Here is a 144179-nt window from a genome sequence, read left to right as displayed (position 1 = left end):
TCCTCCTCACTATCAATTTTTGTATCATCTGCAAACTTCGTGATCAACCCCACCCCCCCACATTCAAGCCCAAATCATTAATATATACCACAAAAAGCAAGAGACCTAGTACTGAACGTTGCGGAACCCCACTAGAAACAGCCTTCCAGTCGCAAAAACACCCCTCAACCATTACCCTTTTCTTTCTGCCACTGAACCAATTTTGGATCCAATTTTTATTCCAAGTTTTAATTAATTAAATTGTGAAATATTTTCTTCTGGATAAATGAACACCAGAGACTTAACCAAACATAACAACGCAACCCTTCTCCGAAGGTCACTGCTTCAGCTTTGCTTTTTTTTCAGAGAAATTTTTATCTTTTGCACTCCAGTCACACTGTTTCTTTTTCTAGGAAAACATATTGGGAATTTGGACATGCACCCCATTTTCATTCCTATGATTTTCCATCCATTAATGTTTGGAGAGCACGAATATGAGTGCCTACTTTCTTACAAACAGACGCAAATGATGGGCAGGAAAAGACCAATTGGCCCATCAAGCTTGCCCCACATTCATGATGTCTGGTGTATCATGAATAGACATTTTTTACCCTCTCTTGCCCCACAGCCATGTAATCTCCTGGGAGAGGCAAAACAACAGAAAAAATCCAATAAGGGAAATAAACTCCTCCCAACCCCCTCAAGCGATAGAAAGCAGTCCAAGAGATCACAATGACCATGCATACATTAACTATTAATCCACTCACCTTTTATATGATGTGATCTCTCCCCCAGCCAAAACCCATCAAACTCCTTCTGGAAGGTGTGCAGAGTCAGTACACACTGCACCAGCCGACAACACATTCCAGCGTCTCACTACTCCATGGGAAAAGAAGAACCTAACATCTAGTCTATTCCTATTTTTACATAGTTTAGATGCATGTCCTCTGGTCCTCCCCATTCCGTCAAACTGAAGTAATTTATCAATAGACATGCAATCCAGCCCTTTCATTATTTTATGGTTGCACCTAGTGACACCACTATTCCCGGCCAGAATGGAGAGGATTGAATAACTCCCCTGCCAATCATGCCTGGAGACCACACCGTTGTAAGTCACTGGGATTTATTTTACACAGATAATTTGCATTATGTAACTGTCCTCCACTCTAATCAATTTGTATTATGTAACTATCCTCCACTCTCTGTATTTTGCTGGAGAAATCACCCTATTTTTATCGGGAGACTTTCAGTCATGAGTTCTATTTGCTATCGATCGTAGAGACTCTTTTTAAATAGACTCTAGATTGGTGTCGTGCGCTAGTTAAATAGACTCTGTTTGCTGAGTAAATAGACTTTGTTTGCTGTAAGATAGACATTTGCTGTTAGTCCTGCCGTAAGTCCCGCCCTACACAGTGGTGCCAATAGACGCTCTGTTATTTTATATACCTCTATCAGGTCACCTCTAAATCTACACTGCTCTAGAGTAAATAGACCCAGCTCTTTACTCTTGCCTGAGTGATTAAGGTTCTTTAAGGTAGGAATCATTTTTGTAGCTCTCCTCTGAACCTTTTCCAAGGCCACTACATCACCTGCCATGTGAGGGGACCAAAACTGGGTGCAGTATTCCAGATGTGGTCGAACAAACAACCTGTATATTGACAGAATGGTTTCCTTCGATTTGTACTGAATGATTCTACTAATAAAACCCAATACCCTGTTTGCTTTGGCTACGGCCTCTCTGCATTGGTCGTTAACCTTCAGTGATCTGTGCACAATAACACCTAGATTCTTTTCTCTCTCAGCCGCCTTCAGTATCGTTCCCTGTAAATGATAACAATGTTCTGTGTTGGTCCTTCCTACATACATGACACTGCATTTATCGAGGTTACATGCCATTTGCCATTGTTTGGCCCATTCCCCCAGCGCATCCAAATTTTTTTGTCGAAGATTGTATTCCTCTACCGTCTTAGCACTTGTACAAATTTCCTTATAACGTTAAAAAAAATCTCAGCACAGAATGACAGTCTGAGGGTGCTGCACATCAAGCTGTCTATAGACCTCCACTCATTGTATAGGCTCGTTTCCCATCCCATCAGGCAGATATGTTTTCCAATCACTAAATCACTTGATCCCCAGGCTCTGGTCCCAGGTCACCACATGGGCTCCAAATCTTGACCTCATCACAAGTCCTGGACTTCCAATCATCAAGCAGGCTCCAGTCTCTGACCCCCCCACTGACCCCCAGTCTCACTTATGGACTCCCTTAACTATGTATCGCTCTTCCTAAGTTTTGCACATGTAAATCAAAACCGCTATTTGTGCTTTCACTTTGTATCGTAATCACACAGTACCATACCCAATGTGTTCTTCTAGCTGGAAGATCCCATAGCTGGCGGGCTGGTCTGTTCCTATTTGTGCTTCTGCTTCCTGGTGTAAGGCCCTGCCTGGGAGGCAGGCCTGTGTTGAGGGTTTGGCCTGATCATGTTAATGGTCTGGCCCACCAAATTCAACCACAGCTTGGCCTGGACGGGTACAGTGCACTTTAAGCGCACTGTGCTGTCCAGCCCCTGGACACAGAGGGTCAAGAAAATTGTAGCCATTTTGATTTGCTTTCCAAAGTCATGATGCCACTTCACCAGGCCTGGGGCTACATTCATACCTGAAGAATCGGCACTCAGACAGTATACTGGAGGGTGATCAGTGCCTATGGGACCGTATCCAAAAAAGAGTCCACAACTTTGGGAGAAATGGGAAGAAAATTGGTTAAAAACAAAGTTTATTAATAAATAAATTTGTGTTTTACTAGCGGATATCCTGTGGCATTGCTGATGGTGAGTCAGAGGCTGGCCTGTTCCAAGGTTGGAGGAGAATACCAGAGTGTGGAACTAGGAGAGCAAATCCACATCTCCAGTGAAAAGATTGGGATAGAAATTTGTAAGAGATCTCCTCAGAGACAGTGAAATGTTTTTGATTGATTACTCGAGAATCAATAGTGCTTTCCTTCCCCACTGCAGTAGATAAATCAATCTCTGTGTCTAATATGGGAGTCGTCATTTAGTTTTGCTGTTCATCTGTCCGTGGGTGGGTTTTTATAACAGAACACAAAGAAATATACAAAACCTGAGAAAATATTAAACTAATTTGCATTTTTCCTTCTTTGCCAAACAGCCATGCAACTGTACTTAGTATCACCATAGTGTTCCACTTTTTTTTTATTCGTTCACGGGATGTGGGTGTCGCTGGCAAGGCTGGCATTTATTGCCCATCCCTAGCGAGATTTTTACAACTGAGTGGCTTGCTAGGCCATTTCAGAGGGCAATTAAGAATCAACCACATTGCTGTGGGTCTGGAGTCACATATAGGCCAGACCGGGTAAGGATAGCAGGTTTCCTTCCCTAAAGGACATTAGTGAACCAGATGGGTTTTTACGACAATCCGGTAGTTTCATGGCTATCATTACTGATACTAGTATTTTAATTCCAGATTTTTAAAATTTAATTAATTGAATTTAAATTCGCCAGCCGCCGTGGCGGGATTTGGACTCGTGACTCTGGATTTTAGTCCAGGCCTCTGGATTACTAGCCCAGTAACATAACCACTACGCTACCGTACTTATATATACATGTTTAGGTCAATGCTTTTAATTATGACTACTTTCCAAACTTGAATAATGATACGGTGCTTCTTAAACTATTAGATTCAAATTATATACCGAAATAGAAATAAAGAGAAGGAAAGATTGGATTAAGAGAGATAGAAAAAAGAGACAGAAAGGAAAAGTAAGAAAAACGTGTAAAAATGTAAACTTTTAAATTTTAAAATCCTCTAGGAGCAATTTACTATCTGCAGGAGCGAGACGCCACAGTTTCATTTGTTCCCTTTCTGGGCCGTAGAGGTTGAGTGGCATTGCAGGAACATAAATCTCATCATTGAAAGGGTCCTTATGTCGTTAAATACCAGCCCTAATTCGTTACAACAACACAAATGCAACAATTTCTTGAAACTCACAGGGAGGGTGACGGTGAGATCCAGATTTCGCAAGGTTAATGGTGGGGCAGTGCAAATCGCCCAGCAACGTGTGGCAATTTGCAACTCATGGCGTGTTTCTTCTTCACCATAAATTGCATTTAACTCACCATTATTTTCCCAGCAAATTCTGGGCCATTATTTTTGATCTCTGTAACCTCCTTCAGCCCCATAACCAGCCCCCTCCCCCACCCACCCCCCCACTCCGAACTCTGTTCATCTGACTCCGCCCTTTCGTGCATCCCCCCGCACCCCTCCGCACCCCCCCCCACCCATCACCACCATTATTGACAGCCGTGCCTTCAGCCGTCCAGGCACCATGGTCTGGAAATCCCTCCCTCAAGCCCTCCACCTCTCCTTTTAAGATCCTCTTAAAAACCATCTCTTCAACCAAGCTTTTCATCACCCTCCTGATATTTCCTTTTTTGGCTTAGTATTCCATGAGCTCCGTTTTTTTCCCTTACGCCTCTGTAAAGTGCTTATAGGACATTTTTTCTGTATTAAAGGCACTATATAGAATCATAGAATCATAGAAGTTACAACATGGAAACAGGCCCTTCGGCCCAACATGTCCATGTCGCCCAGTTTATACCACTAAGCTAGTCCCAATTGCCTGCACTTGGCCCATATCCCTCTATACCCATCTTACCCATGTAACTGTCCAAATGCTTTTTAAAAGACAAAATTGTACCCGCCTCTACTACTGCCTATGGCAGCTCGTTCCAGACACTCACCACCCTTTGAGTGAAAAAATTGCCCCTCTGGACCCTTTTGTATCTCTCCCCTCTCACCTTAAATCTATGTCTCCTCGTTATAGACTCCCCTACCTTTGGGAAAAGATTTTGACTATCTACCTTATCTATGCCCCTCATTATTTTATAGACTTCTATAAGATCACCCCTTAACCTCCTACTCTCCAGGGAAAAAAGTCCCAGTCTATCTAACCTCTCCCTATAAGTCAAACCATCAAGTCCCGGTAGCATCCTAGTAAATCTTTTCTGCACTCTTTCTAGTTTAATAATATCCTTTCTATAATAGGGTGACCAGAACTGTGCACAGTATTCCAAGTGTGGCCTTACTAATGTCTTGTACAACTTCAACAAGACATCCCAACTCCTGTATTCAATGTTCTGACCAATGAAACCAAGCATGCCGAATGCCTTCTTCACCACCCTATCCACCTGTGACTCCACTTTCAAGGAGCTATGAACCTGTTCTCCTAGATCTCTCTGTTCTATAACTCTCCCCAATGCCCTACCATTAACGGAGTAGGTCCTGGCCCGATTCGATCTCCCAAAATGCATCACATCACATTTATCTAAATTAAACTCCATCTGCCATTCATCGGCCCACTGGCCCAATTTATCAAGATCCCGTTGCAATCCTAGATAACCTTCTTCACTGTCCACAATGCCACCAATCTTGGTGTCATCTGCAAACTTACTAACCATGCCTCCTAAATTCTCATTAATATAAATAACAAATAACAGCGGACCCAGCACCGATCCCTGAGGCACACCACTGGTCACAGGCCTCCAGTTTGAAAAACAACCCTCTACAACCACCCTCTGTCTTCTGTCGTCAAGCCAATTTTGTATCCAATTGGCTACCTCACCTTGGATCCCGTGAGATTTACATAATTTACTAATATGTTGAATATCTATCTATTACCTTATTAAAAGCCCAGTATATGAAGGGAGATGGATATATCATGTGAGCATTGGAGTGTGGGCTGAGAAGAATTTGTCAGAAAGAGGTACGACATGGGCGATTGAGATAGAACCTTATTTGCAACATTTTTGTGTAAAGAAAAAATGCAGCTATAAAAAGTTTGAAAAAGCATTTAAAGTGAATTGATTAGTTGAGTTTCTGTTTATTTTATCGGTAGATTTTTCTGACCATTGTTACAAAGTTGTGATTTGTTGCTGTTTTCAAATACAAAATTGTGATGCCCGAACTGTGACATTAGAGAATGACACAGGAAGTGTGAGGGGCAGGAAGTGTGGGGGGCAGGAAGTGTGAGGGGCAGGAAGTGTGAGGGGCATGAAGTGTGGGGGGCAGGAAGTGTGAGGGGCATGAAGTGTGGGGGGCAGGAAGTGTGGGGGGCAGGAAGTGTGAGGGGCAGGAAGTGTGAGGGGCATGAAGTGTGGGGGGCAGGAAGTGTGAGGGGCATGAAGTGTGGGGGGCAGGAAGTGTGAGGGGCAGGAAGTGTGGGGGGCAGGAAGTGTGAGGGGCATGAAGTGTGGGGGGCAGGAAGTGTGACGGGCAGGAAGTGAGGGGGGGCATGAAGTGTGAGGGGCAGGAAGTGTGTGGGGCATGAAGTGTGACAGGGCATGAAGTGTGAGGGGCAGGAAGTGTGAGGGGCATGAAGTGTGAGGGGCAGGAAGTGTGATGGGGCATGTAGTGTGAGGGGCAGGAAGTGTGAGGGGCATGAAGTGTGACGGGCATGAAGTGTGACGGGCAGGAAGTGAGGGGGGGGCAGGAAGTGTGATGGGGCAGGAAGTGTGACGGGGCAGGAAGTGTGGGGGGCAGGAAGTGTGAGGGGCATGAAGTGTGACGGGCAGGAAGTGAGGGGGGCAGGAAGTGTGATGGGGCAGTAAGTGTGACGGGGCAGGAAGTGTGGGGGGCAGGAAGTGTGATGGGCAGGAAGTGAGGGGGGCAGGAAGTGTGAGGGGCAGGAAGTTTAACGGGAAGGAAGTGCATGCAGATTCATCATTTTTGTTACCTTACTGGAAGATCTCCTGTGACTCTGGGTTGGGATAGGATCAAGCTGAATGTTGATGCTTCTGACAAAGCAGCTAGTGAACAATCACTGTCAAAGGTCACAAATGAAGAATGGCCACTGTGCTGAGGTAGCGGAGGGTTATCAGCTCCTGTGGAACTGTAGTCCATCAATAGTCAATGCCTCCAGGAGAAGACTGAACATTGGGAAATTGAAATAACAACAGCCCTGAAGGGAGCACAGTCATAAGCTTTCTTAACCTGAAAAACATGATCAGAAAACAACAATGAAAGCCAGCGCTCATAAACTTATTTATGGTGTACAAATACTGCAATCCTCGCCCCCATTCTGCTTTGCTTAATTTAGGACATTTCTGTCTCCATTGTCATCAGCTCTGCAATTTTTCAGTGACAGGCTTCCAGTTGTAACAATCATTCTGGGGCTAAAAGAGCTTTGTTCCTTAGAGAGAGGGAGAGAAGCCTGTTCCAGAAGCCAGTCACGAAAAGCGCATGAGTAAGTCCAGAGAGGGAATGAGGGCGGGTAGGGAGAGGTGGGCGATTGTTTGAAGATGTTTTATGACACCCTACACCTACATAGAGTTACATAGTTACATAGAGCATAAAGCACAGAAACAGGCCATTCAGCCCAACCGGTCTGTGCCGGTGTTTATGCTCCACAAGAGCCTCCTCCCACCCCACTTCATCTAACCCTATCAGCATATCCTTCTATTCCTTTCTTCCTCATTTGCTTATCTAGATTCCCCTTAAATGTATCTATGCTATTTGCCTCAACTACTCCTTGTGGTCGCAAGTTCCACATTCTTACCACTGTTTGGATAAAGAAGTTTCTTCTGAATTCCCGATTGGATTTATTAGTGACTATCTTATATTTATGGTCTTTAGTTTTGGACTCCCCCACAAGTGGAACCATTTTCCCTATGTCTACCCTATCAAACCCTTTCATAATCTTAAAGACCTCTATCAGGTCACCTCTCAGCTTTCTCTTTTCTAAAGAAAAGAGCCCCAGCCTGTTCAGTCTTTCCTGATAAGTATATCCTCTCAGATTCCCATTTAGACTCTTATTATCTAAACAGTATGTGGCCTCCTTATTTTTCCTACCAAAATGCACCACCTCACACTTATCTATAATGAAATTCATTTGCCAATTACACGCCCATTCTGCAAGTTTATTAATGTCTTCTTGTATTCTGTCGCATTCTTCCTTAGTATTAACTATACCACCCAATTTGCTTTCGTCCGCAAATTATGAAGTTGTACTTCCGATTCCTGAGTCCAAATCGTTAATGTAAATTGTGAACAACAGTGGTCACTGCATCAATCCCTGTGGAACACCACTTCCCACTTTTATGGTTGCTGAATCCATAATTACATCCTTTTTTAAAAATAAAATATTTTTAAAAGCCATTTGGAACGAACGGTCACATAAAGATAGTGGGTGAATTTGTACAGAAATTTTCCTGCTTTTTTAAAATTCATTCATGGGATGTGGGCATCACTGGCGAGGCCGGCATTTATTGCCCATCCCTAATTGCCCTTGAGAAGGTGGTGGTGAGCCGCATTCTTGAACCGCTGCAGTCCGTGTGGTGAAGGTTCTCCCACAGTGCTGTTAGGAAGGGAGTTCCAGGATTTTGACCCAGTGACGATGAAGGAACGGCAATATATTTCCAAGTCGGGATGGTGTGTGACTTGGAGGGGAACGTGCAGGTGGTGTTGTTCCCATGTGCCTGCTGCCCTTGTCTTTCTAGGTGATAGAGGTCGCGGGTTTGGGAGGTGCTGTCGAAGAAGCCTTGGCGAGGTGCTGCAGTGCATCCTGTGGATGGTGCACACTGCAGCCACGGTGCACCGATGGTGGAGTGAGTGAATGATTAAGGTGGTGGATGGGGTGCCAATCAATCGGGCTGCTTTGTTCTGGATGGTGTCGAGTGTTGTTGGAGCTGCACTCATCCAGGCAAGTGGAGAGTATTCCATTACACTCCTGACTTGTGCCTTGTAGATGGTGGGAAGGCTTTGGGGAGTCAGGAGGTGAGTCACTAGCCACAGAATACCCAGCCTCTGACCTGTTCTTGTAGCCACAGTATTTATGTAGCTGGTCCAGTTAAGTTTCTGGTCAATGGTGAACCGCAGGTGGTGGATTTGGCAATGGTAATGCCGTTGACTGTCAAGGGGAGGTGGTTAGACTCTCTCTTGTTGGAGATGGTCATTACCTGGCACTTGTCTGGTGCGAATGTTACTTGCCACTTATCAGCCCAACCTGGATGTTGCCCAGGTCTTGCTGCATGCGGGCACAGACTGCTTCATAATCTGAGGGGTTGCAAATGGAACTGAACACTGTGCAATCATCAGTGAACATCCCCACTTCTGACCTTATGATGGAGGGAAGGTCATTGATGAAACAGCTGAAGATGGTTGGGCCTACGACACTGCCCTGAGGAATTCCTGCAACGCTGTCCTGGGGCTGAGATGATTGGCCTCCAACAACCATTACCATCTTCCTTTGTGCTAGGTATGACTCCAGCCACTGGAGAGTTTTCCCCCTGATTCCTATTGACTTCAATTCTACTAGGGCTCCTTGGTGCCACACTCGGTCAAATGCTGCCTTGATGTCAAGGGCAGTCACTCTCACCTCACCTCTGGAATTCAGCTCTTTGTTCATGTTTGAACCCAAGGCTGTAATGAGGTCTGGAGCCGAGTGGTCCTGGCGGAACCCAAACTGAGCATCGGTGAGCAGCTTATTGGTGAGTAAGTGCCACTTGATAGCACTGTCGACAACACCTTCCATCACTTTGCTGATGATTGAGAGTGGACTGATGGGGCGGTAATTGGCCAGATTGGATTTGTCCTGCTTTTTGTGGATAGGACATACCCGGGCAATTTTCCGCTTTGTTGGGTAGTTGTACTGGAACAGCTTGGCTGGAGACGTGGCTCGTTCTGGAGCACCTGTCTTCAGCACTACAGCCGGGATGTTGTCGGGGCCCATAGCCTTTGCTGAATCCAGTGCACTCAGCCGTTTCTTCATATCACATGCAGTGAATCGAATTGGCTGAAGACTGGCTTCTGTGATGGTGGGGATATCGGGAGGAGGCCGAGATGGATCATCCACTCGGCACTTCTGGCTGAAGATGGTTGCAAACGCTTCAGCCTTGTCTTTTGCACTCACGTGCTGGACTCCACCATCATTGAGAATGGGGATGTTTGCAGAGCCTCCTCCTCCCGTTAGTTGTTTAACTGTCCACCACCATTCACGACTGGATGTGGCAGGACTGCTGAGCTTTGATCTGATCCGTTTGGTTGTGGACTCACTTAGCTCTGTCTATAGCATGTTGCTTCCACTGTTTAGCATGTGTATAGTCCTGAGTTGTAGCTTCACCAGGTTGTCCATTGTAATCTTGGCGGAGGAGCCGCCGAAACCTCAGAACAATTGTAAAAACACAGTTTTCACGGGATTTCCCGACCCTTCCATCATAGTTACGCTGAACGATCGGGATAGCCCCTGTGGAAATTCACCTCCTTAGTTTCCCTGTGATTTTGACTGAAATTACGAACCTTTGTCTCGAACAAGCACAGTCCATAGGACCTCTGTCCTTCCAATGATACATTAAACGGAGGCCCATCTGTCTAGTCAAAATCCCATGGCATTATTTGAAAAAGTGTCGGGAGGTATCCCAGTGTCCCGGCCAACATTCCCTTCCTCAACCAACGCCATCACAAAACAGATTATCTCGTGATTCATCTGATTGATGTTTATGGGACATTGATGCTGCAGAATGACTGCCACATTTGTCTACACAACAGTCGCTACGTTCCAAAAGTCATTCATTGTGGGAAACGTTTTCTGACCTTTCGATGACATGATGGGTGCGGTATAAATGCAAATATTTTATTTTTTCTGACTACTGTGTAAAAACACATGATTGTAGCTCTGCCATTTGTCCACATGTGGGTGCTGTGAGACTGCATTGATCCAACCTGTGCACTCATTCAACACTCTTCAACACAAAGCTCACAGATTCCACCTCTCCCTGACAGACAAGTTGTCGCAAATGCTACGGTTACAACTGCATGCATTCTGATCCTGCCCCTAGTATTTGCCCTTATGAATGAAGACCACAATGGCTATGACCAGTCTCACTCTTCCTCCCAGATCCTCTTTAATCATAGATTAGTCTCAACACCTCACTAAAATCATTTATATTAATATTAAGATATTAAGATATCTGACATATTGACCTGGAATTTCATGTAAATTAGCACCAAAAAAAATTTGCCGTAATCACTGTGTAATGCTGATTTCCGATGCAAATGTGGGTGTAGATTACTTACGCCTGTTTTTATGCTACGTCCAAATTTCTGCAAAACTGCTGCTGAAACCTTCTGCTGCTAAATAGCACAACACTAATTTCCTGAATTTCCGCCATTTCTGAACAGGTTGTAAATTTACTCCTAAAAATTTGGGTACAACAGGAGGCGACTTTTTAAGTTAAGAGATTGTTTTGTTTCTCCTCACTTGAGATCTGAAATGTATTTTTTGCATCTTTGAATGCATCTTCATGGCATCAGAATGGTTTGCATTAAAAATTCAAAAACTTCCACGATTGCATTTTCTTAAACATGCGGCACCTACTGTGAATAAATAACGGTTTGATGGCTTCAAACTTTAATTTTAATTCATAAGGAGGGACTTAAAGAAGGAATATTACGCAAGTTCGATGCATTCCTCGGGCCTCGATTACTTACACTGATTTCCACTTGTTTGACGCCAGTTTTATACGTTCCAGTGTATGCTAACATTACAGGCATCAGAATCGATGATGCTTAATTTTACAATAAATCTGCATATTTTTCAAATGATTAAGTCAGGATTATCTGCATGAAAAAGCAATCGAAAACTTTTGGGGGAAGGAGAAAATCCGCATGTCACAATAACATCATTCACAGGTGAAGCAATGACGAATTTTATTAAGATTGACAATCATTATGATGTCTGATTGTAGACAAATGATTAAAGGCAATAGGTCTTCCGTGCTCTCCGGAGGGGTGGTAAAAATTACTGCTGCTTTAAATTAATTATCTAATGTTTAGGTTATTATCATCAAAATCATTATCGTTCCATCAGCCTTAATCTCATGTAATATTAAAAATTGATTTCATCAAGAAGAATGGTTCTAATTAATATGAATTAAAATTAAACAAGGTACCAAGAAGAAAATTAATCAGGTCTGCCTCTTGAATTCATCATAATTGAGAAAATGTCAGTGCATTCTGTTTACCTGAAGGCACTGACTCTTGCTGGGCTTGTTTCCATGGGTTCTGATCAACACTTGGGACCCTGCCATGTGTGGGTTCCAAGTATGCTGGCCATCATCTGATACCTTGCAATGTGTGACCCTGAAAAGCTTGAGCCTTACTGTGTTCTCAACTTACATTCTACAAAGTTGGACTTTTTCAGCAGATGGAGATATGAAGAGCTGTACTCACCCTTACTGCTCTTGTGAGGTCATTGAACCTCTTCCTACACTGAACCCAGATCCTGGGGGTGCTATTGCTGGCACTGACCCTGTCAGCCACGTCTTTCCGGGCTAGTGGCCTTGGGGATACTCTTGAGGCTGCTAGGGAACAGTACCTTCCTCTTTGCCCTGACCACCTACACCAGGACCTCCAGGAAGGCATCTGAAAACTGGAGGTTAGCTCTCCAACTCGTCTCTGCGGCCACAATATTTTCCACAGTTATTGAGGTGAAAATCAAAGCATGGAATGCAACCTTGCTTTAAGAGGTTCATTGCCGCTTTAAATAGGCCTCGGGCAGCCCGCTGGAAATGGCGCTCATCAAGTGCGTGGGCTGCCCGAATCCTGACGCAATTGGGAAGGCAGCCCCTGAATCAAATGGAAATGAGGCCTGGGCATTAAAATCACCTGGGCCGCACAATCGCAATGTCATGGGGGCTTCCCGCTTGGCTCATCCCTCGCCTGCTCGATTTATGCCTCAAGTTAAAATCTGGACTTAGGCCTTTTTTTATCATGTTGATAAGCTATTTATTAATCCCATGAAATTATTAATTTTTTGGCAGTAATTAAGAATAAAATAGAATCATAGAATCTTAGAGCACAGAAGGAGGCCATTCGGCCCATCGTGCCGGTGCCGGCTGTTTGAAAGAGCTGCCCAATTTAGTCCCATACCCCAGCTTCTTCCCCATAACCATGCAAATTAGTCCTCTTCGAGTACATGTCCAATTGCCTTTTAAAAGTCCCTATGGAATCTGATTCCACCACCCTTTCAGGTAGTGCATTCCAGATCTTAACAACCGTCTGTGTGAAAAAAATTCTCCTCATTTCCCCTCTAGTTCTTTTGCCAATTATTTTAATCTATGACCTATGGTTACCGACCCACTTGCTAGAGGAAACAGTTTCTCCCTACTTACTCTATCAAAACCCCTCATAATTTTGAATACCTCTATTAGGTCTCCCTTTAACCTTCTCTGCTCTAAGGAGAACAATCCCAGCTTCTCCAATCTCTCCACATAACTGAAGTCCCTCATCCCTGGTATCATCCTGGTAAACCTCCTTTGCACCCTCTCCAAGGCCTTGACATCCTTCCTGAAGTGTGGTGCCCAGAACTGTACACAATTCTTCAGGTGAGGCCTAAACAGTGATTTGTAAAGGTTTAGCAGGACTTCCTTGTGTTTGTATTCAGTGGCCCTATTTACAATGCCAAGTATCCCATACGCTTTCTTAACTGCCGTATTAACTTGCCCTGCCACCTTCAAAGATTTGTGAATATGCACCCCCAGGTCCCTCTGCTCTTGCACTCCCTCAAAATAGTACCATTTAGATTATACTGCCTCTCCATGTTGTTCCTCCCAAAGTGTATCACTTCACATTTATCCGCGTTAAATTGCATTTGCCATGTGTCTGCCCATTTCACCAGTCTGTCTATGTCCTCCTGATGTCTGCTACCATACTTCTCACTATTTACAATGTTGCCAAGTTTTGCATAATCCGCGAACTTCAAAATTGTACTCCCTATACCCAAGTCCAGGTCATTTATATATAACAAGAAAAGCAATGGTCCAATACTGAGCCCTGGGGGACCCCACTGTATACTTCTCTCCAGTCAGAACAACATCCATTCACCACTAGTCTCTGCCTTCTATCCCATATCTAATTAGGTACCCAAGTTACCACAGTCTCTTTAATGTCATGTGCTTCTATTCTCCGAATACGTCTGGTTATGTGGTACTTTATCAAATGCTTTTTGAAAGTCCATACATACAACATCTACTGCATTACCTTTATCAACCCTTTCTGTTGCTTCATCAAAGAACTCAATCAGGTTAGTCAGACATGATTTGCCTTTAAAAAAATCCATGCTGGATGTCCCTTAGTGCTTCTCCAAATGAGAATTAATTTTGTCCTTGACAATGGCCTCTAGTAGCTTTCCCACCACTCACGTTAAACTGATTGGCCTGTAGTTATTAGGTTTATCCCTTTCCCCTTTTTTAAATTTGCAATCCTCCAGTCCTCTGGCATCATTCCCATGTCTGAGGAGGATTGAAAGATTGTGGTCAGAGCTTCTGCTATCTCCACCCTTGCTTCCCTCAGCAACCTAGGATGCATCCCATCTGGGCCGGGTGACTCGTTAACATTGAATGTTGCCAACCTATTTAGCACCTCCTTTCTATCTATTCCTATCCAATATCTCTACTCCTCCCTCCTCTACTGTGACATTAACTTCAACCTCTACTTTTGTGAAGACACATGCAAAGTTTTCTTTCAGTACCTCAGTCATGCCCTCTGCCTTCATAAGAAAATTTCCTTTTTTGTCCCTCATCGGCCCCACCCTTCCTTTGACTATCTTTTTACTTTTTATATGTTTCCAAAAGATTTTTTGTTAGCCGCTAATCTATTCTCATACTCTCTCTTTGCCCCTTTTATATCCTTTTTCAATTTCTCCCTGCAGTCTCTGTATTCTGCCTGTTTCTCGACTATTCTGTACCTGACATTTGTCATAAAACTCCTTCTTCGATTTTATTTTAATTTCTATTTCCTTTGATATCCAGGGAGATCCAGCTTTGGATCATTCCTCCTTATGGGAGTATGCTTGGTTTATACCCGAACTATGTCTGCCTTGAAGGTCTGCCATTGCTCATTTAAGAACATAAGAATATAAGAAATAGGAGCAGGAGTAGGCCATACGGCCCCTCGAGCCTGCTCCGCCATTCAGTAAGATCATGGCTGATCTTCAAACTCAACTCCACTTACCCACTCGATCCCCTTATCCCTTGATTCCCCTAGAATCCAGAAATCTATTGATCTCAGCCTTGAATATATTCAATGACCCCGCATCCGCAGCCATCTGGGGTAGAGAATTCCAAAGATTCAGAACCCTCTGAGTGAAGAAATTCTTCCTCATCTCAGTCCTAAATGTCCGACCCCTTATCCTGAGACTATGCCCCCTAGTTCTAGACTCTCCAGCCAGGGGAAACAACCTCTCAGCATCTACCCTGTCAAGCCCCCTCAGAATCTTATATGTTTCAATGAGATCACCTATCAGTCTTTTAAACACCAGAGAGTATAGGCTCGTTCTACTCAATTTCTTCTCATAGGACAACCCTCTCATCCCAGGAATTAATCTAGTGAACCTTCATTGCACCGCCTCTAAGGCAAGTATATCCTTCCTTAGATAAGGAGACCAAAACAGTACGCAGTACTCTAGGTGTGGTCTCACCAAAGCCCCGTGCAATTGTAGAAAGACTTCCTTACTCTTGTACTCCAACCCCCTTGCAATAAATGCCAACATGTTCCCAATTGCTTGCTGTACCTGCATGCTAACTTTCTGTGTTTCTTGTGCCCATGTGTCTCTGAACATCAACATTTAATAGTTTCTCATCATTTAAAAATATTCTGGTTTTCTATTCTTCCTACCAAAGTGAATAACCTCACATTTCCCCACATTATACTCCATCTGACACCTTCTTGCCCACTCACTTAACCTGTCTATATCCCTTTGCAGACTCTTTGACCAGGATTTTGACCCAGAGCCCGGGAAGGGGGCAGGGGGATTGAATCACGGACGGGAAACTCAGAAGAACGGGTTTCCCGGACATCCTTTCGATTTTGACGTAAGGATGCCTTAATTTTTTTTTGTCGGTTTACCATCCGACAGGTCGGCCTGATTGACAGACTGGCCTCAGTCAGACGGGAGCAGAGGAAGGAAGAGGGTTTGAAAAGGTAAGTGTTCAGGTAGGTCTTAGATTGTATGGATGGAGGGGGGTGTGGCATGGGGGCATGGGTGGGCATGGGTTCATGGGTGGGCATAGGGCATGGGTGGACACAAGGACATCAGTGGGCATGGGGTTCACGGAGAGTCAGTCATTGAAGGTCAGTCACCGGGGGAGTCAGTCATGGGGTTGGGGGGTGGAAATCCGGTGTCCTGGGGGGGGTCAGTCATCAAGGAGGGGGTCGGGATCGGGGGTCATCGGGGGATCTGTGATCATTGCGGGGGGGGTTGTCACGATCATTGCGGGGATCTGCAATGGTTGTTGGGGGGGTCACTGCAGGTAGGCTTGCTGGTCCTGGGGGAAGTACTCCAGCTCCTCTGGGCCCACAAGCTGTGCCAGAAAGGCACTTATCTGCAGTTTCGGGCCTTCTCGCTTTCTCTCACGTGATGTGAAGGAGAAAGCCCGTGATTTCCGGCCCACAGGGGTTGCAATCGCAAAAGCTTTCAAAATGGAGGCCCGAAGCCTCCTTGAAAGGTTTTAGTGATCAACCCACCCACTGAGAGTGGACTGGTCGCCCTTCTTCCCGCCCCAGTGAAAACCGGAAATGGGCGGGTTGGGGGCGGGTCTGGAATTGTTTGGATTTTCAAAGCCCCAACCCACCTGTTTTCACAGTTAAAATCCTGCCCTTTGTGTCCCCCTCACAGCTTACTTTCCCACCTAGGTTTGTATCGTCAGCAAACTTGGATACATTACATTCAGTCCCTTCATCTAAGTTATTAGTATAGATTGTAAATAGCTGAGGCCTTGCGGCACCCCACTAGATACAGCCTGCCAACCTGAAAATGACCCGTTTATCCCTACTCTCTGTTTTCTGTCTGCTAACCAATCCTCTATCCATGCTAATATGTTACCCCCAATCCCATGAGCTCCTATCTTGCGTAACAACCTTTTATGTGGCACCTTATCGAATGTCTTTTGAAAATCCAAATATACAACATCCACTGGTCCCCCTTTATTTACCCTGCTAGTTACATCCTCAAAGATCTCCAATAGATGTGTCAAACACGATTTCCCTTTCATAAAACCATGTTGACTCTGCCTAATCATATTATGATTTTCTAAGTGCCCTGTTACCACTTCCTCAATAATGGATTCCAGTCTTTTTCTGACGTCCGATGTAATTCCCTGTTTTCTCTCTCCCTCCTTTCTTGAATAGCGGTGTTACATTTGCTACCTTCCAATCCACTGGGACCATTCTAGAATCTAGGGAATTTTGGAAGATCACAACCAATGAATCCACTATCTCTGCAGCCACCTCTTTTAGAACCCTAGGATGCAGGCCATCAGGTCCAGGAGATTTGTTGGCTTTTAGTCCCATTATTTTCTCAAGTGCTTTTTCTCTACTGATATTAATTACTTTAAGTTCCTCACTCTCATTAACCCCTTGGCTCCCCACTATTTCTGGTATGCTTTTTGTATCCGCAACAGTGAAGACAGATACAAAATATCTGTTTAACCTCTCTGCCATTTCCTTATTCCCCATTATAATTTCTCCTGTCTTAGTCTCTAAGGGACCAATGTTTACTTTTGCTACTCTTTTCCTTTTTACATACTTGTAGGAGTTCTTACTGTTTTCCTGGCCAATCTTTGTTTCCAGTCCACCTGTGCTGGATCCCTTCTCAAATCACTCAACTTGGCTTTCTTCCACTTGGGTATTTTCACAGTTGATTTTTCTTTGTCTCTTTCCAGAACTACTTTAAACCGAATTATATTATGATCTCTATTACCCTGATGTTCTCCCACTGAAACACACTCCACTTGCCTTATTTCATTCCCCAGAACTAGATCCAGCACTGCTTCCTTCCTCGTTGGGCTAGGAACATACTGATTAAGAAAGTTCTCCTGTACACATTTTAGAAATTCTTCGCCCTCCTTGCCTTATACTCTTTTTTTCCCTAGTCCATATTGGGGTAATTGAAGTCTCCTGCTCTATTATTTTTACATTTCTCTGAAATTTGCCGATAGCTTTGTACCTCTATCTCCTTCTCACTATTTGGGGGTCTATAGTAAACACTCAGCAACGTAACAGCTCCTTTTCTGTTCCTTAACTGTAACCAAATAGATTCAGTCTTTGAACCCTCTAGTATATCGTCCCTTTGTAGAACTGTAATATTATCCTTGATCAATACTGCCAACCCAACTCCTGTCTTTTTTCCTTCCCTATCCCTCCTGAATACATTGTAACCAGGAATGTCTAGTTCCCATTCCTGCCCATGTTTAAGCCAGGTCTCTGTTATAGCCACTATATCATAACCCCAAGTGGCAACTTGTACTTGTAGCTCATCAACCTTATTTGTAACACTCCTCTCACCACTTTATACTCTCAGGGTCTCCGCTCTCACCACTTATTACTCTCAGGGTCTCCGCTCTCACCACTCTATAATCTCAGTGTCTCCGCTCTCACCACTTTATACTCTCAGGGTCTCCGCTCTCACCACTTTATACTCTCAGGTCTCCGCTCTCACCATTTTATACTCTCAGGTCTCCGCTCTCACCATTTTATACTCTCAGGGTCTCCACTCTCACCACTTTATACTCTCAGGGTCTCCGCTCTCACCATTTTATACTCTCAGGGTCTCTGCTCTCACCACTTTATACTCTCAGGGTCTCCGCTCTCACTGCTTTATACTCTCAGGGTCTCCGCTCTCACCACTTTATACTCTCAGGTCTCCGCTCTCACCACTTTATACTCTCAGGTCTCCGCTCTCACCATTTTATACTCTCAGGGTCTCCGCTCTCACCACTTTATACTCTCAGGGTCTCCGCTCTCACCATTTTATACTCTCAGGGTCTCTGCTCTCACCACTTTATACTCTCAGGGTCTCCGCTCTCACTGCTTTATACTCTCAGGGTCTCCGCTCTCACCACTTTATACTCTCAGGGTCTCCGCTCTCACCACTTTATACTCTCAGGGTCTCCGCTCTCACCATTTTATACTCTCAGGGTCTCCGCTCTCACCACTTTATACTCTCAGGGTCTCCGCTCTCACCACTTTATACTCTCAGGTCTCCGCTCTCACCACTTTATACACTCAGGGTCTCCGCTCTCACCATTTTATACTCTCAGGGTCTCCGCTCTCACCACTTTATACTCTCAGGTCTCCGCTCTCACCACTTTATACTCTCAGGTCTCCGCTCTCACCACTTTATACTCTCAGGTCTCTGCTCTCACCACTTTATACTCTCAGGGTCTCCGCTCTCACCACTTTATACTCTCAGGGTCTCCGCTCTCACCATTTTATACTCTCAGGTCTCCGCTCTCACCATTTTATACTCTCAGGGTCTCCGCTCTCACCACTTTATACTCTCAGGTCTCCGCTCTCACCATTTTATACTCTCAGGGTCTCCGCTCTCACCACTTTATACTCTCAGGGTCTCCGCTCTCACTGCTTTATACTCTCAGGGTCTCCGCTCTCACCATTTTATACTCTCAGGGTCTCCGCTCTCACCATTTTATACTCTCAGGGTCTCCGCTCTCACCACTTTATACTCTCAGGGTCTCCGCTCTCACCATTTTATACTCTCAGGTCTCCACTCTCACCACTTTATACTCTCAGGTCTCCACTCTCACCACTTTATACTCTCAGGGTCTCCGCTCTCACCATTTTATACTCTCAGGTCTCCGCTCTCACCACTTTATACTCTCAGGGTCTCCGCTCTCACCATTTTATACTCTCAGGGTCTCCGCTCTCACCACTTTATACTCTCAGGGTCTCCGCTCTCACCACTTTATACTCTCAGGGTCTCCGCTCTCAGCACTTTATACTCTCAGGTCTCCGCTCTCACCACTTTATACTCTCAGGTCTCCGCTCTCACCACTTTATACACTCAGGGTCTCCGCTCTCACCACTTTATACTCTCAGTGTCTCCGCTCTCACCACTTTATACTCTCAGGGTCTCCGCTCTCACCATTTTATACTCTCAGGGTCTCCGCTCTCACCACTTTATACTCTCAGGGTCTCCGCTCTCACCACTTTATACTCTCAGGGTCTCCGCTCTCACCATTTTATACTCTCAGGGTCTCCGCTCTCACCACTTTATACTCTCAGGGTCTCCGCTCTCACCATTTTATACTCTCAGGGTCTCCGCTCTCACCACTTTATACTCTCAGGGTCTCCGCTCTCACCATTTTATACTCTCAGGGTCTCCGCTCTCACCATTTTATACTCTCAGGGTCTCCGCTCTCACCACTTTATACTCTCAGGGTCTCCGCTCTCACCACTTTATACTCTCAGGGTCTCCGCTCTCACCACTTTATACTCTCAGGGTCTCCGCTCTCACCACTTTATACTCTCAGGGTATCTGCTCTCACCATTTTATACTCTCAGGGTCTCCGCTCTCACCACTTTATACTCTCAGGGTATCTGCTCTCACCATTTTATACTCTCAGGGTCTCTGCTCTCACCATTTTATACTCTCAAGTCTCCGTTCTCACCACTTTATACTCTCAGGGTCTCCGCTCTCACCACTTTATACTCTCAGGGTCTCCGCTCTCACCACTTTATACTCTCAGGGTCTCCGCTCTCACCACTTTATACTCTCAGGGTATCTGCTCTCACCATTTTATACTCTCAGGGTCTCCGCTCTCACCACTTTATACTCTCAGGGTATCTGCTCTCACCATTTTATACTCTCAGGGTATCTGCTCTCACCATTTTATACTCTCAGGTCTCCGCTCTCACCACTTTATACTCTCAGGGTCTCCGCTCTCACCACTTTATACTCTCAGGGTCTCCGCTCTCACCACTTTATACTCTCAGGGTCTCCGCTCTCACCATTTTATACTCTCAGGTCTCCGCTCTCACCATTTTATACTCTCAGGGTCTCCGCTCTCACCATTTTATACTCTCAGGGTCTCCACTCTCACCACTTTATACTCTCAGGGTCTTCGCTCTCACCACTTTATACTCTCAGGGTCTCCGCTCTCACCACTTTATACTCTCAGGGTCTCCGCTCTCACCATTTTATACTCTCAGGGTCTCCGCTCTCACCATTTTATACTCTCAGGGTCTCCGCTCTCACCACTTTATACTCTCAGGGTCTCCGCTCTCACCACTTTATACTCTCAGGGTCTCCGCTCTCACCACTTTATACTCTCAGGGTCTCCGCTCTCACCACTTTATACTCTCAGGGTCTCTGCTCTCACCATTTTATACTCTCAGGGTCTCTGCTCTCACCATTTTATACTCTCAGGGTCTCCGCTCTCACCACTTTATACTCTCAGGGTCTCCGCTCTCACCACTTTATACTCTCAGGTCTCCGCTCTCACCATTTTATACTCTCAGGGTCTCTGCTCTCACCATTTTATACTCTCAGGGTCTCCGCTCTCACCACTTATTACTCTCAGGTTCACCGCTCTCACCACTTTATACTCTCAGGGTCTCCGCTCTCACCACTTTATACTCTCAGGGTCTCCGCTCTCACCACTTTATACTCTCAGGTCTCCGCTCTCACCATTTTATACTCTCAGGTCTCCGCTCTCACCACTTTATACTCTCAGGGTCTCCGCTCTCACCACTTTATACTCTCAGGGTCTCCGCTCTCACCACTTTATAATCTCAGGTCTCCGCTCTCACCACTTTATACTCTCAGGGTCTCCGCTCTCACCACTTTATACTCTCAGGGTCTCCGCTCTCACCACTTTATACTCTCAGGGTCTCCGCTCTCACCACTTTATACTCTCAGGGTCTCCGCTCTCACCATTTTATACTCTCAGGGTCTCCGCTCTCACCATTTTATACTCTCAGGGTCTCCGCTCTCACCACTTTATACTCTCAGGGTCTCCGCTCTCACCACTTTATACTCTCAGGGTCTCCGCTCTCACCACTTTATACTCTCAGGGTCTCCGCTCTCACCACTTTATACTCTCAGGGTCTCTGCTCTCACCATTTTATACTCTCAGGGTCTCTGCTCTCACCATTTTATACTCTCAGGGTCTCCGCTCTCACCACTTTATACTCTCAGGGTCTCCGCTCTCACCATTTTATACTCTCAGGGTCTCTGCTCTCACCATTTTATACTCTCAGGGTCTCCGCTCTCACCACTTATTACTCTCAGGGTCTCCGCTCTCACCACTTTATACTCTCAGGGTCTCCGCTCTCACCATTTTATACTCTCAGGGTCTCCGCTCTCACCATTTTATACTCTCAGGGTCTCCGCTCTCACCACTTTATACTCTCAGGGTCTCCGCTCTCACCACTTTATACTCTCAGGGTCTCCGCTCTCACCACTTTATACTCTCAGGTCTCCGCTCTCACCACTTTATACTCTCAGGGTCTCCGCTCTCACCATTTTATACTCTCAGGGTCTCCGCTCTCACCACTTTATACTCTCAGGGTCTCCACTCTCACCACTTTATACTCTCAGGGTCTCCGCTCTCACCATTTTATACTCTCAGGGTCTCCACTCTCACCACTTTATACTCTCAGGGTCTCCACTCTCACCACTTTATACTCTCAGGGTCTCCGCTCTCACCACTTTATACTCTCAGGTCTCCGCTCTCACCATTTTATACTCTCAGGTCTCCACTCTCACCACTTTATACTCTCAGGGTCTCCACTCTCACCACTTTATACTCTCAGGGTCTCCGCTCTCACCATTTTATACTCTCAGGTCTCCACTCTCACCACTTTATACTCTCAGGTCTCCACTCTCACCACTTTATACTCTCAGGGTCTCCGCTCTCACCATTTTATACTCTCAGGTCTCCGCTCTCCCCACTCTATACTCTCAGGTCTCCGCTCTCACTGCTTTATATTCTCAGGTCTTTGCTTTCGCTGCTTTATATAGTCTGTACTTTGTTACTGAATGAGTGAGGCATTCAAATTTTAATCCAATTTGGCCATAATTTTGGTCACTTTGGCTTTAATATCACCTAATGTAAAACATTAGCAATGCTATCTGTAGTGATGGCTAGAAACATGCAGCTGTAGGAAACGCATCTATTCTCATCGGTACGTTGTGTAGCTGTCGGCCCTACCAAAAATAATGTTCCCTGGACTATGCCAAGATAAGAAGAGTCTGCAGGACTCTGCCAAGATAGATCAACAGTAATATGATTGTGTCAAAGTCCTGCAGTGTACAGTGTTGACCGGGCTCTACCAAGGTGCAGTAACGTAGCAAGTTATGGTAGGGTTGAAGTAAGCTTCTGCAAGGTAGGTCGTGATCAGTGGGGCTCGAGTCCCACACCAAAGAGGGAGCTTACAATCCATGCTGATAATCCGGTGAGGGAGTGCTACTTCATCAGAGGTGCCATTCTTAAGATGAAAGGTTAAACTGAGGACCAGCTTGTTGGTTCACAATAGAATGCTGGGAATTTTCCGTTTCCTGGCCAACACCAATAAAACAGATTAACTGGTCATTCATCTTATTGTTGTTTTTGGAACATTCCTGGCCCAGAATGGCTGTTGTGGTTGCCTAAGTAACAAGTCATTGCATTTCAAATCATGTGATTTGGCATTATGCAAAAGCAAGCATTACAGCAGAGAAACATAAACACAGGCAGACGCAAGAAACAAAATCAAACATGTAGCTTGTTACATTCTTGGGGGTTTTATGCTAGATGTACCACTGAGTTCAACATCAATGACCACTCGCATTGGCACTCTCATACAGACCAAAGTGTGTCTTGATTTTCCCACTCTCTGGGTATTTGTAGCAAGACCCCGGGATCAAACAGAGAACCTTTGCCACTCGACTCTGGCTTACTGGGATAAGATCATGAGCCGCCACATGGTCTCTTCATTTTTTGTAGGCAGATTGGATATCATTTCAAGCCTCAGGCTATAAACCAAAAACACAAATGTATTTAACATTGATCAGCATTCAGTACAAGAAGTATATTTACACTACTTACGACCTTTACTATTCTCCTCAATGTCAAAAAAAAACAAAAACACTTCTCAGCATAAAACTGCTGCTTGAAACATAGATGATTCACATTGATTCCTGATCTGAACATCAGTACCCACCTAGAACCCCATAATTGGAGGCTCTGGGCCCCAGAGCTGTCCGTCATAGGAACTATAAAGAAACATTGGATCTGTCATCTCATAGACCCAACCCATAACATCACCTAAAAACCCTGCTCTCTGTCCCAGGATGTCAATGAGCTAGGATCACAGGGCAATTGCTGAAGAGGAAGGCCATTCAGCCCATTTTAGTTCATCCATCCAGACAGGTCATACAGTCTCTCCATTTCAGCATTCAACTGTTTCTTTAAAAATTCCAGGGTCTTTGCATTCACTGCTATTCTTGGAAGTCTTTTCCAAATGTTGGTCAATCTTTATTTAATGAAGAATTTCTTGACATCAGTCCTAAACTTACCTTTTACTAGTTTGAATCCATATCCCTTTATCCTACTGTTGCAATTTAACTTAAAGTAATATTCCGGATTTACCTTATCCATATCTTTTAACTAACTTATATACCTCTATAAGGTCACCTATCAGATGCCTTCTTTCTAGGCTGAAAAGCCCAAGTTTCTCCAGTTTTTCCTCATAACTCCTCCCATTGACACTAAGGGTCACTGTTAACTGGTTTATTATTGTACTCCTGATATCCAATTCCATTATTTTACATGGAATGGAACTAAGACTAATGGGTCTGTAGCTGCCTGTAGCTGTTTCGTCCCTCTTTTTGAATATGGGAACCACAATAGCCAGTTTTCAGACTAGCAGTATCATACCAGTGTCCACCGACTCTGACACAATGATTGTCAGTACCTCGCAAATCTGCTCCCTAGTCTCTGTCAGCAGTCTGGGGTAATACCATCTATCCTTGAAATGTATTATTTTTGAGCCAGTTTAGTCTTGTTGAAATTGAATGGGATGGCTTAATCATTGATTTGTGCCAAATACTTGAATTACCCACGAGATGGTTCTCCATCCGTGTATAATTGAACAGTCAAACCGTGCACACCAAAAGGACTTCCATACTACGCACGTCTTTGCCTCACTCTGAGGTGTGATTATTAGCCAGACTGTAATGTAAGATCTGTTCAACTTGAAAAATCCCCTTATAGTACCTAACTACAAACCTGTGTGTATTGTGGACAGCAAGAAATAATTTAACAAAGACAAAAAATCTTTTATTTGTCACAAAGTAGTTGTTAGCCCTACCCAGGGTATTATTAGCTGAACTCTACGAAGGTAAAGCCAGACTCTGCCAAGGACAGAATCAGTAAAATATCTCAAGGCCCCTTCGTGTGCAATGTTGCCAGAGCAGTGTTTTGGTAGGTCTCAGCTAAGGAAGGTTAAAATGGCACACCTTCACACAAGTTTATTAGAAAACCTCTCAAGTATTCCCTCATTAACAGTACCTCCCAACAGCAACTACAACCCCCTTTTACCAACTGTATACATAGTCAGCATGTATTGTTTAGCTAAATGGTGCAGTTCATAGCCACCCCTTTCTCTTAATGCGAATTATTTAAAGGGCGTACAAACAATCAGCACCCATCTTCATTATTTTACAATTAGATTGTAGCACAGGGTCTAACTTGCTCCGGGGAGAAACAAGTTGTAACATACTAAGGTAATTTGCTTGTAACTTATAGATGGATGAGGTCAAGCTCTGATGCACCCAACAAGTAAACACGTTCTTGCACGTTTAATCTACAAAATGTTTTCAGTTTTGCTCCGGGTATTTCAGTTAATCTTTTACAGCTTTCGGAATCTGTGTTTCTTTCCCTACAATAACATTTCCAAATCAGGGGTGTGACATTTCTTGCTGTCTATGCTGCTGGAACAGAATAATAATGTATCTGAGAATGACAACCTTCAATTTGCTGCTTAAACAAATATAGACTTAAACTATAATGACTAGGGTGAAGTGGAAGACGGGATGAAAAAAACAAAGTGGTCTGAATTAGAAAAAGACTTGTATTTATATAGCACCTTAACGCACCTTCTGATAAAATGTCCGAAGTGCTTCACATACGATCATTTTGTACGATCCCACAAACATCAATAAAGTGATTGATCAGCTAATCCGTTTTTGGTGGTGGAAAAGAAAGTCACGTGCTCTGGTCCCAGTTACTGCGGTTCCTCTACAGATTTAGTTTCAGAATTGCCCCAAATTGGGCATACAATGCCACTGTCTCAGTTACAGAGTGTGGAGCCACCTTAGAATTGCCCAGTTGGTGACTTCCCAGACTCAGGCCATGCCCTCAAAGGACAGATGCTTTACCAAAAAGAGGGAAGGAACATCACAGGTGAGCCGTCCTGAGTTAATCTCATTAGACTTCTAACAGCCTGGACAAGAATGGGCATTGAGTGTCACAGTGAGTTGGAACACAGCACTTTCCTTCCTCCATTCACTAATGATAACAGAATCGGTGGTGTGATTTTAAAGCAAGGAAACACTTTTTTGCTCATGCTGATGTTCTGCTAACATTGCCAAATGGAGGAAAACATACCTTGCTGTCTTTTTGCTTCTGGGCTTTAATTCAGAATCCAAACCAAAATTAAAATAAGTTAGATAGAGATTGGGGAGGAGAAGAAAAAAATAGGGGCAATAGGGCAAGCACAATTAAGATGTATTTTTATTTTTAGTTAAAACAATGTTGAATTTACTACTTTGAGGTCTATATCTTATACTAATAAAGCTAATCCCAATGTTTGAGCAACCTTATTACTGTAACCAAAAGCAAAATACTGCGGGTGCTGGAAATCTGAAATAAAAACAGAAAACGCTGGAGAAGCTCAGCCAGTCAGGCAGCATCTGTGGAGAAAGAAACAGAGTTAACGTTTCAGGTCGAAGACCTTTCATCACAACTGTAATTATTACTGTAATATTAGAGTTTGTTTCAGTGTGTGAACTGAAAACAAACAAAATCAGTCTACCCAGAGACAGGAATATCTCTGGACCGGCCAACAGTTTAGAGGTTAATAGATCAGATTTCCATGGGCACCAGTTGTGGAAGTGCTAAACTGATGGCATTTTACATGAAACGGAGCAAACTTATCTTGAGAGCTGTTTTGTTTCAAATATTCCTTTTCTGTGCTCCAGACCCCTTGGGTAATCTCTAAGCATTTTTCTTTTAGAAGATGCAGAAAGTGAAAGCAAATAGACTCTCCCCTACAAAATAATGAAAGACATTTACTAAAGGTTAGCTCAGAGGATTAGATCCTGTGATGTGGGATTTAATGAGAACTAATAGCAGCACTTTGAAAGGGTGAAAAGAAATGTTACTGTTACAATGCAGCATATACAATTCTCAACTGAACGCTGCTCTTTTTCTGAGGGAAGAAAAAAATACAGGGCTAAAAATTTACCTGGCAATGCCCAAGATGTATAGGATGCCACCTTCTGTTTAATATGGAACCACATGGGGCAAAGGTGCAGAGCTCTAGACAGGGGCAGGCATTTAAAACAAATTGCTGTGCACATAAGCAGAAGCAAAACTAGTTCATTCACACGCTGCACAGTGTTTTTTCTAAAAGGAAGCAATTAAAAAACAAGCATTTGCCGTCTGGTTGCAGTTATGACCAGTCAGCCACCCTCGAAACCAGACTGTCCCAAGTGTTTGTGAGAGATACATGTTTTTCAGGCTTTCGGTTAAAGGTTGTTAAAAGCATCAACAAAACTGTGTCTGCATAATTGTTAACCTTCAGCTAAAGATTGTTTATGAGACATCATGGGCATGATTTTTAGCTCGGAGCTGGGAACCGAGCGTGCCCGTAGGTATTCACGTAGGGAATCTGGAAGCCAAATGAGCGCGTCACAATCTGCGATCGCAACTCCATTGAAGGTAAGTATTTGGGCTTCCAGGTTTCCCATGCACCAGGCATCCAGATTGACAGGCTGGTTGCATGTCGGGAGGGAAAGGAGCTGCAAATTGGAGGGGGGAGGGGAGGGAGAGATTGTGGGCCCCGGAACAAATCGGAAGAGTGATGGGAGGTGGGAGGACGTGAACGACGTCGGGTGGGCCTTGGAGAAGATCAGGGGGTCCAGCATCGGGTTTGGGGGGAGGGTGTCCAGCATCGGTGGGGGGGAGGGTGCCCAGCATTGGGGGGTGGGGGTGGTGGGAGGGGGTCCAGCATCGGTGGGGGGTGGTGGGAGGGGGTTCAGCATCAGGGGGTGGAGGGGGGAATCAGCCGATCGCTAGGGTCCGATCATGCCAAGTGAACTTGTTGGGCCTAGGTGAAGCATTGCTGCTCCTGGCCCACAAGCAGTACAATAAAGTCACTCACCTCATGGATTGTGGGATTGAAAGGGTTAAAGTGCCCCAACTTGTGGTTTCACCCTGGATGAGCACTCCTTTAATTGTACTGTTAGTGTTCAAAGATGGAAATCGGGATGAGCAAGACACGGATACACGGAACGTCTCAGCATGGGCGCAACCACTGGAAGTGATAAAGAGGATGCATGTTCCTAGATTTCTTTGAGATCGGTAATAGGAATTGGCCTTGATATCCCTTCAACTCTTTATAAATGGTTGCACCTATTATATTAACCTTTACAGTGTTGCCATTTCCACAGATTTCTATACTTCCTCAGTGTGCCTTTTAAGATTACACCTCAACACTACAGTAATAATAGTGTGACATCAGTATATTTAATACTGTAATAATAGTATAAACACATGGATTCTAAAAATTTCTAAACAGAAAATAAAATTGTTGCTTCTCTTTGGTTTGCTTCCACTTCCTTCCCCATTCTATATTCTACACTTTTTCTATTATTTCTTAGCTATGTTGCCTATTGTGTTATTTATTTTGTTATCTACTTATTTTCTTTATCAAATTCCAGTTTTCTTCTGCCTCCAATCTTCCACTGCCATTCTGGAGCTGGGGTCCACATTGGGTTGGACATATTTCTGGAGCTTTGATCACGTGATCCCCCATCATCTGCTTCCCCTCATCCTGCACCAGAATTCAGTCCATAACCTTAATGAAAGTGTTTTTTTTTTCCTCAGTTCATCCCTCCCCTGGGCAGTCTGGCCCTTTGTGAATGGAAATGGCTGCCATGCATCTGACTGGATGTTGACCTTTTGAATTCTAGAGGCTGCTGGCAGCAAGTTTGTTTCTCTAGCTCATGCCAGTCGTGAACTTTCTATGTGAATGAAAGTGTATTGGAGGGAGGAAGTGAGGACAGTCCCTGTCAATCAGAACAATTGGAAGAATTTATACTCCTGAGCAGCTTCAAACACACTGTTGCTATTTTAGGGTCAGTTGATGTGTTTCTAGTTGTTGGCTGCTAAAGCTTAGCTCTTTTGTCTTGCACCAACCAGTTGAAAGATAGAGGTTGGGTACAATATAGCTACTACCACATGGAAAAACAAAAACAAAATATTGTGGATGCTGGAAATCTGAAATATAAACAGAAAATGCAGGAAAGACTCAGCAGGTCAGGCAGCATCTGTAGAGAGATAAACAGAGTTCTTCCACACAGACCTGGTCTTGCCAGACACAATGAAGTTGCCAATTGCAATTTTCTGCTGTGCCATGTAATTAATTTAGATATTAAGTATTTTTGTATGGAGGCCTTCCATTGTTAATGTAGACTTCAATAAATCTGCAGCATTCTAATAAAATAAACCCCGCTCTTACTGATTCAAATTTTGATCCTGATCCTGAATCTTGCAGGCTGGTTAGTTGGGGAACAGAGTTGAAATTCTCAGAATTGAACGCAACAGGGAATTCCCTCGTGGCTGGTCCCATTCCACGTCGTAACTTTGCCGAAGAAATACGGTCATGGGGTGGCAGAAGCAGCTGGAGGTGCGCAGGCGCAAAGTTCGGGGAACGCAAAGTACTTTTCTCCCGGGTTGCGAGCAGCTGTGCCCAGGAGAGCAATCCTCAATTCTGGGAGTCTCCCCGACAATCCTGGAAGTTTGGCAACCCGAGATCTACATTACCCAAACGCCACCTTTTAATTGGTTGAAAATCAACTCAAAGGGCCACTTCTTTAGCCAGCTGGGAGATGGATCCTTAAAATTTGGCATAGTTATATCATTGAAGTGACAGGCCATCTTTCCACGCATCTTTCTACTGATTCCAGGATGCAGGAAGAGCCCAACAAGATTACACATCCACGTGAGCAGTCGCACTAAGACAAGTTATCTCATGAATGCCATTCCATGGTGATAAAGGTGCTTAAAACAATAGGCAATCAACCATGGTGGGTGTGAGGTGTTACAATTGGCTTCAGTGTCCCTGAGCCCCTGCTAGGAAGTGTGTGTGGATGTTGGATGAAGACAGGACTGAGCTTTGCTACGATGTTCTCAACAGTTCATCAGTTTTCCACTCTTCTACCTCTTGCGCATATACCCTTGGTTCACACATGAAGAATGGCTGCCAGCATGGGATACTTCAGGAGTGGTGGCGCACATTCTGCTATACGCCAACATGAGTCATCATGTTCAAAAGATCGAAGAAAACTACCAGAAAAAAACTCACAGTAAACTGAAAACAAGAAGTTAAATGACAGGAATTTAATCTATAGCCTCCTCATATTTCACTTTCTAAATTGGATTTTCTTAATTTATTTTGCTTCTATCATTCTGAAGTTATACTTTGCCCTTAGGCATAATGTAACATTGTCTCCTTATTTATCATACATTACCCAGTCCATTCAGAAAGAAAACAGGGCATCTCTGTACATTTTTTTATTTCTTATATTACTTATTCGACCCATCTGAGAATTAGGCAACCACCAAGAACTGGATAGTAAAGGCTAGACTCGCTACATCAGTAGTATGAATCAAATTTTCAACAAAGGACTTACATACAGCACAGGGTTAATGCTTCTTACTGCACTGTCAGAAGGTGTTTAAAACTCACCCAATGACTCAGTGATTAAATGCAGCATCTCGTGGGGAACCGAGGCTTACAGACCATAAAGGTCCCTGGTTTGATCCCCAGTTTGTGTTAAGTTAACTGATCTCAACCAGGGCAGCAGTTGGGGTGTTTCATCAGTGCCCCTTGGCTGGGAAAGGGAGGAAAAATTAGCCAGTGTTGATGCTTCTGATTGCTTTTCAGTAACCCCTACTGGAAGGTACACGTGCATGGACAGAAGGTGCAGATAAAATTGCACTTGGCCGTGATGACTTCCAAATTGACACTCAACATCAGGCTCAAGACAAATGACCGCTTGGATGAGAAAATTATGGAACCGTGCTTTGGTATCAAGAGGAGGGAGGAAAACTGGGGAAAAATCAACAAGAGTAAAGACACATAATACTAAATCCTACTTTATGGAGCTCATATTATATGGGAACCCATCAATCTGGAAGTCGTCAGTAGAAGCTTTACCTCCCACATACCATCAGAGAGAAATCCTCCCACGGACTCGGACCATAAGGCTGTAAACCCCATACTCCTCTTGAACTTTTACTGTAATTCTTATTATACTGCCGACACTAGACCAGTACTGCTGGATAATTGGATAGCATGTCAAAACAATCAATTACAGTGGAATCTCAATTATCCACACTCCCATTATCTGCACCTTTGCTTATTTACAAAGACTTTTGATGCAGTTAAAGAACTTATATCTATACAGTGGCTCAGGACATCCTGAAGCAATTCATAGCCAATAAATAACTTTGTCACTGTTGTTACATGAATCACAGCTAAATGCTGTCATCAGTTGAACAGTTCCCTCCCTTCCCCCTCCTGCCAATATACCCTTGCTTCACATGTAGCTGATAAAAAAATACAGCTTATAAATTCCTATTTATGAACTTAGTGCTAGAAAACTTAAATGTTTGTATAATATTCTTCTGTGCACAATTTAGTGGAAGCATTAACCTATTTACTTTAATACCACACACAGTAGTTTGGAGCAATGGTGTGCTAGTCTAGATAGGAAAGTAAAAGCACTTGACATGTAAGGTTTTGATCCATCAGCACAGATGAATGACTTTGCTGAGGATTATAACTACGTTGTACCAAAACATTCTGAACTGCTGTTACAGTGCTGCTGTCTGTGCAATATTAATGTAAAATTATTTCTGCAATCTCAATCAGCTAAAACAGCAGAGCCAGGCACATTTTCAATAGGTCAATATTTCTGTTTTATTTCAAAACTTAAATGAAGAGCAAGACCCATAGTGTCGAGTACAGCCAAAGTCAAAAAGATCAGGAAGGACGAAGAAATCAGGAAGTAATGATTAGCTGAAATCAATCTTACATGTTAAAGCCTGAAGATTGTACAAGGAAGGGAAGACAGATGGAGATAAGGAGGTCCCGGGAAAGAATGAGTTAAGAGTAGGAAGCTTTCTTAATTTCAGCACAGTGAAGATACAATGGTGTATTTGGAGCTTGGAATGTATCAGGGGTTTCACAAAGAATTTTATGTTTAAACGCCCTCCCTCCTACTGATGACACATACCTGGGACTCGAGTGCAGATTGTTGGAAAATCATGGGCAACGTGTGGCCCACTTTTCAATACATGCCGTGGGTGGGTAAGGCTCCTCACCAGCAGCACTGACTTGTAAAAATTTAGATTAGACACAAGATTTAGCTTCATTTTTTGAGGCACATTTCACCATTGAACTTGGGATATATTTTAACTTTTTGCATACAAGAAGTATCTGTATTTGGTTTAAAGAGTAGAAGAAACACTTGTATTTGTATAGTACCTTATTACATCTCTCAGAAATAGCTCAAAGCCCTTCATGTACAAGGAATTGCTATGTAGGTGAAGACATTAGTAATTTTGCTCATCAATCCAAAAAAACAGCAATGGAATAAATGTCAGTTAATCTGTTTTTGGTGGTTTTGGTTAAAGAAGGGATGTTGGAAGAACAGCAGGAGAACTCCTTGGCCCTTTTTAATATCCACCTTAACCACTGAAACAAGAGATGAGGGTCTCTATTTAACGGCTTATCTGAAGGACGGTATCTCCGACAACACAGCAGTTTCTCAGTACTGCACTGGAGTGTCAGCCTACATAATGTGCTCACATGCTGGAGTGGAGCTTGAACTCTCATGCTGTGAACTGAGCCAAGCTGACAGGTATAACTTGTGTAAAAGCTGATCACACTGAATTAATGGGTTTAACAATTCTTCTAACAATGTTAGCACTGATGAAATTATCCTATTTATGATCAAATTATGTTGTTGATTTGTGGTCAAAGGATCGCATACAAAGCAGTTTCTGCTTTGACCAAGCTTTTGGTCATCTGTCCTAATATCTCCTTATGTAGCTTGGTGTCAAATTTTGTTTGATGACACCATTGTGAAGCGCCTTGGGATGTTTTACTATGTTAAAGGCGCTATATAAATGCAAATTGTTAATGGTGTTGTTGGGGAAAAATAGAATGGAAACATTTACAGACACCATACAGATGCTGTATCAATCAAAATGCAAGTGATTTCAGTGCGGTCAATGGTAAAAAAAGAACTTGCATTTCATGTCTTCAGAATGTTTCTAAGCGCTTCATAGCCAATAAAGTACTTTTGAATTGCAGTCATTGTTATAATGTAGGGAAACGCAATGGCGAATTTCCACACCTTAATCTGTTTAGTGATGTGGTTGAGGGATAAATGTTAGCCAGGACAACTCCCCTGTTCTTCTTCATATAGTGCTATGGGATATTTTACTTTTGCCTGAGAGGAGAGATGGGACCTTTATTTAACATCTCATCTGAAAGACGGCACCCCCAACAGTGCAGCACTCCCTCAGTACTGTACTGAAGTCCCAGCCTAGATTATGTGCTTAAGTCACTGGAATGGGGCTGAAACACACAACCTTCTGACTCAGAGGCAAGAATGCTGGCACTGAGCCAAGGCTGACGACTATGAGGACAGATCTGGTTGGACTCTGATGCTTTCCACATTTGAAAAGTCTGTCTGCACTCGATATCTAGGCTCAAACATAAAGAACAGCCAATTGGGCTGCTGGTGCATGTGGAAAATTGTACTTCAATGAGTCATTGTCTTCAGGAGCGGAAGGAAGGAAACCTTTTAAAAAGCAGCAAAAATAATTCTTTTAGCCAACAGACCCAACTGTGAATATTAGATTTGATTTGGAGATTACTGTGTTCAGTATGATGTACACCTCTTCCACTTTAGGTGGCACCAGAGTCTGCTGTAAAGTCCCTCCTTGTATCCACGGGGCAGTAGCAATCCCAAATGTCTTGGCTGCTTGAGCTCCAAATGTGTTGGGTTTAAACGGGCAGATGTTAATTTGGAATGAGAGGTGGACAGAATGAGAGAGATTCCCTCCTTCAGCTTTACCTCTGGGAAATGAATAGAACTCATACTTTGTAACATATGCTGTGCAACTTTGAGACAATTAAACATTAATCACAGGTACAGGTGACAGATTGAAGTGTTGCACAGCACAGGAGTCCTATTAACTTGCAGTATGAAAGCAGCTGCCCCCTTAACTGCCACATGTTGTTTTTACCAGCAGTAATCTATCAATTTTTTAAAAATTAAAAATGATTGTGAGCAGTTTTGATGGATTAGTATGTAACGTCTGGTAGGGTGCTCAGCCACATAAACTAAAAAGAGAATAAAAGCTCCACCCTTGCCTATGCTTATTTGGCTGGTCTCTATCTAGGCAGCAACTGTAGTGTTACAGTTGGCTTCAGTGTTCCTGGACTATGGAACAATATCAATCAGGGATGCCACTGCTGTTCGCTAGCCACGGGTGTCAGCCATTCTGTGGTTTTTCACCCAAGTGCCCATTCTTCACGTGCGACAGGGGTATTGTCAGGCTCTCACAGGATATTGTGCATGTGCGGATATCAGCTAAGGATGGGATTGTGCTTGGCTGTAATACCTTACCACTGTCAAATAGCCTGTTGAGGACATGAAGGACCAGAGGACTTTAGGTGCCTATGGAAGATGAGTCGGTGCTTTTAAGAGAGCAGGGGAGAAAATTGGAAAAAGAATATTATGATTAAAAGTAGAGCATCATTCTGCTACTTGACCGATGGCATAATTTTCAACAAGAGACATTGAGACTACACAATTGCACCCACAGCCTGATTCCATTTCCATTGGTAAAGTAGAAAATGCAATCACTATATCTGTCACTCTACCTGATTCAGACACAGGGTAGAGGGAGGTGGGAAAGAATAAGTTATAAATGTATTAGCTTGCAGTGTGTTCCAGAATCGCTTCTGCAACTATTGTTTAACATGGTCAAACAAACACTTCCCTATTTACCAAAAGGTTCAACTTCTGTTCGTGCTTTACATAAGCCTTAAACAGATGAAACCATTTACAATTCAGATTTAACAGAATGCATAAAACCATGACCCAAAAAAACTGAAGTACATCACGATTCAATTCATTGATGGCAGCACTAATGTGACCATGTTTCTGAGCTTTAAATTAAATAATGTCGAGTGTGCATAACCCCCTTGTTGGTTGTGTGTGTTAAATCACTAGAGTGGGTAAACTTCACAAACAGATGGTTCCCTCTCTGTGTTTCTCTTTCAAATTAAAACCTTGTTTCTGCCATTCCCTGTGATTGACTCATCAACACAATCTGTTAATACTCAGCGAGTCCCTTTCTGACGTTCCCTGAGAAATTGTTGAATTCCTGGCCTCCAATGTCGCTCCATCCCTCTTCTCCCCTTTCTGCATCCAAATTTTCAGAACAGTTTATATTTCTTTCCAAATGCAACAGTGAAACACACTGGGGTGAAGGTTACTCTTTATTAATTCATTGGTGCAGAAGCAGATGTGTGGCAGTGCTATGATGCATTGTGTTATCTCAGTGGCAGCAAGCAGCATTTCTTCCCCAATTTGCTCACGCTCTCACCTACAAGTGCCTCCTGTTCCTGGGGAATGGTTCCACCAGTACAAGTAGCCCTTCAGTACCTCCCCCATTTAAACCATAGCAGGCGATTTGACTATGGAGTCACTTCACAACTGATCCTGATCCTGATTCTGTCCCTGCCCTCATCCAACATCTAAACATGGTTAGGCCACAGCTGGAGTACTGTGTGCAGTTCTGGTCGCCACACTACAGGAAGGATGTGATCGCTTTGGAGAGGGTGCAGAGGAGATTCACCAGGATGTTACCAGGGCTGGAGCGCTTCAGCTATGAAGAGAGACTGGGAAGATTGGGTTTGTTTTCCTTGGAGCAGAGGAGGCTGAGGGGGGACATGATTGAGGTGTACAAAATTATGAGGGGCACAGATAGGATGGATACTAAGGAGCTTTTTCCCTTCGTTGAGGGTTCTATAACAAGGGGACATAGATTCAAGGTAAAAGGCGGGAGGTTTAGAGGGGATTTGAGAAAGAACTTTTTCACCCAGAGGGTGGTTGGAGTCTGGAACTCACTGCCTGAAAGGGTTGTGGAGGCAGGAACCCTCACAACATTCAAGAAGCATTTGGATGAGCACTTGAAATGCCATAGCATACAAGGCTACGGACCAAATGCTGGAATATGGGATTAGAGTAGACAGGGCTGATGGCCGGCGCGGACACGATGGGCCGAAGGGCCTCTATCCGTGCTGTATGACTCTATGACTCTATGACTCTATGACATGTCTGTTTTCCAGCAGGGGCCACTGAATACCATCTGGAGTGGGTCCCATGCATGATTTCCTCCTACCTCCCCAGTCCAGGAAAATTGAGGCCAACTGTAGTGCTCCAATTCCTACCCTGACTGAGATCGGCCCAGACCATGACTCAAACCTACAACCATTTGGTACCATACCATGAGGTGCATTAATCTACTAAGACATCAGGAAAGAAACACACACACTATTTCACCTTCCTGAGTATTTGTTAATACACTTGCAAAAGCTTCTGATGTTTGCATTTAAGAGACAGAATTGCAAGGGGCATTAGGAGAGAGCACGGGCACAAATGGCTCATTAATGATTACAGGAAAGGTGTAGGGTGCATTTCAATGACATGGAAAGAAGTGCATTGCAAAAAAAAAGCTTGTGTTGACCTTGAGGAGAGGCAGAGACCTGTTGCAGCAGCACAATATAAAACCTGTTGCTCAAAGGGGCTAAAGCTGCCAACTACCAGGGGAACTAATGCTCATGTGGATAATGGTGAAGGCACTCCATGCGGGCCAGTGGGGGTGTCACACCAATAAAGTTTAGGGAGTGGGATGGGGAGGGAGGGAGGGTGTGTACAGCTTCACAATAGTGGGAAAAGGGCTGTGCAATTACACCTATCACAATGTTCCCCATGGCTCTCTAAATACCAGCCACAAGATAACTGCAACAAAATCAGCTATCAGATCATCAAGGGGTAGTTTAATTTTGAACCAGCAGTTAGGAAAGGACCCAGGTTTGGTAGCAGCAAATTCAAAGATCGGGGATTTGCAGTGCGCACAATCATTTTGTGTAAGTTAATGGGCAGGAATATCATTTATTATCTTAAACGGAATATTTCATCTCAGTTCTGAGACTGTAGTTGGAATGGATGAAGACAATGCTGCAAGTCAGCCACTATGTGAAACTTCATGAATCCTCACAACAACCAGTTTACAATGTCAGCTTCTGCTTTTCAACCTAATGTTATGTGACACATTTAACATTGAAACCACCTGTCATAGCGCCACCTACAGTTATAACTGGTACTTGCAGCTACTGTGGACACTTTATAAAATGCATTTTCCCATAGAGAGAGCCTTACATCAGAGTTTTCAATACATTTTGAAATGGAATGTTGCAACCCATGCAACAATTTTAATATATATCTAGTAGATCTCCTGTGGCATTGCTCAAGGTGAGACAAGTAACCTCTTCCCATACCTGGTGCACCGCGCACTTTTGAGAGAAGGGGTGGATATTTAAGTACGTGCTTTCTCTCACTGAGCACCTGGTCAATCGAACTGGCTTTCTCAGTTAGCAATATGCAACCGATTGGAGAAAAATGAGCTAATTTTGACTTTCCAGTGCAATTTCAGATGCTTCACTGTCTTCACAACTGATTTAAAGGATATAGTGCTGCTCCCCACTCATTGGCTGGTGTTCCGTTTTGCCCAAATCTGAAAATAGCAATATGGAGGATAAACCAGTAGGAAATCCCAGAAACCTTGAGTGATCTACAGTTCACCTATGAATTATGCGCCACCAATAAATTCTGAGCTTATGGCCCTGAATTTCCTCACACCAGAGATGCCCTCCCAGCATGGGGTTGGTTGAGAGAAGAATGTTGTCCAGAACACCCCAATGCTCCTTGTTCTTTTATGAGTACTGTCACCTTACCTTTAACACCCACTGTAAACAGGCAGATGGGGCTTTATTTTAAACTCTTGTTAGGATGTATGATTGTGCCACGGGCATGGATTACATTTTTTGTGTGAGCAAATACGTATCATATTTTAAATAATTCTGATTCAACTACCTGTGCCAGAAATGTAATGGCCAATCACTGGCCAATCAGTTTTATAGAGGTAATTTAATGAATTTGCCCTTCTTACAAGGAACTCTGGCTGCCTGGGAGCACACACCAGTTATTTGGCTGCACGCCCTCCTATGATTTACTGACCATTAATATTAATAGATGGAAAATTATGGAAAAGATTTGTGCCAACAGGCAAAGTTCTGTGCTGGGAGCGTGAATTTGTAAAACTACACCTGATATGTAATGCTTAAGCAGGTAATGCTGTGATTACAATAAACGTGAACATGCTTATGCTGGGATAGGATGCATGGAGCTGATTGAAGTACACTGTGATGCATTAAATCAGAAAAGGTACCTTGATACAACGTTTTTAATGTAACTCTTAGTGTAATGTTACCCTGACCATGTCACCACCACCCCCCCACCCCAACCACCCTGGTTGGAATGCACAGGAGGTCAATCAGAGAAAGACAACACGATGTTATGGATGGGACCGTTCACTTGAACTGGAAGTCAAAGGTGGGAATTTCGGTTATTAAGGCAGCCAGCTTATTCTTTCACTAGAGATTCAGTACTATGCTCCTCTCACTGTCCTGTTTAATGCTTATCTAACCATCATCACAAGTACAGCCAAATCTCATTATAAAGCCATTAATATAAGCAAGGCAGTTCTGATCAGAGGCTCATTGTATCAAGAATGAAGCTCTTTTACTGATTGTAAAGGAACAAGAAAAAGTTTAATCTAACAAGAGGCTTCAAAGAACAGGATTTGTTGTATTGAGGTTTGATTTCAGATGGCTCATGCCTTTTATAGTTTATCCTAGTGTTTATCATTGTTCCTTTACCACCTGGCAGGTTCTAAGATAGCCCAAGGCCTTCAGATAGCAGCGCAATGTCTCCGATGACTTTAGCTATCAGGTAAGTTGAAGTTAGTGTTGCTTCTGGTTCTTAGCTTTTGTTCTGGTAAATACCTGTATTTTTTACTAATTGAATTCTTAAGAGTTTATATTCACTTATATACTTTATGAATACCTAATGCTTATGGGAAATACACTAATACATTAAGGTTTCTTGGCAAGATTGTGTGAGTCTTGGGGTTGAGGCAGTTTGTTTGTTCTGTGAATCAGTTGTGTCTGGTTTTGCCCAGTAGTCATATTTATTGTGGCCAGTGGGTGGGTAACTCTGCTGGGGAGGGGGTGTGGCAAGTGAAGCTCCCCAAACAAGCCCCAGACGATTTGATGCTTTTTCAGTTCAAGTCAGAGCTCAAATAAACAATGGGAAGGTCAAAGCCATTGTTTTCAGCCCCCACCAAAATCTTTATTCCTCTATGAAGTGCCTCGAGACATTTTTCTACCTTAAAGGCATTATAATGCATATTGTTGAGTTTGCCTCTGAATCCAACTGAAGCAAGTCCTCCTGGAAGCTGCCTATAACAAAGGGGAAGCATTTTTTCAGACATTTACCATGGTATTGGCTTCTTTCATTCTGTCACGATACAGAAGGTGTTTGATAAGATGTCTCACAAGAGGCTTGTTAAAAAAAATCAAGTGCATGGCATAAGAGAAAATGTTGCAGCTTTTGATAAAATGTTGGTTGACAGAGCAGGTGCAAAGTTACAGTAATTGGATGTTGCTCAGATTGGAGAAGAGTTGGAAATGGTGTACCCCAGGGGCCAATGCTGACTCCACGTTTATTCTTGGTATATTTTGGACTTTAGCGTAGGGAACAGAATCTCAAAATTTGCTAATGGCACAAAACTAAGAGATTTGGCAAATAGAGATGAGGATTTTAAAAGACTTCAGGAAGACATGGACAGGTTAGCAGGACAGGCAGACAAGTGGGAGATGCAAGTTAATGTGGATAAGTGTGTGGTTATACATTCTGGAAGGAAAGGGAGGAATGGGGTAATACAGTCAACAAAAAGATGCTGAAATAAGTGGATGAACAGAGAGATCTGCAGGGTTCATGTACATAATTTTCCAAAAGTGCTAGTGCAGGTAGATAGAGCCCTAAAGAAGGCTAACAGCGTTTTGGGTTCTATAAATAAGAGAATAGAATACAAGAGTAAAGAAGTAATGATAAATGTATACAAAACATTGGTTTGATCATGATCAGAGTGTTATGTACAGTTTTGGGTGCTCCCATTATAAAAAAGATATTGACGTTATAGAGAGCGTACCAAATTGAGTCATTAGGATGATGGCAAGGATGGAAAACCATAGTTATGAGGAGAGACTTGAGATACTAGGACTATTCCACTGGAGCTGAGAAGACCAAGAGGAGATTTAACTATCGCCCCATTTCGAACCGCCATTTTCTCTCCAAAGTCCTTGAATATGTTGTCATCTCCCAAATCTGTGCCCATCTTTCCTGCAACTTAATATTTGAACGTCTTTAATCAGATTTCTGCCCCGGCCACAGCACTGAAAGTCACAAATGATATCCTCTGCAACGATGATCGCAGTACGCCCTCCATCCTCATCCTTATCCAAGTCTGAGCAACCTTTGACATGATTAACAATGCCAGCCATCTCCCTCCAACATCTCTCCTCCGATGTCCAGCTGATTGGGATTGCCTTCGTCTGGTTTCATTCTTACCTATCCAGTTGTAGCCAGAGAATCTCCTGCAATGGCCTTTTTTTTTATTCGTTCATGGGATGTGGGCATCGCTGGCAAGGCCAGCATTTATTGCCCATCCCTAATTGCCCTTGAGCCGCCTTCTTGAACTGCTGCAGTCTGTGTGGTGAAAGTTCTCCCACAGTGCTGTTAGGTAGGGAGTTCCAGGATTTTGGCCCAGCGACAATGAAGCAACGATGATATATTTCCAAGTCGGGTTGGTGTGTGACTTGGAGGGGAACGTGCAGGTGGTGTTGTTCCCATGTGCCTGCCACCCTTGTCCTTCTAGGTGATAGAGGTCGCGGGTTTGGGAGGTGCTGTCGAAGAAGCCTTGGCGAGTTGCTGCAGTGCATCCTGTGGATGGTACACACTGAAGCCACGGTGCACCGGTGGCGAAGGGAGTGAATGTTTAGGGTGGTGGATGGGGTACCAATCAAGCGGGCTGCTTTGTCCTGGATGGTGTCGAGCTTCTTGAGTGTTGTTGGAGCTGCCCTCATCCAGGCAAGTGGAAAGTGTTCCATCACACTCCTGACTTGTGCCTTGTAGATGGTGGAAAGACTTTGGGGCGTCAGGAGGTGAGTCACTCGCCACAGAATACCCAGCCTCTGACCTGCTCTTGTAGCCACAGTATTTATATGGCTGTTCGAGTTAAGTTTCTGGTCGATGGTGATCCCCAGGATGTTGAATGTCAAAGGGAGGTGGTTAGACTCTCTTTTGTTGGAGATGGTCATTGCCTGGCGTGAATGTTACTTGCCGCTTATCAGCCCAAGCCTGGATGTTGTCCAGGTCTTGTTGCATGCGAGCACGGTTGCTTCATTATTTGAGGGTTTGCAAATGGAACTGAACACTGTGCAATCATCAGGAAACATCCCCATTTCTGACCTAATGATGGAGGGAAGGTCATTGATGAAGCAGCTGAAGATGGTTGGGCCAACGAGACTGCCCTGAGGAACTCCTGCAGCAATGTCCTTGGGCTGAGATGATTGGCCTCCAACAACCACTACCATCTTCCTTTGTGCTAGGTATGATTCCAGCCACTGGAGAGTGGTTGATTCCCATTGACTTCAATTTTACTAGGGCTCCTTGATGCCACAGTCGGTCAAATGCTGCCTTGATGTCAAGGGCAGTCACTCTCACCTCACTCTGGAATTCAGCTCTTTTGTCCAAGTTTGGACCAAGGCTATAATGGGGTCTGGAGCCGAGTGGTCCTGGCGGAACCCAAACTGAGCATCGGTGATCAGGTTATTGGTGAGTAAGTGCCGCTTGATAGCACTGTTGACGACACCTTCCATCACTTTGATGATGATTGAGAGTAGACTGATGAGGCGGTAATTGGCCGGATTGGATTTGTCCTGCTTTTTGTGGACAGGACATACCTGGGTAATTTTCCACATTGTCGGGTAGATGCCAGTGTTGTAGCTGTACTGGAACAGTTTGGCTGGAGGCGCGGCTAGTTCTGGAGCACAAGTCTTCAGCACTACAGCTGGGATGTTGTCGGGGCCCATAGCCTTCGCTGTATCCAGTGCACTCAGTCATTTCTTGATATCGCGTGGAGTGAATCGAATTGGCCGAAGACTGGCTTCCGTGATGGTGGGGATATTGGGAGGAGGCCGAGATGGATCATCCACTCGGCACTTCTGGCTGAAGATGGTTGAAACACTTCAGTCTTGTCTTTTTCACTCATGTGCTGGATTCTGCCATCATTGAGTATGGGGATGTTCACAGAGCCTCCTCCTCCCGTTAGTTGTTTAATTGTCCACTGCCATTCACGACTGGATGTGGCAGGACTGCAGAGCTTTGATCTGATCCGTTGGTTGTGAAATTGCTTAGCTCTGTCTATAGCATGTTGCTTCCGCTGTTAGCACTCATGTAGTCCTGTGTTGCAGCTTCACCAGGTTGGCACCTGGTGCGGCTTCTCTACCCGCCCCCAAAACATTGCCTCTGGAGTCCACCAATGTTCTATCCTTGGCTCCTTCCTATTTCTAATCTACAAGCATCAGAAGACATGACATCAGGTTCCACTTGTACACTGATGACCAGCACCACCTGTCTTGATCCTACACTGTGTCTGTGTTGTCATCCTATGTGTCTGACATTGATGAGCTGCAATTTTCTCTAATTAAACATTGGAAAGACTGAAACCATTGCCTTCGGCCCGCACCACAAACTCCGTTCCCTCGCCACCGATAGGCTGAACCATACTGTTTGCAACTTCGGCATCCTGAACTGAGCTTCTGACCCCATATCTCTCCATCACAAAGATCTACATAATTCCACCTCCGTAACATTTCCCGTCTCCGCCCTTGCTTTGGCCCTTTTGTTAGCTGCTTTTGTTACTGCATATTTGATTATTCCAATGGTCTCTAGGCTGGCCTTCCGTATCCTAACCTGCATCAAGTCCCACTCACCCCTCACCCCTGTGCTCACTGATTTTCATTGGTTCCAGGTCCACCAATGCCTCAAATTTAAAATTCTCATCTTCATGTTCAAATCCCTCCATGGCCTTGCCCCGCCCACCCTCCAGCCCTACAACCCTCTGAAAACTCTGTGTTTTCTCTGGCCTCTTCAACATCTCGCACTCCCTTCACCCTTACATTAGTGGCCATGCCTTCAGCTTCTTGGCCCTCGGCTCTGGATTCCTTCCTTAAACCTTTCCACCTCTCAACCCTTGCTCCTCCTTTAAGATGCTCCTTAAAAACTACCTCCTTGATCATCCTTTTAGTTACCTCTCCTAATATCTCCTTCTTTTGCTTGGTGTAAATTCTTGTCTGATTATGCTGCCATAAAGCATCTTGGGATGTTTTCCTACATTAAAGACGCTATGTAAATGCAAGTTTTTGTTGTTAATAGAGGTTTTAAAAATATGAATGGTTTTAATAGAATGAATAAGGGAATCATTTTTTTTTCTGATTGGGTTGTCAATGACAAAGGGTCGTCAATTTAAAATTATCACTGACAGAGAGGAGAGAAGTTAAGACAAATTTCTTTACATGGAGGGTTATTGGAAAATGAAAGTCTTTGCCACAGGGAGTGGCTGAGGCAGAGATTATTATATCTTTTAAAGGAATATTGGATAAATATTTAAATAATTTCCAATGCAATTAAATCATTTCCAATGCATTTAAATCATTTCCCATGCAAGGTTATGGGGCAGTAGCATAGTTTTTCGATTGCTCTAGCAAACAGCTGGCACAGACACGATGGGCTGGATGGACTCCTTCTGTCCTGTAAACTCCTTTGGTTCTGTGGTTCTAAAAAACAGGTTTACTCACTGAAATCTTGTTCTATCTTAATTCGAAACTTGTTGTATTTGGTTGGTTTGCGAGCAGCTTGGTTGAGGGAGGAGCTAAGCCATTCAAATAATTGTTCTGATACGTGTCTGAGTACAGTCATTCACACAGTTCCAATTACTGTTTCAGGGGCATTTATCATTCTGCAATTTTCAACTTATTGATGTTGGTCTAAAGTCTTCGAAGAGAGTTTGCCTGACTGGAACCTCTGAAGAGAATAAGACACAGCAGACCACTTCACTAGTTGATGAGGAAAGGATCAGGAAAACAACATAAAAAAGTCAATATAGTCAGAGTTGCAAATCATTTAATATTTTCTGCGATATAAAGAGAGAGCGTAATATGTCAACTACTGTAAATATTGCTGCAACAGCAACAACTTGCATTTATATAGTGCCTTTAATGTAGTAAAACCTCCGAAGGTTCACAGAACTGTTATCAAACAACATTTTGACATAAGAAGATATTAGGACAGGCGACCAAAAACTTGGTCAAAGAAGTAGGTTTTAAGGAGTGTCTTCAAGCATGAGAGAGAGGTGGAGAGGTTTAGGGAGGGAATTCCAGAGCTTAGGGCCTAGGCAGCTGAAGACATGGCCGCCAATGGTGGAGAGATTAAAATCGGGGATGCGCAAGAGGCAAGAATTGGAGATATCTCAGAGGGTTGTAGGGCTGGAGGAGGTTACAGAGATAGGGAGGGGCGAAGCCATGGAGGGATTTGAAAACAAGGATGAAATTTTTAAAATTGAGGCGTTCCCAGACCTGGAGCCAATGTATGTCAGTGAACACAGGGGTGATGGGTGAACGGCACTTGGTGCGAGCTAGGACTCGAGCAGCAGAGTTTTGGATGAGCTCGAGTTTATGGAGGGTGGAAGATGGGAGGCCAGCCAGGTGAGCATTTGAATAGTCAAGTCTCGAGGTAACATAGAAGACAGACGCAAAGTATTCATTAAGAACCATACCCACATCTTCTGCCTCCACACATAGGTTACCTTTTTGGTCTCAAATAAGCCCTACTCTTTCCTTAGTTATCCTCTTGCTCTTTATGTATTTATAAAACATTTTTAGGTTTTCCTTGATTTTACTTTCCAATATTTTTTCATGCCCTCTCTTTGCTTTCCTAATTTTCTTTTTAATTTTACCCCTTCACTTTCTATACTCCTCTAGGCTTTCTGCAGTATTGAGTTCTCGGTGTCTGACATAAGCTTTCCTTTTCTGCCTTATCTTACCCTGTATGCTCCTTGACATCCAGGGGGGTCTAGAATTGGCAGCCCCATCCTTTTTCTTTGTGGGAACATGTTTACTCTGCACCCCTTGAATCATCCCCCCTGAATGTCTCCCACTGCTCTGACACTGATTTACCTTCAAGTAGCTGTTTCCAGTCCACTTTTGCTAAATCACTTTTTAGCTTAGCAAAATTGGCCTTTTCCCAATTTAGAACTTTAACTCCTGTTCTATCTTTGTCCTTTTCCTTAACTTTGCTAAAACTAACTGAAAACTAACTAAAACTAACTAAAACTCTCTGTCTGCACACTGTGATTGCCTTGGCAACGGGCAGTTGGAAAGACTACTATCTGTAATCACCAGGTATTGTTCTGTGATTTATAAATGCGAAGGGTTCGAGGATTTCATTTCCACAACATTCACCTGAGGAAGGAGGAAGCCTCCGAAAGCTTGTGAATTTCAAATAAAATTGTTGGACTATAACTTGGTGTTGTAAAATTGTTTATAACTGAATTATGATCACTACCACCAAAATGCTCTCCCACTGATACTCCTTCTACCTGCCCAGCCTCATTTCCTAAAACTAAATCCAGAACTGCCCCCTCTCTTGTTGGGCTTGCAACTTGGCATGGTGGAGGGTTTCAGCAGCAGATCGACTGAGGCAGGGGCGGCGATGGGCGATGTTATGGAGATGGAAGTAGGCAGTCTTGGTGATGGAGTGGATTTGTGGAAGCTCATCTCAGGGTCAAATAGGACGCCAAGGTTTCGAACAGTGCGTTTCAGCCTCAAATAATGGCCAGGGAGAGGAATGCACTGTCAGAGGCGCCGTCTTTCAGTTAGGATATTTCAAGGTCCCATCTGCCCTCTCAGGTGGACTTAATAGATCCCATGGCACTATTCAAAGAAGAGTAAGGGAGTTCTCCCAGTATTCTGGCCAATATTTATCCCTCAACCAACACCTAAAACAACATCTGGTCATTATCTCATTACTGTTTGTGGGACCTTGACTATGGATTTCCTTTCATTACAACAGTGACTACACTTCAAAAGTATTTAATTGGCTGTGAAGCACTTTGGCTCGCCCTGATGCCATGAAAGACACTATATAAATGTATTATTTCCATCTACCTATCTGCCTTATCTATCTATCTATCTTTCTTTCTATTTCTATCTTTCTTTCCTTCTATTTCTTTCTTTAACTATTATCTAATAAACTCTATGAAATATATTTGTGTATTGTCGCTTGCTTGTAGGTTGGTTATATAAAGACAGAACGGTTGAATAATGAAACAAGATTTAAACTTTACTTAGAAATGCAAGTGTTAAAAAATCTCATCAACCATTCTCAGCTTGGCTCAGTTTGTAACACATTGATTTTTGGATTAGAAGGTTGTGGGTTTGGGCCCCACTCCAGGAGTATAATTTAGGCTGACACACCAGTGCAGTACGGTGGAAGTGCTGCATTGTTGGAGGTGCAATCCTGCAGATGAGATGTTAAACCAAGGTAACGGAAGTCTGTTGCACTGGTTCAGGTGGATGTGAAAAACGCAGTGGCTCCCTCTGAAGAAAAACACAGAATTCTTTCATGTCATGGACAACAATTCTCCCTTGACCGATAGCACAAAAAACAAATTAACTGGTCATTCATCTCAGTGCTGCTGCAAAATGGTTGGTATGTTTTCCTAGACAACAACTGTTACTGCATTCCAAAAGCAATTCATTGTAAGCGCTGAGATAATTTGATGTGCTAAGATACTATATTAATGCATTTTTTTTGCAGTAAAGGTACATTGAAAGTAATTGATACACTGCTCTGGTACTGAATTTAATAAAAACTTTCAATTTCTCCACAACATCCTTTGACCTGCAAGAGTAGAGTATAGAATTCTGCATAGCTAATAACATTGTTGGCTGGCAGGAAGGGTGGTTCTGGTGACAAGATGTTAGATTTTCCTTTGCCAAGAAGGAATATCTCACATTCATGTAGCACCCGCCACCCCCACAAGTGATCTAGCAGCATACACTCAGGGCTGCTGCAGGCAAATTTTCCTTTGTTGCTCCCGCTCTAAGGCAAGTATATCCTTCTACCTCAGGTAATTCCTTCCTCAGGTAAGGAGACCAAAACCACATACAGTACTCCAGGTGCGATCTCACCAGGGCCCTATATTTTTTTTTATTCGTTCATGGGATGTGGGCATCGCTGGCAAGGCCAGAATTTATTGCCCATCCCTAATTGCCCTCGAGAAGGTGGTGGTGAGCCGCCTTCTTGAACTGCTGCAGTCCTTGTGGTGAAGATTCTCCCACAGTGCTGTTAGGAAGGGAGTTCCAGGATTTTGACCCAGCGACGATGCAGGAACGGCGATATATTTCCAAGTCGGGATGGTGTGTGACTTGGACGGGAACGTGAAGTTGGTGTTGTTCCCATGTGCCTGCTGCTCTTGTCCTTCTAGGTGGTAGAGGTCGCGGGTTTGGGAGGTGCTGTCGAAGAAGCCTTGGTGAGTTGCTGCAGTGCATCCTGTGGATGGTACACACTGCAGCCACGGTGCGCCGGTGGTGAAGGGAGTAAATGTTTAGGATGGTGGATGGGTTGCCACTCAAGCCGGCTGTTTTGTCCTGGATGGTGTCGAGCTTCTTGAGTGTTGTTGGAGCTGCACTCATCCAGGCAAGTGGAGAGTATTCCAACACACTCCTGACTTGTGCCTTGTAGATGGTGGAAAGGTTTTGGGGAGTCAGGAGGTGAGTCACTCGCTGCAGAATACCCAGCCTCTGACCTGCTCTTGTAGCCACAGTATTTATGTGGCTGGACCAGTTAAGTTTCTGGTCAATGGTGACCCCTAGGATGTTGATGGTGGGGGATTCAGCGATGGTAATACCGTTGAATGTCAAGGGGAGGTGGTTGGACTCTCTCTTGTTGGAGATGGTCATTGCCTGGTACTTGTCTGGCATGAAAGTTACTTGTCACTTATCAGCCCAAGCCTGGATGTTGTCCAGGTCTTGTTGCACGCGGGCACAGACTGCTTCATTATCTGAGGAGTTGCGAATGGAACTGAACACTGTGCAATCGTCAGTGAACATCCCCATTTCTGAGCTTATGATGGAGGGATGGTCATTGATGAAGCAGCTGAAGATGTTTGGGCCTAGGACACTGCCCTGAGGAACTCCTCCAGCAATGTCCTGGGGCTGAGATGATTGGCCTCCAACAACCACTACCATCTTCCTTTGTGCTAAGTATGACTCCAGCCGCTGGAGAGTTTTTCCCCTGATTCCCATTGACTTCAATTTTACTAGGGCTCCTTGGTGCCACACTTGGTCAAATGCTGCCTTGATGTCAAGGGCAGTCATTCTCACCTCACCCCTGGAACTCAGCTCTTTTGTCCATGTTTGGACCATGGCTGTAATGAGGTCTGGAGCCGAGTGGTCCTGGCGCAACCCAAACTGAGCATTGGTGAGCAGGTTATTGGTGAGTAAATGCCGCTTGATAGCACTGTCGACGACACCTTCCATCACTTTGCTGATGATTGAGAGTAGACTGATGGGGCGGTAATTGGCCGGATTGGATTTGTCCTGCTTTTTGTTGACAGGACATACCTGGGCAATTTTCCACATTGTCGGGTAGATGCCAGTGTTGTAGCTGTACTAGAACAGTTTGGCTAGAGGCGCAGCTAGTTCTGGAGCACAAGTCTTCAGTACTACAGCTGGGATGTTGGCGGGGCCCATTGCCTTCGCTGTATCCAATGTTCTCAGTCATTTCTTGATATCACATGGAGCAAATCAAAATGTCTGAAGACTGGCTTCTGTGATGATGGGGCTATTTGGAGGAGACCGAGATTAATCATCCACTCGGCACTTCTGGCTGAAGATGGTTGCAAATGCTTCAGCCTTGTCTTTTGCACTCACGTGCTGGACTCCGCCATCATTGAGGATGGGGATGTTTACAGATCCTCCTCCTCCCATTAGTTGTTTAACTGTCTACCACCATTCACGACTGGATTTGGCAGGACTGCAGAGCTTTGATCTGATCCGTTGGTTGTGGAATCGCTTAGCTCTGTCTATAGCATGTTGCTTCCGCTGTTTAGCATGCATGTAGCCTGTGTTGTTGCTTCACCAGGTTGGGACCTAATTTTTAGGTATGCCTGGTACTGCTCCTGGCATGCTCTTCTAAACTCCTCATTGAACTAGGGTTGATCTTCTGGCTTGTTGGTAATGGCAGAGTGAGGAATATGCCGGGCCATGAGGTTACAGATTGTGCTGGAATGCAATTCTGCCACTGTTGATGGCTCACAGCGCCTCATGGGGCCCAGTTTTGAGCTGTTTGATCTTTTCTGAATCTATCCCATTTAGCACGTTGATAGTGCCACACAACATGTTGGATGGTGTCCTCAGTGTGAAGACGGGACTTCGTCTCCACAAGGACTGTGCGGTGGTCACTCCTACCAATATTGTCATGGACAGATGAATCTGCGACAGGTAGATTGGTGAGGATGAGGTCAAGTAGGTTGTTTCCTCGTGTTGGTTTGCTCACCACCTGCTGCAGGCCCAGTCTGGCAGCTATGTCCTTCAGGACTCGGCCAGCTCGGTCAGTAGTGGTGCTACTGAGCCACTCTTGATATGGACATTGAAGTCCCCCACCCAGAGTACATTCTGTGCCCTTGTTGCCCTCAGTGCTTCCTCCAAGTGGTGCTCAACATGGAGGAGGACAGATTCATCACCTGAGGGAGGGTGGTAGGTGGTAATCAGCAGGAGGTTTCCTTGCCCATGTTTGACCTGATGCCATAAGAATTCATGAGGTCCAGAGTCAATGTTGAGGACTCCCAGGGCCACTCCCTCCTGACTGTATATCACTGTACCGCCACCTCTGGTGGGTTTGTCTTGCCAATATAATTGCAGCAAACCTCATTACTCTTATACCAACATACCATTTGCTTTCTTAATTTCTTGCCGTACCTGTATGTTAACTTTCTGTGATTCATGCACAAGGACACCCAAATCCCTTTGTATACCAACATTTACTAGTTTCTCACCTTTTAAAAAACATTCTGCTTTTTTATTATTCCTACCAAAGTGGATAATTTCACATTTCTCCACATTATACTCCATCTGCCACCTTCTCGCCCACTCACTTAACCTATCTCCTTTTGCAGCCTCTTTGTGTCCTCCTCACAACTTACTTTCCCACCTAGCTTTGTATCATCAGAAGATTTGGATACATTACACTCGGTCCCCTCATCCAAGTCATTGATATAGATTGTAAATAGCTGAGGCCCAAGCACTGATCCTTGCGGCACCCCACTAGTTACAACCTGCCAAACGAAAATGCAAACAAAAATACTCTCTGTTTTCTGTCCGTCAACCAATCCTCAATCCATGCTAATATATTACCCCCAATCCCATGAGCCCTAATCTTGTGTAACAACCTCTTGTGTGGCACCTTATCGAATGCCTTTTGAAAATCCAAATATACTACATCCACTGGTTCCCCTTTATCTACCTTGCTAGTTACACCTTCAAAAACAGTTTCCCTTTTATAAAAACGTGTTGACTCTGCCTAATCATATTATGATTTTTTAAGTACCCTGTTACCACTTCCTTAATAACAGATTCTAGCATTTTCCCTCATACTGATGTCAGACTAACTGGCCTACAGTTCTCTGTTTTCTCTCTCTCTTCTTTCTTGAATAACAAGATTACATTTGCTACCTTCCAATCCATGGGGACCATTCTAGAATCTAGGGAATTCTGGAAGATCAAAACCAATGCATCCACTATTTCTGCAGCCACCTCTTTTAAAACCCTTGGATGTAGGCCAGATTTGTTGGCGTTTATTCTCATTATTTTCTCCAGTACTTTTTCTTTACTAATATTAATTATTTTATGTTCCTCACTCTTATTAGATCCTTGGTTCCCCGCTATTTCTGATATTTTTTTGTGTCATCTACTGTGAAGACAGATACAAAATATTTGCTTAACGACTCTGCCAATTCCTTATTCCCCATCATAATTTCTCCTGTCTCTGTCTCTAAGGGACCAATGTTTACTTTCACTAATCTCTTTCCTTTTACATACTTGTAGAAGCTCTTCCAATCTGTTTTCCTATTTCTCGCTAGTTTACTCTCATATTCTATTTTCTCCCTCTTTATCAATTACTTGGTCATCTTTTGCTGGATTTTAATGTCTCTGGTATAATTAAGTTTAAGTGTTTCACTAAATCGAGCAGCTGGAACATCAGCACACGATCCTTTGACTTAGTCAAGATTGGGAGTAATCAATATAATGGACATATTGATTAACAATTGAGTACATTCCCAGCCTTTTTTTTTATTCATTCATGGGATGTGGGCATCGCTGGCGAGGCCAGCATTTATGGCCCATCCCTAATTGCCCTAGAGAAGGTGGTGGTGAGCCGCCTTCTCGAACCGCTGCAGTCCGTGTGGTGAAGGTTCTCCCACAGTGCTGTTAGGTGGGGAGTTCCAAGATTTTGACCCAGCGATGATGAAGGAAAGGCGATATATTTCCAAGTCGGGATGGTGTGTGACTTGGAGGGGAACGTGCAGGTGGTGTTGTTCCCATGTGCCTGCTGCCCTTGTCCTTCTAGGTGGTAGAGGTCACGGGTTTGGGAGGTGCTGTCAAAGAAGCCTTGGCAAGTTGCTGCAGTGCATCCTGTAGATGGTACACACTGCAGCCATGGTGCACTGGTAGTGAAGGGAGTGAATGTTTAGGGTGGTGGTTGGGGTACCAATCAAGTGGGCTGCTTTGTCTTGTATGGTGTCGAGCTTCTTAAGTGTTGTTGGAGTTGCACTCATCCAGGCAAGTGGAGAGTATTCCATCACACTCCTGATTTGTGCCTTGTAGATGGTGGAAAGGCTTTGGTGAGGTGAGACACATGTCGCAGAATACCCAGCCTCTGACCTGCTCTTGTAGCCATGGTACTTATGTGGCTGGTCCAGTTAAGTTTCTGGTCAATGGTGACCCCCAGGATGTTAATGGTGGGGTATTCAACGATGGTAATGGCGTTGAATGTCAAGGGGAGGTGGTTAGACTCTCTTTTATTGGAGATGGTCATTGCCTGGCACGTGTCTGGCGCGAATGTCCTTGCATCAGAAAGCTGACCTCATGTTTCCGTGTTAGATCTTGACAAAGAGTAAAACACCAAGGCCAAGTTGTGACAAGTGAAAGGTCTGTTTATATTACAATTCCTAAATACAGTGAAGAGGAAAGAAATTTTTAAAAAATGCCAGAGGACGTCTCTTGCTCCCAGCAGAGCATCTTCACATCTCACAAGATGACTTCGGATGGCAATGGCATTTTGGCCGATTTGATGTCATCCTTCCATAACACCAACCCCACTATCTTCCCACTAGAGCTTTAACGTTCACATGAACAGATGGGCAGGACTGTCATTTAACATTTCACCTGAAGGATGGATCTTAACCCTGTACACCAAGGGGACAAATTTCTGAGTTTACACTAGTGGCCGTGGGTCTTGCCCACTGGCTATGCATATCTTTCATCGCAGAGTCCTGAAACTCCCTACTAAACAGCATTTTGGGAGCACCTTCAAAGCACAGACAGCAGCGGTTCAAGAAGAAGGCCCACCACCGCTATCTCAAGTGCAACTAGAGATGGGCAATAAATGCCGGCCTTACCAGCGACACCTACATTCCAAGAATGAATAAAAGAATTCAAAAACTCACCAGCGTGCCACCTGTGATCTTCCACCCATTCGTTTTAATGGATGGAAAATTGTGGGCATTGTGCCAAAGATTCTCTAAAATGTACGTCAACCAGATGAGACCCTCAGGCATTAGCATAAACTTAGAAAATCAGCCCTCAAAAATCTTCATCTTCCTTTTCAAAATGTAATGGGACAGCTCCCCATTTTCTTCTTTTTTCTGGTAAATTTGGAGTTAATTCCAGATTCACTTCAAGGAATGATCCTATCTGACTCATATATATTTGTGCAGGAACAGTGGCAAGAACATAAATATTGCACTCCATTTTTAACAGGAAATTAGCATTTTCTGGGTCGGTTTCTGCCCTTCCTGGACTCATCCAGAAATTTCAGCACAGTGGTGGGGGCGGAGGGGGGTGGCGGCAGGCACACTTCTGGTGGCAGGGTGGGACTTTTGGAATTTCTACCCTGAGGCGTCTATAGTTGCTACTACCACACAAAAGGCGTTTTGTTATATTAATATCTGTGGAGTGCAGATCTGAAAAATTTGGACAATGTCACTGGGTGGGGAAGGAAACCCATCACGACATGACATATCTGATAATGAAGATTTGGAACCAAGCCAACACTCTATGGCCAACTCAGTAATCTGAAAGCTCAGCCAGGCAGGTTACACCTGTTAATGGTTGACCAGCAAGTCTAGCTCACAAATGGAACCTGGGAAGGTAGAGCTTTCCAGGGTGCTGGAATTCTTCCTCATCAGCTCCAGATAACCCTGCAAGCTGACGCCCCAACATGTAGGGTGGTCTTGACTGGACAAGCAGATGAAAACATAATCATAATCTGTAGTGAGAGGCTGTGCAGTTTTGGCTGGTTAAACTCCAGCAGTACCACGGCGCATACTTAGGTCTCCTTAAGTCTAAGGTCTGCCAACTTGCACCAAAGCTTTCTGGATTTTGATAAGCGGGGAGAGAGTGTGCTCTCTACATCAGGCAAACAGAAGCCCTATCTGTAAATTTCTCAATAACTTGCTTTGGAAACTCTTAAATATGTTACTGGGCTTCTACATATGTCAGACATCCACTGGATCCAAAAAAGATCACTGATACCTGGCTCTAAGTAGGCACGTCTTTCAGCAGTTGTTGGGTAATGAACCTTAGGTGCCAGAGATATGGCAACGTATAATTATTTTCTGACCTTTCTTCCAAATAAAGGATTGAATTCTATTGATATAGTGTTTCTCTCATACTTCAATTTATTAAAGGTAAGATAGTCAGAGCAACAGCAGACAATGAGAAAATGGTTTCGGTAAACAGGCTGTTGCCTTGTAAAGTCATCCTCAAGAGGTCAACAAGTTCAACCAACCTCCTAGAAAGATGTTATTCCCTGCTGTTCTGCTTTCAGGATCAAACAGTACAGTTTATATTTGTACCCAGCATGGTTTTCAGGTAATTACAGTGGTTTTCCAAAGGAAGGTGATCTCAAGCACTGAGAGAGCATGACCACTGAGAACAGGCTGACTGTTACAAAACAGAGCCTCTTTTGCTTGTGGTGTTTGGCTAATTTTGTTTTCGTATTTGTCACAGCCCATAGTAATTTAAGTAGGGCACCAAGTGAAAAGCTTAAGAGTGTGCGTTGGCTGACTGTGCATCCTACACTAAAAGGGCCAGTATGCATTCATGCTGCATATTCCAAACTAACTTTGCTGGAAGATATAGCTGTGAATAATAAAAAAAAACCTCATCCAACTTATTTTTTTAGTAAACCTTGTGAATTGTTGATAAATTCTTTATAGGAAAGTATAAAAAAGGCCTATTCGCCATGTGTTTTCGCTAGCTGAGGAATGGCGTAGAGTCTAATACCTCCTTTCTTCCTACATTATAACAGTGACTACAATTCAAAAAGTACTCCATTGGCTGAAAAGCGCTTTGGGATGTCGTGAGGTTGTAAAAGGCGCTATACAAATGCAAGTCTTAATTTTTTTTGGTTGCCCCTTTGCCGCACTTTATCTGAAGCCAAGATGACAGCCATGGCACCTTGTGCCAGACCTTCACCTAATACCACCCTGCCACCAGGTGGTAAGGAGTCTGCTAGAGTGCCCTGGAGTGACTCGCATTCTGATCTTCCCTTTCTACTTGCGGGGATTGTGAGTATGAAATATCATCCATCCAGTTTTGAGCCAGACAGTCCAGTTTTGTGCTGGCCACCTGAAAACCTGACAGCAAAGTCTAGTTTTCAAATGCATTTTAAAAAATTGTTCCGCACGCAGTGGTGGGTATGACTGCATGTGCAAGTCAACGTGTTATTTGGTCTGCTCATCACTGGCAGAATTGCATCATTCACAGTGAAAGAGTTGTTGCACTCCTCCCCGACCATTCAATGAAGCCAATTTTTTGCTCAATTTCTACTTTTTTTTAAAGAATCCTGATTGTTTTGAATGTGCAGTTTGTTGCTGTGTGTCAAAAATATTTTGCATATTAAAAGGCTGATAAGCTCTGTCCTCTCTCCAGACTCCTGTCTGATTTTGAATTCGACAAACAATAGGAGCTGGAAACATGTGCCAGCACTCCATGGCACAGTGAGTGGTCCCTTCCAGTCTCCCCTCATACCTGTGCTAAATATTCACTGCTTTCCTTTTTTCTCTGTTTCAACACCATCACAGTCACAGTTTGCAGTCAATGCTCAATGTACATTTAGCTGACAAATTGGGTACAATAACCCTGCAGTCTAATTGTTTCTAAAGTAGCTGCCATGATGTGATACGGCTTTTTGTTTCATTCTTCATTTTTGAGGTCCTTTGTTTCATTTTGTGGAGGTTAATTCAGGTCTGTACCAACACATCATTACTGTGGTCTGGTGGCAGATGAATTTTTAGCAACTCATAGATTATAACGTCTTTGGCTCTCTTTCTCTCCATCACATGAGGTTGAAGCTTAAATTCAATTATCTTTTTGGCAATGGATCATTTAGAAAAGAGCAGCCTCTGTGTTCTTATCCCCCCATTACACCCCCCCCCCCATGATTAGGAGAGACTTTGCAGGATGCTGGTGACTGCAGGACATCATGTTGTGTTCAGTCCAGTGAAGTTCATGGTCCATCAAATATGAATTCCTAGATATTTGTTGTTCTGTCCTGACTGGTCCTCAGTTTACCTTCACTGGAACCTATGTACATGGCTGTATTTGCAAGCCATTAAAGAACACAATAATGAAGGACAGAGCATGTGGTTTAGCAAAGTTGGGCGTGGTAACAGGCTAAAACTCTATCAGTCCCTTACTGGAGTCTCTGCGTCAATGCAGCCTAGACTCATGGGATGAAAACCTCCTCTCTCACTTGGCTGTAAAGTCCTAAGATAAATTAATTTGGGGGCATTTTCAATCCAGTTAATAATAGGCACAAGTCCACAACTCAAAAATGCCCTAATTTGGCACTGATTGGCATTTCATTCGAGGGGGTTGCTGCAAAATGTGATGTGTTCCATTGCAAAGCACTTTTATATTTATAATGGCCATACTTAGAAAATTGTGTTCAGTATTGTTATCAAAATGCTGGAGAAGGTACGGAGGAGCTTGACCAAAATTATACTTAGCCCTAGGACTTTTAGTTATCAGGACAGACTCCAAGAAGAACTAGAGGGCATCCCATACATTCTTGTCAGAGAGACATCACCCTCTGGTAAAGATAAAATGAGTACAGATTCCCTTCAGCCCTTCAAAAAGGAGCTGGTCAAGTTCCTGAGACAGTAGGACATTACCAGTTATGGAGGGTAAGTTGTGGGTTAACTGGGATTAGAAGGATTGATGGGTTAAGTAAAAAAGAAACAACTTGCATTTATAAGTAAACTTTCTCGTCCTCAGGATGTCTCAAAGGATTTCACAACCAATGAAGTACATTTGATATGTAGTATGTAGTCACTGTTTTAACATAGAGAAACGTTGCAGCCAAATTTTACTCAGCACGGTCCCACAAATAGCAATGAGATAAATGACCAGATAATCTGGTCATTTATCTCATATCTTGGACTATAACTTGGTGTTGTAAAATTGTTTACAATTGTCAACCCCAGTCCATCACCGGCATCTCCACATCAGATAATCTGTGTAAGTGATGTTGGTTGAGACATAAATATTGTCCTGGACACCGGTTCTCCTGCCATGGACTCTTTTAAGTACACCTGAGAGGGCAGACAGAGCTTCAGTTCAATGTCTCATCTGAAAGGCAGGACCACTGACAGTGCAACACTCCCTCATTCCTGCACTGGAGTGTCACCTAAATTACATGCTCAAATCACTGCAGTGGAGTCTGCACCCACAACCTCCTGACTGGGAGGCTACCACTGATCCAAGGTTGACATCAAAGGGTTATTGCAGCCACCTGGAACTTTGTCTAATTGCTTTAGGGAGTCGGAGAGCGATTTCCCAGAGTTTTTCCTAAGTTAGCCTCAGCTTTTTTCCTCCCTGTATTATTTTGCCTCCCACAGGAGATTGCTTGATGGGGAAGTCGTAGAATCATAGAATTTTACAGCACAGTAGGAGGCCATTCGGCCTACCATGCCTGTGCCGGCTCTTTGAAAGAGCTATCCAATTAGTCCCTGCTCTTTCCCCATAGCCCTGCAAATTTTTCCTTTTCAAGTATATATCCAATTTCCTTTTGAAGGTTACTATTGGATCTGCTTCCACCACTCTTTCAGGTAGTGAATTCCAGATCATAACAAGTCAATGGTCTACGTGGCTGCACCATGTCCAGAAGGGTTGGCCTTAATGGAACAGATGTTTCTTCCGGTCATCCTTTTCATATGCTGATGATTTTGCCGGTCATGTCTTATTCATATAAACAGGATGCTGAAATTGCAAAGAGTTTGGTTCACCCTGAGATAATGGCCAAGGAAGAGGATAGAATTGGTGGCGTGGATACAGAGTTTGTGGCTGGGGCTGAAGATGATGGCTTCAGTCTCCCCAATGTTTAACTGGAGGAAATTCCGGCTCATCTACAACTATATATCAGACAAGCAGTCTGACAACACCGAGGCAGTGGCTGTTCATGCCGTTTCTGCTGGGTTTCCTCCATCTTCTACCAAAGTTATGGGGGAAGTTAGGGAGGACCCACATGGAAATTCCCCTCACTGCCATCCAATAGCTCAATAATTGAGAGAAGATTAGCGAGGCAAAACCCATCATAAATGTGAACATAGGAATATATAACGGGATAAGGCTGACACAAAAATTGTGACAAAAAAGTGAAAATATGAAGTGCAAGCGGGAACTGTGCACAGACATAGCGGGGGTCACATTGGATAACCCCTGAAACTGGGCGTGGGGGTCGTGGCGCGCTGTAAACCCGCACCCGATCGTTGAGATGCAGGCAGCAGGTAACATTCGTGCTGTCTGGTGATTTACCTGATAGCTGCGAGCAGCCAACTCTAGCTGCGCTGTTGAGTGGCTGCTCACCAGCAGGGGTCCTGATAGCGCAAGTGGCTAGCACCACTTAAAGGAAGCCTGCACCTCTTACTTGCAAAATATAATATATGGGTCCGCACGGAGATCAGACATCGCACACATAAAACACAGATGCAGTTCCCATCCCTTTGTTTACAAACTGTTGAGTTATTTTAAAACATTGAATAAAGGTTGTGCACTACTAAATCCCACATCCTCCAATCTGCACGCCAGACCTCACCAATCTACCGATCTGAGTTTGTATAAGGCCTGCGAGAGAGCATGTACCAAGGTTCTCTGATGATGTACTAGAGGCCTTGGTGCAAGAGGTGGACAGAAGGAGGGGCGCCCAATATCCGCAGGGGGACAAGAGGCCCTCTGGACACATGCTCCCGAGGCAGTGGGAGGCAGTAGGGGACAAAGTCAATGCCAGGTGCACAGCACCACGAACATGGCTGCAGTGCAGGAAGAAGTTCAATGCTTTGACATGAGTGGTCAAAGTGAGGTCAACTGTCAAGTGATGTCTCCTACCAACTGCACCATTAGCCGCATCCACTGCTTCACGCACTACACCCCCCAATCACCAACAAACTCTTTCAATCGGTACTCAACTCTTCCAATCAGATGCTTCCTCTCAACCTCGCACATTACCCCTGTTGCAAGCCGCACACCCACAACTCACAGGTCACGGACACTGACAGCTATTCAAACATGACAGGCACATCACCCAAACATCTTGCAGAACATTAATCGACACATGTCCCACGTTCTTGCAGGAGAAGGTGGCGCATAACAGGAGGCAGCAAGTGGCAGTGGCTCCATGGAACATGAACCTGCTGTCCTCTCTCAGGATGACAGCATTCCTGTCCCACCCCTGTCACTCCACCAGTGCCCTTCCTGTTATCTGTCAGTTAGCCAGCCCACTCCCTGTAGAGTATTGAAACTTTATTATAGGAACATAGGAAGATAGGAACGGGACTAGGCCATTTAGCTCCTTGAGCCTGTTCCGCCATTCATCAGATCATGGTTGACCTGTGACCTAACTCCATATACCCTCCTTAGTCCCATATCCCTTAATACCTTTGGTTAACAAAAATTTATCAATCACAGATTTAAAATTAACAATTGAGCTAGCATCAACTGCCATTTGCAGAAGAGTGTTCCAAACTTCTACCACGCTTTGCATATAGAAGTGTTTCCTAACTTCACTCCTGCAAGTTCTGGCTCTAATTTTTAGGCTATGTCCACTAGTCCATGTATTCAAGTATCGGAGACCTTCAAAAACAGGTACAAATGCATCAGCAGCCAGAAGCAATAATCCAGCAACTAACCTGTAAATCCTGCATGATCCCTTTAAATAGCACTGGTGGAGGGTGCTCCATGCTGTTTACGCCCTGTTCAGCTGTGCGAGGTTAAGACAGTGCGTTAGCTGGAGCGTTGAGTTCCAAAATCGCATCTGTCCCTTTAAATCAGCTTTGCACACTGATCTACCGCATATTCTCCCTACTTTACATGGTGCCGGCGTTCGTCATCTGTGCGTGTGCAAACGCCTTTACCAAGATGGCATCCGGCGCACGTCACGCTAGAAGTGTGCACGTGCATTCTGGACGCCATTTTGGGTCCTTAGGAGGCCGCATAGTGCCTACAAAACAGGCACAACGTGGCCCAATTTATAGCCCAAAATTTTTAATAAGATATACATAGATTTCTTTCATTTTATCTCTCATATTTGCCGCTTTCTTTCACCTATTCCACTTTATTCTACATGTGCTTTCATTCCACTGTTTTTTTGAACTGAACCTTTATTTTCTCAGTATTCATTTCTAATTAAAGAATAATGGGAGTGTAGGAGTTCGGCAGGTTCTAATTGAGAACAGAGAGCTTGACTGAAGTATAAAACCATGGACACCAATAAACACGCTGAAAATCTGGTTTCCAATCTGTGGATAAACAAAGCCAGAGTGCAGCATTTAGTATTTGTATATTTTTATAATTGGTTACATGTATATTTGCAAATAATTTCAATTTTACTTTACAATGTAGTGAACTAATAGGGTTTAAAACAGTGTGATTTGTATTAACTAGCGATTACTGAAATCATTGTTAATAAAAAATAAATAAATCTTGCAAACTAAAATTATTTCAGAATTAAAATCAAATCATAATTAAAATTACTATAATGTTGTGCGTCTTAAACTGCACTATTTGAAAGAACCAGATGTGGAAGTGTGACCATTTTAAACATTAGGCAACCAGAGCCAATTTTACAGCCAAATACAATATCTAGAAGCAGTGCCACCCAGTTAATGGGCTTCAGTAAGACTGCACTATGAAACAGACCAAAACTGAACCAGACCAGGTCATAATTTGTAACCTTAGGGATAAATTACAAGCTCCTTCTGTAAAAAACCATTTAGGCAAAGGGCCACTTTAGATTTTTCTTCTCAACGTCCTCTCTTACTCTCCTGAAGGCACTTATTGGGTTATAGTTCCATGATCACCAATATTTTGATCAATTGGGCATTCTTCATTTGTGCACAGTAACTATCCACAGGCTATTTGACTTTTGGGGGGCATCTGATCCTAATCCTGTCCTTAGCTGCCATCCATACATGAGAACTTTCTAATAGGGATCACTGGATAGCAATCATGAGCAGGCTGATTTTTTTCTATCTTCCAACAGTATTAAGGCCAGTTGAAGTATGCCTACCATCACCCCGGCAGAGATCAGCAGCCAAGTGCAGATCAGGGATGGACCCGGGATACTTTTCTGGTCTGTATGGCTCTGTTACACAATGGACTATGCATTTACTCACCTGGCATTTTTTGCAACATGCGATGCCACCTCAGAAGAAATCTGATGTTCTGGATACAGCCAAGGGAAGTGGCTGTAGAAATCTGGAATGTTATGGGAAAACCATGATGGTTGGAATGTCACCTGTAGTCTTCCACTGCACATAGGAGAACTAAGTCTAATGGTTACGGAAAACAGAGTGAAGTCTGACCTAAACCAAGCTCCTCATACCCAACTTGACCTCTCGCTCTCTAACTCCTTCATTAAATACATTAGTTTCTACGTGAATGATCCTAGCACAGGTGGCACAGAGCGTCAAAGTTGGCAGTGTCACCACTCACGCTGGCATGATGGTGACAGTTCTCAACAAATAACATAAATTCATATAAATTCTAAATAGCTTTCAATGAATAGAAATAACAGTCTCACTGATGAATGCATGAAATCTGTATTCAGAATTAGATGCACTGGGGTTTCACTAAGCCAATTTTCCCATAAAGACCATTCTACCTCGATGCAGTTTTATCAACATGGCAAAAGACTCACTTTGGTAAACAAGTCAAAATCTATAAATATTCAAACTTATCCAGGTTGTATTTAATATAAAACTAATATAAGCACTTCACCACGCAAATGATTTTAAATGAATATCTTATGGAAATGTATACAAATCTGAGTGGGAATGGGACATTTCTGTGATTGATTGAGTTGGGATGATGTTAAATCAAGTTTATTTGTTTCAGGGGCTGTGCTACAAGAATGCATTTTCTGGGTTTGCTAATGTCGATTTTTTTTTTCCCTTTCATTCCTTTCAATGATGCCGGGTGCATTTCATTCCACAGCAGCTGTTGATGTGTTTGCTCTCTCCAGTGACAGGCAAAGTAGGTTCATGCTAATTGTCAGTGCCTAGAAGCAGCCCCATCCAGATCTTGATCCGAGCTGCATTGAGTGGAGTAGGTGCCTTCCGCTGCCTAGGCCCTAAGATCAGGAATTGCCCTCCCTAAACCTCTCTGCCACTCTGCCTCTCCCTCCTCCTTTAAGACACTCCTTAAAACCTACCTCTTTGACCAAGTTTGTGGTCACCTGTCCTAATATCTCCTTATGTGCCTTGGTATCAAATTTGGTTTGATAACACTCCTGTGAAGCAACTTGGGACATTTTACTATGTTCAAGGTGCTATATGCAAGTTATTGTTGTTGCTGCAGGTGCAACGTGGAGTTGACAGTGTCTCCCAGTATGGAAGAAGGGAAATTGAAGGGGGAGCGAGGCCTGGAAACTCTCTGATATTTCCTCATGACCAGTTATAGGGCATTGACAGGAGCCCAGGAGCAGATTGGGTGCTGTCTTTGCAGATGAAGAAAAGGAGATACAAGTGTAAAAATGAAAGGGGTACCTCAGAGATGTCAACATTGCAAATGCCAAAGTACTGAGATTATCCATGTAAAAGCCATAGTCCAAGCACCAGGTACCCTGCACCCAGTGCTTTCTACTAGTGTACAGAAAAGATGAGTACAGTACACAGAAATATCGAGTATCCCTGATTAGAATGATTTATCCTCATTTTTCACATTAAATTCTTTGAATGAAGTTTCAGTGACAATTTTCCAAATGCCTGATGGATTGTCCTGAATATCCATGAGGATATGAAGGGAAAGAGAACTTTGAATTTTTAATGGTTTCCACTCTGCCATGAAGAATCAGGTGAAGCCTCCCTGATCTGACAGGATTACTCTCAGATCATTACCAACTGAACAATGGCATGGAATTTAACAATGGGAAAGGGAAAGGAAGCAGCAATCTGAATGCCCAAGGACACAATTCCTCTCAGCATTCACTTAGGGACAATCTTCATCCTCTACTACTGGGCAGTATCAGTTAAGAGGCATCACCTCACATTTTCCTTAATTAACATGATGTCCCTTATTTTCTCAACCCTTGGTAATCTGTATAGATTCTGAATTAGCAATAACACAATTTAATTGTGTTGGGGCCAAGATGTTCCAGTCAGCAGCATTGATGGGGCAATTATTCTTTCAAAAGTTAGAATTATTACCATTTTACAAGCTTTGGTTGCAGGTTAGGAAGGTGTCTAAGGGTAGGATTAGTAGATGGCCCACTGTCTTAAGCTAATTTGCTTTGCTGCTTCTGGAAATGACTCCCTTCTCCTTCACTATGGTGATGCACTGTTGACAAACTAAAAGGCTAATCATGAGGAGGTGCTGACTGGCTGACAAGTCAGTCAAGAGGGGCAATGTATTCTTGGAGCGAGGAGGGTATAATTAGGGAGGCAAGTTCAAAATTATTTTTTTCTCTCTCGTTAATTTTCTCTCATTTCCGGAATGTTGTTCTGCTACTGTGACTTGCAAATTTTTGCATTTTATGTGACAACAGCCACATTGAGATGTTGATCTCCATGTGGGCGAACCAATGTTTTTATTTAATCAACCATTAAAACAGTAGTTAAGAAGCACTACAGTGGGCGTCCAATCAGAAATAATTGTTGCAGGGGAAAATCTAAATAGAGTATAGGAAGATCCTTTTTTTCAAACTCACTGTGCCCCTGATTATTAAATAAAGTCCTTGTACGTGCTTTTGTTCACCTATAATTGCTAACATCCCACCCACACCTGTCATGTTTCAAGTATGTTGGGAAAGTCTTCTACATGGTGAATTTTGGGTATACAGGCAACACCTATCTCCCACAAACACTTTCTTTGACTAATGAAGAGAATTCCGATGAAACTATAACATCTCAGGGATTGGTTGTATTCCCAGCTAGTAATTTTCCCAAGTAACCAAGGGTCTTTGAAATACATCTAATTCTTTAAGGAGAAAAAGGAAATCTTAATTTTATCTGACTGGCGTAACCCAGTGAGATATTGCATCTCATTAATATTAAAGTAATTCCCATATTTTTAGACTAGTATATGAAAAGGTCACACTATAGTTAGTGACTGTCTGTCTTGGGGGTAGTAAGAGAGCAAGTAAAGAGGGTCTCTTTGGGATCAAGGTGTTTCCAAGTTGACATGCGTGGCAGTGAGAATTCAGAACTAAGACAACCCTCTGCAGCTGATTTGATAATCTGATACCACAACACTCCAGGGTCAACTTGATGATTGACAGCTGGCCTGGCTCACTAATAGAACCTGGAGGGGTAGAGCTCTCTCTGGGGGCAGGGATTCTTCCCAATTATCTCCAGATAGTCTTCAATCCAATGTCCTAACGCTTAGGGTGGTCTTAGCTTCCCAAGCAGCAGGAAACCTACAAGTGCTCGGTGCTGCACAGTTTTAGTTGACTACTTACTAGTTGTGTGTTTAATTTCCTCTCATAGTGCTCCAATCAACAGATGCACATTAAGTTCCTCGGTGTACCGTTTTAATGCAGTCATCAACATCTTGTTAAAATAGTGTTACCCGCTGTGCCAGCAGAGGAAAGTAAACCCTCCAAGGGAAAGATTTGCACGGTGTGCTATGTATAATAAAATTGTAGACACATTATAAAGGACAATGTATGAGTGGGGGGTGGTGGGGGGGGGGGGGGAGGTGGAAATCTGCCCCTTGCGAGTCAAAAGTTTGCTGGAATCACCTAAATTAATTTCTCATTCAACAAAAAATAGTTACTAAGTTTGTCTGCAGAAATTCGGCCCAACAGGTCTATGCTGCTGTTTATGCTCCACACGAGCCTCCTCCCACCTTTCTTCATCTCACCCTATCAGCATAACCTTCTATCCCTTTTTCCCTCATCTACTTATCTAGCTTTCCCTTAAATATTTCTGTGCTGTAAATTCTATGTAAAGCAAATGGTAGAAAGCAATCAGATGTACAATTTAGTATCAACGGGACTGGTCAAGGCTGCGAGTGCAAAGCTAGATGGCACAGGTTGAAGATTAACAAGCCTCAAGAAAGACTGGTCAGTAGTGGAGTTTTTCCCACACAAAGTTGTGGATGTGTGGAACCGATTCCCATTGAAAGCAGTTACTGATTATTGGCTAACTCCTCGAGAAAGAGCTCCCGGTGCAGCCTCACTTTTGGTAGAGAGATAGGTGTGCTTTCTATTGGGGGATGGAGTGAGGAGCTGCTCCTATCTGGCACTGTGCCAGCTTTATCCTTCTGTCTGTGTTGCAGACAAGCTGGTTGGAGGCTGAGAAAGTGTATCAATATTCTGTTAAACCATGAGTAGAATCGTGTGGGTATAAATTGCCTGCAGAGTAGTATGATGCGCATTGTGGAAGCAAATTGCTGGCTGCTAGACCAAGATTACTACTGCTCAATAAACTGTTTTGGTCCCAACCACACATTAGCACTCTATCCGAGTCTGGGAGGGAAGATTGTGTTAAATATGAAAGCTGAGTGTGTGACATGAGGTTAACTGACTATCCCTTCATTACAAATCATTTGGATGGAGAGAAAAAAACACTCCTTCCCACCTTCATTTGGTTTGTTTCATGTCAGGGAGGATCAAAGCAGCTATCCCTTCACCAATCCTCTTGCTGTGAGTCGCAGCCTGAACTCTTCACATATTCACCCTGGTCACAAAATGGGAGTGTCACACAATGTTATACTTCCACGTCTTCAGTAATTATTGATCAGAGGTTGCTGGAGGTTGCAATGGGTTGTGAGAAATCGGTGACTTGGCTGTTTGTGCCCAATTCAATAACTCCAAGACTTGCTACATCAACTAACATTTCTTCCTGTTGCAGTTAGAAGCATAGAGTCATAGAATGGTTACAGCACAGGAGACCATTCAGCCTGTTGAACCCGTGCCATTTCTCTGCAAGAGCAATCCAGCTAGTCCCACTCCCCCACCCTTTCCCCGTAGCCCTGCAAATTTTTTCCCTTCAAGTACTTATCCAATTCCCTTTTGAAGGCTACAATTGAATCTGCCTCCACCATCCCCTCAGGCAGTGCATTCCAGATCATAACCACTCACTGCATAAAAGTGTTTTCCCTCATGTCACCTTTGGTTCTTTTGCCAGTCACCTTAAATCTGCGTCCACTGGTTCTTGATCCTTCTGCCAATGGGAACAGTTTCTCACTATCTACACTGTCTAGACCCTTCATGATTTTGAATACGTCTCTCAAATCTCCATTCAACCTTCTCTGTTCGAAGGAGAACAACCCCAGCTTCTCCAGTCTATCCACGTAACTGTAGTCCTTCATCCCTGGAACCATTCTAGTAAATCTCTCCTGCACTCTCTCCAAGGTCTTCACATCCTTCCTAAAGTGCGGTGTCCAGAATTTGACACAATAATCCAGTTGTGGCCGAACCAGTGTTTTATAAAGGTTCATCATAACTTACTTGCTTTTGTACCGGGCTTGATATTAGCACCCGCTATCGGGTGCGTTCCTGGCAGGGGGCTCCGAAAATCGGGGAATCCCGGAGCGGGTCGGGAGCCCGGCTCCAACCCGCCCACTTCCGGGTTCCCCACAGACGCGCTGACGTGCGCGCACAGCCCCCGCATGTGGAACACCTGCAGGCAATTAAAGCCAGCGGGGTGCCACTTGACAGTATTTATTCTGGTATTTCAGGTCGTTAACAGACCTGATTAAGGGAATATGTGAGGAGGGGTGGGATTTTACAAACAGCTGAGACTGTTTCCCACACTGGGGGAAACACTCCCAGTTCAAATGGACGTGTTGCAGCTGTCAGCCTGTGGCAGCTGCAAAGGTCCATTTGACAGGTGGGGGTGGGGGAGACCCTCACTCATTGCAGGAGGCCACTCTGTCACTTGGGACAAAGTTTGGCCTCCACCACCCTCCTCCTAACAATCAAATTCACCAACTTGCACACTTACCCCGGGGTCCAGAGACATGTACCTACCTTGCGGACCCCCTCAGATGTGCATCTTCCAGATGGTGGCCACCGTAGCTGCAGTCATGACCTCCTCGGAGGGCGAACAGCATCACCAGCCTCGCTGGCCACGCCGTCCACCTCTGACACATGGAGCCCCACAACAGAGTGCTGTGACACATCCACCTGCACAGCAGGAGGGAGGGCAAAGGCAGAGAGAGATGTGTCGCAGAGGGCACTACCCTCGCCACAGGGTCCACAGACCGAGGCTCAGCTTCCTGGACCTCTCTGAGCAGCAGTGCACACGGAGGCTCAGAGTCACTCGACATGTAGTCGTGGACATCTGCAGCCTCCTTCATGCCGAGCTGCTCCCGGTTGGCCCGAGCACCATCTTCTTACCTGTCGCTGTCAAAGTCACCACTGCCCTCAACAACTTCTCCTCCACATCCTTCCAGGGTGCCACCGGGGACATCGCTGACGTCTCTCAGTCGTCTGCACAAAAGAGCCCTGCAAATACACCTACACCCACTCTGCAGTGACACAATGGGTGGCATCAGGTGTGGGTCTTCATTGTGATCCTCAGGAAAGGGCATTATTGCACAAACCAGACAAGATTCGCAAAGACGTGGCAGTAGTGGTGCCAATATAGTATGTAATGTGAGTTGATCAGAAATTAAATATAAGTAAAAACCATGACAAACCCTCAAACACCCTTGTGCATCCCCTTCATGCTCACAACACGTTTGCCTTACGCTGCCTACTGCACATATGTGATGCATGCCCTGTGGCTGCAGCACAGGTAGTGGCAGGTTGAGTGAGGCTGACCGTGAAAGAGTCGCATGAGAGTGTGAGTATGAGAGAGAGACATGAGATTGTATGAGGATTGGGTTGAGTGGTAGTGGTGGGATGAGTACTGGCGAGGTGAGTAAGTGCAGGTAAGATGAGGATGAGCTTTGAGTGGGTGTGAGGGGTGATGTGACAGAGTAGTGTTGGCAGTGCAGAAGGAGATGTGGGGTGGGGGCGGTGATGTGGCAGACGGAGTGTAGGGAAATGAGTAAGTGTACTCATTTTGGCTGACCTACTTAGGTCATTGCAGCGCCTCCTGCACTGTATGCAGGTGGGCGATATGTTGGTGGTGTAGGTGACCTCCTCTGCCACCTCGAGCCAGGCCTTCTTGGTGGCAGAGGCAGGCCGCTTCCTCCCCCCCACCGGGGGGAAGATCTCTGTCCTCCCCCTCCTCTTCACCCCATCCAATGATACCTGGAGTGAGGCATCATTAAACCTCGGAGCAGCCTTCCCCCTGGGCTGCTCCATGCTGTAATTTTTCCTATTTCTTGCAGCATCAGTCAGTGGAGGACTGCCCCTTTAAATAGAGCTCCTCCAGCTGACAGACCTCACTGTGCATGCGCAGTCCGCCCGCCGCGCAGATCAGCAGTGGGGAACCCGGAAGACCAGGATTCAATTAGGCTGCGATCGCGCGTGGGGCAGACTGATTTCACCGGGCGCGTTACCCACGCGCCCAATCGCCCCCCCGCTGCGAACTCGCCGCCCTCCTGATATCGAGCCTCTATTTATATAAACCCAGGATCCCATGTGCTTTTTTAACCGCTTTCTCGACCTGCCCTGCTACCTTCAACGATTTGTGCACACATACCCCCAGATCTCTCTGTTCCTGCACCCCCTTTACAATTGCACCCTTTAGTTTATATAACCTCTCCTCGTTTTTCCTACCAAAATATATCACTTCGGACTTCTCTGCATTAAATTTAATCTGCCACTTGTCCACCCATTTTACCAGCCTGTCTAAGTCCTCTTGAAGTCTATTACTATCCTCTTCACTGTTCACTACTTTCAAGTTTTGTGTCATCTGCAAATTTTGAAATTGTGCCCTTTACACCTAAGTCCAAGTCATTAATATATATCAAGAAAAGCAGTGGTCCTAGTACTGACCCCTGGGGAACACCACTGCTTATGTTCCTCCAGTCCAAAAAACAACCGTTCATCATTACTCTCTGTTTCCTGTCACTTAGCCAATTTTGTATCCATGCTGCCACTGCCCCTTTTATTCCACGGGCTTCAACTTTGCTGACAAGCCTATTATGTGGCACTTTATCAAATGCCTTTTGGAAGTCCATATACAACACGTCAACCGCATTGCCCTTATCAATCCTCTCTGTTACCTCTTCAAAAAATTCAATCAAGTTAGTTAAATATGATTTGCCTTTAACAAATCCGTGATGTCTTTCCATAATTAATACACACTTGTCCAAGTGACTATTAATTTTGTCCCAGATTATCATTTCTAAATGTTTCCCCACCACCGAGGTTGAACTGACTGGCCTGTCGTTGCTGGGTTTATCCTTACACCCTTTTTTCAACAAGGGTGTAACATTTACAATTCTCCAGTCCTCTGGCTCCACTCCCATATCTAAGGATGATTGGAAGATTATGACCAGCACCTCCGCAATTTCTACCCTTACTCCCCTCAGCAATCTAGGATGCATCCCATCTGTACTGGATGACTTATCTACTTTAAGCACAGCCAGCTTTTCTAGTACCTCCTCTTTATCAATTTTTAGCCCATCCTGTATCCCAAATATCTCCTCTTTTACTGTGACTTTGGCAGCATCTCCTTCCTTCATAAACACAGATGCAACGTATTCATTTAGTACCTCGGCCATGCCCTCATGCCTCCATGCGTAGATCTCCTTTTTGATCCCTAATTGGCCCTACCCCTCCTCTTACTACCCGTTTACTATTTAAGTGCCTATAGAAGACTTTTCGATTCCCTTTTATGTTAGTTGTCAGTCTATGCTCATAATCTCTCCTTGCCCCTCTTATTTCTTTTTTCAATTCTCCTCTGAACTTTCTATATTCAGTCTGGTTCTCACTTGTATTATCGACCTAACATCTGTCACACACCCCCTTTCTCTGCTTCATCTTACTCTCTACTTCTTTCGTCATCCAGGGAGCTCTGGCTTTGGTTGCCCTACCTTTTCCCCTCGTGGGAATGTGCAGTTGCTTCTGGCAGTGCCCTCTTACTAAGCAGCCAACTGTATAAGACAAAATATCCTGTGGAAAATAATTACATAAATAGTATGACATAAAACGATTATATGTTGCCATGGGGTAGAAATAGAACATTGTGAGTAGCAGTTTTATTCCACTTATGAATTAGATCTTATCATTTATGAGTTTTGAAGTTATGAGTGAGTTATAAGGATCATTCTGGGTACTGGATCTCGATCCAGGTTTGATTGATGGGATCATATTCTCTACTTTCAAATGGATTCTACTTGTAATGGGTTTAGGCAGTTTTAACCCAGTCTTTATGGCCTTAAATCCATAGCGCTCAATTGTCTGGACTTCAGCATTGAATTGGCAATGTCATTATGAAATACTGAAAGAATATTGATATGGTAATGGGAAAACTGAATCAGACTGGTGCAGTAAAGTGTGCCTTCCTGAGGACGGGTTAAGATATATTCCGATTGAAATCATGCACAGTAACAAATCTATCTGGTATGTTAGTAAATGCATTAATCTACTTGAATAAATGGGTTAAAACCATTGTTAAATAATAGGGGAATACACCGTACCTCACATCAAAGTGTTTAAGGCTACTACTGGATACAAAAATATTCTATTTCTTGTGCTGTTGTTCCTTATTTTGAGAAGTGCAGTTGCACACAAAAAATAGCCTCTACAAAATACATAATGTTTAAAATGCACAAAAGCACTACAAGGTCATTTCAAAATCTCCTTGGAAACACATACCTAAGTGTCTTGGCTAAAGGGTACCTTCAGTCCTTGTAAAAGTACATTTATTTGTATTTCAAATCCTTTCTACCACAGTAACTCTTGGAAATCTATTCACATCTTTTAATAGGATTAATACTTGTGAGTAATAAGCAGAATTTTCAAAACAGCCCAGCTACGAGGAAGTTTACTAATGCTAAGTGTTGATGGTGTTTATACTGGATTAGTTTCTGCACTGGCTTGGTCTGTGAGTAATAGTTTATTTTATGAAAACACTTGTTCAGGAATGGCCTTTTTATTATTGTGTGAACATACTGCTCCCTGTGGGAGGATATAAATGTTTTGACTCACTGTTTTCTCACAAAGATTATAGTGTTATTATTATTATAAATAGGATCTGGTCAGATAGTTGTTGCATTCTCTTTTCCAGCTGTCCAGGTTGACTGTACTTGCAACTGTTGGATTGTGGTTAATTATATACATTCCACTCAGCTTGAGCCTTGGTGTCTTAAGCAACCCTTGCTGCCTGCACCGGTCATTGTAAGTCACTAATAGGCAGGAAGCAAGAAAACATAGGGGTAGATTTTCGACATGCCACCTGTGCGTAAAACTGCCGTGGATCAGCTGCCCGTTATAGAAACTGCCTCATCATAGAAAGGCAGCCGATCTGCTGGGCCAGTTCTAGGCCCGGGTGGCAAGGTGAAAATCTACCTCCTATACTTAAAATAGGAGAAAATTCTGACCCTGATACGCAGCGAGTTGTTGTGATCTGAAAGGGTGGTGGAAGCAGATTCAAAAGCAACTTTCAAAAGGGAATTCGATAAACACTTGAAGGGGAAAAAAATCTGCAGGGCTATGGGGAAAGAGCAGGGGAATGAGACTAATTGGATAGCTCTTTCAAAGAGCCGGCACAGGCACGATGGGCTGAATGGCCTCTTTCTGTGCTGTATGATTCTATAACTATAGCTGCATTAACTCGTAGGTCCTCAGAATCTCGTGTCTGCAAAGGGAATCGAGGGGATCTGCAAGGTCTTGAGATCCTGTGTTTCTTTGTATCGGTTTATTTACTAGCATATTAGTTTTGTTACGTTATACTAATAATTTCATTTTCTGTACTGGTAGAGCATTTTCCTTTGGATAATTGACATGTCTTTAGGAACTTAAGTCATGTGGCTCCTGGGAATATGGCAATATTGACAGGGTCTCTACATTCCCAGCCACCAGTAGTATATCCATTAGTGTTCTAATTAAATTAAAACCCATAGCAATCAGTTGGCTGAAGAATAGGAACCAGAAAGTACTCATGAGAAACGTAATGTCAGGCTGAGGGGAGGTGCAGAGTGGAGACCCATTGGGATCAGTACTTGGATCCTGTGTTGTTTGCAATCTACATTAGTGACTTGGATATTGACACCAAAGAGGTCATTTTCCAACCTCATGTTCCTGGAAGCAAGCCTCGCCAGCCAAGAGTACACATTAAGCTGTGTATGATTTTCCAACCATTTCAGTCAGACAATTATGTGCAGTGCACCCCAGGATTTCTGATATGCGCTGCCAGCAGGCAAGGCTCCTACCAAGAATACAAATAACCCGTCAAATGTAAACCTTTCAAGTTTACTGACGGCATTACCATAAGGACAACAGTAAAAACAAAAGACACAGTAAAAGATTTGCATAGCGATTTAGACTGGTTAAGCAATTAGAACCACCGAAGTTTACAGCACAGAGGAAGGCCATTTAGCTCATTATGTCTGTGCTCTTTGCGAGAGCAATTGGAAAATTATTCCACTTTCCAACTCTCTCCCTGTAGTCCTCCTTCAAATATTTATCCTATTTTTCCTTAAATGATGCAATGATCTCTGCCTCAACCTCTCCCTTCCATGCTCCAACAACAATTTTAAATTGATGACCCTTCATCATTGGCTCCCCTGAGTCTTCCTTATTTGCCTTATTAACATTCATCATAATTTTAAAAATCCCTATTTAATCTTCTCAGCCTTCTCTGCTCCAGTGGAAATAGTCACAGCATCTCAAGGCTCACTTCATAACTAGTTTCTCAACCCCACTATCATTCTGGTGAAACAAAAAACAGAAAATGCTGAAAAGGCACAGCAGGTCAGTTAGCATCAGAGGAGAGAACAGACAAGTTTATATTTCAGGTGAAGACTCTTCTTTAGAACAGATTCCACACCTGAAACATAAATCACTCTGTTCTCGTCACAGATGTTACCTAATCTGCTGTGTGCTTCAAGCATTTTCTGTTTCTGTTTTAGATTTCCAGCAACTGCAGTATTTTGTTTGTTTTAACCATCATTCTGGTGAATGTGCAGCACATGCTTTCTATGGCTTTAATGTACTCTCTATAATAGGGCACCCAAAACTGCACATAGACAGCGAGGAGAAAAATTAGGGCCACGTTCCTTTATGCAGAGGGTTGTTGGAACATGCCTATCCATTGCCTTGTAAAAAGTAATCATTACCTCTTCGTACTTGAACTCTATGCTCCTATTCATAAAACCCAAAATGATATTGGTCTTTTCATGGCTTTATCTACCTACACTCACAGTTTGAATTGTGTAGACAAATGACATTGATAAATGCACATTGTTCAAACAAAATGTGAGCCACAACTATACAATAAATGAAAACAAATGATCAGAGAAGCTTAGAAAGAAATCCTGGAGTAATAGTACAGTAGTGGTTATGTTATTAGATTAGTAATCCACGAGACTATAAACTAACAATATGGAGTCATGAGTTCCAATCCTGCACATGGCAGCTGGAGAATTTAAATTCAATTAATTAAATAAAATCTGGAATTTAAAAAAACTAGTATCAGTAATGGTGGCCATGAAACTACTGTTTTGTCGTAAAAACCCATCTGGTTCCCCAATATCCTTTAGGGAAGGAAACCTGACGTCCTTACTCGGTTTGGCCTATACGTGACTCCAGACCCACAGCAATGTGGTTGATTCTTATTGGCCTAACAAGCCACTCAGTTGTAATGTTGCTACAGAAAGTCACAATAAGAATAAAACCGGACAGACAACCCAGCATCAGACCAGTAGGCACCGGACACGACAAAGGCAAACCAAGCCCAGTCGACCCTGCAAAGTCCTCCTCACTAACATCTGAGGAATTGTGCCAAAATTGGGAGAGCTGTCCCACAGACTAGTCAAGCAACAGCCTGACATAGCCATACTCACAGAATCATACCTTTCAGCCAAAGTCCCAGACTCTTCCATCACCATTGTTGGGTATGTACTGTCCCAACGGCAGGACAGACCCACCAGAGGTGGCGGTGCAGTGATATACAATCAGGAGGGAGTGGGCCTGGGAGTCCTCAACATTAACTCTGGACCCCATGAAATCTCATGGCATCAGGTCAAACATGGGCAAGGAAACCTCCTGCTGATTACCAGCTACTACCCACCCTCAGCTGATGAATCAGTCCTCCTCCATGTTGAGCACCACGTGGAGGAAGCACTGAGGATAGCAAGGCACAGAATGAACTCTGGGTGGGGGCCTTCAAAGTCCATCATCAAGAGTGGCTCGGTAGCACCATTACTGACCAAGCTGGCCGAGTCCTGAAGGTCATAGCTGCCAGACTGGGCCTACAGCAGGTGGTGAGTGAACCAACACGATGGAAAAATCTACTTAACCTTGTCCTCACCAATCTACCTGTCACAGATGCATCTGTCCATGACAGTATTGGTAGGAGTGACCACCGCACAGTCCTTCTGGAGACGAAGTCCCGTCTTCACACTGAGGACACCATTTAACGTGTTGTGTGGCACTACCACCGTGCTAAATGGGATAGATTCAGAACAGATCTAGCAGCTCAAAGCTGGGCATCTATGAGGCACTGTGGGCCATCAGCAGCAGCGGAATTGTATTCCAACACAATCTGTAACCTCATGGCCCGGCATATTCCTCACTCGACCATTAACAACAAGCCACGGGATCAACCCTGGTTCAATGAGGAGTGTAGAAGAGCATGCCAGGAGCAGCACCAGGTGTACCTAAAAATTAGGTGCCAACCTGGTGAAGCTACAACATAGGACTACATGCATGCTAAACAGCAGAAGCAACATGCTATAGACAGAGCTAAGCAATTCCATAACCAACAGATCAGATCAAAGCCCTGCTGTCCTGCCACATCCAGTCATGAATGGTGGTGGACAATTAAACAACTAACAGGAGGAGGAGGCTCTGTGAACATCTCCATCCTCAATAAGTGGCAAGTAACATTCGCGCCAGACAAGTGCCAGGCAATGACCATCTCCAACAAGAGAGAGTCTAACCACCTCCCCTGACATTCAACGGCATTACCATCGCCAAAACCCCCACCATCAACATCCTGGGGGTCACCATTGACCAGAAACTTAACTGGATCAGCCATATAAATACTGTGGCTACAAGAGCAGGTCAGAGGCTGGGTGTCCTGCGGCGAGTGACTCACCTCCTGACTCCCCAAAGCCTTTCCACCATCTACAAGGCACAAGTCAGGAGTGTGATGGAATACTCGCCACTTGCTTGGATGAGTGCAGCTCCAACAACACTCAAGAAGCTCGACACCATCCAAGATAAAGCAGCCCGCTTGATTGGCACCCCATCCACCACCCTAAACATTCACTCCCTTCACCACCGACACACTGTGGCTGCAGTGTGCACCATCCACAGGATGCACTGCAGCAACTCGCCAAGGCTCCTTCGACAGCACCTCCCAAACCCGCAACCTCTACCACCTAGAAGAACAAGAGCAGCAGGTACATGGGAACAACACCACCTGCACGTTCCCCTCGAAGTCACACACCATCCCGACTTGGAAATATATCGCCGTTCCTTCATCGTCACTGGGTCAAAATCCTGGAACTCCCTTCCTAACAGCACTGTGGGAGAACCTTCACCACACGGACTGCAGCGGTTCAAGCAGACGGCTCACCACCACCTTCTTAAGGGCAATTAGGGATGGGCAATAAATGCTGGCCTCACCAGCGACGCCCACATCCCATGAACGAATAAAAAAAATGATGACAGAGCCCAGCATGTGAGTGCAAAAGACAAAACTGAAGCGTTTGCAACTATCTTCAGCCAGAAGTGCCAAGTGGATGATCCATCTCGACCGCCTCCCGAGTTCCCCACTATCACAGTCTTGAGCCAATTCGATTCACTCCATGTGATATCAAGAAACGGCTGAGTGCACTGGATACAGTAAAGACTATGGGCCCCGGCAACATCCTGACTGTCGTGCTGAAGTCTTGTGTTCCCGAACTAGGCGCGGCTCTAGCCAAGCTGTTCCAGTACAGCTACAACACTGCCATCTACCCGACAATGTGGAAAATTGCCCAGGTATGTCCTGTCCACAAAAAGCAGGACAAATCTAATCCGGCCAATTACCGACCCATCAGTCTACTCTCAATCATCAGGAAAGTGATGGAAGGAGTCATCGACAGTGCTATCAAGCGGCACTTACTCACCAATAACCTGCTCACCGATGCTCAGTTAGGTTCCACCAGGAACACTCTGCTCCGGACCTCATTACGGCCTTGGTCCAAACATGGACAAACGAGCTGAGTTCGAGAGGTAAGGTAAGAGTAACTGCCCTTGACATCAAGGCAGCATTTGACCGAGTGTGGCACCAAGGAGCCCTAGTAAAATTGAAGTTAATGAGAATCAGGGGGAAAACTCTCCAGTGGCTGGAGTCATACCTAGCACAAAGGAAGATGGTAGTGGTTGTTGGAGGCCAATCATCTCAACCCTAGGGCATTGTTGCAGGAGTTCCTCAGGGCAGTGTCCTAGGCCCAACTAACTTCAGCTGCTTCATCAATGACCTTCCCTCCATCATAAGGTCAGAAATGGGGATGTTCGCTGATGATTGCACAGTATTCAGTTCCATTTGCAACCCCTCAGATAATGAAGCAGTCCGAGCCCGCATGCAGCAAGACCTGGACAACATCCATGCTTGGGCTGATTATTGACAAGTAACATTCGCACCAGACAAGTGTCAGGCAATGACCAGCTACAACTAGAGACAGTCCAACCACTTCCCCTTGACATTCAACGGCATTACCATCACCGAATACCCCACCATTAACATCCTGGGGGTCACCATTGACCAGAAACTTAACTGGATCAGCCACATAAATACTGTGGCTACAGAGCAGGTCAGAGGCTGGGTATTCTGTGGCTAGTGACTCACCTCCTGACTCCCCAAAGCCTTTCCACCATCTACAAGTCACAAGTCAGGAGTGTGATGGAATACTGTCCACTTGCCTGGATGAGTGCAGCTCCAACAACACTCAAGAAGCTTGACACCATCCAGGACAAAGCAGCCCGCTTGATTGGTACCCCATCCACCACCCTAAACATTCACTCCCTTCACCATTGGTGCACCATGGCTGCAGTGTGTACCGTCTACAGGATGCACTGCAGCAACTCGCCAATGCTTCTTCGACAGCACATCCCAAACCTGCGACCTCTACCACCTAGAAGGACAAGGGCAACAGGCACATGGGAACAACACCACCTGCACATTCCCCTCCAAATCACACATCATCCCCACTTGGAAATATATCGCCGTTCCTTCATCGTCACTGGGTCAAAATCCTGGAACTCCCTACCTAACGGCACTGTGGGAGAACCTTCACCACACGGACTGCAGCGGTTCAAGAAGGCGGCTCACCACCACCTTCTCAAGGGCAATTAGGGATGGGCAATAAATGCTGGCCTCGCTAGCGATGCCCACAACCCACGAAAGAATTTGAAAAAAACAGGCACATCAGTTTTAGCACCTGGACAAAGTGACAGAGCAATTAAAAAATAGAATGCTGTGAAATATGGTCAAACCAGTAGAGTACAGAGATTCTGCAAATTCTTTACAATTAATTGGTCAGACCAACCTTGAGCATTGTTCAACTCTGATTACTGTACCTCAAAAAAACACATCCATACGTTTGAAAGGAGGCAGAGAACAACAAAAAATTGCAATGGCGAGTTTTGAGAAAAGGTTGGAGACACTCAGGCTGAAGTGAAGTATGTAAAATATGGCATAAAGTAAACACAGAATATTACTTCAAATTAAGCCAACAGAACTGGACCAATGGACATAAATTTAAATTAGTGAAAAGTAAATTCATAACCAATATATTATTAAAACTTTACTCAAAGATGGATAAATGTTTAGAATAATCTGCCAGGCTGGGTCCTGGAGATGAAATCATTGGAGGCATTCAAAATGATTTGGATGCTAAAATGGGAGAGTTCAAATAATGTTAACTGGTCATTTATCTCATTTGCTATTTTGGGACCTTGATGTGTGCAAATTGTTTGCCTCCAAGCCAAAGGAGCTACATTTCAGAAAAGCAATTAATTGGTTGTGAAGCTCTTTAGAATGTGAAAAATGCTACATAAATGCAAGTTATTTATTTCTTACTAAGAGGATGAGTTTTCATGGACCAAATTACTCTTCTTTTCCTTGACTTTTCTTGTATTCTTAGTTACATTTGAACCTTAACAGTGAATGTTGGCGGGAGATTCTACTGCAGGGGTATCATAGTGAGCCTGATTCTTTCCTTATCCAGTATACATAGCTGCAAATTCCCTCAGGGATTATTGGATCAGAATCCAAAGCAGGAAACTTAATTGATTTTCTCTTCCTTAATCCTTAATACCAATGTTGGACGAGATCAGCTAACTGGGCACGAATTAAGGATTGAACTCAGACCTTCCTGGTATGAATGGCTTAGGTACTCACTAGGTAAACTCATTGAGCTTTTATTTTCTTCCTTCTGTCATTCCTTTCTTCTGCATTTCTGGGTTTTTCTTCCTTCAAGTCTTCTTTTGATTGACAGTTGAGGCAGTAATTCTTGACCTATGTCAGTGCAGATGAGGAGAAAAATGCTCCTAGAAGTTAACTATTATTTATGGCAATGAAACCTGATTTTAAATGAACAAATGGCACAACTCATTGAAGAAGGAAATGCTGTTCAGATATGGTGAACGGTTCAGCTAATGATGAGGAGTGATGGAAGATTATGCTTAAATGCTTTTACACTAATGCAAGAAGCATTTGGAATTGAAGGTATATGCAGTCAAAATGTTGATATTGCTGACATCGCAGAAACAGGTCTCTGAGCAGAAGATGGACAAGTGGTGGAACTAAGAGATCAAAAAATATTTTTTAAGAAAAGCAAATTTATGTATTTTTAGGAGGGGCATTATTGGTGTGGGATGAAATTGTAAGTAGGTAAAAATCATGCAAGATGCTATTTGAATAAAAATCAGTAATATTATGAGCTGCAAGGCAACAACTGACATCTCCACTAATCACTAGCTCAAGCTGAACAGGTAGATAATGAATTGTTTAGAAAGAGGCTGCAGAGGTTTGTAATGTGCTAATCATGGGGATTTTACAGTTCTAAGGATGAGGTTGACATATTAAAGACAGGCAAAGGAAAGGGATAATAAGCGACCGCTTCTTAATCCTTAGATTGTCAGAAGCTCCATGGAAAATCCCAGGCTTCCGGGGTCAGCCAATGTTTTAAGAGTTCAGTCCATGTACTGTGACATGTACCAAAAGTAAAGAGACGATAAAGGAAAGGAAGACAAAAGGGAATACGAAGAGGTTAGGAAAGATGTCAAAAAAACCAATTAGGAAGGCAAAGAGGAACTACGAAATTAGATTATCAAGGAATATAAAAAGAAATAGTAAAGTATTCTACAGACACATAAATAACAAAAGAAAAATCAGGATTGGGACAGGGCCGCTGAGGAATGCACAAGATAAACTCACAGGTAATGACAGCGAAATGGCAGAAATATTAAATAATTACTTTGTCTCAATATTTACCAGGGAGACCAACATGGTGGGCAGGACATAAGAACATAAGAACATAAGAAATTGGAGCAGGAGTAGGCCAATCGGCCCCTCGAGCCTGCTCCGCCATTCAATAAGATCATGGCTGATCTGATCCCAACAACAAATCTAAAGAACACAAGAAGTCGGAGCAGGACCCGGCCACATAGCCCCTGGGCCCTCTCCGCCACCCACAGGGCATTGACCGATCCGAACTCAGCTTCATGTCCAATTTCCTGCCCGCTCCCCATAACCCCTAATTCCCTTTACTTCTAGGAAACTGTCTATTTCTGTTTTAAATTTATCTAATGATGTAGCTTCCACAGCTTCCTGGGGCAGCAAATTCCACAGACCTACCACCCTCTGAGTGAAGAAGTTTCTCCTCATCTCAGTTTTGAAAGAGCAGCCCCTTATTCTAAGATTATGCCCCCTAGTTCTAGTTTCACCCATCTTTGGGAACATCCTTACTGCATCCACCCGATCAAGACCCTTCACAATCTTATATGTTTCAATAAGATCGCCTCTCATTCTTCTGAACTCCAATGAGTAGAGTCCCAATCTACTCAACCTCTCCTCATATGTCCGCCCCCTCATCCCCGGGATTAACCGAGTGAACCTTCTTTGTACTGCCTCGAGAGCAAGTATGTCTTTTCTTAAGTATGGAGACCAAAACTGTATGCAGTATTCCAGGTGCGGTCTCACCAATACCTTATATAACTGCAGCAATACCTCCTTGTTTTTATATTCTATCCCCCTAGCAATAAAAGCCAACATTCCGTTGGCTTTCTTGATCACCTGCTGCACCTGCATACCAACTTTTTGATTTTCTTGCACTAGGACCCCCAGATCCCTTTGTACTGCACTACTTTCCAGTCTCTCGCCATTAAGAAAATAACTTGCTCTCTGATTTTTCCTGCCAAAGTGCATAACCTCACATTTTCCAATATTATATTGCATCTGCCAAATCTCCGCCCACTCACCCAGCCTGTCTATATCCCCTAGCAGGTTTTTTATGTCCTCCTCACTCTCTACTTTCCCTCCCATCTTTGTATCATCTGCAAATTTTGATATGTTGCACTCGGTCCCCTCCTCCAAATCGTTAATATAGATTGTAAAGAGTTGGGGACCCAGCACCGACCCCTGTGGAACACCACTGGTTACTGGTTGCCAGTCCGAAAATGAACCATTTATCCCAACTCTCTGCTTCCTGTTTGATAACCAATCCTCCACCCATGCCAGAATATTACCCCCAATCCCGTGATTTTTTATCTTAAGTAATAATCTTTTATGTGGCACCTTGTCGAATGCCTTCTGGAAGTCTAAATACACTACGTCCACTGGTTCCCCTTTATCCACCCTATACGTTATATCCTCGAAGAACTCAAGCAAATTTGTCAGACATGACTTCCCCTTCATAAAGCCATGCTGACTTTGTCCTATTAAATTATGCTTATCTAAATGTTCCGTTACTGTCTCCTTAATAATAGACTCCAAAATTTTACCCACCACAGATGTTAAGCTAACTGGCCTATAATTTCCAGCCTTCTGCCTACTACCCTTTTTAAATAACGGTGTTACATTAGCAGTTTTCCAATCTGCCGGGACCTCTCCTGAGTCCAGGGAATTTTGGAAAACTATCACCAAAGCATCCACAATCCCTACTGCCACTTCCCTCAAGACCCTAGGATGGAAGCCATCAGGTCCAGGGGATTTATCCGCCTTGAGTCCCATTATTTTACTGAGTACCATCTCTTGAGTGATTTTAATCGTATTTAGCTCCTCCCCCCCGAGAGTCCCCTGTTTGTCCAGTGTTGGGATATTCTTAGTGTCCTCTACTGTAAAGACTGAAACAAAATATTTGTTCAGCATTTTTGCCATCTCCATGTTTCCCACCATTAATTTCCCGGTCTCATCCTCTAAGGGACCTATGTTTGCCTTAGCCACCCTTTTTCTTTTTATATAACTATAGAAACTCTTGCTATCTGTTTTTATATTTTTTGCTAATTTCTTTTCATAATCTAACTTCCCTTTCTTAATCAATCCTTTAGTTACTTTTTGCTGTCTTTTGAAGAATTCCCAATCTTCTATCCTCCCACTAAGTTTGGCTACCTTATATGTCCTTGTTTTTAGTCGGATACTATCCTTGATTTCTTTACTTAGCCACGGGTGGCTGTCATTTCTTTTACACCCTTTTTTCCTCAGTGGAATATATTTATTTTGAAAGTTGTAAAATAACTCCCTAAATGAACACCACTGCTCATGTACCGTCTTACCCTTTAATCTATTTTCCCAGTCCACTTTAATCAATTCCGCTCTCATACCATCATAGTCTCCTTTATTCAAGCTCAGTACGCTTGTTTGAGAATCAACCTTCTCACCCTCTAATTGGATATGGAATTCAACCATGTTGTGGTCGCTCGTTCCAAGGGGATCCTTAACTAGGACATTATTAATTAATCCTGACTCATTACACAGGACCAGGTCCAAGGTTGCCTGCCCCCTTGTAGGATCAGTTACATACTGCTCAAGAAATCCATCCCTGATGCACTCAATGAACTCGTCCTCAAGGCTGCTCTGCCCAATTTGATTTGTCCAGTTAATATGATAATTAAAATCCCCCATAATTATGGCTGTTCCCTTATTACATGCCCCGACTATCTCCTGATTAATACTTCTTCCAGCAGAGTTGCAACTATTAGGAGGCCTATATACTACGCCCACTAATGTTTTTTTTCCCTTATTATTCCTTATCTCCACCCAAACTGTTTCATTATCTTGATGCTTTGTCCCAATATCATTTCTCTGTATTACAGTGATTCCTTCCTTTATTAACATAGCCACCCCACCTCCCCTTCCTTCCTGCCTGTCCTTCCTGATTGTTAAATACCCTGGCATATTTAATTCCCAGTCGTTGTCACCCTGCAGCCATGTTTCTGTAATGGCCACAAGATCATACCCATACGTAGTTATTTGTGCCGTTAACTCGTCCATTTTATTACGAATGCTACGTGCATTCAGATAAAGAACTTTCAAATCTGTTTTGTGACGCTTAGTTCCTGCTTTTTCCTTTTTTAACACTTTACCTATTACTCCATACCTTCTGTCCCTTCCTGTTACGCTTTCCTCTCTCTCCCTGCTCAGGTTCCCAACCCCCTGCCACTTTAGTTTAAACCCTCCCCAACAGCACTAGCAAACACTCCTCCTAGGACATTAGAAGAAGAGATCAAAAAAGAAATAAAGACATTTAAGATAGAAAGGGGGAGATAATTGATAAACTAATCAAACTTAGAGAGGATAAAACCCCTGGTCCGAATGGATTGCATCCATGCATATTAAAATAAGTTAGGGAAGAGATAGCAGTGGCCCTATTACATATATATATAAATCATTAGAAAAGGGAATAGTGCCAGAGGACTGACGGACAGCTAATGTTGTTTTTATATTTAAAAAGGGAACAGAACAAGTCCAGGGAACTGTAGACCAGTTAGCTTGATGTTGGTGGTAGGAAAGATAATGAAATAGAAAAACATCTAGAAAATGAAAATATAATAAAGAATAGTCAGCCCAGATTTCAGAAGGGAAGGTCATGCTTGACCAACCTTATTGAATTCTTTGAAGAAGTAACAGAAAGGGTAGACAAGAGTAATGTAGTAGATGTAATATATTTGGATTTTCAAAAGGCCTTTGATAACGTACCGCATTGTAGACACATGACTAAGGTCAGAGCATTTAGCATCAGGGAACAAGTAGCAGAATGGATAGCAAACTGGCTACAAAACAGAAAACACAGAGTAGGGGTTAAAGGTAGCGACTCAGACTGGCAAAAGTTTGGAAGTGGTGTTCCACAGGGATCGGTGCTGGGATCATTGTTGGTCACAATTTATATTAATGATTTGGACTTGGGAATCGGAAGTACAATTTCAAAATTTGCGAACAACACCAAATTGGGGGTGTAGTTAATACAAAGGAAGAATGTAAGAAGACATTAATAAACTTGCAAAATGGGCGTATAATTGGCAAATGAATTTCAATATAGATAAGTATGAGGTGGTGCATTTTGGTAGGAAGAATAAGGAGGCCACATACTGCTTGCGTAATAAGAGTCGAAATGGGGTAGAGGAGCAAAGGGAACTCGGGGTCCAGATACACAAATAGCTAAAAGTAGCAACACAGGTTAATAAGGCCATAAAAAAAGCAAACCAAGCACGGAGGTTAATTTCTAGAGGGATAGAATTGAGAAGCAGAGAAGTTAAGCTAAACTTGTGTCGAACCTTGTTTAGACCGCACTTGGAGTGCTGTGCCCAGTTCTGGTCTCCATATTATAAAAAGGCTATAGAGGCATTGGAGAAGGTGCAAAAAAGATTCACAAGGATGATACCAGAACTGAGAGGATATACTTATTAGGAAAGGCTAAACAGGCTGGGGCTCTTTTCACTTGAGAAAAGAAGGATGAAGGGTGACCTGATATAGGTCTTTAAGGTTATGAAAGGGTTTGATAGGGTAGACATGAAGAAAATATTTTCACTTGTGGGAGAGTCCAAAACTGGAGGACATAAAAATAAGATAGCCACTAATAAATCCAATAGGGATTTCAGGAGAAACTTCTTTAGAGAAAGAGTGGTAAGAATGTGGAATGTGTTACCACAAGGAGTAGTTGAGGCGACTGGCAGAGATACATTTACGGGGAAGCTAGATAAGCACATGAGGGAGAAAGGAAGAGAAGGGTATGCTGACAGGGTTAAATGAAGTAGGGAGGATGGAGGCTTAAGTGGAACATAAACACCGGCATAGACCAATTGGGTCGAATGGCCTGTTCCTATGTTGCAGACTCGATAGGAGCTAATTTGGGCTGTTTAGCGCCCGTTGTGTAAAGTAGGGAGATTATGATGTTAATCAGTGTGCAACTGATTCTAACTTCGCATAGCTGAACAGGAGTTAAAGGGCATGAAGGACCCCCCGCCCCCCACCAGTGCTATTTAAAGGGATCATGTAGGAGTTACAGGTTAGTTGCTGGATTAGTTATTCTGGCTGCTGGTACAATTGTGGGTGTTTGTAGAAATTTCCTATATTTGGAGAAAGTTGCAATATTACATAGAGAGTGGTCTGGCTGGTTGTGCAGTACTGTTTGTGGCATTTAATATAGTGTATTGAACAAGGTTGCTGCCAGACCTGGGTGGCTGCTGGGGCTTTCTCTGGGAATGGAACATGACTGGGTGCATGCAAAGAGTCCACATAGAGCAGGACAAGCTGTGAGAAGAGGGAGGAGGGGGTGCAGGGCACTCAGCAGGAGGCCATATCCACGGAAGGTCTTCAGGGATCAATTCTCTTACCTCAATTTCAGCAACAACCAGTGCATCCGACGGCTGCAGTTCTTGAAAGAGGTCGTGACTGAGATTTGTCAACTGCTGCAGCCACAGAGCAGGGCAAGGACAGCATTGCCTGTGGCTGTCAAGGTAACCGTGGCACTTAATTTTTACTGTTGTGGTTCCTTTCAGGCTGCTGCTGGCAATATAAGCAACATCTCACTGTTTGCAGTGCACTGTATAAAGGAGGTCACAGAGGCTCTGTAGGCACTCAGAAACAGATTCATCACATTTCCTCTTGATGGAGACAAGCAGCATGAGCAAGCTGAAGGATTTGCTCGCATATTGCCATGCGTGCTCCATGTCTGAACTCGGCCATATTCATGAACAGAAAGGGATTCCATTCCCTCAATGTGCAGCTGGTGTGTGACCACATGCAGCACATCATGCAGGTTAATACCCGTTATCCTGGCAGCAGTCATGACTCCTTCGTTCTGCGGCAGTCCAACGTGCCACCTATATTTCAACCAGCATGGCAAGTCAAAGGCTGGCTACTGGGCGACAAGAGTTATCCCCTCATGAAGTGGCTCGTGACTCCAGTCCAGCACACACGCACACGTGCACAGCAGGCATAAAATGAGAGTGATGCTGCCACACGGAACATTATCAAGCATGTCATAGGCCTCAAGCAACATTTCCTGCTGCCTGTTGTTATGCGCCACCTTCTCCTGCAAGAAAGAGGGAAGTGTGTCAGTGAGTGTCCTCCAAGAAGTTTGGGTGATGTGGCTGTCATGGTAGAATAGCTGCCAGTGTGTGTGTGACCTGTGAGTTGTGGGTGTGCTGCTTGCAAGAGTGGTACTGTGTGAGGGTGAGGTGCAGCATCTGATTTGAACAGTTGCGTACTGATGGAAAGAGTTTGTTGGTAGGTGGGTGTTGGAGGGCGTAGTGCGTGGAGCAGTGGGTGAGGATAGTGGTGCAGTTGGTAGGTTGGTCCACTTGACAGTTAAAGTCACTCACCTTGATCACTTGTGTTAAATCATTGAACTTCTTCCTGCACTGCATCCATGTGTGTGGTGTAATGCTCATGGCATTTACCTCATCTGCCACAGCCTCCCACTGTCTCATCAGCATGTATCTGGAGGGCCTCCCCCCACTGTGAGTAAAGTATTCCCCTCCATGCGTCCTCCTCTTGCACCAAGGCCTCTAGTGTGTCGTTGGAGAACCTTGGTGTACGCTCTCTTGCAGGCCCAGACATTCCTCAGTATATTCCAGCACAGAGTTAATTGCCACACCAATTCCAGGTCTCCCTGAACCCACAGTGCCCCTCCCCTTTAAGAGGTGCAGGCTGACTTTATGTAGTGCTAGTCACTCCCAATATCGCGGGCCCCTGCTGGTGTGTGCAGTCAAGCAACAGCGCAGGTAGCGCCTGATGCACGCAGCAATCATAGAAATCATCAGACAGCACAAATGTTATGTGCTGCCTGCATCTCAACGACTGGGCACAGCGCCCGTTTTCGGGAGTTAACCAATTTAGCCTCCTATGTAACTCAATGTAATGTAACATTAAAAAAGGTACTTGGTAACTTTATAACATTAACTCATTTGTATTAAAATATACACTTAAAAATGTTAATTAAACAAGAGGTTTGAAATTGCACCGTGTGATATTAGTATAAATCTCCGTTAGCAATCAGTATCAAAAGAAGCTCTTACCGTATGACTAGATCTGCTTAATCTAAAGTAGGGTATGATCGTGTTTGTCGTCCCACTTGAAGTTGCTACCTTTAGTTGTTCTCGCAATGGCTCTGTAACTGTAGCCAAATTTGTAATAAATTGGAATCAGTAAGTAGCATGCCTCTGACATGACACCAGGACCATGATCAAGATGTTGAAGCAGAGGTTCTGCCTTCTCGATAGATCGGGGTGGTGGTGCCTTCACATGGGATCCTGAAGGATCATAAGCGAAACATGTTTTACAATGCTGCCCAGAATATACCCCTTCAAACATAGATTTCATATCAAGATGTTGTGTGTTATCCTGCAGTGATGCAGTGTATGGAAGTGTTCTGGAGAATGAATGATGAGTGAGTAAGTAGAGGGAGAAAGATAAAACATAAATGAGGATATTTGCTGTCCCCCACTGACTTTATTGCCTCCAGCCCGGAATTTGGAAAGTATTCGATAGATCAGGGTGGGGTCCATTCAGTCGTTGAGTATATTCAAGATGGATATTTGGACACTAAGGGAATCAAGGGATTATGGGGATAGGGTGGGAAAGTGGAGTTAAGGTAGAAGATCAGCCATGATCTTATTGAATGACGGAGCAGGCTCGAGGGGCCGCATGGTCTACTCCTGCTCCTATTTCTTACGTTCTTATTCTCATAGGGAGTCAATGGGTGAAGTTAGGGAGGTTACCCTCTGGTCCACATCTGCTCTCACTCATTATGCTCGGCCTTCTCCTGTAAGTGGATACAAAAAGAACATATGTTGGACTTAGGGAGAACAGAGACAGTGTGAGCCATATGTCCAATCTACTAGCTACCTTATGTGAATCCATCAACATGCAGGTGACTTCTGTTGGAAGTGCAGTTAGTAGTTCTTACTTAAAAGATTTATGTGTGCCATCATAAATATATTTCTGTGATAGCAATAAAGTGAGCCCTGCAGCAACACGGGCATTTTCAGTTAGAAGAGTGGTTGCCTGAGTGTTGTTGTCCCTGTAATGTTGCACCGAGGTGAGAGTGGACTGTTGTTGCCGTTCATCATAAAGCCATATACCGAAAGCAAAGTGTCAGTACACCTACCTTGCCAACCTTCACGAGGCCTGAAAATGTCTCCTATCCACGTGAGATACCACATTCATTCATTCTGCCACCTTCACCAAGTATTGGATGTTGCCACTGAGTTCTGGAGTGTTCCCTTCTTGCCAATACCGTGTCGAGTAATATCTCTAAAGTAGCATCCTCAAAAGAAGCAATCCTGTTCCTACCTTTCCTTTCTGCCGTGGTAGATTGTAATAAACAAAATTCAATCCAGGAATGAGCAGCCCTTTTAAGGCAAGGTCAGCTCAGTACCCCTGGTGGTGTGCAATACATGTGAAGAGCAATAGTCCCACTTTCACTGCAATGAGATTGTATAATCGGCCCCATCATCTCCTGCCAAATCCAAAACCAGATGGGGGTGGATACAAGTGGGGTAGCAGATGGGTCCTTGGCTTGAGTTCTGATGTTTGCTTGACTGAAGATGAAAATTCATTGGACGTCTTGATAACCTTTAAAACTGCTACCTCACGTCATAAGACACAGAAGTAAATGGGAAAGAATTGACTTTTAATTAAAATAATTTTGATGCCCATTTTACATTTTAAAATCTGAGCTTACTCAAAAGCCTAAACTGTTTAGCTCAAACCCTGGTATTGTTACCAGGTGCAGTGATATTTAACTGAAACGGAACATTTATTCAATTTCAGTTGAATTATTTGATTTAACCCTTGCTCAGCTGTACACTTTGTGAAGCATGCTAGGCTAGACCCAGTTATATGAGGTGTTGAGTAATACTCCAGCAGGGCCCGAGCCTGCAGTTCTGACTGGCAACCTGTTTCTGTATCTTGATGAACTGTTTTGCTTTTGTTTTGGATGTGGCCACTCCTTGAAGTCTCATGTAAACTTTTCAAAAGAAACTTTGGCTGGAACTGTACAGATACAAGGCTTTATATTTACTCTTAAATAAATTAGCTTGTATCAAATACTCAAAACAAAAAAACACAGTGCCTTTTGACAATGTGTATCTAGCCACAGATAGCATGATCTTGCCTCACAACTACCATGTTGTGAAAGGAAAGATCAAATGGTAGCATTCATGTCCGCAAGGAAATCCATTAGTGCATTAGCAACAGGAATTTGTTTTTTAACTAGAATTGTTTGAACTATATCAAATTCACGTATGTACTTAATTGACTTGACTTGGGTAGGTGTGGGTTAAAAACGTGGTGTGTGCTCATCCAGAAGAGTGGAGTCGCGAACATGTGAAAACCTGTTGTTGATGACAATTGAGTCAATTTGGTTCGAGATGAGGTAAATCCAACATGTCATCAACTCACTTTGGAATTTTCAAAATGTTAATTTTAGCTATTGGTTTCAGGATTGTTGTCAAGGAGGGGTTAATCTTCGGAACACAAGCTGGCGGCAGGAAACCTCGCTTCCAACCAGTCCAGTACACCTGCGAGTTTCTGATGCGTGCCACCATCCGGGTGCATACTCATGAAGATAGCCCTGGAGCCTGTTCTTGAGCGACATGGGGCAGCTTTATCTGTGACAGTCCGATGCCCCACGTGCACTTTTTCCATTTTATTTATAATTGATTCTCAGGATGTGGGCGTCGCTAGCAAGACTGGCATTTATTGCCCATCCCTAGTTGCCCTGGAGAAGGTGGTGGTGGGCCTTCTTCATGAACCGCTGCAATCCATGTGGTGAAGGTACTCCCACAATGCTGTTAGGTAGGGAGTTCGAGGATTTTGACGAGCTGGGATCATGATTTGATATTGATCAGGTGTGGGTACACTGGCAAATTTTACTCCTTTATGCTCAGGGGCACTGAAGCTAAATATAGCACCACTACTACCATCCTGAGTTCAGCCAATAATTGTAGACTGGGCTATTGACTCTGGGATTCCCCTGGTCTGTATGACCTCGGGTGATGCATTTACTTGCTGAGGTATCTCAGTGCTGCTAATTTCTCCCCATCTAATTTCTGTGGAGTGATCGGTAACAGAGTGGACAACAATAACTTGAGAGAAACCATTACCTCAGAGCAGCTGCTCGCTGCTGTTAAGTAATTTGTGGTTCTGTGTAATTAGCCTTAATTTTATGGGTGGATTTGATTTCATAATTTTATTTTAATATTTTGATGCACAGGATGTAATTTACTTTAAGAGGGAGTAAAAACGACTAACTGCTATTCATTCCAACTCAGCTGGAGTACAGTTGGTGGCCTGAATCAACCACAGCCAATTCATGCTCTGGTTCTGGAACTTAAATTGACTGTGAAGGGACAAAAATCATTTGAATCCGAGCTCCACTGTATAATTTGAAGTAGTTTCAATGTCCATTGAAGGCGGTGTTTTTCTAGGTGAAAGGTCTGAGGCTGTAACAGGATTTTTTTTAGGAAGGAGCAAGAAGGGCAGTGGTACTCATATTGACAAAATGGCATATAATTATAGCAGTACCAGGGAGCTACTTTGGGATCTTCGTGATCTACAGTATGGCTCTGCACAAATTTGAACTTTAGTCTTTGCATAGCTTACTTGCAACGTTTAGTAAGTTAAGAGAAGAAGATCAGCATGTCAGAGACCAACATACTCTGTCACCTAGAAGGACAAGAGCAGCAGGCGCTTGGGAACCCCACCACCTGCACGTTCCCCTCCAAGTCACACACCATCCCGATTTGGAAATATATTGCCGTTCCTTCATCGTCGCTGGGTCAAAATACTGGAACTCCCTACCTAACAGCACTGTGGGAGAACCTTCACCACATGGACTGCAGCAGTTCAAGAAGGCGGCTCACCACCATCTTCTCAAGGGCAATTAGGGATGGGCAATAAATGCTGGCCTTGCCAGCGACGCCCACATCCCATGAACGAATAAAAAAAAGGCTGCCTGTGATTTAGCACGTGGTGAATTCACTATATTGGACCTGCTGCCATGCTGGGGTGCGGAGGGAGGCCAAGCAATTTCCCATAGGGAGAAAGAAAGAAAAATGAGTGGGTCAGTCATACTAGCTCATTCTCACATGCCATCTAGTAGACGGTGGCACTGATGGAAAGCTAGGCATAGGCCACCTTCCTTTCAATTAGAGAATGGCACAGCGAGCCACTAATGAGAAGACGCTGAAAATAATTCACCCTTCTCCCATAAAACAGAGTTAAAAGGAGCATCATCAGACATGGGTTGCCATGGTATAAATTATTAAAATGTATAACTGCTGGACTCGTCCAAACGATTAGTGGTTAAAGGCAACACCTGGCATGATAGAGACCAGGAAGATCCCCAGTCTGTTCTGAATTAGTTGATATTAGGGCAGTAGTGCAAGTCCAACCTCAGTACCCCTGGGGGAAGAGGATGGGAGAATAAACCCCAGCAGATAAGCACAGCAGTACTCCTTAACATTACCACCATTTTGAATGAGGTTGGGACTGGGCTCAATTGTGATAGTTCCTGCAGTCGATCAGTTTGCCAAAGCCCAATGTCAATGCTCACACATGAAGATTCGGTGAAATACTTGAAGGCTGCTCCAGGAAAGAGACACCACGTTCAGGCTAGGAAGAAAGAAAAAGAGGAAAAGAAGTATCTTTCATAGAATTACATAGAATTTTACAACACAGAAACAAGCCATTTGGCCCACTCACGACTGTGTAAAAAAGTTTTTTCTCATGTTGCCTTTGGTTCTTTTGCCAATCACCTTAAATCTATGTCCTCTGCTTCTTGACCCTTCCGCCAATGAGAACAGTTTCACTCTATCTACTCTGTCCAGACCCTTCATGATTTTGAATACCTCGATCAAAGCTCCTTTCAACCATCTCTGTTCCAAGGAGAACAACCCCAGCTTCTCCAGTCTATCCACATAACTAAAGTCCCTCATCCCTGGAATCATTCTAGTAAATCACTTTTGCACCCTCTCTAAGGCCTTCGCATCTTTCCTAAAGTGCCATGCCTGAACCAGTGTTTTATGAAGGTTCATCATGACTTCTATACTTTTGTACTCTATGCCTCTATTTATAAAGCCCAGGATCCCATGTGCTTTCTTAACCGCTTTCACAACTGCCCTGTCACCTTCAACGATTTGTGCACATATACCCCCAGATCTCTCTGTTCCTGTACCCCTTTTAGAATTGTACCCTTTAGTTTATATTGCCTCTCCTCATTCTTCCTACTGAAATGTATCACTTCATATTTTCTGCATTGAATTTCATCTGCCACATGTCCACCCATTCCACCAGCCTGTCTAAGTCCTCTTGAAGTCTATCACTATCCTCCTCACTGTTTATTATACTTCCAAGTTTTGTGTCATCTGCAAATTTTGAAATTGTGCCCTGTACACCAAGTGCAAGTCATTAATATATATAGCAAAAAAAGCAATGGTTCTAGTACAGACCCCTGGGGAACACCACTGTACACCTCCCTCCAGTCTGAAAAACAACCGTTCACCACTACTCTCTGTTTCCTGACACTTAGCCAATTTCGTATCCATGTTGCTACTGCCCCCTTTATTCCATGGGCTTCAACTTTGATGACAAGCCTATTATGCGGCACTTTATCAAATGCCTTTTGGAAGTCCATATGCACCACATCAACCACATTGCCCTCATAGACCTTATTTGTTACCTCATCAAAAAACTCAATCAAGTTGGTTAAACACAATTTGCCTTTAACAAATCCGTGCTGGCTTTCCCTATTAATCCACACTTGTCCAAGCGACTGTTAATTTTGTCCCTGATTATCGTTTCTAAAAGTTTCCCCTCTACCAAGGTTAAACTGACTGGCCCGTAGTTGCTGGGTTTATCCTTATACCCTTTCCATGACAGTTGATGCACAGCTCTTCTGTCTCACCAAACATAAAAATAAGTTTGTCAATTACTTTTTTTATAAACACTGCATTTTCTTTAAGAGAAAAGTGCTATTTGTAACCTACAGTTACTGACCCCAACATCGTAATGTTGTTTTATTTTAAGGAATATATTGTGCGTGCCTGTCATTTCAGGGGGCACTATGCTGACATGATGCCATCTGCTAGGTTTAGATAGCAGACGAGTTGTGAATGTAGAATAGAGCTGTAGCCCAGCACTGAAACATTATTTTATCAGAGCAGGAGTTCATGGCCTGCATACCAGCTGCCAAATTACCCAAAGAATAAGCGATTTCACCATTAGCCAGCCCTGCAGCAAAAGCATACTTCAATCTTGCCTTGTTTTGTGCATGTAAATCAGAAATAGAAATGGTGCCCTAACCAGGTAATGTTTCCTGAAAACTTAACACAATCACAGGGTCAGTGACACTGATTAGTGGCAGCAATAAATGGTAAGTAAAGGGGACTGAAGTTTCTCTGGAATTTCCATTAGATCTTCCGCCCAAGTTATGATGGATGATTGGGAGAACGCCTGCAGAAATTTAACCTTACAGAGTAATAGACAAAGCAAATTCTACTTACTTAAATCAATCTCACTTCTCTTTGAAAAATTGGGAAAATAATAAATCATTCATCCTGCTCCTTTCATGGGCTAACTCTACTTTTTTATGCCTTTCTTTCTAGACAACTTTTAATTGCAAGCCCTGATTTCCTGCATTTGTAACTTCCAGCAAAAGTTCTTTCTTCAAAATCTAACTCCTTCCCGAACATGAATTTTATCCTTCTTTTCTGTTGATTCTCATCCCAGGAAGCAGAGGACACCTTCCCAAGCAGCGATTGGCCAGCAGGGCTGTCAACCAGAGTGACAACCCCTTCTCCCAGGAATATATTCTGCGCTGACACCCTGGGGGTAATTTTAACCATCGATCTGCACCTGAGGAACCACAGTGACCAATGCCATTATACCACAACATATGTGTCCTGTGTCCACTCCACACAGGCACTCTATGCCTCACCTTGAGGAGTCTGGTAGCGGTGGTGGTTGGCGCGAGGGAGTGGAAGTTTCCAGGTGATAATTTCTGATCATACATCAATCTCTCTCTCTTTCTCTCTGCGGCATGACCTTATCCTCTTTCAAGATAGCCCTGTGGAGGTACCAAGTAGAGAGTGGCCATCTAACAGCTTCGACTGTGTTGGGCCCCTCAGATGACAGATGGCTGCCCAAAGCATCAGTGTCCTCCCACTCCTCATCTTCCTCCTCCTCAGATTCAATGATGTCTGAAGTGTTCTTGGATGTGGATGATTCATCAGTGTGGATATGAATAAAATAATTCTGAATAAATGACTTTGAACTCTGTACGTCATCTAGAAATATTGATATTCATACACTTCAGCATAAGGCTGTGCATTAATGACTCATTACAGTATTATGTACAATCAGACACGACAGGGCATTAAATTATTTAGAGTGCAGATGATAAGCGAATTTAATCAGCATATATGTGCCATTTTACAATCTCAGAGTACTTCATTCCATTAATTTATCCAAATTTTGAAAACAGTGGAGTTAAAAAAAAAATGAATGCTGGAAATCTGAAGTAAACACAGAAATTACTGGAAATGTGCAACTTGTGTGTCAGCATCTGAAAAGAGAAGACAGGATCCTGTTTTGGGTGAAGACCCTGCAATCTCTACCTGTTTAAAAACGGTGACTTTTTGATGTGGAAGATGTACAGCAGTAAACACGGAACTGCGTCCACTGTCTAGTTAAATGTTAATGTTAGGGTGGCAGCGTGGGAGAGTGCATGGGAATGCAGGAGAGTGGAGTGGGAGCACAGGAGAGCGTGGGTAGGAGCATCAGCTCTCGGCTAACATTAAAAACAGTGAAGTTCAAAAAATTCACCAGTCATCCAGTGACGCTAGAGGCCCGGATGATGTGGACTGCGACTTGCCTGTGGTTTGCTTGATCTGATTGCGGTCGGGGCTCAGATTGGCCCTTTAATTTATTCACCTGCGTGCGTCGATGTGCACTTGAAATCACTTCACATTGATGCAATGACAGCATAAAGAGAAACAGACTGGTAAATAAAGCAACTTGACGGCACACTAACCAAAAACACAGATTCTTGGAGAAATTTTTAAAAAACTGTTGATAAGAATTTAGAAAGAGAAAATTTAAGCAAACATAAAACGTATTTGAGAAAAAGCTTACATTTTCATAACAGAGATGGAACGTTTTTGCCCCTAAACTAAATTTAAAATATTCTTTTTGGTTTTAATGTCATCACAATTTTTTTGTGCACTGGGCCACATGAGAAGATTTCAAAGGAATACTGTATCAGCACCTTCCTATTGTGTTTGGTCTGGGAGGGGTTCCTTGGCCGTGTTGTTTGCAAAATATCTCTTAAAGATGATCCTGGTCTTTAGGAACGCAATGCTGGATTGGTGTTTAATGACTATTTTATAAAAAAATGTTCAAGTGCTCATCACAGAGCTAAACTGTGAACAACAATGTAAAAATGTGTGGGGTATTAACTCCCCAAACTGTGCCAGTTAAATGTTTCACCTGCAAGAATCTTCAGTACCCAAATTCCTCTGAACAGAAGTTAAAGACACCATGTAATTATGAGGAGAACTCGGGCAAAATTTACAGGGCCCTGCTCTGCCGTCGCATGCAACCAGTGCATTTGGAAAAGTTGCTGGCACACTGCTCGTGATTTTCTGATATACATTGTCTGCTTACCAGGCCCCGCCAGCAGCATGAGGCTGTGCAAAATTTATCCTTTCGAGTCTTTACATATTCTTAACCCATTGCAGTGAATTTCCTGGTTCCTGTTCACACTATTTTAATAATCTAGTGCTAAAAAGAGGATAGTCAGAGATGAGAACCAGAAAAAATGCAATGAGAGACCTATTAGTCATCGATCCCAACTCAAATTATGGAATCAATCAGCAGGAGGAAATTTAAGGATTATCTCTACAGTAATAATCCAGTCAACACCTGTCATTGTAGATTCAATGGGGAAAGATCCTACCTGACTAACCCCCTTGACTGTTTTGAAGAAGCGATAACCCTGGTGAATTGTGGAAAGTCCAATGACATGTTCCAAAAAGCATTCTACAAAATTCCACACAAAAGGCTACCATTTAGACTCAAAGCTTTGGTGATTCTGAGTGAATCTTAGAAATGGATCTAAAATTAGCTGAACAGTAGTAGAAACATAGAAAATTTACAGCACAGAAGGAGTCCATTTGGCCCTTCGTGCCAGTGCTGGTCAAAAAAGAGCTACCTAGCCTAATCCCACTTTTCAGCACTTGGTCTGTAGCTTTGTAGGTTACAGCAATTCAAGTGCATACCAAGTACTTTTTAAATGTAATGAGGGTTTCTGCCTCTACCATCCTTTCAGGCAGTGAGTTCCAGACCCCCACTACCCTCTGGGTGAAACATTTTTTCCTCAGTCCCCTCTAATCCTTCTACCAATTACTTTAAATCTATGCCCCCTGGTTATTGATCTCTCGGCCAAGGGAAAAAGGTCCTTCCTATCCATTCTATCTAGGCCCCTCATAATTTCATACACATCAATTAAATCACCCCTCAGCCTCCTCTGTTCCAAAGAAAACAACCCCAGCCTATCCAATCTTTCCTCATAGCTAAAATTCTCCAGTCCTGGCAACAACTTAAATCTCTTAAATCTCCTCTGTACCCTCTCTAGTGCAATCACATCCTTCCTGTAATGTGGTGACCAGAACTGTACACAGTACTCAAGCTGTGGCCTAACTAGTGTTTTATACAATTCCAGCATAACCTCTCTGCTCTTATATTCTATGCCTCGGCTAATAAAGGAAAGTATTCTGTATGCCTTCTTAACCACCTTATCTATCTGTCCTGCTACCATCAGGGATCTGTGGACATGCACTCCAAGGTCCCTCTCTTCCTCTACACCTCTCAGAATCCTACCATTTATTGTGTATTCCCTTGCCTTGTTTGCCCTCCCCAAATGCATTACCCCCCACTTCTCCGGATTGAATTCCATTTGCCACTTTTCTGCCCACCTGACCAGTCTATTGATATCTTCCTGCAGTCTACAGCTTTCCTCCTCACTATCAACCACATGGCCAATTTTTGTATTACCTGCAAACTTCTTAATTATGTCCCTTACATTTAACTCTAAATCATTGATATATACCACAAGAAGCAAGGGACCTAGTACTGAACCTTGCGGAACCCCACTGGAAACAGCCTTCCAGTCACAAAAACATCCGTCGACCATTACCCTTTGCTTCCTGCCACTGAGCCAATTTTGGATCCAATTTGCCACTTTCCCTTGGGTCCAATGGGCATTTACTTTTTTGACCAGCCTGCTATGTGGGACCTTGTCAAATGCCTTGCAAAAATCCATGTAGACTACATCAAGCGCACTACCCACATCGACCCTCCTTGTTACCGCCTCAAAAAATTCAATCAAGTTAGTCAGACACAACCTTCCCTTAACAAATCCACAAATCCATGCCTTTCTAAATAACGGTTTATACCGTCTCTCAGAATTGATTCCAATAATTTGCCCATCACCAAGGTTAGATTGACTGGCCTGTAATTACTAGGTATATCCTTTTCTCAGTTTTTAAACAACGGTACAACGATAGCAGTCCTCCATCCTCTGGCACCACTGTAGCTAGGGAGGATTGAAAAATGATGGTCAGAGCCTCCGCTATTTCCTCCCTTGCTTCTTTTAACAGCCTGGGATACATTTCATCTGGCCACGTAATTTATCTACTTTCCCCTGGCTGGGGTGGTCTAGAATAAGGGGTCACAGTCTTCAGGATATGGGGTGGGACATTTAGGACTGAGATGAGGAGAAATTTCTTCACTCAGAGGGTGGTGAACCTGTGGAATTCTCTACCACAGAAGGCTGTGGAGGCCAAGTCACTGAATATATTTAAGAAGGAGATAGATAGATTTCCAGACACAAAAGGCATCAAGGGGTATGGGGAGAGAGCGGGAATATGGTATTGAGATAGATGATCAGCCATGATCATATTGAATGGCGGAGCAGACTCGAAAATCCGAATGGCCTACTCCTGCTCCTATTTTCTATGTTTCTATGTTTCAAAGATGCTAAACCCCTTAATACTTCCTCTCACTGTTTATCCCATCCAATATTTCACACTCCTCCTCCTTAACTACAAACGCTGCATCATCCCCCTCTTTTGCAAAGACAGTCACAAAATATACATTAAGAACCATATCCACATCTCCTGCTTCCACACATAGGTTACCTTTTGGTCTCTAATAGGCCTGACTCTTTCCTTAGTTATCCTCTTGCTCTTTATGTATTTATAAAACATTTTTGGGTTTTCCTTAATTTTATTTGCCAATATTTTTTCATGCCCTCTCTTTGCTTTCCTAATTTCCTTTTTAATTTCACCCCTGCACTTTCTATACTCCTCTAGGCTTTCTGTAGTATTGAACTCTCGGTATCTGACATAAGCTTCCCTTTTTTGCCGTATTTTACCCTGTAAGCTCCTTGTCATCCAGGGTGCTCTAGATTTGGCAGTCCCCCACCCTATTTCTTTGTGGGACCATGTTTACTCTGAACCTCTTGAATCTCCCCCTTGAACGCCTCCCACTGCTCTGACACTGATTAACCTTCAAGTAGCTGTTTCCAGTCCATTTTTGCTAAATCATTTCTCAGCTTAGTAAAATTGGCCTTTCCCCAATTTAGAACTTTTACTCCTGTTCTATCTCTGCCCTTTTCCATAACTATGCTAAATCTAACTGAATTATGATCACTACCACCAAAATGCTCTCCCACTGATACTCCTTCCACCTGCCCAGCTTCATTCCCTAAAACTAAATCCAGAACTGCACCCCCCCCCCTCTTGTTGGGCTTGCTACGTACTGACTAAAACATTTTCCTGAATGCAATTTAAGAATTCTGCGCCCTCTAAACCTTTACACTGATTGCATCCCAGTTAATATTAGTAAACACAGGCTACTTGTTAAAGAAGTTATGTTGGAATGGGGGGAGGGGGCAGTGCTAAGTGGGGTGTCCTAGGTCCTAGGGACTGGGATTGGGATTGAGACTGAGATTATTATTGCTTCTAATTTACATCAATGACTTGGATTCAGAAGCTCAATTACAGTTGGTCAGATTTGCAGATGAATCTGAGGAGGCAGTTTGGAAAATAAAAATTTCCCGTCTCCTCCTCCAAGTCCCACTCTGAAGGACCCCCTCCTCAACTGGGGTCAGATCATGCAATAATGCATCCCCCTTCCAGTTGTGACCATCTTCCTCCTGTTATGTGCTGCCTTCTCCGACAGAAGCAGGTATTAATTATCTGGCAATGACTGCATTGAACCTGTCTATCCCCATGAAGATGCACTCTGTGGAGTTTGTGAAGATGGAACTGTACAGCAAGTGAAGTCTGGTCATGGAAGGAGTGGCAGCAGCTTGTCTCAGGCATCATTGTGTTGAAGGAGATAGTGTTGGGCAAGGAAGATGGTGGAAAGTTCACAGTTCAGCATCATGAGCATCACTGAGAAAGTGGAGCAAAAGTGGTGATGTTTGGGTAAGAAGAAAGAGATCAGGATGGTAATAGTTGGTGCAGTGGCTAAATATGAGCTGCCTCTGCACACCTACCTTGCCCATCCTACTGAGGGCATTAAATTCTTTTGGTACTATACCCATGTCCTTACTTATTCTATCTGCCACCTTCTGCTCTGTTCTTTACCCCACCAACTTAGAAACTCAATGGACACTTACAGGAAAAATAATACCCTTCTTCAGCTCCGTTTCCCATAGCAAAATTTCGACAGCTTCGTCCTGAAAGCAGGGGGCTTCCAGGCATATCCCTACACTTCCTGAACAAGCACTGTGCCTGAAAGCTGCTACATACAAAGTTTACCCCCATGGGAATGCATCTGATTCTCGGACAAAGGACACAGGTTCAAAATAGTAAAAAGGCAAATTTAGGACTGCTGTCAGGAAGTTCTTCTCACACAAAGAATGATCAATACATGGAATGGACGTTTGTGTAAAATAGTGGAGACAAAAGTCCTGTGATGATTTAAGAAACAATTAGATGCTGCAATGGGGGAGTGTAAGTTCTTCTCAACGAATGAACTAAGATGAGTCGAATTGTCTTCTTCATCTATATTTATTTGTGAGCTTGTGAAAAAAGTGCAAACAGGAATTTGATGGAATTAACCATTGCAGTAAAAAAAAAGCACCCTTGGAGATAAAAGTTCTCAATTGGGGAAAGGCCAATTTTATTAAGCTGAGATGTGATTTAGCAAAAGTGGACTGGAAACAGCTACTTGAAGGTAAATCAGTGTCAGAGCAGTGGGAGGCATTCAAGAAGGAGAAGGTTCAGAGCAAATATGTTCCCATAAAGAAAAAGAGTGGGACTCACAAATCTAGAGCTCCCTGGATGTCAAGGAGCATACAGGGTAAGATAAAGCAGAAAAGGAAAGCTTATGTCAGATACCGAGAGCTCAATACTGCAGAAAGCCTAGAGGAGAATAGAAAGTGAAGGGGTGAAATTAAAAAGGAAATTAGGAAAACAAAGAGAGGGCATGAAAAAATATCGGCAAGTAAAATCAAGGAAAACCCAAAGATGTTTTATAAATACATAAACAGCAAGAGGATAACTAAGGAAAGAGCAGGGCCTATTAGAAACCAAAAAGGTAACCTATGTGTGGAGGTGGAAGATGTGGGTATGGTTCTTAATGAATACTTTTCGTCTATCTTCAGAAAAGATGGAGATGATGCAGACATTGTAGTTAAGGAGGAGGAGTGTGAAATATTGGATGGGATAAACACAGTGAGAGAGGAAGTATTAAGGGGTTCATCATCCTTGAAAGTAGATAAATCACCAGGTCCGGATGAAATGTATCCCAGGCTGTTAAGAGAAGCAAGGGAGGAAATAACTGGCTCTGACTATCATTTTCCAATCCTTTCTGGCTACAGGTGTGGTGTCGGAGGACTGAAGGACTGCTAACATTGAACCGTTGTACAAAAAGGGAGAAAAGGATAGACTGAGTAATTACAAGCCAGTCAGATTTACCTCGGTGGTGGGCAAATTATTGGAAAAAACTCTGAGGGGCAGTATTAATCGTAATTTAGAAAAGCACAGATTAATCAATGACAGTCAGCATGTATTTGTTAAGGGAATATTGTGTCTGACTAACTTGGTTGAATTTTTTGAGACGGTAAGAAGGAGGGTCGATGAGGGTAGCGTGTTTGATGCAGTCTACATGGATTTTAGCAAGTCTTTTGACAAGGTCCCATGTGGCAGACTGGTCAGAAAAGTAAATGCCCATGGGATCCATGGGAAAGTGGCAAGTTGGATCCAAAATTGGCTCAGTGGCAGGAAGCAAAGGGTAATGGTTGACGGGTGTTTTTGTGACTGGAAGGCTGAATCCAGTGGGATTCCGTGGGGCTCAGTACTAGGTTCCTTGCTTTTTATGGTGAAGTGGGAGAAGGAGGTGCTGATTTGCCTTGCTTTTCCTAACTTTTTCCAAAGAGCGGTGGCAGAACTGAGCAGCAGAAGACCGAGAGTGGGGATAAAAGCAGCAGCAGACCTGCAAAAAGAGAAAACTGCAGCGGGACGTCACAGGTAAGGCAGCTAAGTGATTGGTAGTGACTGTGGGCTAAGTTTTAAGGTAACATATAGCATATAACTAAATTTTAAAATCAAAACTTAATTTAATTAATTAAACAAGATAAATAATTTGATTAACACTAAATTAATTAATAAAATAATGGGAGAACAGGAGATGTGTTGCTGCTGCAATATTTGGGAGCTTGTGGACATTTTTGTCTGGGGCGACTACATCTGCAGTAAGTGTCTGCAGCTCGAGGAACTTCGGCTCCAAGTTGAGGAGCTGGAGTCCAAGCTGCTGACATTACGAGACATCAGGGGGGGAGAAAGTTACCTGGACATTTTGCTCCAGGAGGCAGCCACACCCCTAAGATTAAATACTTTAGAATTGACACGTGGTCAGGGACGGGAGGGTGTGACTGCGAGTGAGGCAGGTACGGGGATCCAGGAGGTAGTATTGCAGCAGCCTCAGTCCCTGTGCTTGTCCAATAGATTCGAGGTTCTTGCAACCCTTGTGGACAAGTGCGGGGACTGTGGGGAGGACGAGCAAACTGACCACGTACCACCGTGGTACAGGAAGCCGTTCAAGTGGGGGGAGTAAAAAAGGTGGTTGTCGTAGGCAACAGTATAGTTAGGGGGAGACACTGTTCTCTGCAGGCAGGAGCATGAGTCCCGAAGGCTATGTTGTCTACCCGGTGCCAGGGTTAAGGACATTTCCTCCGGGTTGGAGAAGAACTTGGAGTGGGAGGGAGAGGATCCAGTTGTCGTGGTCCACGTAGGTACCAACGACATATGTAGGACTATGAAAAAGGTTATGGTGAGAGAGTTTGAGCAGCTAGGGACTAAATTAAAAAGCAGAACCACAAAGGTAATAATATTTGGATTATTACCTGAGCCACGAGCAAATTGGCACAGGGTAAATAAGATCAGGGAGATGAATGCGTGGCTCAAAGATTGGTGTGGGAGAAGTGGGTTTCGATTCGTGGGGCACAGGCACCAGTACTGGGGAAAGAGAGAGTTGTTCCGTTGGGACGGACTACACCTGAACCATGCTGGGACCAGAGTTCTAGCGAATCGAATAACTAGGGAGGTAGATAGAGCTTTAAACTAAATAAGGTGGGGGAGGGTTGGGAGGGTCCCAGTGGAGAGAAATCTGGAATGCTAAAGAGAAAAGACAAAGAAGCAGTGCAGGAAAGTGATTGGGGTGAGGATAACGAGATTGTGTCAGGAAGGGACAGAGCGCACAAACAAAAGAGTGCACTAACAAATAGGGTCTGGGTAAGAAAAAATCGTAATAAGACAAATAGGGTTATAGCACAAAAAAATGTTCAGATGTCTAAAAATGTTAAAAAGACAAATCTAAAAGCACTGTATCTGAATGCACGAAGCATTCGTAATAAGGTAGATGAATTAACAGCGCAAATAGATGTAAACGGATATGATATAACTGCAATTACAGAGACGGGGCTGCCGGGTGACCAAGGCTGGGAGCTGAATATCCAAGGGTATTCAATATTTAGGAAGGACAGGCAAAAAGGAAAAGGAGGTGGGGTGGCTGTGTTAGTAAAAGATAAAATCAGAGCAATAGTGAGAAAGGACATTGGCTCAGAAAATCAAGATGCAGAATCAGTCTGGGTGAAGTTAAGAAGCACTAAGGGGCAGAAAACACTGGTGGGAGTTGTCTACAGGCCTCCAAATGGTAGTGGTAATGTAAGGGATGGGATCAAACAGAAAATTAGAGATGCATGTAACAAGTGCACTAGAGTAATCATGGGTGACTTAAATTTACAAAGAGACTGGCCAAACAAAATTAGCAATAATACTGTGGAGGATGAATTCCTGGAGTGTGTACGAGATGGTTTTTTAGACCAGTATGTTGAAGAGCCAACCAGGGAACAGGCTATCCTAGATTGGGTATTGTGCAATGACAAGGGGTTAATTGATAATCTTGTTGTGCGGGGTCCTTTAGGGAAGAGTGACCATAACATGATAAAATTCTTCATTAAGATGGAAAGTGAAGTAGTCCAATCCGAAACTAGGGTCTTAAATCTAAACAAAGGGAACTACGAAGGTATGAGGAGTGAGTTGGCTATGATAGATTGGGAAGCTTCATTAAAAGGCATGACGGTGGATAAGCAATGGCTAACATTGAAGGAACAAATACATGAATTGCAACATTCCTTTCTGGCGCAAAAACACAAAAGGAAAAGCAGCCCAACCATGGCTAACAAAAGAAATTAAGGATAGTATTAGATCCAAAGAGGAGTCATATAAAGTTGCCAGAAAAAGTAGCAAGCCTAAGGATTGGGAGCAGTTTAGAATTCAGCAAAAAAGGACCAAGAGATTGATTAAGAGGGGAAAAATAGAGTATGAGAGTAAACTTGCAAGGAACATAAAAGTGGACTGTAAAAGCTTCTACAAGTATGTAAAAAGGAAAAGATTAGTGAAGACAAATGTAGGTCCTTTACAGTCAGAAAAGGGAGAATATATAATGGGGAACAAGGAAATGGCAGAGCAATTAAACAAATACTTTGGTTCTGTCTTCACGGAAGATGACAGAAGTAACTTCCCAGCAATGCTAGGGAACCAATGGTCTAGTGAGAAAGAGGAATTAAAGGAAATTAGTATTAGTGAAAAATAGTGCTGGAGAAATTAATGGGACTGAAAGCCGATAAATCCCCAGGGCCTGATAATCTGCATCCCAGAGTACTAAAAGAGGTAGCCAGGGAAATAGTGGATGCATTGGTTGTCATCTTCCAAAATTCTACAGATTATGGAACAGTTCCTGCAATTGGAAGGTGGCAAATATAACCCCACTATTTAAAAAAAGGAGGGAGAGAGAAAACAGGGAACTACAGACCAGTTAGCCTAACATCAGTAGTAGGGAAAATGCTAAAGTCTATTATAAAGGATGTGATAACAGGACACTTGGAAAATATCAACAGGATTAGACAAAGTCAACATGGATTTATGAAAGGGAAATCATGTTTGACAAACCTACTGGAGTTTTTTGAGGATGTAACTGGTAGAATAGATAAGGGAGAAGCAGTGGATATGGTGTACTTGGATTTTCAGAAGGCTTTAGATAAAGTCCCACATAAGAGGTTAGTGTGCAAAATTAAAGCAGATGGGATTGGTGGTAATATACTGGCATGGATTGAAAATTGGTTAACAGACAGGAAACCGAGAGTAGGAATAAATTGGTCTTTTTCCGGGTGGCAGGTGGTGACTAGTGGGGTATCGCAGGGATCGGTGCTTGGGATCCAGCTATTCACAATATATATCAATGATTTGGATGAGGGAACCAAATGTAAAATTTCCCAGTTTGCTGATGACACAAAACTAGGTGGGATCGTGAGTTGTGAGGAGGATGCAAAGAGGCTTCAAGGCGATTTAGACAATTTGAGTGAGTGAGCAAATACATGGCAGATGTAGTATAATGTGGATAAATGTGAAGTTATCCACTTTGGAAGGAAAAACAGAAAGAGAGAGTATTATTGAAATGGTGATAGATTGGGGAATGTTGATGTACAAAGGGACCTGGGTGTCCTTTTACACCAGTTACTGAAAGCAAACATGCAGGTGCAGCAAACAGTTAGAAAGGCAAATGGTATGTTGGCCTTCATTGCAAGAGGATTTGAATACTTGAGCAAGGATATCTTACTGCAATTGTACAGGGCCTTGGTGAGACCACACCTGGAGTATTGTGTGCAGTTTTGGTCTCCTTACCTAAGAAAGGCTATACTTGCCATAGAGGGAGTGCAGCAAAGGTTCACCAGACTGATTCCTGGGATGGCAGGACCGTCGTATGAGAAGAGATTGGGTTGACTAGGCCTGTATTCACTAGAGTTTAGAAGAATGAGAGGGGATCTCATTGAAACATATAAAATTCTGACAGGGCTAGACAGACTGGATGCAGGGAGGATGTTTCCCCTGGCTGGAGGGTCCAGAACGAGGGGTCACAGTCTCAGAATACTGTGCAGGACATTTAGATCTGAGATGAGGAGAAATTTCATCACTCAGAGGGTGGTGAACCTGTGGAATTCTCTACCACAGAAGGCTGTGGAGGCCAAGTCACTGAATATATTTAAGAAGGAGATAGATAGATGTCTAGACACAGAAGGCTTCAAGGGGTATGGGGAGAGAGCGGGAATATGGTACTGAGATAGAAGATCAGCCATGATCATATTGAATGGCAGAGCAGGCTCAAAGGGCGGAATGGCCTACTCCTGCTCCTATTTTCTATGTTTCCATATTAATGATTTAGACTTAAATGTAGGGGGCATGATTAAGAAGTTTGCAGTTAATACAAAAATTGGCCATATGGTTGATAGTGAGGAGGAAAGCTGTAGACTGCAGGAAGATATCAATGGACTGGTCAGGTGGGCAGAAAAGTGGCAAATGGAATTCAATCTGGAGAAGTGTGAAGTAATGCATTTGGGGAGGGCAAACAAGGCAAGGGAATTCATTATATATGGGAGGATACTGAGAAGTGTAGAGGAACAGAGAGACCTTGGAGTACATGCCCACAGGTCCCTGAAGGTAGCAAGACAGGTAGATAAGGCATATGGGAACTTTCCTTTACTAGCCAAGGCATAGAATATAAGAGCAGGGAGGTTATGCTAGAACTGTATAAAACACCAGTTAGGCCACACTGCGTACAGTTCTGGTCTCCACATTATAGAAAAGATGTGATTGCCCACGAGTGGGCACAGAGGAGGTTTACAAGGGTGTTGCAAGGACTGGAGAATTTTAGCTATGAGGAAAGATTTGATAGGCTGGAGTTGTTTTCTTTGGTACCGAGGAGGCTGAGAGGAGATTCATTTCAGGTGTATAAAATTATGAATGGCCTAGATAAAGTGAATAGGAAGGACCTATTTCCCTTAGCCGATAGGTCAAAAACCAGGGGGCATAGATTTAAAGTATTTGGTTGAAGGATTCGAGGGGAGTGAGAAACTTTTTCACCCAGAGGGTGGTGGGGGTCTGGAACTCACCGCCTGAAAGAGTAGTAGAGGCAGAAACCCTCAACTCATTTAAAAAGTACTTGGATATGCACTTGAAGTGTTGTGACCTACAAGGCTATGGACCAAGAGCTGGAAAGTGGGATTAGCTCTTTTTTGGCCGGCACAGACCTGATGGGCTGAACGGCCTCCTTCTGTGCCGTAAATTTCTATGATTCTTTGAAACCCCTTAGAATGCTACCAGGTTTGGCCATTCTTTAAAATTTACGGCTCACATATAGGGCACGATTTTAAAAGTGAAAGAAGGGTGGGTTGGGGGCAGGGGGGACATCCAAAATCGCAACATTTCAGACCCGCCTCCAACCCGCCCATTTCCGGTTTTCACCGGGGCGGAATGAGGGACGGGTGACTAACCCGCTCCCAGGAGCCGGGTCAGGCCATAAAACCTTTCAAGCAGGCTGCGGGCATCCATTTTCCCACAGTTTCTGATTTCAATCCGGGATTCCCGGGCCTTCTGTTTTACACCTTGTGAAAGGAGGGGAGAAGGCCCGAGACTAACAGGTAGGTGCCTAGAAAGGCACAGCTTGTGGGCCCAGAGGAGCAAGAGTGCTTCCCCCAGGCCAAAAAAGCCTACCTGCACCGACCTCCCAACAATCGCGGACCCCCAACCCTCAATCCCCCCCCCCAACGATCGTGGTCCCCCAACCCCGATCCCCAATCCCCCCCCCCAGCGATCGCAGACCCTGACCCTGATCCCCGACCCCCACCCAACGATTGCGGACTTCTGCAATGACCCCCGATCCTGACACCACCCCCGTGACTGACCCCCGGTCCCTCGCCCCCATGACTGACTCCCCGTGACCCCCGTGCCAACCCGTGCCCCAGTGCCAACTCATGCCCCATGTCAACCCATGACCCCTGTGCCCCTGTGCCCTAATGCCCTCCCATAACCCCATGCCCACCTATTCCCCCTATGCCCACCTGTGCCCCCCCATGCCACCCCCTCCATACAAACAAAGACTTACCTGTAGAATTAGCTGAACACGTCCTCTCCCTGGCTGGTTTCCTGTCCAACGGAGAGCAGCCTGTCAATCAGGCCAGTCAGTCGGACAAAAAAAATAAAAGACGTCCTTACGTCAAAATCGTAAGGACGTCTGGGAAACCCGTAACTCACTTTACCTCAGCCCACTTCGTGTCTCCTTTTCTCCTCATTTGATTTCCTCTATTTTCTCTTTTATTCTAATTATTCTTTGCTTCTGCTAATACTACATGTTCTAATTTTTTTAAAGTAGGTAAAATATTCCCCAATGGTAGCTGTCTCATTGATTATGTGCCACGAGTTTGCCAATTACTCACGAATAAGGTGCAATATATCATTCAGGGTTACCACAGAAGAAGAGAATACATTGCAGCCTTATCTGTCTGTGTCTCCTGGTTCCCATCTTGGAGTTGGGAACTGAAATGCTGTCTTCCATTCACAGCAATACCCAGCATCTTTTTGTCTACTTTAAGGCCTCTTTATTTTGATTCACAAGAAAATCCAATTTCAAGATGTAGTGGAGAACTGGCTCAATCCAGTTGTGTGTTATCCAGCATAGGTGGTGATCTCTTCAACAGCTACAAACAAAGAATCCATAATGATCTTAGGTGTTTGTGAATTGTGCAAATATCCTTACAGGAGCAACAGATTGGCTAAATAACCCATTTCAAATGTTAGTTTTTCAGTCAATTGAGTGCCGCAAATCAAAAGATTGACCTGGTCTTATCTTGGATGTAATCAAATCAATTTATGCAATCAATGAAATTACAGCAAGAAAAGAGAACGTTGTGTCACTGCCAATGCTAGCTCTTCAGCTGGAGCTATCTACTCTAATCCCATCACCCTGTTCTCTCTCTCTCTCTATCCTTTTACATTATCCCTTTTCAAATACTTATCCAATATCTATTTAAATTATGTAAACATCTCTGCTTCAATAGCTACGTGATTATGCATTTCATGTTCTAATAATGCTATGTTCTTCCCCCTTCATTCTTTTACTGATAATTCCAAGTCATTGCCCCCTTGTTACCAATTTGTCAATCAGATGAAACAAGATTTCACTATTCACCCTTCTGTAATTTTGAAAACCTTTATTAACCTTCTCTGTTCCAGTGAACAAAGCTCCAGTTTTCAAGCTTTTCCTCATAACTATGGGCCTTTCATTCCCAACATCATCCCAGTGAATCTTGGTATATCCTTTCCATAGCTCTAACATCCTTCCTCTACTGGGGTTCCCAGATCTACAATACTCTAGCCCAGCTAACCAATGTCTCGTACAAATTAAATGTCACTTCATTGCTTTTATTCAGCATCTCTATATGTAAAAGCCAGGACTCCATTTACCTTTTTGTGGTCATTTCCACTTGCACTCCAATCTTTAAAGATCTATGTATCCAACCCCAGATTTCTCTCTTCCTTCACTCTAAGAATCTTACTATTTAAGGCATACTTCCTTTCATTATTTTTCCCCCTGAAATTTGCTACTTCACATTTCTCTACAAATGAGCTGCACCTGCAACCTATCTACCTGCTCTGCTAACCTGCCTGTGTCCTCCTGCAATCTCCTGTATTCCTCCTCACAGTGTGCTATGCTCCATAATTTTGTATCAGCAGAAAACTGTGATATAATTTCTCTTGTGTCTATACGTTCTTTTGTCCCAATTATCTTTACAAATGTAAAATAACAGACAATTGGTTCTCTGGGGAACACCAATACTCACAGCCTGCTAATCCAAAAAACATCAATTTACCCTGTTCTCTGCTTTCTGTCTCCTGAGCCATCTCTTTATTTGTTTTATACTATATGCATTAATTTTTCCAACAAGTGGCACCATCTGAAAATCCATATGTACAACCTTCACCACATTTTCGTTGCCCATATACTCTCTGATTTCCTCAGTAATTTCAATTTAGTTATTCAAGCACAACCTGCCTTTTACAGATACGTGCTGACAGTCCTGCCTTAACCTATGCTTTTCCAAGCACTCACCAAATATGATCCCATATGATGGAGTCTTCAGGGCAGAAATTTGAAGGCTTTGCTGCCAGTCCAGAGCCTGACCAGACACAAACCTATCTCTAACCACACTCTCATCTAGTGAGGCTCTGCACTGGAAGCACCACAATTTTTATCCTATCTGCCTTCAAAAATCTATCCCACAGTTGAGGTTACTGGCCTATATTTTCCTGGTTTATCCCTTTCTCCTTTCTTGTACAGAGGATATCATATTTGCCACCCTAAAAATCCCATTTCCAAAGATTTTTGGAAAAATAGGTTTAGCCCTTTTGATATCTTCTTTCCAACTCCTTCGATGTTCTGAGATGCATAACATCTGGGCCTTTTCAATATTTATCTCAAGCAGTGGCTCTTCCACGATCTACCTCAGATAGTTCTACAGTCTCACTTTTACCTGCCTCTGTACAAACCGAGGCAAAGCATCTCTGCCATTTCTTCACTCTCAATTACAAGCTGACCACTTCATCTCCACTTGGTCCCGTCCCTTCTTTAATTATTCTTTTACTCATGTGCTTATAAAAGCCTTTTTTATTTCACATAATGTAGCCTTTTTCATACTTCCTCTTAGCCTTCCTGCATTTCTTATAGTTTTCTTTTATATTATTCCCCTATACTTCTCATATGTCCTTTTATAAACCTCAGTTTTGCTTTAATCTATTTATCAATGGGGATCCTTTAGAAGGGAGAAAGAAGGAACTTGCATTTATGTAGGAACATAGGAACAGGAATAGGCCATTCAGCCCCTTGAGCCTGTTCCACCATTCAATTAGATCATGGTTGATCTGTATCTTAACTCCATCTACCAGCCTTGGTTCTGCAGCACCTTTAACAACCTCAGGAAATCCCAAAGTGCATTACAGTCAGTGAAGTACTTTTGAAGTGTAGTCACTGTTGTAATTTAAGGAAACACGGCAACTAATTTTGCACACCACAAGGTCCCACAAACATTACCACATAATCTGTTTTAGTGACGTGGGTTGAGGGATAAATATTGACCAGGATACTGGGAGAAATCCCATGCTCTTCTTCGGATAGTGCCATGGGATCTTTTATATTCACTTGAGAAGGTAGAAACGACCTCAGTTTAACATCTCATCTAAAAGATGGCACTTCCAATAGTGCAGCACTTCCTCAGTACTGCAGTGAAGTGTCAGCCTGGACTACATGCCCAAATCTCTGGGATGGGGGCGTGAACCCACAACCTTCTGTCTTAGAGCTGAGCGTGGCTACTACTGAGCCAAGAGTGACACCTTACTCTTAATCAGAATGAATTTGACTTGTGCTTAATGTATTTAACTGGGTTTTTTTTTAACGTATAAACTGAGGAAGAAATGCTACTATAAAATGAGTAATCTTGACAGTGACCTAGTAAACCCATTGGAATGCAAAACTCTCTTGGTGTGGTAGCGGTTAATAGCTTCTTCAGACGTAGAATGAAAAGTGCAGGAATAATCACTTTTTAAAAATAAACCATGATTATAAATATATTACTCAGTGGATAAATGCAGAGAATGCTATTTTTATCCCATTGGTGTGGATTGATCTTCATAACTCACTGGTGGCTTCATCCCTGGTGAGTTATGGGACAAAATTGTATCCTTCAATTATCCTCTCTGTACTTAGAACAAAAAATACCTTTTTGCAGCAAGACTGCACAATGTTACATTAGGATAATTCTACAGAATAAATACTCCCGGGGACTATGCCCCATTCAGGGGTCAGTGTAACTCAAGGTCCCAGCCAAATGGAAATAGTAACATCACTTTCTATCCTCAGTAAAGTAATAAGACAATTTCAATCAGGTATTATTTAACCTAAATTAGGGTAAGCTTGTGGGAACCATTGTCCTCACAGGCCACAATAATGCTCACTGTGCTTTGTCAGTGGGTGAATTGCAGTTGAATAAAGTTTATAACCCTTGACCATTATCAGCTGTTTTGATGAAACTCCTGGTTTGTACTCCCAGTTTGGTTGTCACCAATATATCAAATTATAAGGGTAGAAATCCGTGATGTGTGAATCCAGGTAGAAAAAGTGCCTAGTGGGACATCCATTGCTGTACTGTACATGCCCATTCTCATTAAAACTCTTAAGTTTGGGCTTAATTACATATTCATTGCAAACTCCCACCCACATAGTTGTTGCCCCTGGAAGCTCACATGCTGGGAGCAGGACTTCCTGCATTCCTATAATATTTAAAGGGCCGCAGTATCCATTTAAACGGAAGTGACCATTTAAAGAAAAGTGGCAATTGGACAGCAAAATAAATTTTGTCCGGCAAACAGAATCACTGTGTAATTGATGGGGTGCTGCAGAAACTGAACTCCTAGATTTATGCATGACAGTGGAGGCACTGCTGCATGAGATGACTCCCACAAAGAATTGCCTAGCAACCTGTTTTATATATATACTGCTGCCCCCATACAAAACAGTCAAACAACATGAGTGCTATTAATGACCCCTAGACTTTAGAAAATCCAGCAATGCATTGCAATGCAATGAAATAGGGCAGGTCCATCATACAGCTTTTGCTTTTCAGTGGAAAAGAAGATGAAAGTGTTGACCCTGCTGAACATTGCATCAGTCTCTAGTTGCATCTTTGAGCAGCAAATTGGCTGATACCGTAGATGTCCCATGCTAGCTTGGAAGGAGCTGGCAGTATAAAAATTGAGTATGGAGCTAGCCTTGACTGTCACCAGTGATGCTGTACCTGTGGTGCGGGCTCTTTGCATGTGTCGATAAAGCAGATGTTAACTGGCTCCATGCTTGTCTGGAGACTCTGGAGGTAGTTCCCCTTCGTAGATGTGCTAATGCCTGCGGGTACTTTTGGTGGTATAACAGCAGGTGCAGGCTCCCCAGCTCAAGTGCCAGCTGGTCTCCTAGGCATTCCTTCTTTGATTCTCAGGTGCCAGAATGCAGCTTTCATTTAACGTCTGCTTTGGGCGTATCCAACATTGGACTGGACTGCCACCCAAGAGCTAAATATTAATGTCCTCATTTTAGTATTATAAACATGCAAGTTGTTGCACATTCTGTATGTTCTGGTAGTTTGCTGGATATTAAATGGTTAAGGCACTATTTACTGGCGCTGGGAGAACAAGGAGTTCTGCCAATGTCCTAGCCAACATTTTTTCTTCACGCTTGCCCACATAACATAATCGCATTCTAAAAAGTAATTTGCTCTGTATGAAGCACTTGGGGACTTCTCCCAGAGATGTGATAAACAAGTCTTACTTACAATGCATTAGGCAGACCACACTTGCAGACTTGAAGTACCGTGTACATTTTAGTGGAGACGATTTTCTCTTGTGTAGTGACATCGTAAACAAAAACGTGAAGTTTTCCTCTGGTTGATATTTCTAGTAAGATCATTGCCATTGGTGATGCCACAGTGAAAAGGATGTGCAACATAGGAGAGGGTGTAAAGAAGAAGAACAAGAATAATTCCAAGTCTAAGGGGGTGAGCTATGAGGAAAGGTTAAAAGAAGCTCAAACTTTTCAGCTGGAGGAAAGACACTTAAAGGTGAACCTACTGAAGAAAAAATGTGAAATATTAAATGGCTTAGGTAAGGTAAATCCTGAATATCACTTTAAAATGAGACAGAATAGTAGAACCAGAAGTCAGAGTTGGCGGAGAGGATGAGCTCAGTGAGCCAAATGGATTTTTCTCATCCATGAATTTTCCTATGTGCTTATATAAAGTGTGATATTTACATTAATGTCCTGAGAGTGATAACACTACCGAGGACAGCCTACTGCTGTTTATCGGGGGAAGGGAAGGCTGAGCCCTGCAGGTCCAACTGTTCTTCATCATTCAATTCTACCTTTTCTTGCTTGGAATTCTTATGCACTCTGAATCTATTGCACTACAGAGGACACTTCATCTTCATCTTCTGATCAGAGCCTACGTTAGGCTCTGCTAACAGCTGCAACAATGAACAACTGCTGCCAATATTAACACCCATACCTAGCAAAGCCCCTCTCCCACACACAAAACTAAACACAACAGGAGTGAAAGTAAACTCTCATCTGAGTTTTTCTGAACACTATAAATAATCACAGCACAATACAAATAATATTTTCTAGATTGACAGCCCTAATAACCAACTCTTTAAAAATATAAGTTCGTTTATCAACAGAAAATGTTCCAACATATAATTAGCATTCCAAGTCTCGGGGCTACCTAAAATATACTGTAAATGTAATGTGTAATTTTTCTGTCATGCTTCCCACAGCTATTTCTGTGGGCTACACGTGGGCTGTTCAATCTCAATTCTTTTCAATACTTTCCTTTGTTAATATTAAGTATCCAGAATGTCACAGATAATCTTTTAAATCACCTATGATTATACTTTTACGTGTCAATCCCACACAAATGACATGCTTCTTCAGTTAGAACATGTGACTTGATGCATGGTACCTTAAGTCTTTCCTTACTTTAAACTTGCTGCAATTGCTATCTCTTACTTTATACACATCAAGAAGAATTTTTTTTTTGTTTTGTTGCGGTAACCAACGAAGGGAGTTGACATCTGTACTCATTAAGGACAATTAAAGAATAATGTACAAATCGTCGACCTACACACCAGTCCCTTCTTTTTTCCCCTGACAGAACTGTTATTAATACTCCCGAGGGTTACAATTAGAGGATTGTGGAGCTGTAATCATCCGTTATATCTGGAAGCTCCACCGAGAGAAAAAGAGTGAAGAGGAATTACAGTGTGATTGGCACAAAAATGTTAATTATTTGTAAAATAGAACAGAATGTAGGCATCTTTCTAAAAAGGAGAGACAATTGAAAACAAAACCCCTATCTGTAAATGGGAAGAAAGAGATCCAACAGCTCTAAAATTTGCATGTGCGGCGAAAGGCTAGAAGTGAAAGTACTGAAAGAGCAGGCTGTGCAGGATAACTGAACTCATCAGGAATGTCTTATTGGCAATTTTCTTTTTGCACCTGACTGCAGGTAACGTGTAGATGGGTATTGAACGGTGCCAATGAGTCACTGATATGTTAGTTTTACTGCACAAATCGTATGGTGTAACTCAGGTGTGTAGTCGCCTGAACCAAATTTGGGCAAGTGCTGTGAGACTATATCAAGGAAGATTCCTAAAGATCATTGTAGCTTCACACCAGCTCTAATATATTTGTAGTTGAGCAAGACAAACTTTAAATTGTTCATTTTTCACAGCAAAGGAACAACTAAAGTCGGCTCTTTGTTAACATTACAATTTGACGAATGCGAACTTGAATATATCAACCCTCAGAACATCGAGGCATTGGTGTCCTGCTTGTAAGTAACAGCAAAGTTTATTTCAGAATGTACAACAGTAAAACTTACATACTGTATCCATATTTGTCACAGTGCCCTGCCCTTAAATTATTGAAATCTGTCATCTGTCAGCTCTGGCAGGTGCCTCCACTTCCTACATCCACAGAACAGCATCGATCCTCCATTTACTCACACATGGGGTTCAATTTTAAAATGGAGCCGGGAGGGGGGTGTCAAATTGAGTTCGGGAAACCCATTAGTATGGGTTTCCCGGATGTCCTTACGATTTTTACATAAGAATGTCTTTTATATTTTTTGTCGGTTTCCCGTCCGACTGACCGGCTGATTGACAGGCCGGTCTCAGTTGGACGGAAGGCCAGCCAGGGAGAGGACGTCTTCAGGTAAGTCTGCAGGTAAGTCTTTGTTTGAATGGATGGGGGGAGCAGGGGGGGCATGGTTGGGCATGGGGCATAGGTGGGCACGGGGCAGGGTTGGCATATGTTTGGCATGGGGGTCGCAAGACATGGGGGATGTGATCAGGGGTCAGTCATGGGGGGGTTAGGATCGGGGGTCATTGCGGGGGTCCGCGATCGTTGAGGGGGAGGGTCGGGGTTCAGTGGATCGGGGGATTGGAGTAGGGGGGAGGTTCGGGGTCGAGGGTTGGAGGATTGGAGGGGGATGATCAGGGTGGAGGATCGGGGTTGGGGTTGGGGGATCTGCGATCGGGGGTCGGGAGGTCCACGATCGGGGGTCGGGAGGTCCATGATCGGGGGTCGGGAGGTCCACGATCGGGGGTCGGGACGTCCATGATCGGGGGTCGGGTGTCTGCGATCATTGGGGTTCGGTGCAGGTAGGCTTGCTGGGCCTGGGGGAAGCACTCCTGCTCCACCGGGCCCACAAGCTGTGCCTTTCTAGGCACTTACCTGTTGGTTTCGGGCCTTCTCACCTCCTTTTACAAGGCGTAAAACAGAAGGCCCGGTTGAAGTCGGGAATTGAAGAGAAATGGAGGCCTGAAGCCTCCTTGAAAGGTTTTAAGGCCTGACCCGCCTCGTGGGAGCGGGTTGGTCGCCTGCCCCTTTTCCCGCCCTGGTGAAAACCGGAAATGGTTTGAGTCTGAAATGGTGGCAATTTTCAATGCCGCCCCCCGCCTCCAACTCACCCGTTTTTTTACTTTGAAAATGGAGCCCATGATCACAATCTGTTACCCTCCTACTGTGACTTCAACACCCCCACACCAATCTCCAATCTTCCACTATACATCTACAATACCCAATGCTACCTGACAACATAGTCTACATAACAACTGTAAATACATTTCAAAAGCAATTCATCGGCAGTGAAGTGTTTTGGGACACTCTGCGGATATGAAAGGTGCTATATAAATGCAAGCTTTCTTCATTCTTTAATTAGCATCATGTGCGAATATCCCAGACATTCACTGTCACTATTGATTACCAATCTCCTCACTCCCCCAGTAACCCACAAATCAGCATTGAAAAAAATCTGGGCGATACAACAATGATCCTTTTTCACAGTTTATATAATGGATATTATAATGGACACAACCTAGCAGCATATGAAATATTCTCAGTGATGCTCCATAATTCATAGAGGGAGACTAAATAATTGTATACAGTGAAATCAGAAATCAGTACAGAGCCTTTACCAAATTCAATCAACCTAACCAATCATGAGTATCATTCCTGCAAACTCCATGGGATTTGGAGTGAACAGAACAGAAAAGCTCAATATACTGAATGCCTGATAGGAGATTTTCTTCAGTCTGTCACATCCTAATATATTAAGATTTAACTGCAGTGGCACGTACAATAAAAATCAGTTATATTCAACACCACCGATTTGCAATTTTCATAGTCAATTGGAAATAATCACAGAATTCAATCAACAAAGTGCCACTAAACTGGGCCAAATCACATCTTAAAGCAGAGTTTGACTTATTCCATCATTGTAAACTAGTTTGCAATTGTAAATGGACAAAAAAAATTGCAGGGGCCCAGATAATGAAAAAGAGAATTGTACTTTTTTGCTAAAAAAAAAACATGATTGTAAAGGCTAGTTTGTACAATAAAGAGTGAAATACCCACATTTAATAGTTTGTATAAAAAACAAAAATGGTACTGAAACTCTTGCATACACGAATGAAGGATGAAAATAACAAAACAATTATACTGAATGAAAAACAAAGTCAAATATTAAATATTTGGAAAGGACACCAGCTAGAAATACTACAATCATGAAGATAAAAAGTAAAGCAACACAATTTAAGGTATATTTACACAATTAAATGATTGCACCAAAGTCACCCTGTAAATCCAGAGTCAACACCAAAATAACACCACAACAAAGTGGAATACACATCCCTGCACCAGGGCAACCTCACTCCAGTAACTTGAGAAATTGGATAAAGCCCTCATCCAGGACATCAACCTTTGTACCCACCAATCCAAGGTGCAGATTGACAGTTCAATATAGTCTGATATATTGATTTCCAATTGGCAGAATCAGAAGGTGCCTCCCAGTATTCAACTGAATCATAATTAGTCAACTTGACCAAAATTAGTCAAGTTTGGTTCGTCATTTGTATGTGTACGTATTAAAGTTTAAAATAAAAGCACTGGAGACCATGATCCAGATGTTTGAAAGCATGGAGGGAGGTTGACTTCATGGGATGCAAGCATTTGGGAGGGCACTACCTGGACCTCAGATCAGCAGGGAAGGCATTTCCAGGGTATGCAGACATTCATGGACGAGAACATGAGATATGGAAGTCCTGGGAGTGGTTCATGCAGTGTGCTTCAGACACTTTAACAGGTGTCTCAGGTTCTGACAGTAATGTGAGAGGCATCCTGAGGTGTTGGAAAGGTAGTACCAAGGACTGCAATGTGTGGTTCTGGGATATGGAAATAATGGAGTTAGTGACATAACTGTGAAGGACTAGGGAAAAAAACTTAGTGTGCAAACACTAGGAGGATGGGGTGACAGTATCTCAGACGTGAGTCCCGCATGGTGTGTTGCCTCCCTGTTGCCAGGGTATAGGACATCACTGAGAGGGTGCAGAACATTTTGAGTGTGGAAGGGGAACAGCCAGAAGTCATGGTCCATGTAGGAACCAATGTTATAGGAAGGAAAAGGGTTGAGGTCCTGTTGTCAGAGTTTCAGAAGCTAGGGAGGAAGTTAAAAAGCAGGACCTCAAAAGTAGTAATCTTTGGATTACTCTCAGTGCCATGTGCTAGTGAGTACAGCAATAGTAGGATAAGTCAGGTTAACACATGGCTGGAGAAATGGTGCAGGAGGGAGGGCTTCAAATTCCTGGGGCATTGGGGCCAGTTGATCAAGATAGATGGGTTGCATCTTAACAGAGCTGGGAACAATGTCCTCGCCAGGAGGTTAGTGTTGTGGGGGAGGATTTAAACTAATTTGGCAGGGGAGTGGGCACCAAGATAAAACATTTGAGAGGAGAAACAAGGTGCACAGAGGACTGGGAGAGACAAATAGCACTAGAGTAAAGAATAGTTCAGAAATAGGAGGGATCAGATAGGGGGCAAATGCGAAACAGTCTAAGATGGGTTTGAAGTGCATTGTGTAAATGCTCGTAACGTGATAAATAAGGTTGGTGAGCTGTAGGCACAAGTTGCCACATGGGACTATGATATAGTGGCAATAACAGAGACCTGGCTCAAAGAAGGGGAGGATTGGGAACTTAATGTTCCTGGCTACAAGGTATTCAGGAAAGATAGGGAAGGAAAGAAAGGAGGGTCAGGAGATGGTGGCAGCATTGATCAAAGAAACTATTATAGCACCGGAAAGGGATGATGTAGTTGAGGGGTCAAAGACAGAATCTATTTAGTTAGAATTATGGAACAATAGAGGAGCTATTACGCTACTGGGTGTATACTATAGATCACCGAATAGTGGGAAGGAGATAGAGGAGCAAATTTGCAGGCAAATTACAGAAAGATTCAAGAACCATAGAGTAGTGATAATGGGGGACTTCAATTATCTTAATATAGACTGGGATAGTAATAGTGTAAAGCGCAAAGAGGGGGAGGAATTCCTGAAATATATACAAGAGAACTTTCTTGATCAGCATGTTTCCAGCCTAACGAGGAAGGAAACAGTGCTGGATCTAGTTCTGGGGAATGAAATGGGGCCGGTGGAGTATGTTTCAGTGGGGGAGCATTTGGGGAATGGTGATCATAATATCATCAGGTTTAGAATAATTATGGAAAAGGACAAGGAACAATCATAAGTAAAAATACTTAACTGGACGAGGGCTAATTTCAGTGAATTACAAAGGGATCTGGCCCAGGTGGATTGGAATCAAAATTGGTAGGCAAAGCAATAATTGAACAATGAGAGGCCTTCAAAGAGGAAATAGTTCGACTACAAAGTATCCACTTCCCACGTGGCAGAAAGGAAGGGCATCCAAAGCAAGAGCGCCCTGGATAACTGAAGATATAGAGATTAAGAAGAAACAAAAAAAGGACACTTATGACAAATGTAAGGTTCATAATACAGTAGAGAACCAAGCTGAATACAGAAGGTACAGAGGAGATCTAAAAATGGGAATAAGAGGGGCAAAGAGAGAGTATGAGAATAGATTAGTGGCTAACATAAAAGGAAACCCATACGTAATTTATAAACGTATAGCTGGTAAAAGGCTAGCCAAAGGAAGGCTGGGGCTGATTAAGAACCAAAAAGGAGGCAGAGGGCAGGGTTGAGGTACTAAATGAATGCTTTGCATCTGTCTTCACTAGCAAAGAGGACGCTGCCAATGTAGGAGTAAGGGAGGAGGTAGTCGCGATATTGAATAGGATAAAAATAGATAAAGAGGAAGACATTAATAAACTTGCAGAATGGGTGTGTAATTGGCAAATGAATTTCAATATAGATAAGTATGAGGTGTTACATTTTGGTAAGAAGAATAATGGGTACACATACTGCTTGGATAATATGAGTCTAAATGGGGTAGAGGAGCAGAGGGATCTGGGGGTACAGATATACAAATCACTAAAAGCAGCGACGCAGGTTAATAAGGCCTTAAAAAAGCAAACCAAGCACTGCGGTTCATTTCTGGAGGGATAGAATTGAAAAGCAGAGAAATTGGGGGAGAACTTGGATAAGGGTCCGTTTTGGGCGATGCGCCCGACGGACCCTGAGCAGGCAAGACGCAAGTTTGGACCCAAGGAAGCATTTACCTGCAATCGGTGTTCCTTTCCAGGCCTTGCACGTGGAATCAATGCAAAATCGCACTTTCCACCACCAGAGGGAGCTCAATCTCTTAAAGGGAGGACGTTTCTTAGAAATCTCTTAAAGGTAGCTGGTACCTGTTATTTGCTGAAAATAACAGTCTACGGTCTGCACGGAGTCTGAACAGAGATCAGACATCGCACATGTAAAACACAGATGCAGGTCCCATCCCTATGTTTACACACTGATGAGTTATGTTAAAACATTGAATAAAGGTCGCGCACTACTAAATCCCACATCCTCCAATCTGCACGCCAGACCTCACCAATCCGCCAATCTGAGTTGGTACCAGGCCTGCGAGAGTGTGTGCACCAAGGTTCTCTGCTGACGCATTAGAAACCTTGGGTGCAAGAGGTGGACAGAAGGAGGGACATCCTATATCCACAGGAGGGGGGGGGGGGGCAAGAGGCCCTCCAGACATATACCCACAAGACAGTGGGAGGCAGCGGGGGACAAAGTCAATGCCAGAGGCACAGCATCATGAACATGGATGCAGTGCAGGAAGAAATTCAATGCTTTGACATGAGTGGGTCAAGGTGAGTGAGGTCAACTGTCAAGTGGTGTCTCCTACCAACTGCACCACACACTACACCCCCCATCCCCCACATACCAACAAACTCTTTCCATCAGTACTCAACTCTTCCAATCAGATGCTTCCTCTCGCCCTTACACATTACCACTGTTTCAAGTCGCCCACCCACAACTCACAGGCCACACATATTGGCAGCTATTCAACCAAATCAGGCACATCACCCAGACACACGTCCCGCTTTCTTGCAGGAGAAGGTGCCACATATCAAGAGGCAGCAAGTGGCCGTGGCATTTAATGAGATCATGGTGGACCTGTGACCTAACTCCATATACCCGTCTTTGCCCCATACCCCTTAATACCCTTGGTTCACAGAAATCTATCAATCTCAGATTTAACATTCACAAGTGAGCTAGCATCAACTGCCATCTGCAGAAGAGCGTTCCAAACGCCTCCCAACCTTTGCGTGTAGAAGCATTTCCTAACTTCACCCCTGCATGTCCTGGCTCTAAATGTTAGGCTATGTCCCCTAGTCCTAGTATTCACGTGTAGGAGACCTCCAAAAACAGTTACAAATGTCTCGGCAACCAGAAGCAATAATCCAGCCACTAATCTGTAAATCATGCATGGTCCCTTTAAATAGCACCGGTGGGGGGTCCTCCAGGCATTCTAAGACACGTTCAGATGGTCGGAGTTAAGACTGTGTGTTGAGTTGAGCATTAAGTCCCAGAATGGTCTCCATCACCTTAAATCAGCTTTGCATACTGATTGGAGCCATTTTCTCCCTATTTTACATGATTCCAGCGTTCGTTACCTGTGCCTGCGCAAACTCCTATACCAAGATGGCATCTGGCGCACGTCACGCAGGAAACATGCGCGCGCATCCAAGACGCCACCTTGGATGTCGGAGAGGCCATGTAGTGCTGAAACAACGGGCGCTTCAGGACCCAATTTAGCACCCATTATGTTAAACTTGTATAGAACCTTGGTTAGATCACACTTGGAGTTCTGTGAACAGTTCTGGTCTCCATATTATAAAACGCATATAGAGGCACTGGAGAAGGTGTAAAAAGATTTACTTGGATGATACCAGAACTGAGAGGTTATACCCATCAGGAAAGATTGAGCAGGCTGGGATTTTTTCTCTAGAAAAGAAAGACTGTGGGGTTACCTGAAAGAGGTCTTTAAGATTATGAAAGGGTTTGCTAGCGTAAATGTAGAGAAGATGTTTCCACTTGCAGGGGAGACCAGAACTAGGGGTCATAAACATAAGATAGTCACTAATAAATTCAATACGGAATTCAGGAGAAACTTTTTTACCCAGAGAGTGGTTAGAATGTGGAACTCGCTACCACAAGGAGCAGTTGAGGCGACTAACATAGATGCATTTAAGGGGAAGCTAGATAAACACATGAGGGAGAAAGGAATAGAAGGATATGCTTATAGGATTAGATAAAATAGGGAGGGAGGAGGCTCGTGTGAAACTTAAACACCGGCATGGATCTGTTGGGCCAAATGGCCTGTTTCTGCGCTGTACATACTATGTATTTCTATGTAGTACTTAAAAAGTTGGCAGTACTCAGTAGAAAAGTCACCCGGTCCGGATGGGATACATCCCAGTTAACTGAGGAAAGTGAGGGTAGAAACTGTGGAGGCTCTGGCCACAATCTTCCAGTCCTCTTTAGATACGGGGATGGTGCCAGATGGCTGGAGAATTGCAAATGTTACACCCCGTTCCAAAAAAGGGGAGAGGGATAAACCCATCAATTTCAGGCCAGTCAGCCTAATGTCGGTGATGGGGAAACTTTTAGAGACAATAATCTGGGACAAAATTAATTGGCACTTGGAAAATTATGGGCTAATAAATGAAAGTCAGTATGGATTTGTTAAAGGAAAATTGTGTTTGACTAACTTGATTGAGTTATTTGATGAAGTAATGGAGAGGTTTGATGAGGGCAGTGCGGTTGATGTTGTGTATATGGACGTTCAAAGGGCATTTGATAAAGTACCACATAACAGACTTGTAAGCACAATTAAAGCCCATGGAATTAAAGAGACAGTGGCAGCGTGGATACAAAATTAGCTAAGGGACAGAAAACAGAGAGGTGAACAGTTGTTTGTCAGACCGGAGGGAAGTATACAGTGGTGTCACCCAGGGGTTGGCATTAGGACCACTGCTTTTTTAAATATATATTAATGACCTGGACTTGGGTATACAGGGCATAATTTCAAAGTTCGAAGATGACATAAAACTTGGAAATGTAGTAAACAATGAGGAGGATAGTAACAGACTTCAGGAGGACATAGACAGACTGGTGAAATGGGCAGACACATGGCAGATGAAATTTAACGCAGAGTAGTGTGAAGTGATACATTTTGGTAGGAAGAATGAGGAGAGGCAATATAAACTAAATGGTACAATTTTAAAGGGGGTGCAGGAACAAAGAGACCTGGGGGTGCACATACACAAATCTTTGAAGGTGGCAGGGGTAGTTGAGAAGACTGTTAAAAAAGCATATGGGATCCTGGGCTTTATTAATAGAGGCACAGAGTACAAAAGCAAGGAAGTTATGATAAACCTTTATAAAATACTGGTCAAGCCTCAGCTGGAGTATTGTGTTCAATTCTGGTTCTGGGCACCACACTTTAGGAAGGATGTCAAGGCCTTGGAAAGGGTGCAGAAGAGATTTACTAGAATGGTACCAGGGATGAGGGATTTCAGTTATGTGGAGAGATTGGAGAAGCTAGGCCTGTTCTCCTTCGAACAGAGAAGGTTAAAGGGAAATTTGATAGAGGTGTTCAAAATCATGAACGGTTTTGATAGAGTAAATAAGGAGAAACTCTTTCCAGTGGCAGCAGGGTCAGTAACCAGAGGATACAGATTTAAGGTGATTGGTAAAAGAACCTGAGGTGAGATGATGAAACATTTTTTTATGCAGCGAGTTGTTATGATCTGGAATGCACTGCCTGAAAGGGTGGTGGAAGCAGATTCAATAGTAACTTTCAAAAGGGAATTGGATAAATACTTGAAGGGAAAAAATTTATGGGGCTATGGGGAAAGAGTAGGGGAGTGGGACTAATTGGATAGCTCTTTCAAAGAGCTAGCACAGGCACAATGGGCCAAATGGCCTCCTTCTGTACTGTATTATTCTAGGATTCTATGAGTAGCAATAATTGGTGCTAAGTCTTAGACCATTGGGAAGCATGCTTCATGGGTCTGAGATTATTTCAAGAGTACCATGAATTCTGGGTGCATGGTTCTAGTGTTTGGGAGGAAAAGTTCTTGGAAGTTGTCTTCAAATCTCCAATTGCTGAGTGGGGTAATGAGGGATAGACAATTAGTTATTTCTCCAGAGAACTCCCCTCCCCCTCCCCGTCGCCCTTTTAAATAAGCAATCTCCATTTACAGAGCACCATATTGGAGTTTGCAACAGTCAGGTCAAAATGAGTAGTTTTACTTTGCAAAACCTGCAGCCTGCTTATAGACTGGCAGCAGCCTGGCCCCGCACCGACTGCATCATTGCAGTCAAAAGGAAGCAGCACTGAAGCAATAGGAGCAGAATGAGTTCAGTCTCATATTTTAATTCTAGCTCCTATTTTAGCTGTCAAATTTTAGTTTCCATCTTAGGTTTTTAGACCGTCTAGTTTTTATTTTATTTTAGTTTCTGAAATTCTATTTAGTGTATCATCTAATTGAAATGAGAAGCAACACAGAACACAAATATTCTCTCTGACTCTTCTCCAGACTGTCTCTCCCACTGTCTGTCACTTGCCCAAATGGTCTCCTTCTATCTCTCATTGGCCTTCTCTTTCACTGTCTGTCTCTCTCTCACACACACTAATGGGTTTTCTCTGTTTCTCATTCACTGACTGACTCTTGCTGGGGTATGGTTGTATAACTCCAGAAGCTCTCTAGAATAAAGTAGGTAACCATCCTTCAAATGTCTGTCTCTTTAGCCTCTCTTTCTCTCTCTCTCTGACTGCATCCCTCATTGACTTTCTCTCTTTGTATCTATCTCTGCCTCTCTAACTCTTTCTGTTTCTCTCACTGACTGTCTCTCTCATTTTTATTTCTCTCTGCCTTTCTCACTGACTGTATCGTGAGTTGCCCACTCACAATCTTTCCCAATCCCCATGTTACTGAGTCTCGACTCCAGTACTACTACCATGGGTGACCACACTACTGAGCTGAGCCAAAATTCTATTGGAAAACTACTTCAAACTTTGCTCGCCAATTGTACAATGCACTGGATTGCCCACACCACAAAACCCCTGCAAGCCGATAACGTCACAAAGCCTCCATACTAACCATGCTACCAACTGTGCTATGGATTTTCCACATCAACCACTTGGCTGACAGCACCACAGATCCTCCACAGACCTACCGATTGCTCTACTGACCAGAATAAGCAATCAGTTTGTGCAACTACGCCATACTATTGAGTTCTGGGCACGCTGTGTATGTTCATCCTAACACCACTTCCTGCCAGGACTGACTCTTGCTGGGTTATGGTTCCAAGGCACCACCAGCCCTCTAGAACTTTGCAGGTGTCGAGTCTTTAAATATAAGCCTAAACAATGAGTGTTGCTGGATATTTCAAATTTAGCTACTAAACTGCCCTCTCCCTTTAAAGCCACTGCTCAAGTACTCCAGGCAATTGCAGCTGCTTGTAAACTTCTGAGGTCAGTCAATTGTTTGTGAATTTCAAGCCCTGAGTCAGAAAAGCACAGGATGAAAAGTTTGGCTTTCATAGCCAACATCAATCCTATTCTCACCTGATGCCCAACAGATAACAATCAGGAATGTGACCCTTGGCTGACTTTTCCTCTCCCTGACCTAGGCTGATGACACCAGTTGTGGTGCCTCCAACTGCTAACACTGCCAAGATCAGCTAACTCAAGACAACCCAGAAATCAAACCTGGTATGACCTATCCATGCTCGGGATGTGGGAGTTGCTTGCAAGGCTGGCATATAGTGCCCATCCCTAGTTGCCCTCAGAGGGTGGTCTCTTCTTCTTGAAGCAGGCCTTCTTCTTGAATCACTACAGTCTTGCTATTCTTTGTAGGCCACTTGCTAAATAATATTTTTGATTCAGTTTTCTTTGTAGCCTTGCTCGGCCACTTCAGAGGGCTGTCAAGATTCAACCATGTTGGTGAGGGCCCAGACCAGGTAAGGATGGCAGATTTCCTTCCCTAAAAGACATTAGTAAAGCAATTACAATTCTAGAATTTTTTTTAACTGAATTCAAATTCTCAAACTGCCATGTGGGATTTGAATTCATGGGGCAGAATTTTCACTTCCAGCCGGGAGGGGAGCGGGAAAGGGGAAGATTTTCGGGTGTGAACCCCGGAAGGTAAGTGGGCAGATCGCGACCTGATAAGGTCAATAAATTTTACTTCCAGGTTTCGGCCCAGCGGCCAGCCTGATTGACAGGCCGGCTGGCTGGTGGGCAGGAAGGTCTGCTGCAGCAGGCCACAGCTGGGGATCGGAGGGAGGGAGGGAGGGATCATGGGCCAGGGAAAGGATCGACGGGGGTGGCCGGGGAGGAGTTCGGAGGGCTGGGGAAGAGATCGGGGGGGGAACCGGGGAGGAGTTCAAGGGGCTAGGGAAGAGTTCAGGGGGGGAGCGGGGAGGAGTTCGGGGGCTGAGAAGAAGGTCAGGGGGGCCGTAAAGAAGGTCGGTGGGGGGAGCGCTGGGAAGAAGATCAGGGGCTGGGAAGAAGATCGGAGGCCGCTGGAGGTTGGGTGAAGAGTCAGAAGTAGGTGGAGGTCCAGCATTGGGGGGGAGGGTTCACCATTGGGGGGGGCGTGGGCGGGGGGCAGCCAATCGTGGGGTTCCTGTCAGCCAGGTGAGTTTGTAGGGCCTGGATGAAGCACTCCTGCTCCTCCGGGCCAACAAGCTGTGCAATAAAGGCACTCGCCTCAGAATCCGACCCTTCCCACCTGCTTTCACCTGACGTGAATTGGAAGTGATGGGAAACCCGAACAGGTAAGGTTAAATTCATTTTAATGTTCCAATACACAAAATATTTAGTACCTCAAGTATCTCAATGAGATACATTGCCCTTTTAAGTATCGGCCCGCCTGCTTTAAGTGGGGGAGGGACTTCCTGGTGTCTGCTCTCCACACGCAGACAAACCTGCCCCGATTAAAACCAGAAGTGGGCGAGTTGAAGCCGGAATGCAATCCCGCTCCAAAAACCTGTTATTTTAACCTCCCACTCGCCCTCAACCCACCCGTTCTTGGGGGTTAAAATTTACCCCATGTTCTGTGGATTATTAGTCCAGACCTTTGGATTATTAGTCCAGTAACATAACCACTACACTACCGTACCCGATAACTTCTTGTCCTGGTATCTTCTTGTATGAATGGTTCAGCGCTACCAGCTTTCTTCAATAGGAAAATGGGGGTATTCGTAACTATATCATTTTCAAAGTCCAAATAGTGTTTACATGGTTTCTCAGGGCAAAGCACAATATAGAAGTAGAACACATTACATGAAGACCAGATTGGATTAGGGCAGATTTTAGAAAAAATGAGGAGTGGGTTAAGTGAGGTGGAAGAAAAAATTGTCACAAGGTCAACAGTGGGATTTTTTTTAAAAAAGATTATAAGGTACAAAATAAGTATGTTCCATAAATAAAGAAGGAAACTACAAATAGTTTCAGGATTCCATGAATTAAGAAAGGTTAGAAACCAATTAAAATTGAAGAAGAGGGCCTATAATAATGATGAAAAACTCAAGAAGAATATGAGAATTTCAGAGGTTATGAGTGAGATAAGGAAAGAAAGAGGGTGGTGGAAGCAGATTCATCAGTAACTTTCAAAGGGGAATTGGATAAATACTTGAAGGGGAGAAAATTGCAGAGATATGGGAAAAGAGCAGGGGAGTGGGACTAACTGGATGGCCCTTTCAAAGAGCCAACACAGGCACGCTGGGCCAAATGGCCTCTTTCTGTGCTGTAAGATTCTATGATTCTAAGAGGGAGTGCAAGGAAAAAACCATCAAAAGGAAGAGTAAAGTATTTTATAAATATATCAGTTTAAAAAAAAAATTGTCAAAAGTGAGTTGGAACCCCTGAGAGAAGAGGATTGTCAATTTGTAGATGATGATTAAAAAATGGCCGAGGTATTTAATAAATACTTTGCATCATTAGGATATCAAAGAGGAGATGAATCCTGAAGTCGTTGACAGTAGGATAAGTGATATTATGACGGATGAAAGGAAAATGTTAGGCTAAAGGAAGGAAAGGCACCCTTGACTGATGAGATACATTGGCTCAGATTTTGCTGGAGTGGGGCATCTCACGGTGTGCCCCATTAGTTAGACTCGTTCGTGCACATTTAGGTTTAAAAAAAATTTGCCCACAAAGTTGCTGGAAGTGCGAGCTGATAACGGCACAGTGAGGGCAACAGAGCATCTGGGACCTTGGTGAACAACGGGACAAAGAGTGCATCTCCTTAACCAATGAGATTAAAGGATTGAGAAATAAACAGAGGAAGGACTGAAAAGGAGAGCGAATAAGAGTGCGCAAATTCAATGTCAAATCAGGTACAGAAGGAGAAATAAAGAGAGATTGAATTAAGAGAGAGAGAAAGAAGAGATTGAAAGGAAAAGCAAGAAAAAAATGTAAAATTTAAAATTTGACGTTTTTAAAATCTCCTAAAACAATTCACAAGCTGATAGAATGAGACTCCACACTTATAATTGTTCACTTTCTGGGCAAGAGCGGTTGATTGACAGTCACTAACAATTAACACATCATTAAAAGGGTACTTACGCTATTACTAGACTTAAATTTCTGTGGCGAGTTTAATGGACAATTCATGTGCAAATAAAGCAAGTTCATGAAACTCACAGGGAGGCTAAGGGCAAGATGCAGTTTTTGCGAAGCTTGTGGTGATTCACAATTCACTGGATATCCCTGCCTCTCTACAAGTTGCTGGCCGATTTGTGCATTGATAATGGCATGCGTCGTTCACACACCGTTATTTTTTCAGCAAAATCTGGCTGATTAAATTTCGGGTCTCTATTGAGTGTGGTTGTGTGCTAGAGGATTAGAGAGTGGCCAATGTAGTACATATTTTTAAAAAGGGAGACAGATAATCAGTCACTTAACATCTGTGGTAGGAAAATTTTAGAGCCTCTAATTAAGGATGACATTACCAGATATCTAGGTAAAGAGGAAATAGTAGTCGCCAGCATGGATTTCAAAAGGGATGATAATGCTTGGCAAACCTCACAGAATTTTTTGAGGAGGTAACAGGCATGGTAGATGGAGGAAATGCAGTGAATGTAGTGCACATGGACTTTAGGAAAGCTTTGGACAAGGTACCACATGGGAGATTACTGAAGAAGATTAAGGGAGTTGGAATTAGGGGGAAGATAGCAAACTGGATTAAAAAGTAATTAGAAGGGAGAAAAAAAAAGAGTAGGAGTGAAGGGCAATTTTTCAAAGTGGTTGAAAACGGATATTAGTATTCCACAGGGTTCAATTCTGGGACCACCTGTTCACTGTGTACATCAATTGGAGATAGATCTAGAAGTTTTCAGATTACACCAAAATAGGAGCTATAGTAAATTCTTTAGAAAACCAATGGAAGCAGCAAAGGAATGTTGATAAAATGGGGTAATGGGCTAAAAAGTGGCAGATGGAATTCAATGTCAGTAATGTGTGAAGTGATAGAGATTGGTTAAAAGAAACTGCAGTAATTATACTCTGAATGGAAGTAGGCTGTGGAAGAGCAGAGGGATTTGGGAGTACAGTTTCACAGGACATTAAAGGCAACACCTCAGGTTGATAAGGCCATTAAATAAAGTTAATGGTTTTATCACGAGGTACAGAATATAAAAGCCAAGAGGTAATGAGGAGCCTATATAAAATCTTAATAAGACCTTAGTTAGAGTATTATGCACAGTATTGGTCTCCACACTATAGAAAGGATTTTGAGGCTTTAGCGAGGGAACAGGCGTGGTAGATTGGAAAATTGCACATGTCACTCCGCTTTTTAAGAAAGGAGAGAGAGGGAAACCAGGGAATTATAGATCAGTTAGCCTAACATCTATTGGGGGAAAATGCTGGAGTCTATAATTAAGGATAAGGTGACTGAACACCTCGAGAATTTTCAGTTAATTAGAGAGTGTCAGCATGGATTTGTGAAAGGTAGGTCGTGCCTGACAAACCTGATTGAATTTTTTGAAGAGGTGACTAAAGTAGTGGACAGGGGAATGTCAATGGATGTTATTTATATGGACTTCCAGAAGGCATTTGATAAGGTTCCACATAAGAGACTATTAGCTAAGATAGAAGCCATGGAATCGAGGGAAAAGTACGGACTTGGTTAGGAAGTTGGCTGAGCGAAAGGCGACAGAGAGTAGGGATAATGGGTAGGTACTCACATTGGCAGGATGTGACTAGTGGAGTCCCGCAGGGATCTGTCTTGGGGCCTCAATTATTCACAATATTTATTAACGACTTAGATGAAGGCATAGAAAGTCTCATATCTAAGTTTGCCGATGACACAAAGATTGGTGGCATTGTAAGCAGTGTAGATGAAAACATAAAATTACAAAGCGATATTGATAGATTAGGTGAATGGGCAAAACTGTGGCAAATGGAATTCAATGTAGACAAATGTGAGGTCATCCACTTTGGATCAAAAAAGGATAGAACAGGGTACTTTCTAAATGGTAAAAAGTTAAAAACAGTGGATGTTCAAAGGGACTTAGGGGTTCAGGTACATAGATCATTGAAGTGTCATGAACAGGTGCAGAAAATAATCAAGAAGGCAAATGGAATGCTGGCCTTTATATATAGAGGACTGGAGTACAAGGGGGCAGAAGTTATGCTGCAGCTATACAAAACCCTGGTTAGACCGCACCTGGAGTACTGTGAGCAGTTCTGGGCACCGCACCTTCGGAAGGACATATTGGCCTTGGAGGGAGTGCAGCGTAGGTTTACTAGAATGATACCCGGACTTCAAGGGTTAAGTTACGAGGAGAGATTACACAAATTGGGGTTGTATTCTCTGGAGTTTCGAAGGTTAAGGGGTGATCTGATCGAAGTTTATAAGATATTAAGGGGAACGGATAGGGTGGATAGAGAGAAACTATTTCCGCTGGTTGGGGATTTTAGGAGTAGGGGGCACAGTCTAAAAATTAGAGCCAGACCTTTCAAGAGCGAGATTAGAAAACATTTCTACACACAAAGGGTTGTAGAAGTTTGGAACTCTCTTCCGCAAACGGCAATTGATACTAGCTCAATTGCTAAATTTAAATGTGAGATAGATAGCTTTTTGGCAACCAAAGGTATTGAGGGATATGGGCCAAAGGCAGGTATATGGAGTTGGATCACAGATCAGCCATGATCTTATCAAATGGTGGAGCAGGCATGAAGGGCTGAATGGCCTACTCCTGTTCCTATGTTCCTATGGAACAATGTAGATTCACTAGGGTGCTGCCTACTATGAGGAAATACAAACATGAAGAAAGAATTGAAAAATAGTGTCTTTGAATGAAGGAAAAGGGGTTGAAGGGCTATGGGAATAGGATGGGTAAATATGGATGGGACTACTTGCTCACATGAAGGGTAAACGCCAACACTGACTGGTTGGGCCGAATGGCCTTTTTTCATGTTGTAACTTCTTTGTATTAAATGTATTTCTACGTACTTTTAGGTACACGCATTCTAGCACCTTTTACAGTTCTGCACAATTGAATGGGGTTACTTGATGACAAGTCAACCATGGACAAGAACCTTAGGTTACATGCAGGGAGCAGGGCTGGGAGATGTGGCTGAGCACTGGGCTGAGATAGTACCTGCAAGTTGACATTGGGACCCGCCCATTCAGCGATTCAGCGATGTGGGTTTTGGTGGACATGAAGGAAGGGGACTCACACTTCCTGATGCTTTCCTATCCCCAGATGCTTTCTGTGGATCACTGATAACTACCTTTATAATTAAATAGCACTGAATTCTCATTATTTATTTTTCATAAAGATGTGACTGATTCAGCAGTCAATGTCGTTGAGGAAGCTTAATGTATCATCACCAGAAATTCTAAAGTAAAGTCTGTAACATGAAAAAGAACTAGCTGAGGGAAACCAGTTCCATTTAACTTTTTGCGTCAGTGGAGTACAATTGTGTGTACCAGATTAGTGATGTTAGGCATTCAGTGTCAGCATCAAGCACTCCAGTTAGATGCAGAGTAACACTTTGCTCTGCCTCAACAGTATACTTACTTCAACTCCAATCTCAGAAGAGCCTCCTCACCCCATGACATTCTTTCAAATCTCACACCACCTAATCTGAGTGGAATTGCCAATTTAGCGACAATTACTGCAGTTTCATGTTGTGAGCCTCACCCACCAGAAACTGGTTTAAGATGACCCAAATTCTATTCATATAACAGCCTTTCAGCCAATTGACAAAGGAGACCATCATCCCATCGGTTTGGGCTGAATTTGAACTAATGTTCCAGAAATGAAAGATCAGCGTCTAACCCACTGTACCACCAGTTCCCTTAGCACAAGTATTTGCTAATTCAGTTAATTGAATCTGTTCCAACTGTCTTAGCTCAGAGAATGTATTTCATCCATAGATTTATGACTGCACATTAACATTCAGTAAAAGTCATCACCTTTAGCTGTTTACAGAACCATTGAAAGATCAATCATGTATGTCAGCAAAAAGCACATTACATGAAACTCTGATGTAATGGTCTGCAGTCAGCCCTCTAAAATAAATAAGCGCAGCTAATGTCTTGTGGCCATTGAAGCTCCAACAGGAACCCACTGAGGGAGAATTGCCCCTTTTGCTATGTGTATTTATGCTATAAATGCATTCATGAAATGTCCTTCAGCCAGTATTTGAACACGATTTTGTTAGAAATTTCGATCAGAGAGAATCTTCCCAGATTTATGATGTCTTTATTCAAAGCAACCAGAGGAATTCTACTCCTAATCTACCCTACCTACTACTGATTATCCCATGAACGTTATCATGGTTAGAGATGGACTTGCTTGGGGTAAATCTGATGCCATGCGAAAAAGCAGACTTACATTAGTCATGAGTAAGAGTTATGAGTTCCTCTATCTTCTCTACAAAGCTTGTTTTGATATTAAGACTATGGATTTTTCTAAATATCATAGTTTGAGCTTCTCTTATGAGATTCATTTTTACAATCCTTCCTTATTTAAGTCCCCTAGTAGTTATCCTCTGGCAATGGTCATGATGAATTGGAGGACATACTGTTTTCTAATGGTAGGGATTTCCTTACAGTCAGAAATGGGGGAAATTATAATGGGGAACAAAGAAATGGCAGAACAATTAAACACACACTTTGGTTCTGTCTTCACAAAGGAGGACACAAATAACCTCCCAGAAATATTAGGGAACCAACAGTGTTAATGAGAGCGAGGAACTGAAGGAAACCAGTATTAGTAAAAAAATAGTGCTAGGGAAATTAATGGGGCTAAAGGCTGACAAATCCCCAGGGCCTGATAATCTACATCACAGAGTACTAAAGGAAGTGGCCCTGGAAATAGTGGATGCATTGGTGATCATCTTCCAAAATTCTATAGACTCTGGAACAGTTCCTACAGATTGGAGGATGGCAAATGTAAACCCACTATTTAAAAAAGGAGGGAGAGAAAAAACAGGGAATTACAGCCTAACATCAGTAGTGGGGAAAATGCTCGTCTATTATAAGAGATGTGATAACAGAACACTTGGAGGGCATTAATGGGATTGGACAAAGTCAGCATGGGTTTATGAAAGGGAAATCATGCTTAACAAATCTACTGGAGTTTTTTGTGTATGTAACTAGTGGAATAGATAGGGGAGAACCAGTGGATGTGGTGTATTTGAATTTTCAGAAGGCTTTTGATAAGGTCCCACACAAGAGGTTAGTGTGCAAAATTAAAGCACATGGGATTGGGGGGAATATACTGGCATGGATTGAGAATTGGTTGACAGACAGGAAAAAGAGAATAGGAATAAATGGCTTTTTCTCTTCTCCTCTTTGTACTAAGCCAATAACCGTAACCGGTGACCTCCGGTCAACAGGCCCCAGCTATTCACAACATATATCAATGATTTGGATGAGGGAACTAAATGTAACATTTCCAAGCTTGCAGATGACACAAAGCTGGGGTGGAATGTAAGCTGTGAGGAGGATGCAAAGAGGCTCAAATGTGATTTAGGCAAGTTGGGTGAGTGGGCAAGAACATGGCAGATGCAGTATAACATGGATAAATGTGATGTTATCCACTTTGGTTGTAAAAACAGAAAAACAGGTTATTATCTGAAAGGTGATAGATTGGGAAAAGGAGAGGTGCAACGAGACCTGGGTGTCCTTGTACATCAGTCGCTGAAAGCGAGCATTCAGGTGCAGCAAGCAGTTAGGAAGGCGAATGGTATGTTGGCCTTCATTGCAAGAGGATTTGAGTACAGGAGCAGGGATGTCTTACTGCAGTTATACAGTGCCTTGGTGAGACCACACCTGGAGTATTGTGTGCAGTTTTGGTCTCCTTATCTGAGGAAGGATGTCCTTGCCATGGAGGGAGTGCAATGAAGGTTTACCAGACTGATTCCTGGGATGGCAGGACTGACGTATGAGGAGAGATTGGGTCGACTTGGCCTATATTTACTAGAGCTTAGAAGAATGAGAGGTGATCTCATCGAAACACATAAAATTCTAACAGGACCAGACAGACTAGATGCAGGGAGGATGTTCCCAATGGCTGGGGAGTCCAGAACCAGGGGTCACAGTCTCAGGATACGGGGTATGCCATTTAGAACCGAGATGGGGAGAAATTTCTTCACTCAGATGGTGGTGAACCTGTGTAATTCTCTACCACAGAAGGCAGTGGAGGCCAAGTCACTGAATATATTTAAGAAGGAGCTAGATAGATTTCTAGAAACAAAAGGCATCAAGGGGTATGGGGAGAGAGCGGGAATATGGTATTGAGATAGAGGATCAGCCATGATCATATTGAATGGCGGAGCAGACTCGTAGGGCCCAATGGCCTACTCCTGCTCCTATTTTCTATGTTTCTATGTTTACAGCATGTAGGGCATTGCATCAGGGCCTTCTGATTTATAATAACAGGATAGGTCAAATTAATTTTTATTAAATGATATTCTGGTATATTTACTGATTTCTCTTGCTCCAGCTTTCCCTCGTCCACCCAATCCCATTCCGTTATTAAAATGCTCCAATGCAGAGTGTTTGTAACAACGGAATATTTGTATTTCAAAAAGCAGCAACACCAGATAACTCCTTAAAGCAAGAATGCTTGAGATTTCATAAGTTCTACAGAGTGACTGAATCAGTTTTAAAACATAAAATCCAGGAGGGAGGGAAAACAGAGAAACTCCTGTAAAAGTATAGGTATCACCCTAATTTGACAGCAGTTGGTACTAAATTAGCCCAAATAAAATCACAGGATGGTTGGTGTGGGAGTTGACAAAATGTCAAACTGGTACCTTAGGGTGCTGAGGCACATTGTTGGGGCAGAATAGAGGAGGTTGTACTCTCCATCTAACCATCTAATCATGCTATATCTGATCTTGGAGCACTTTCTGCTGATACTGGGGGCACAATTTTAATAAGACAGGATGGCAGCGGCGGGGTGGGGGGGCGCAATGGGCGCGGGGCAAACGCAAATAATAAAAACTTATCGTTCCCCACGTGGTCACGACTTAATTGCTGGCCAATGATCTTGTTTCCGGTTTTGCTGTCTGAAAGCTGTGCAGCGGGTGGACTGCGCAGCCACATGACAGGCTGTCAGCTGCAGAGTCTAGATTTAAAGGGCCATTGCTCCAATGGATTTTGCTGGAGCAAGGAGCAAGAAGACCCAATGGAGCAGCACAGGGGCGAGGCTGCTCCAAGATTCAGCGATGCCTCACTTGAGGTGCTGCGGGCCAGGGTGAGGAGGAGAAGGGAAATATTTTACCCGGCCGACAGGAGGAAGTGCCCTGCCTCTGCCATCAAGAAGGCCTGGCTCAAGGTGGCAGAAGAGGTCACCAGCAGGAGCAACATATCCCGCACCTGGATCCAGTGCAAGAAGCGTTTCAATGACCTAACCAGGTCAGCAAAAGTGAGTACACTCACTGATTTTCCTGCATTCCGTGTTCCACATCACCCCCCTTCCACCCCCCCAACTCATTCTGCACTGCCAAGACTACTCCATCACATCACTCCTCACACCCAATTAAGGCTCATCCTCAACTTACCTTCACTTCCTCAGCATTTCCTCACCTCCCCATTTGTGACCCCACCACTGCCACTCACCCCAATCCTGATCCAATGTGTCTCTGTCTGATACTCAACCTCTGATGCACTTCTTTTACGGTCAGCCTCGCCCAAAGCAATGAATTCATCGGCTGACCACTTCACCATCACTCACTCACACGTCTGTATTTTCTCCCCTTCTAGCAAACGAGAGCAGAAAATGCACGTGAGGGGGCACACACAGCATGACTTGATGTTAACAATGATTGGCATGTTGAACACCTCAGTATGTTCATCACAACATGACACATCTGTGATGATGCTTAATAATGCCTTCTGTTCTCTTACAGACCCTTCAACGACCGCAGTCACGGGAGAAAGTGATTCCTCAGAGGCGTTCCCGGCCTCTGAGGGTGCACCGTCACATCTTAGTGAGTCATCCACCAGCGCAGATTCTCATACCTTGTTTGGTCCTAGTTAGTTGGGTTGGCACCTGGTGAGTCACCACACACTAGTGAGCATGAGCAGCACTGGTGGCAGGGGCAGCTGTGGAGAGTCCGCGTCGGTGGGCGCACTCCTCTCCAGGCTCTGCTCAGCTGGATGCAGGTGCTGAACCCTGAGGGCCATCATTTAAAAGGAGAATGATTGAGGGACGTCAGCACATTTGCGAGGTACTGGAACAGGTGCCACGCACACTCTCCACAAGAGCGCAGAGGATGGAGGAGTCCAACTCCTGCTTTAGTGGAATGGTGGCACAAGTATGGGAGAGAATCTCTGAGATAGTGTCACAGAGAGGTGAGGGAATCATTAAGATAGTGTCACAGGGATGTGAGCAACTGTCTGGGATAGTGTTGCACGTAACTGCTGAAATATCTGAGGTAGTGTCGCAGGTAAGTGCGGGAATGTGTGCAATGGGGAGAAGGCTAGCCTCCATTGAGCTTCAAGCACGGCTCACAAATGAGTCCATTCAGGGCCTGACAACGGCTGTTCAGACTCACGGTGAACAACATTCGGCCGCCTTAAACAGGCAGACAGAAACTTTACAACTGGGCTTCCAAAGCATCATACATGTCCTCCAAACTATTCTCCAGCAGGGTGGTAGGAGTGATGTGGGCCTGGTCCAGGAGAGGGATGATGGTGAAAGGGGACATGGAAGTGGGGACACCACTCAAAGTGCTCCCACCTTGCCCCCAACCGTTGCCCCCCTCTCAACCAGTAGCCACAATGCTGCCTCCTTTCTAGTTGGCCAAGTCTGCCCCTGCACAGGTGCAGGTGGAACAGTCTTTGGTGGGGCCCTCACGGTCTCCAAAACCCAGAGGGTGTAGGCCGAAAGCATCTAAGTAGTCAGGGCATGAACATGAGCAACCTGCCACTACCTCTGCTGCAGCCACAGGGGATGCACCACGTAGAAGTAATAGGAAGAGAAAGGCTAAGGATTTGTGATCACGAAGGGTGTGCACAAGGGCGTCTGACAGACTGTCATGTTTCTCATTTAGATTTAGTTTCTGTTGAAGTCACATTAAATGTTATCATTCTCACCACTACTGCCACGTCTTGCCCATTCTTGACTGCCTTTTGTGATAGCGCTCTTTCATGTGCTTCATCATGAAAAGTGACACTTGATGCCACTCAGTGTGCAGGGGCAGACTCGGCCAACCAGAAAGGAGGCAGCATTGTGGGTACTGGTTGAGAGGGGGGCAACGGTTGGGAGCGGTTGGGGGCAAGGTGGGAGCGCTTTGAGTGATGTCCCCACTTCCATGTCCCCTTTCACCATCATCCCTCTCCTGGACCAGGCCCACATCACTCCTACCACCCTGCTGGAGAACAGTAGATGTATGTATAGTTGCAGGTCTGTTTTGTGCAGGGGGTGGGGCGGGGCGCTGCTGGTGTTGGCGCTGGTCTTTCCAGGTGGTGTGAGGACTGGACTGTTCTCACTTTGTGATCTTATGAGAACCATTCACCTATGAGCGACTCCCTGGCCTCACGAACAGCCAGGTGAGCCGCTGCTCTGCTCATGGATTCATCCTCCTCCTCCTCCTCCTCCTGCTCCTCCTGCTCCTCCTCCTGCTGCTGCTCCTCCTCCTTCTCCTCCTGCTGCTGCTCCTCCTTCTCCTCTTCCTCCTCCTCCTCCTGCTCCTCCTCCTCCTCCTCCTGCTGCTGCTCTTCCTCCTCCTCCTCCTCTTCCTCCTCCTCCTGCTCCTCCTCCTCCTCCTCCTGCTGCTGCTCCTCCTCCTCCTCCTCTTCCTCCTCCTCCTGCTGCTCCTCCTCCTCCTTCTCGTCGTCGTCCTCCTCCTCCTTCTGCTGCTGCTCCTCCTCAATGTTCATTGCAGAAGCGGATGATGGATGAGGGCATGGGGCTTCATCAACCGGTACCCCTCTCTGTTGTGCCATGTTGTGCAGGAAACACACACTACTATAATGTGACCCACTCTCACTGGTACGTATTGAAGCGCTCCCCCCGAACGATTGAGGCACCGAAATCGCATCTTGAGCAGCCCTATCGCATGTTCAATTATAGACCTGGTGGCATTGTAGCTATTGTTGTATTGACGCTGTGCTCACTGATGGGGTTGCTCAGAGGTGTCATGAGCCATGGGTGCAGGGTGTGTCCTTTGTCCCCGAGGAGCCAGCCCTTAAGGCTGTTTGGTGCATGGAAGAGGCCCGGGATGTTTGATTCCCTCAGAATGAACGAATCATAGCAGCTGTCAGGGAATCTGGCGCACACGTGAGGAAATCTTTTGCGCTGGTCACAAACGAGCTGAGCGTTGATGGAGTGATAACCCTTTCTGTTGATGAACAGTCCTGGCTCGTGTGGAGGTGCTCGGATTGTTATATGCATACAATCGATTGCACCCTGCACCCATGGGAAGCCAGCCACAGAGTGGAATCCCACTGCCCTGTCCATCTGGCTAACATCGTCCATGGGGAAGTTGACATATTGCGACGCCCTGTGAAACAATCCATCGGTTACCTGTCTTATGCACTTGTGGGCAGACGACTGAGAGACCCCAGCGATGTCACCAGTGGCACCCTGGAATGATCCGGAGGTGAAGAAGTTGAGGGCAGTGGTCACTTTAACTGCGACAGGTAATGAGATGCTGCCAGGCCCAGCCGGGAGCAGCTCGGCATGAAGAAGGCTGCAGATGTCTGCGACCACCTAGCGACTCACTCTCAGCCTCTATATGCACTGCTGCTCAGAGAGGTCCAGGAAGCTGAGTCTCGGTTTGTAGACCCTCTGACGAGGGTAGTGCCTCCTGTGACGTTGGTCCCTCTGTTGTTCCCCTCTGTGCTCTTGTGCAGGTGCCTGTGGTGCAGTACTGTGTTGTGGAGCTCCAAGTGGCGGAAGTGCAGGCCGTGCCTGGCGAGGATGGTGATGTTGCTCGTCCTCGGATGTACTGGTGAATGCAGCCATCGCCCCCCCATCCTGATGGTGTCAGTTTGAGGGGGTCTGAAATGTTGGTAAATATGTGTAATCAGAAGAATTCTGAGTGGAAACCAAGAATTTTCAGTCTAAATACAAAGATCTCCCAGCCAAAAGTTTGTCTGAGAAAACTGAGTGCCCTGCTGCAATAACTCACTTTTTATCCCCATCTGTTAAACAGCGATTTAAATGTCCGAATGGCTGCTGTCTGAAACCCGACTACCTTCCAATGCCGTGTTTCACACAGCGTTAAAATCGCATGTCTTCATCATTAATTGGATTTACGGACATTTCAAGTAATTGTAGTACTTTATTTACTGCTTTAAATATCTTCCCGCCGGCTTTAATTGGCAGCGGGACTTCCGGGTTCAGGAATGGCACGCACACCCAGATGACTCCGGGTTGTGCACATTCTTCGGCGGGTTGGAGCCGGGAATCCTGCCCGCTCCAAAAAAATCCCAATTTTCTTTGCCCCTCCCCCACCCCGTCCCCATTGCACCCGCAGATTTCTTTTAAAATCGTGCCCTGGGTGTCTGAAAAGAAAATGGATTCATTTCCAAGTACTAACACCCCTCACTCTGATGAGCAAAAAAATTCACACAATAAATGCTTTCAAACTGTTTTAGATTGTAAAGCAATTCAATAGAATGAACTTCCTACTTGCATGCTTCAGTTGAATAGTCAAAACCTCATGTGATAAAAAGCAGACAAATTAGCATCGTAGTAGTAGCATCATGGTATGTTACACCACAAAAGGAGGCCATTCAGCCCATTGTGCCTGTGCCAGATCTTTGAAAGAGCTATCCAATTAGTACCATTCTCCTGCTCTTTCCCCATAGCCCTGCATATTTTTTCCCTTCAAATATTTATCCAATTACCTTTTGAAAGTTCTGATGTGGAGATGCCGGTGATGGACTGGGGTTGACAATTGTAAACAATTTTACAACACCAAGTTATAGTCCAGCAATTTTATTTTAAATTCACAAGCTTTCGGAGGCTACCTCCTTCCTCAGGTGAACGATGTGAAAAGTTATTATTGAATCTGCTTCCACCACCCTTTCAGGCAGTGCATTCCAGATCATAACAACTCACTGCGTAAAAAAATGTTTCCTCATGTCAACTCTGGTTCTTTTGCCAATCACCTTAAATCTGTGTCCTCTGGTTATCAAGCCTTCTGCCACTGGAAACAGTTTCTCCTTATTTATTCTGACAAAACTGTTCATGGTTTTGAACACCTCTATCAAATCTCCTCTTAACCTTCTCTGTTCTAAGGAGAACAACCCCAGCTTCTCCAGTCTCTCCACATAACTGAAGTCCCTCATCCCTGGTACCATTCTAGTAAATCTCTTCTGCATCCTTTCTTAAGCCTTGACACCCTTCCAAAAGTGTGGTGCCCAGAATTGAACACAATACTACAGCTGAGGTTATAGTGATTTATAAAGGTTTAGCATAACTTCCTTGCTTTTGTACTCTGTGCCTCTATTAATAAAGCCCAGGATTCCATATACTTTTTTTAATAGCCTTCTCAACTTGTCCTGCCACCTTCAAAGATTTGTGAATATGCACCCCCAGGTCTCTCTATTCCTGTACCCCCTTTAAAATTGTACCATTTAGTTTATATTGCCTCTCCTCATTCTTCCGACCAAAATATATCACTTCACATTTCTTTGCGTTAAATTTCTTGTCATGTGTCTGCCCATATCATCAGTCTGCCTATGTCCTCCTAAAGTCTGTTTCTATCCTCCGCATTCCCGAATTTTGTGTCATCTGCAAACTTTGAAATTATGCCCTGTATACCCAAGTCCTGGTCACTAATATTTATCAAAAAGAGCAGTAGTCCAAATACCAACCTTTGGGGAACACCACTGTATACTTCCTTCCAGTCTGAAAAACAACCGTTCACCACTACTCTCTGTTTTCTATCCCTCAGCCAATTTTGTATCCACGCTACCACTGTCCCTTTAATCCCATGAGCTTTAATTTTGCTAACAAGTCTATTATGTGGTACTTTATCAAATGCCTTTTGAAAGTCCATATACACAACATCAACCATACTACCCTCATCAACCACTTCCATTACTTCATTAAAGTTCTCAAACAAGTTAGTCAAACACGATTTTACTTTAACAAATCCATGATGACGTTAATTTATTAGTTCATACTTTTCCAAGTGCCAATTAATTCTGTCCTGGACAATTGTGTCTAAAAGTTTCCCCCCCACTGACATTAGGCTGACTGGCCTGTAATTGCCAGGTTTATCCCTCTCCCCTTTTTTGAACAGGGGTGTAATATTTGCAATCCTCCAGTTCTCTGGCACTGCCCCCATATCTAAGGAGGATTGGAAGATTGTGGCCAGAGCCTCCGCAATTTCCACCCGTACTTCCCTCAGTAACCTCGGATGCATCCCATCTGGGGATGGCTTTTCTACTTTGGGTACTGCCAACTTTTTAAGTATCTCCTCTTTATCTATTTTTATCCTATTCAATATTGCCATTCCTCCTTTACTGCTACATTGGCAGTATCCTCTTCTCTAGTGAAGACCAATGCAAAGTATTAATTTAGTACCTCAGCCTTGCCCTCTGCCTCCACAAGAAGCTTTCCATTCTTGTCCCTAATCGGCCCCACCCTTCCTTTGACTACCCTTTTACTATTTATATGTTTATAAAAGACTATTGGGTTCCCTTTTATGTCAGCTCATATTCTCAATACTCTCTGTTTGCCTTTTTTAGATCTCCTCTGTACTTTCTGTATTTAGCCTAGTTCTCTACTGTATTATGAACCTTACATTTGTCATAAGCCTCCTTTTTCTGTTTCTTTTTAATCTCTATATCTTTAGTCATCCAGGGAGATCTAGCTTTGGATGTCCTTCCTTTCTCCCTTGTGGGAATGTGTCTACTCTTTACCCGAAGCATCACCTCCTTGAAGGCCTCCCATTGTTCAATTACTGTTTTGTCTACCAATTTTTGATACCAATCAATCAGAGCAAGATCCCTTTTTAACTCACTGAAATTAGCCCTCCTCCAATTAAGTATTTTTATGCATAATTGTTCCTTGTCCTTTTCCATAACTATTTTAAACCTAACGATATTATGATTACTGTTCCCCAAATGCTCCCCCACTGAAACATGCTCCACTTTCCCCTCTTCATTCCCCAAAACTAGATCCAGCACTGCTTCCTTCCTCGCTGGGCTGAAAACATACTGATCAAGAAAGTTCTCTTGTGCACATTTCAGGAATTCCTCCCCCTCTTTGCTCTTTACACTGTTACAATCCCAGTCTATATTAGGATAATTGAAGTCCCCCGTTATCACTACTCTATAGTTCTTGTATCTTTCTGTAATTTGCCTGTGAATTTGCTCCTCTAACTCCTTCCCACTATTTGGTGGCCTATAGTATAACAGCTCCTCTATTGTTCCTTAATTCGAACTAAATAGGCTCTGTCTTTGATCCTTCGACTACATCATCCCTTTTCAGTGCTATAATAGTTTCTTTGATCTATAGTACCACCCCTCTTCCTTTCTTTCCTACACTATCATTCCTGAATACCTTGTAGCCAGGAATATTAAGTTCCCAATCCTCCCCTTCTTTGAGCCCAGTCTCTGTTAGTGCCACTTTACCTTAGTCCCATGTGACGACTTGTGCCTGCAGCTCACCAATCTTATTTACCATATTATGTGCATTTATGCACATGCATTCCAAACTCATCTTAGACTGCCTCGCATTTGCCCCGTGTTTGATCCCTCCTATTTCTGAACTATTCTTTATTCTAGTGCTATTTGTCTCTCCCAATCCTCTATGCACCTTATTTCTGCTTTCTATTGTTTCATTCTTGTCCCCATCCCCCTGCCAAATTAGTTTAAACCCTCCCCCACAGCACTAGTTAACCTCCCCGCGGGGACATTGGCCTAGCTCTGTTGAGGTGCAACCCATCCGGCTCGTACAGGTCCCTCCTGCCCCAGAATTGGTCCCAACGTCCCAGGAATCTGAAGCCCTCCCTCCTGCAGCATTTCTCCAGCCACCCATTAACCTGACTTATCCTACTATTCCTATACTCACTAGCACATGGCACTGAGAGTAATCCAGAGATTACTACCTTTGCGGTCCTGCTTTTTAACTTCCTCCCTAGCTCCTGAAACTCTGACAACAGGACCTCAACCCTTTTCCTTCCTATGTCATTGGTTCCCACATGGACCACAATTTCTGACTGTTCTCCTTCCCCCCACAAAAAGTTCTCCACCCTCTCCGTGATGTCCTTTACCCTGGCACCAGGGAGGCAACACATCATGCGGGACTCACATTGGCAGTTGCAGAGATAAATTCAGTACAACACACTGTTGTTCTCACACATTTGTATTTATCACACCTTCATCATTTTGTGTCTTCCCCCATCTGTCCAATCCCACTCCCGAGGGAAGCGATTCCCTCATTTTGCACAACTGTGAAACAAACTAGGAAAATTAAGTAAAAAAAGCCGAAACTAAATGCAAAATCGAACTCGGTCATGTTATGAATTGAAAGAGAATAATATATTTGAAGCAATCATTTTAATTCCAGTTGTGTGACACAGTGGTATAAGTTTCTCTTACAAGTTATGCAACCAGACTAACTCGAGGAATAAAAATATATGAAGTTTTAATGAGCATCATTTCTGAATTCATATTACAGAGTGTTTGTAATAACAGAACCTGTCAGGCTGCAGTTCGAATGCGATCTCGGTATCTTAGTGATGGTCGAATTGCTTCAGGTCCTTAGACTCTCGAGTCATATAATTGACTTATTTAGTGTCATTTGGTTAATAGATTTCAAATTAACTTTTTTGGTCAGAAGCCACGGCAGCAGCTATTCCACCAGTAGAAGATCTTCACGGCCTAATTACTTAAGCTAGTCAAAGATGATGCACACATTTTCCTCTGCTTAACGCAGTTCATCAAAAAGATATGAATTGACCTAAGGGGTATTCCTTTTGTCCAGAGATTGTTTCCTCTGACCCAAAAGGGGAAATGTGCATTTCTGGGAATGGTAGAAACTGGTAAAAGCCAGAAAAAGACATGAAGGAATTTAAAAAAAAAACATAATTGCCAAATAACTTAATTTGATTAACCATCTTTCAAGAGAGGTTGAAACATATAAAACAATTATAATGACCAGACTTCAGCACCTATTCCCCAGTGAAT

The 144179-nt window shown here is 43.6% G+C and overlaps 1 long non-coding RNA gene across 3 annotated transcripts; it reads right to left on the bottom strand.

The window, feature by feature from the left end:
• Positions 1 to 60199: 60199 nt before the first annotated feature.
• Positions 60200 to 85145, bottom strand: LOC137327691 (uncharacterized). 3 transcript variants are annotated; one of them, XR_010964516.1, is made up of 6 exons: positions 85061 to 85145; positions 78630 to 78746; positions 70108 to 70186; positions 65751 to 65849; positions 61347 to 61481; positions 60200 to 60470 (listed from the first exon to the last, which is right to left on the bottom strand). It is a non-coding gene; the product is annotated as an uncharacterized lncRNA (long non-coding RNA). The 3 variants fall into 3 exon arrangements; XR_010964515.1 differs by having other exon boundaries at positions 61347 to 61428; XR_010964517.1 differs by lacking the exon at positions 70108 to 70186 and having other exon boundaries at positions 61347 to 61428.
• Positions 85146 to 144179: the final 59034 nt, after the last annotated feature.

The sequence above is a fragment of the Heptranchias perlo genome, chromosome 12 (assembly GCF_035084215.1).
Source record: "Heptranchias perlo isolate sHepPer1 chromosome 12, sHepPer1.hap1, whole genome shotgun sequence".
In the NCBI taxonomy this organism is placed as follows: Eukaryota; Metazoa; Chordata; class Chondrichthyes; order Hexanchiformes; family Hexanchidae; genus Heptranchias; species Heptranchias perlo.
Note: the sequence above shows the minus strand (reverse complement) of the source record. Positions and strands in the feature narration are given on the sequence as shown.